The 144,179-nt window shown below is 39.9% G+C and overlaps 5 protein-coding genes across 9 annotated transcripts; 1 reads left to right on the top strand and 4 right to left on the bottom strand.

Moving 5' to 3' along the window:
• Positions 1-23,825: 23,825 nt before the first annotated feature.
• ccdc102a (coiled-coil domain containing 102A) lies at positions 23,826-91,932 on the bottom strand. 2 transcript variants are annotated; one of them, XM_018672096.2, is made up of 10 exons: positions 91,763-91,932; positions 55,956-56,426; positions 54,635-55,030; positions 45,396-45,646; positions 44,405-44,513; positions 41,651-41,767; positions 40,272-40,481; positions 34,081-34,251; positions 32,936-33,039; positions 23,826-26,291 (listed from the first exon to the last, which is right to left on the bottom strand). In XM_018672096.2, exons 2-10 carry the CDS (start codon positions 56,316-56,318, stop codon positions 26,159-26,161), a joined length of 1,854 nt encoding a protein of 617 aa, XP_018527612.1. In that variant the 5' UTR covers positions 56,319-56,426; positions 91,763-91,932; the 3' UTR covers positions 23,826-26,158. The 2 variants fall into 2 exon arrangements, with proteins under 2 accessions (XP_018527612.1, XP_018527613.1); XM_018672097.2 differs by lacking the exon at positions 91,763-91,932 and adding an exon at positions 67,043-67,184.
• Positions 91,933-95,730: 3,798 nt separating this feature from the next.
• txlng (taxilin gamma) lies at positions 95,731-107,510 on the top strand. 2 transcript variants are annotated; one of them, XM_018672075.2, is made up of 11 exons: positions 95,731-95,808; positions 98,259-98,367; positions 99,179-99,326; positions 100,532-100,623; positions 101,932-102,102; positions 102,447-102,641; positions 103,229-103,348; positions 103,488-103,562; positions 103,762-103,854; positions 103,943-104,038; positions 104,881-107,510. In XM_018672075.2, exons 2-11 carry the CDS (start codon positions 98,275-98,277, stop codon positions 105,298-105,300), a joined length of 1,503 nt encoding a protein of 500 aa, XP_018527591.1. In that variant the 5' UTR covers positions 95,731-95,808; positions 98,259-98,274; the 3' UTR covers positions 105,301-107,510. The 2 variants fall into 2 exon arrangements, with proteins under 2 accessions (XP_018527591.1, XP_018527592.1); XM_018672076.2 differs by lacking the exon at positions 95,731-95,808 and adding an exon at positions 95,880-96,283.
• Positions 107,400-118,920, bottom strand: LOC108880520 (histone-binding protein RBBP7). Of its 2 annotated transcripts, none has more exons than XM_018672077.2 (12): positions 118,750-118,920; positions 118,008-118,152; positions 117,419-117,564; positions 115,490-115,666; positions 115,264-115,379; positions 114,624-114,784; positions 112,709-112,835; positions 112,485-112,562; positions 110,661-110,737; positions 109,612-109,669; positions 109,336-109,446; positions 107,400-108,585 (listed from the first exon to the last, which is right to left on the bottom strand). In XM_018672077.2, the coding sequence occupies exons 1-12, from the start codon at positions 118,763-118,765 to the stop codon at positions 108,514-108,516; spliced, it is 1,284 nt and encodes a 427-aa protein (XP_018527593.1). In that variant the 5' UTR covers positions 118,766-118,920; the 3' UTR covers positions 107,400-108,513. The 2 variants fall into 2 exon arrangements, with proteins under 2 accessions (XP_018527593.1, XP_018527594.1); XM_018672078.2 differs by having other exon boundaries at positions 115,490-115,663.
• A 1,653-nt stretch (positions 118,921-120,573) lies between these two features.
• hdgfl3 (HDGF like 3) lies at positions 120,574-130,152 on the bottom strand. 2 transcript variants are annotated; one of them, XM_018672103.2, is made up of 6 exons: positions 130,114-130,152; positions 128,685-128,761; positions 128,093-128,231; positions 127,671-127,832; positions 125,653-125,787; positions 120,574-123,789 (listed from the first exon to the last, which is right to left on the bottom strand). In XM_018672103.2, the coding sequence occupies exons 1-6, from the start codon at positions 130,129-130,131 to the stop codon at positions 123,763-123,765; spliced, it is 558 nt and encodes a 185-aa protein (XP_018527619.1). In that variant the 5' UTR covers positions 130,132-130,152; the 3' UTR covers positions 120,574-123,762. The 2 variants fall into 2 exon arrangements, with proteins under 2 accessions (XP_018527619.1, XP_018527618.1); XM_018672102.2 differs by lacking the exon at positions 130,114-130,152 and adding an exon at positions 129,524-129,872.
• Positions 130,153-131,566: 1,414 nt separating this feature from the next.
• tssk6 (testis-specific serine kinase 6) lies at positions 131,567-135,354 on the bottom strand. The gene is made up of 2 exons (XM_018672033.2): positions 135,072-135,354; positions 131,567-132,352 (listed from the first exon to the last, which is right to left on the bottom strand). Exons 1-2 carry the CDS (start codon positions 135,339-135,341, stop codon positions 131,633-131,635), a joined length of 990 nt encoding a protein of 329 aa, XP_018527549.1. The 5' UTR covers positions 135,342-135,354; the 3' UTR covers positions 131,567-131,632.
• Between the last annotated feature and the right edge of the window lie 8,825 nt (positions 135,355-144,179).

Here is a 144,179-nt window from a genome sequence, read left to right as displayed (position 1 = left end):
TTTCCCCCTGCGTCTCCTCCCCTGTGTCCTGTGTGTATGTGCATTCACTGCAGAGGTGTGGTGCAGCTCTGGTCCTGGCTTACCTGTTCTCCATTAGTAAGAACCACCCATCATCAGAATGTTCCTCATGCTCTGTGGTGTCACACTCTTAGCGGCTCAGATTACCCTGTGTTTATTCCTAATCTAATTGTGTTTTTGCTCATTTATACTCTCTTCTGCCGCAGTATTCACCTGGTCCGCTGCTGTTGGTCACCCTACCTGACTTCACTTGTCCATGCCATTCATCTGCTCCTCGTCAACCCCCCCACCCACTCACCCACCAATTCCCCACCAAAGCATATCTTATTTACCATTAAAACCACTTACATTTATTCAGCTGGTGTCCTTGTCTGTGTCTGCTCTGGGTTCCTTGAAAAATGTTCTGGCTAAACAGGCACACTATTAATGCTAACATGCTCTTAGATGGTGCTAGATGACAAAATCGTCCTCTGTGCACCATCAGTATCTGTACCAACTGCCTTTTCATGAGAGTTCAATCACTAGCTGTTGAGATAAATATTATGACAATAAAACAATTGAAGATACTAACTGAAGATATTTCAATTCATTTCAATTCAATTCAGTTTTATTTATATAGCGCCATATCACAACAACAGTCATCTCAAGGCACTTTTCATATAGAGCAGGTCTAGACCATACTCTTTAAAATAGGTATTTACAGAGAGAGACCCAACAGATCCCACCATGAGCAGCACTAGGAGACAGTGGCAAGGAAAAACTTCCTTTTAAGAGGCAGAAACCTCGAGTAGAACCGGACTCAGGGTGGGCGGCCATCTGCCTCGACCGGTTGGGTTAAGAAGGAGAGAGAGAGAGAGGGGGGAGAGGATAGCGAGAGAAGAACATAGCATAACACAGGTTCCAATAAAATGTAAGGTGATGCCAGTAATACAGCAGTAGTAATGATAGTAGTGATAATTAAAGTATTAACTGCTAACATAGCAATACAACTAATAGCAGTGTAAGTCATTTCTAATTCTAGCAGCAGGTGTTGAGTGGAGTTGTAGGAGCAGCAGGAGACTTGTCATCACAGATCAGACTCTACAGCTCCAGAGGCAGAAATACCTGTAGAAAGAGACAGAGGAGGAGAGAGAGACGGAAGAGCACAATACTACAGGAAAGGGGACATATTGAGTTAGTAACATGTAACATGGGATATGAATCCATATTGAGTGGAGAGAGGGAGGGAGAGAGGGAGAGAGAGAGAGAGAGAGAGAGAGAGAGAGAGAGAGAGAAAGGAGCTCAGTGCATCATGGGAGACCTCCCGGCAGTCTAGGTCTATAGCAGCATAACTAAGGGATGGTTCAAGCCTGAGCCAACCCTAACTATAAGCTTTATCAAAGAGGAAAGTTTTAAGCCGACTCTTAAAGGTACAGAGGGTGTTTCTGCCTCCCAGACCCAAACTGGGAGAAGGTTCCACAGTAGAGGAGCCTGATAACTGAAGGCTCTGCCTCCCATTCTACTCTTGGAAACTCTGGGAACCACCAGTAAACCAGCATTTTGGGAGCGCAGAGTCCTGGTGGGATTGTAGGGGACTATGAGATCTTTAAGGTAAGATGGAGCCTGACCATTAAGGGCTTTGTACGTAAGGAGGAGGATTTTGAATTCTACTCTGGATTTGACTGGGAGTCAATGTAGAGAGGCTAACACAGGAGAAATATGGTCTCTTTTCCTAGTTCCTGTCAGTAATCGTGCTGCAGCATTTTGAATCAGCTGCAGAGTCTTTAGAGACTTGTTGGGGCAGCCTGATAATAATGAATTACAGTAGTCCAGCCTAGAAGTAACAAATGCATGGACTAGTTTTTCTGCATCCTTTTGGGACAGAAAATGTCTGATTTTGGTGATATTACACAGGTGAAAGATGGCAGTCCTAGAAGTTTGTTTTATATGTGAGTTAAAGGACATATCCTGATCAAAGATGACTCCCAGATTCTTTACAGTGGAGCTGGGAGCCAGGGCAATGCTGTCTAGTGGAGCTACATCATTAGAAAGTTTGTTTCTGATGTGTTCAGGACCAATTATAATGATTTCAGTTTTATCTGAGTTTAGTAGTAAGAAGTTGCTTGTCATCCAGATTTTAATGTCCCTAAGACAAGCTTGGAGTTTGGCTAGATGATTGGTTTCATCAGGTTCCATTGACAGATAAAGCTGTGTATCATCTGCATAACAATGGAAATTTATGGAGTGTTTTCTGATAATATTGCCCAAGTGAAGCATATACAGAGTGAAGAGGATTGGTCCAAGCACTGACCCTTGTGGAACTCCATGTCTAACTTTTGTGTACATGGAGGAGTAGTTGTTAACATGTACAAACTGAAGCCTATCAGATAGATAGGACTTAAACCAGTTTAGTGCCGTTCCTTTAATGCCAATAAAGTGCTCCAGTCTCTGTAAAAGGATGTGATGGTCAATTGTATCAAAAGCAGCACTGAGATCTAACAAGACAAGTACAGAAACAAGTCCGTTGTCTGATGCTATCAGAAGGTCGTTCGTAACTTTTACAAGTGCTGTCTCTGTGCTGTGATACAGCCTAAATCCTGACTGAAAAACCTCAAATAAACTATTGTCCTGTAGAAAGTCGCACAACTGTTTTGCAACTGCTTTCTCCAGGATCTTAGAAAGAAAGGGGAGGTTAGATATAGGTCTGTAGTTGGTTAATACATCTGGATCTAGAGTGGGCTTTTTTAGCAGAGGTTTGATTACAGCTGTTTTATACGACTGCGGCATATAACCTGTTACCAAGGACAGATTTAACATATCTAATACAGGACTGCAAATTAAGGGCAGAGCTTCCATAAGCAGCCTAGTTGGGATGGGGTCTAAGAGACAGGTTGAAGGTTTAGATGCTGAGATAATTGATGTGAGCTGGGCTAGGTCGATGGGAGAAAAGGAGTCAAGGTTAGGTTTTGCAGCTGACTCTATGGATCCTGTGTTATGGCATAAATCTGTACTGATTGAAGGCAAGGTGTGATTAATTTTACCTATAATGGTAGAGATTTTATCATTAAAAAAGTTCATAAAATCATTGCTACTGAGGGTTATAGGGATGCGTGGATCTATAGAGCTGTGACTCTCTGTCAGCCTGGCTACAGTGCTGAAGAGAAACCTGGGGTTGTTCTTATTATCTTCTATTAATGATGAGTAATAGGCACTTCTTGCATTACAGAGGGCCTTTTTATATCTTTAGACACTATCCTGCCAGGCTAAGTGGGATTCTTCCAGTTTGGTGGAACGCCACACTCTTTCAAGCCTACGTGCTGTTTGTTTCAGTGTACGGGTTTGGGAGTTGAACCATGGAGCTTGCCTCTTTCTCTTTAATTGAGTTAGTAACATGTTTATGGGATATGAATCCATAATGTGGAGAGACAGAGAGAGAGAGAGAGAGAGAGAGAGGAGCTCAGTGCATCATGGGAGACCTCCCGGCAGTCTAGGCCTATAGCAGCATAACTAAGGGATGGTTCAAGCCTGAGCCAACCCTAACTATAAGCTTTATCAAAGAGGAAAGTTTTAAGCCTACTCTTAAAGTTACAGAGGGTGTCTGCCTCCCAGACCCAAACTGGGAGAAGGTTCCACAGTAGAGGAGCCTGATAACTGAAGGCTCTGCCTCCCATTCTACTCCTGGAAACTCTGGGAACCACCAGTAAACCAGAATTCTGGGAGCGCAGAGTCCTGGTGGGATTGTAGGGGACTATGAGATCTTTAAGGTAAGATGGAGCCTGACCATTAAGGGCTTTGTATGTGAGGAGGAGGATTTTGAATTCTACTCTGGATTTGACTGGGAGCCAATGTAGAGAGGCTAACACAGGAGAAATATGGTCTCTTTTCCTAGTTCCTGTCAGTAATCGTGCTGCAGCATTTTGAATCAGCTGCAGAGTCTTTAGAGACTTGTTGGGGCAGCCTGATAATAATGAATTACAGTAGTCCAGCCTAGAAGTAACAAATGATACAGAAGATGTCTAATTTTGGAGATGTTACGCAGGTGAAAAAAGGCAGTCCTTCACCTAAAGCCAAAAATGTCGTCATGGTTGCGCTACAGGAAAACCAAAGATATTGCCAGTCTGTCTTCTGGGACAACATATGTTCATACAAAGTTTCATGGCAATCCATTCAATAGTTGTTAACATATTTCACTCAGGACCAAAGTGGTAAACTGACCGCCAGACAGACAACTGACATTACCATACATCCCAAAAAATACATTTGGAAGATACCCACATTAGATTTACTCTGTAGATACATCATATCACTGTAGCCCTGGCTGAATTTGGGAATGTATTTTCCCACAAAACCTAGACTGTGGATTTTAGCCCCCATTTCTTCCACTGGAGTCACCCTACAAAATTATTGTTTTATAGTCATGGAATGACTTTAGTGAGCAGTAATTCTTTCAGTGTACATGTAGCATGCAGGTACTATATTCAAATAGACTTGAGAAAATGCAAACCTATTCTTTAATGCTCATGTCTCATGGTGTGTTCAGACAGAACTGTTGAACTCCCACAAAGAGCCAATACATCTGTTGTAAAGACATTAGCTGTAACCTAGCTAACACTGTGTGTGTGCATTTGTGTTCAGTCCCTGACTGATCTCAACTCATCTGAGATCTTGTCTTTTATTTCCTCCTGTCTCTGTACATTTATGAAGCAGATTCACAAAGCCATAGGATGAGCACAGATGTCTTTTCAGTTGAATGCTGATGCATGCAGGTCATACTGGCTAAAATTTGTGTCTAAACAAATCTCTTGACTTTTCATGGAACTGCACAGCCTGTTAAGAATGTATCCACAAATGTTTCTGTATAAGTTGCTTCTGATGCAAGACATGAAGCCATTGCCACTAAGGGAAACTTGAAAGTGACAACAAGCTTTTAGGAGCTCAGAGCAGAGAGCAGTTGTATGCCATATTTCCCACATGCTCATATTAGAAATGAGCAAAGGACTGTAAAAAATGTCATCACTTTAAAAAGAAGGGGATAAATCTCATATATGACTCCCTCCATTATAACTACTTTGCTGCTCAGTTCACTATAATCATCAGACTACATTTTGGATGTCTGCTCTGAGCTTTGTATGCTCTGTCTACTCATTATCCTGCTGCCCACACACACATGCACACACGCACACATGCACATACGCACATAATCACACAAACCTCCAAGCAGCCTCAGAGCACCTTTAAAAATTGTTTTGGTCTCACAGGCATCAGTGTAGTGATATATTTTTATTTATTTGTTTATTCCTCTCTGTTACAAATGGGCTGAATGGGGCAGTCAGCGCCATCTGTTACAGTTGAGGCTGATAGCTGCTCTAATGGGCTGGGACTGAGGTCCACTCTGCACACACACACACACATACTTGCCCCTGCTCTAACAACAGTAGTAGTAGGTTTGGCTCAGGCGGTCTACTGTAGACACAAGTGTACACATCTATGTCCACACACAGATCATCATACATACATTTTGTTTTGAGTTTACAATTGTGTATAAAAGTTAGGGAGGAATGGGTGTGGGGGTGTCCCCCTTAAGCTGAATGACGTGAAGGTGACTGACGCAGAGGCTGCTGTGTTATGGCCAATTTGTACTTCTGTGCTGTGATTGCAATGACACAGACACACCAACACAAGTACAACAAGTACTCACAACAACATAAGCCACTTATGTAGGCTAAGGCATAGGCACACCGATGCTATGCAGAACTATAAACCAAGCTTTTCTAATCATGTCTCTGATTCTGTAATACTGGCATATTTTATAAAGGCATTACACCACCTTCATGACGCTTTCTATTAACAAACAAAGTTGATTTATTCAAGAGTCTTCTTAACGCCAATATGGTGTGATCTCTGTGAAAAAGGGGCTTAGACTGCAATGACAGCTGAGAGAGGCAACATAGGTAAGGTGGTGAAAAACATTCTCCAGCTAAGGTAGGTGCGTATTATGCCGTAAAGTGAGTAGCAGCTCTCAGCAGTGCAATATCACTTCCCCCAGGAACACTTACACTCCAAAAACATAAGGGTAACCTATCAAAATGTGGTCTTGCTTTTTAATTTGTTGTTATCTCCTTATTTGTTTCCCAGATTTCCCTCTCATATTTAGCTGAGTAGATGACAAATGGAAAGGATGGCTTTCTCTTGGCTTTCAAACAGAAATACATTGCCACACTGGTAAGGGAGCAAGGAAGAAAACATTTGACAACCTCTGTTTCAGGGGGAATTATGTGCTGTAATTATTTCCTGGTGAACAGCTGTTTGTGTTGACTGTTCTTATAACAGCAAGGTTACCATGGGTGGTATCATCCTTCCTGTACAGAGGCCTGATAAGACTTGTGCTCATTCACTGGCTACTCACCCTATGGCCCAAGACTCTGTACAGACACAGAGATGGACAGATGGACAAACAAACAGATGTTGTTCATCAAAATTACAAATTGCTGTTTTTACATATCTGATCATCTATAAACATAAGCTACAACTTGTTCATCTGTGAAATTTAAAGGTGTTGGTGTATGTGGGGCCCTGTGATGGTATACCCCGCCTCTCAACCAATGTCAGCTGGGATAGGCTCCAGCGTCCCTGTGATGGATAAGCAGTATAGATAATGAATGAATGGTGTATTTGGTGTAATCAAGTGGCAGACCATTTTAATTCCTTTTCAAATAAATAAGATGATAAGATTCAATGTTAAATGAAATTACCTGTGTGAATGGGCATTTATCAGTGTCAGGACATCACTTTTGAGGGGAAAAAAAAAAAATTCTGTAGTTCCCAATTTTTGGGATCCAGTGCTGAAATATTGCACTGTTTTATATGAGGAAAAACCCATTTTGTTGGTCATCTCTTGTACATAAACAAGAACATTAACAATTTTTGTAGCTTCCCTATCTTTTATACAAAATTGTTGTGTACCTGTACTGTACTGTACAGTCCCTGTACTAAACAACATGTAAGTCATTTGGGGGGGTTTACACCGCTGGCTGTGGCTCAGGAGGTAGAGCAGTCACCCACCAATGAGAAGGTCAGTGGTTCGATTCCTGGCTCCTCCAGTCCGCATGCCGAAGTATCCTTGGGCAAGATACTGAACCCCAAGTTGCCTCCGATGTTTGTCATCGGTGTGTGTGTCTGTGGTCACTATTGTATAGAGGTGCTGTATGGACAGATGGACAGATGGACAAACAAACAGATGTTGTTCATCAAAATTACAAATTGCTGTTTTTACATATCTGATCATCTATAAACATAAGCTACAACTTGTTCATCTGTGAAATTTAAAGGTGTTGGTGTATGTGGGGCCCTGTGATGGTATACCCCGCCTCTCAACCAATGTCAGCTGGGATAGGCTCCAGCGAGGTGCTGTATGAATGTGAGTGTGAATGGGGTGAATGTGATCTGTAGTGTGAAGCGCTTTGAGTGGTCGAGTGGTCGAGTGGTGAATGTGGAGTGCAGATGACTTGTCAGGGACCAAGCAAAGAAGGCAGAGGGACATATGTGAAGAAGTACTTTAACAGTTACAAAATTTGATAACACAGGCTCAACTAAGGTCAACTAAGCAATAAAGAAACTAAAGCTCCAACCTAACACAACATAACTAAGCAGACTAACCTTCCAAATAATGCACCAGGAGGTTATATGAACACATGAAGTGGTCCTACACAGACACAAGGGGCCTCTCCAACCTGCAGTTAAAGTTTCTCTCTTGCTCCAACCCAGCCCCCCTCTGAGTGATGTGGCTGCCCCTGTCTGTCCATGTAAAAATCAGGTTTTATTTGTACTCCAGCTGTGAATTTCATTTGTATCCAGCTGATGGAACAGCTTGTTGGCCCACAGGCTGATGGGGCTTCCTTAGCTCCACTCACATCTAAACATAATTGTGCCTTTTCTGCTTGTTGAGGAATGGATGGATGGATGTAGCAGCAGCAGAGATGAGGAAGGTGGAAGGGAACTACTGTATTTCCAGGTGATGTGAGAGACAATCAAATAAAGGAATTGGGATGTACCCTCTTGAAAGGCTGGTTTATATACACAGCTTCATTTGTTTGGTTTGGTTATGTTTAGTTTATCCTTTGTTTGTGCTAAATGTAGCATGAGGTTAGCTCTTTCATTTTCAGAGCACACAACACCTACACTTCACTAGTGACTGTGCTTATTTTGAGTCATCTTTAATAAATCACTGTGTAGGCCTCCCCTCTTTGTTATGGCCTGAATGAGCCAGGCATAATAACATGACACAACATGGCATAGTATAGAATAGTATAGCAGTAAATTGCATAGTATGTTATTGTACGGGATAGCATGGCATAGCAGTATATGGTATGATATTGTTTAGCATACTATAGCAAAGAATGTGGGGTGATGAGCCCACTGATGGTCACACTGGATAGACAAAGCTTTAACAACCAGTTACACAGTTATGATCAAACACAGTCTCTCTCTCAAGTCGTCATATATACACTTGGTCATGACGCCTTGGTGTCACTGGATGTGCCTTTAGTGTCATTTTCACTGTGCAGGGTAGTCCAGCAGACCTCCAATGACCTCTGATGAATGTATAGTTTTGACCTCACTCACCCTGCTGTTAAAGAGGTAATGCTGACATCAGCACATATGCCTGAATTAAAAGAAACAGAAAAATGTCTTTATTCCTGAATGGCCTGAGACATCTGAGACACACAGAGAGTTTATAGACTGATTGTAAAGACAGGACATTCATGTGGGAAAGATTTAATGGACTGTTCTGCCCACTGTTCTAAAATAATCCAGTTTAATATTGTCTATTATCACTTGCATGTGAGTGTTTATTTTACGATTTCCAAACACCATACGTTTGGTTTTGTTCAGATTTAATAATAATCTGTTTGTGTCAAACCACCGTTTAAATGTATTCATTTCAGACGTGACTACCATCAAAAGCTGCTGCAAATTCTCTCCCAAGACAAAAAATATTAGTGTTGTCCTTGTCAACCTTGCATATGTCACTTATGTACAAAATGAACAATTTTGGGCCTAATATTGACCCTTGTGGGACTCCACAATTACTATCCCTAAATGTTGATCTATAGTCACCTATTTGTATAAATTGCCTCCTGTTTCCTATGTAGCTTTTTAACCAATTCAACACTACCCCTCTGATACCATACCTTTCCATTTTATTGAGTAATAGTTCATGATTAATGCTTTTTTAAAAATCTATATACTCCCACTGTAAATTTCTTTTTGTCTATACAACTAGTTATTTCTTTCTATTAACTCTATTAATGCCAAAGATGTTGATCTGTTTGTTCTGACTTTTGATCAACAAATTATGCTTCTCAATGAAATTATTCTTATATTTTTATATTTATTTTGTGCATCTATAATTCTATATTTTATGAAGTTGTTATAAAGGTTTAGTTTTTTTGCAGGCATTATGTAGTCCCTTTGTGATCCACAGCCTATCTATATAATTTTGTTTTCTGCTGTACTGTTTTATTGAACAGTTTTTGTCATATAATGATATGAAAACCTTTAGAAATGTGTCATATGCTGATCAGTGGAAATTACTAATACTATACATTGTATCAATAAATCCATCAGTCAGTTTGTGCTTATTCAGTTTTAACAGTTTTCAGTTTATATTGAAATCCCCACATTTGTCTTAGCAAACACTCTTCCCATACTATCCTTAAATATTTGGATCCACAGAGCCACACCCCCTCCTGTTTTATTCTCCCTATTCATGCAAGTAACTTCATATCCATTCAACTCAAAATCCGCACCCTTCTCAGAGAGAAATAACATTGAATAGCTTCTTGAAATTGAAAGTTTGCATATAGGCTCCTGCTGTTAAAGTGAATAATTGGCATTCCATGATCTGTGTACTGATCATCTGTGTACTTCACTGGTACTTACCCAATTCTACAATCATCCCCATGACCAGCACTTTTGCCACCACTAGTGTCCCATTCAGTTTTATGAACACTTTACAGTTTGCTGTCCACGTCAATTAGATCTTGCTCTGTTTTCTCAGTAATCGTGCCCATCTTGCAATGTCAGCATTTTTTTTTTGTCAGGTGTTTGTTGGATTCCTTTAGCTTTCTTCCTTGTCTAAGGAGTGCATTTTTCTGTTTTATGTTCACAAAGCAAATTATTATTGCAGGTTTCTCGCTTTTGTTTTTTCGGGGAGAAAATGTCAGAGGATGTCAGTGTTGTCTCGTGACTGATAAACTGACATCTCTATGTAAAATTGATTGAGTGCCTATTTGATGAGCTTCATACATACACATGTGGACAAACCACTGTGTCTTATACATGACATCATGTGAGTACATGACTAAAAACTACAATTTAATACTAGATGCACATTATACCCATAACCCAGTAGGCCTGACATATAATCTGCATAAAAGGCTTGTTAAAGAATATGTTTCAGCATTTGAACAATGCAAAGTATTATACCTTTCACCTTTTAACTAATACCTGTCTATGTTTTTAACTAATCTAAGTATCTTTAAAAGGGCTGTTTCAGTGGAGCAGAATCATTGCCCACATCTACAATTTGCTCAACATTTCAAAAATGTGCTCACTGATGGAATTTCATCTTCTAGATACATTCATGAAAAAACAGAAAAAAGTTTGAATGAAATCAATGCAGCTGAACAGGTTGTTGTAATTTGACTTACAGAAATTACTCAAATTGACATACTTGTTCAATTCATGAATCATAGTAACCAGTGAAGCAGCTTCCATCACCACTGAAAATGATGTTGGCAGAACCCTTCCCTCGCTGTCACAAAATAACTGGACACTAAAGTCAGCATTTTTCACCATGAGTGAAAAGTTTGGTCGTACAATAGAAACTCACTTACAAACTCTGAACTGATGCCCAAGTATAAGACAAAGTTATCACTTCCCACTTGAAATGCTTGTTGTGTACATACTGCAGGAATTTCTGGAAATTAATAACATTTATTTAATCTGCTCTTTCTGGACCTGTGATATTGTAGAAATTTAGTAGGTCAGATTTCAGGCCCCTGACTTACACAGTAAGGATATGCTGTACATGGTTACAAGTTCCATCATCCTTACTAATAGTTATTCATCCATCCATCCATTATCTATACCATTTATCCGTTAAGGGTCACGGGGGGGGGGGGGGGGGGGCTTGGAGCCTATCCCAGCTGACATTGGGCGACATGGCAGCGTACCCCCTGTACAGATTGCCAGTCCATCACAGGGCCATTATTAACAGTTAGATTTGTATGTAATTATGTAATTATAGCCATACTGTGATGATAAAAGTCAGGGTTACTGAAAATTCTAAAAAAAAAACAAAAAACAATCCTACCTCAGACATATATTGTATGTCTTGTTTTTCTATGTTGAGCATTACACCGGGTGTTTGTCATTCTTTTATGTTTAACAGTTGATACTGTTTCTAATAAAGGTTCTGAAACTGTGCTGCTTCCTTTAGATATAATTTGGATGTTGGACATGAGAATAAAAAGCTCGGTAATATGAGCTTTTTTCAGTGCAGGACACACACACAGCTTGCTCCAAAGCCCACAGCTCAGGAAGAGCCAGTGAACGAGGTAATTAGTATCATAATGTAGAATTCATAAAAACATGATTGCCTAATCATAAAAACTCCTCCAGACCTAAAGTGCTGACATGCATGGGACTTTAATGGAGAGAGAGATACTTACATGCACACATACACACACAGCAAGAACATTAGCAGGAAAAACAGAATAACAAAGCTGCCACTAAATAGTCTCTAGCAGAGTAAACACAGGGGCAGTGAACGGGAGTTGTATCATAACCCATCCAGAATGAACAGATGGATGAGCAACTGCAACCTGGAAAGCAAGAAGCAACCCTAAAAGCAGCTATGTGCCTCTGGGGTCCTACTACGTCTGTGATACAATACCTTTATTTTAGCTATAATTTTGTTCTGGCAAAATTGACTGTGCTTTATGCTCTTTTCCATCAACAATGTACAGACATTCAGACTGAGCTGCCCAGTGTTACAGCAGATTTCTACTGGTCTCTACTGAGAAGGTCCATCAGAGCAGCTGGAGGTTGATGGCAGCAGCCACATATTCCACCATGATGTATAAGAATGTATTATTATTATTATTATTATTATTATTATTATTATTATTATTATTTCAATTGTATTCATTAACATAATGGCTATTTTTTTATTTGAAGTTACAACTTTATTATCATAATATTATGACTTTTTGACAAAATATTTTTACTTCATTCTTGATTTTTCTCACCTCACAATAGCCTATACACTTGAGTTAATAAATTACATGTACCATCACTTATATATAACACTACCAGTTGATCCTGGAGGATATTTTCCATTTTTCAGAGAAAATGTAGAAATTCTGTCCACTCTGTCACTACTTTGATGTTTGGCCAGAGAGGAAGGGTAAAGTGAGCAAAATACAAGCAATTAGCATCCAGTATAAATGTAACTAGAGAATGCAGTTTGTGAAGAAGTTGTGGTGGGGCTGCTGGCTGCTAAAAAGCTGAAGTTGATCTGAATTGCTAGAAAAGTTGTGAATTGTTGGGAGCTAAACTGGATGTGTTGAGATTTTTTATTTAACGCAGACTTCATGAGCCTCTGCTGTAAGCTTCTGTTATCTTTTATTATGAAAGTCCAACCTACCCCTTTGCCCCCATCTAAGATCATTATTGTAATAGTCTACAACTTTTATTTTGAATATCCGATGTAGTCCTGACCATTCCCAGTCCATCAATGGGGCTTTTATTTTGAAATTCTGGCTAAAATGTTAAATCATAAAATATAAAAGATATGAATGAAAAACATAGACTTGATCATATCCTCACTGGGCTCAGCATTTTACATTTCTGAAATATGTTTCTATTATGAACTGTGTTGAAGTAAAGTCACAAAAGACAAGCCAGCTATTTGTGTCAGGGTACAAATGCATGTTGTAACTTTGGGAACAAGGCATGTTCACACTAAAAGGTAGAGTTAAAATTGGCCTTTAAAGCCACTATGTGTAGAATTTAAAAATCTTTGTTTGTGCTACAAACAAAATGTTGGAAATGTTTTCAATTCTACTGAAATAACAAAAGTAATAATGAATCTTTCCCATATTATTTACCAACCATGGATTCTGTTTAGATAAGTCCATCTAAAATAATTGCACCATACATATCTGCTGATCAATAACAGAGAAATTCATATTTTATGTTTTTGGTTTCATTATGGCACCCTGGGTTTTGCATCAGTTTGATGGAATACCACCAGTTCTCTGTCTATGTAGATTGAGAAGCTTGCCAATCAAATCTTTGCTTAAAGAAGTAATGTGGGTAGCTAATGGTCACATTCTGAACAGTAGCTGCCATACAACACAACAGCACATTAACTCTCCAGCTCTTCTCCTTCTTGTCCAACCTAGAAGCATGAACAGGTCTTGTCCTGCACCTCAGCTTGTTGAACAAGCCACCAAATTCATGAGGGGAAAGCACAATGCTAATATCAGTTTGCAGGCCAAATAGCTAATTAGCTGCTCAGCTGCAGCACAGTAAAATGCATGGAAATGTACCTGTAAATGTCAGGTCGGGTTAGATGCTACAGTGGTTCTTACTCTTCAATACCACTAGTAACACTGTCTGCCCATCTAGCTCACATATTAAAAAATATGTTTACATTATATTTGATGGGGAAAGGATGTCTAGATGGGAGTTCAGCTGGACTTTGATGTCACAGTTAAATTGTACTTCTAACGCTTTTTGATAATTCTCACTTATTTTTTTTTAAATCAGATTTTGCCTTCATATTCAGTGTCTCCTCTGTATCTAGTTACTTCACTATTATCCCTTGCAGTGATTCTACAGTATTTCCCTATGGACCTCAATAAAGTTTCATGTCATGCCTAATGAATTATGAATGTTAACTATGTAGCAAAACTGTCACCTCAGTATAAGGGCAAACAGAGTTTTGGCCATGAAAACCCAAATGTGTGTTTGTGTGTGTGAGTGTGTGTGTATGTAATAGTGGGTTATCAAAGACAGGTGACAGGACCTGTAATTAGAGCTAGTGAGACCAGACAGGCTGTCTTCTCCCTGCAAAAGAAAGACGGGATAGAAGAGAAGACACACACACACACACACACACACACACACCCACTGGTCCCATAGGTGTGTTTGTGTGTCTAGCACTCAAGTCAGTGAATGGAAAGATGCTGATAGCTGTCATTGCATTCACATGTGTTGAACATGGAGGCCAATACAGCCCTGTAATCACAAGTTGTTTTCTGAATTAAAAATCTGATAGAGTGTGATGTAACACAGCTACGGATGTACAAGTCAAGTTATTGTATCATACATCAGGGCAATGCAAGTGGTACATTAAAATCAGATTTTTAAAAAAAAAAAAACCTGACACAGCTGTCACACACTTAAACAGTTGTTCTGTATGATTCATTTTGACTGATGAATTTTTATTGTAGAATTGATCAAAATTACAGTTGAGTGTGAGGCGACCTTATAGAGAGCCAAAGTGAAAGCAGAACTTCTGGTCCAGAGGTAAGAAAACTTCATTCACAAACACACTGATATTTTTAATATTGAAAATTATGAAATATCCAGCTCTGGAACATAACCCTGCTTTATAATATGTCATATAATTCACTCCAATTGTTTAGACATGGATGATAATTTAAAAAAAACAAACAAAAAACATCTAATATTGTTAATTTAAGTGTGTCATTTTTGGTAGCTCTAACTACACAGCCACAGTGGGAGAAATGCACACTGCTGTGCTCCATGCTGCTCTTTGCTTGAAGTCCTTAGAGCCCACAGACATGTGCCCCCACCCAAAATTTGTACTGACGAGTCTTTACATTGATTACAGTGTTAGATTCAAAAACATACTAGAATTCATGTCATGAATTCATGTCAGGCAACCCGTTTGTATCCTCCACATTTCAAGTGTAGTTAATGACTCATGTCTGTCACCCAGGTAAAATATAGTCTGTTTGAAGAGCTGGTAGCCTTTGGCTGAGGCTTGGGCTGGTTGCTAGGAACCTGAGATGACTGTTCACACAGTCACATTGTGGGGGCTCGACTTCCAAATGTAAATCATTTAACTTTATGCTGAGGATTTGGTTTAAGGTTAAGGTAAAGTGTAGTTTAGGTCAAGCTTAGTGTAACAGTTAGAGTTAGTTAGGGTAAGTCAATGTAACGCCCTCTGAGATGATAGAAACGCGACTGTGTGTGAGTGTGTGTGCACAGAGAATTTCCCTGTGGAAACACTATTAGACACACCTTGACGTGAGACATTTTTCTAATACTGTGTGTGTGTGTGTGTGTGTGTGTGTGTGTGTGTGTGTGTGTGTGTGTGTTGGGAAGGAAGCCATGGAGACATGTGCATGACTGTGTGTGTGTGTATCTAGAACACTACAGGATCCTGTCATTGCAACAGAGAGAAGCCATCAGAGGCAGTTGTAGTTGTTGTTGGTGTTTCCTGTCTCATCTGACTGTTAACTCAGACACCCTGCACTCTCTGCTCTGACAGCACTGAAAGGGACGATTATTTTATTGCCTGCACTCCCATCTTCATTCTTTTTCACTGTCTGTGTGGACATCCCAGCAGACCATCTCCTCCCTCTGTCAAGAAATAATAGCCTCAGAAAATGGGATTCCTATACCTCTGTGTATTGTCTCGACTCATCATTCACCTAAAGCCACATTTAAAGATGTTTTATGACCGTATTTGCTGGCACCATTGTAGTATGTATAAATAGATATGTCCAAGCATGTGAACCTTGAACTGAATGTGGAACAGTTAGACCTCTACATCCAGTGTGCTCTCTTTCTCTGTATTTGCTGAGTTCCCTATGGAAGGCTTTTAAATGACGTAAGTCAGTCCGTGATATATTACAGTCACACTCATATATTAGAGGCACTCTGCTCTTGGCAACCACAGTTTACAACAATGGAGGGTGTTTTTACTGGTGGTGGGCTGTCAGGGCCAGCAAGGTCTTCTCTGCTGGCCTAACCACTGTCGCAATCACTGAATTCGAGTTTTTTTCCCCATTAATACTGTATTCAATTGTTAATGACCTTTTATCCAATCAGATTTCAGCTCTGTGTTGTCAAGTAAAAAGAAATCTGCCTTGCCTAACCCTTTACAATCAACACAATCACAATTCACAATCAAGGCCCTGGTAATTTTAAATAAATGGTGGTGAAACTGTTGCTTCTCTGAACCAGATCAGATCAGATTTTGCACTGGTGAGACCACCAGACGACCAGACTCCTCATTTCAAATGGTTTTATTTCATATGAAATAGGCCTTATAACTTACAAGAAGTTTAGTGTATCTCTGAACTCATCAGTCATCAGTGAAGTTACATGCTTAGGTGACATGATGAGACCTGAGCAAGCTCCATGACAACTGAATGCACTTTATCAACGAGGACCAGAAAAAACGAATAAGAAGACCTCGAGTTAAGGTTTGGTTTGTTTGTTTGCTTGTTTGTTGGTTTGTCAATGTGCTGTTTCCATAGTCAAGAATGAACTTTCACACTCAACAGAAAAAAGATGGCAGATGATGACGAAAATAATTGATTATCCCTTAATGTTTCTCAGCTAGCAAACAGACAGTTTGTTCAAAACCATAATGACCTATGTGTGTGTGTGTCAGGATCATTTATTGACCTTGTTCATATGCAGTTATGCTTAAATTGGTTTGTTACAGAGGGAGCCTGTCATCACAGCTAAAGCCAATGCAGGGAAATGGAAGAAATCACACAGGCAACGATTCAATTATTTTATATTTAGAAGTGATACATATGCATGCACACTCACTGACACATATAGCACATGTATACAAGGAGATCCTGTGGTAGCTGTGGAATAATTATAGAAGGAATAATGTAATGTGCTGCCTTCCTGCTGTCAGCCATTACTGGTCTAATGAGAAAGACAGTGAGAAAATTAACATAATGAACTAGGCTCCAGGCTTTGTACACACACACAAAGTCACACACGTCTGTGAAAATCAAAGAGGAAAAACAACCACCCCCAATGCATACATTGAACTCCACACATACCCTCAGCACATTGCAGTGTGTGTCATGCTTAGCCAACACTTTTCAGAATTATCTTCTCTACTGTGCTCATGGGAGCTAAACATTAACACACACAAACACACACACCATCATCCTCAGCTACCAGCTTGAGTGTATGGGAGTGTTTGGTGCTTGCTGTTATCCCAGGGGCACCATAGGATACTTGTACAAGTTTGTATGTCTAAACTGTCAATATAAAACAATTTGTTTTATGCAAAGTAAGCACACACACGCACATACACAAGCACACACACTGGAGTTGTGTTTATGATTTCAGTCATTCTGACTCAAGCCTACAGGGTAAAACATTCAGCTAGCAAACAGACAGCTTGGTTTCTCTCTCAGATGCACACACATGCACAGACACACACACACACGTAAACACACACAGTAATGAATATGATCTCAGAGGGAGATGTGAGCTGCTCCCCCATGCTGTGTGTGGGGAGTCAGGCTGAGGTTCATTCTCATTACTGTGCCGACTTTGGCAGTGCTCACTGTGGTGTTCTACACAAACACACCGCAAGAGTGTGTGTGAGTTTGCTTCTAATTTTTGCCTTCTTACCCTCTCATGCTACAGTAATTATTGTGCCTATTATTTTATCATAGAGGTTATATATGCTCATTTAAAACAGTTCCTAAGCCTGCATTATTTTCATACTAACATTGAATCACAGAGTGCTGAAATCATTCAGCACTGTAACTCATTGTTTTGGTTTTTCATCCCCAGACGCCCCTCTCATTGGCCACATTTCCCGTGTGGATTAATAAAATCTCTATCTATCTATCTCTCTCTCTCCAGCAGCCATGGGCAGCTGATAAACTCTGATAAACCCACTACCTGCTCAGCAGTGAACTGGAGACAGGCCCAGTTGGAGACTAGCTGGTGAGCATAGTGGAGCATTTAGCAGCTTGAGAGCCTGATATTTCCCTCAGGAGTTGGCAGAGATAAAACTACAAGAGCTAAAAGGAGCATGAATGTTGGAATTACATTCATTAGGTGGACAAAAGCACAACTCCAAATGAATGCTAATGTTGCTCTGTGTCTGATAAATATATAAAGGATAAGATTGGTGATATTCTGTGTCTCTTATCATCAATAAATCTAATGAAACTATCCAAAACAACACAGAATGTTTCCTACCAACAAGCATTGTGTCTGTATAAATTTACTGAACTCCATTGTTTACAAAAAGGATCAAAAACAGATCAGTGAGCCACACTGTAGCGCAGTGACATGTCACTTCATTACCATGAACACACACCCTCATTTATTTTGATTCAATCTCACATACACTGTCGTACTTGCATAACCAGACCTATCTGTACTGTGCTGTGTCAGACAATGGTCTGGCTGCACACATTATCATTCTGCTATAGGGAGAATTCAATCAATCACAATTGTCTTGGGAAGTGCTGGGCCCAGGATGCAGTGTTGGTGCCCCTGCAAAGCTGTGTCAGTGGTAACTTATTTTGGTGGAACATTTCAATGTGGGGGAACAATAACTGTAATTACAGTTTTTCTCAAATTTTAAAACACATTTCTTGAAATTATGCCTCCATTTCCCAAAACTCTAAACACAAATCCAAAACTGCACACTCAATTCCACAAACTTCCAACTTCCAGATCAAAACTAAACTCTCCACTCAAAACCTAGTACTCTTACTGAAAAACCAAACTCTGCCTTCAGATACAACGCAAAGCTCTCAAAAACTCATACACTACTACATAGTCTTTCACACTAGTGAGATCAACTCAAAACATTACTGTAAAAACTGACATTGAGTAATGTTGCTTATGGTGCCCCACAAAAACCTCTTTACAGGATGACGATAGTAACAAACATTTGTACATTTTTATTCCTGAATCTGCCACAGTATCCTGTCTCTGGTCAAAGAATTTCATCCACATCACAGGCTATATTAGCCTTAGCCAGGGTAACGTGGACATGGACGTAAGGGTTCCGGTCGTAAACCTTCCACCAGAACGTGGTCGACAAGAGTGCCGCAGGTTTCATCCAATACTACTTGTCTCCTTGGCCTTCTCTTCTTCCACTTCCTCTTCTTCTTCCTCCTCCTCCTTCTCCTCTCTGGTTTCCTCGTCTTCTTCCACAAAGTCTTTCCTGATCTATTGTTCCAAAACTACAGTAAGTGAACTGACTCGAGGCCCTCTCATCTATCTCCTGAAGGTTCTGATTGGTGTGTGAACAATTTTGACTCTTAGTGTTTCCACCTGGATAATTGTGTGCACTGAACTGGGTTCAAGCTGCGCTGACTTGAATGAACAATACTGACTGGTAGTGCTTTCTAAATAAGGTATAGGTAGTGAGGTTTGTGGTGCAGACTTTTGTACTAACAGTTCAACAATTTTGACTTATCTGTCAGAACAGGGGAACAGTGTTTATAGTTTAGGGAAATGGTAAATGGTGTTATGGTTTTTTTTAGCTCATAAGCCTGGAAATTGTGTGTAAGAAATCGAGAAAAACTGTAAGATGGCCAATTCCCCAACAACAACAACAAAAAAAAAAAACCACCACAAAAAACAACAACAAAAAAGATAATTTGACTGTGTGATTACATAATCCAAATCTTCATAAAACCATGCCTGTGAATATTCTCATTCATCCAGGTCATAGTTATCTCAAGGAAGTTTTAATCGAAAGCAACTGGACTTAGTTGTAGTCTAGGAAGACGTTTCACCTCTCATCCAAGAGGCTTCATCAGTTTGTGTTCGCATCTGACCAGGCTGGGACTGGTCCAACTGATTTTTGGTGTGGAGACCCAGGTATTTAACCTCTGTGAGGGTTTTCACAAGACCGATGATGTCATGGATCCTATGTGCTCTATGTGTCAACGACCTGGATGAATGATAATATTCACAGGCTAGTTGCAGAACAATTTGGGTTGGCTACCCTTAAAATGGTGCGGGAACATGAAAGGTTGGCTCGGAGAATTGCGGATTACAGAAACCACCTTCGGTTTAGTCTGAGATGCAGACAACAAAGACTTACACCAACTAGCCTACGCTTAAATTCCACTATGAGAGGGCATAGAGTGGAAAAAATCATAGAAAAGGCACAAAACCAACTCCTGAATAAACGAATAAGACAAATCAATTTCACAATTGAAGGGCTGAAAGAGAAAGCTGACCAGTCATTACAGAAACTGGCATCACTCCTACCTGGGTCTATCATGGAGAAAGTTGTGGATTTTACCCAAAAAGCCCAGTTATCTCAACACAATAAAAGCAAAGAAAGACAAACCAGGAAATCGAATCGAGGACAAAAACACAGAAATACTCTCCTGGAGGCAAAAAACTAACATTCCTGCACAGAGTGAAACACTAAACAGATGGGTAAAGAACTTGTCATACTGAGAACTTACCCACCCAGAGAAAGAGGTCCTAGCCAAGGGCTTGAACTTTGCCATGACATCAAAAGAGTTACCCATAGTGGATTTGATAACAGCTATGGAATCTGCTATAAAGAAAAACAACCTAACTGGACCCGAAGCTGAACAGCTAAGGTTAAAAGGTGTCAGCAACATTGTCCAAAGCGAAGATCCCACCCTCCAACCTCACCATTGAGAAGAGGAAAGCATTAACGGGACTGAGCAAAGACCAAAACATCACAATCCTTCCAGCAGACAAGGGTAGATGCACAGTTGTACTCAATACAACTGATTACCATGCCAAGATCACTGCACTACTCAATGACTCCAATGCATACGAAACTCTAAAAACGAGACCCCACCAGTGGGTACAAAAAGAAGGTGATAGAATATCTACAACAATTACAAAAAGAAGGCATTATTGACAAAACACAATACTACCAACTTTACCCACAAGACTCAATTCCCTGCTTATATGGACTCCCCAAGATCCATAAGGAAGGGGCCCCGCTCAGGCCCATTGTCAGCAGCATAAACTCGGTCACTTACAACATCGCCAAACACATAGCCAAGATCCTAGCACCCTTGGTGGGCAACACCCCACACCACATCCATAACTCCATAGACTTTGTGAACAAAGTCAGGGACTTAAAAATGGATACAGATGAAACCATGGTATCCTACGACGTGACCTCCATGTTCACGTGCATCCCAACCAGGGAGACGTTGTCCACAGTAAGAGAGAGACTTACACAGGACAACTCCCTCCAAACCCGAACCAACCTCGAACCAAAACACATTTGCCAAATTCTGGAAATGTGCCTGAACACCACGTATTTCCAGTTCAATGGCAAATTTTACAGACAATAACACGGTTGTGCCATGGGTTCACCAGTATCCCCCATTGTGACAAACCTATACATGGAGGAGGTAGAGTGCAAGGCTTTGAACTCCTTTGAAGGAACAACACCGAGCCATTGGTTCAGGTGTGTGGATGACACTTGGGTTAAAATCAAAACCAAAGCGGTGCAAGCTTTTTCCAAACAAATTAACTCGGTGGACAGGAACATCTAGTTCACCAGAGAAGATGTCAAGGACAATAGTTTGCCTTTCTTAGATTGTGACATCCATATAGAAAAGGACAGAAGCCTCCACATTGGGGTATACAGAAAACCCACACACACAGACCAGTATCTCCTTTTCAACTCACACCACCCTCTGGAACACAAGATTGGGGTTATCAGAACTTTCCAACACAGAGCTGATAACGTACCCACAAGCTCACAGGCCCAAGGGGAAAAACACAAGCACCTGAGAGATGCCCTCAAAACTTGTGGTTACCCCAGTTGGACCTTTTTGAAAACTGCAGTTGTTTCCAGAAAGAGAACCAACAATGTGGTAGTAAGAGAAAAACAAAACAAGAGAAACAACATAGTTATCCCATATGTGTCCGGGGTATCTGAAAAAGTCAGGAGGATCTTCAACAAATACAGTATCCCTGTGTATTTCAAACCTGGCAACACACTCAGACAGAGACTGGTACATCCTAAGGACAGCACACCACACACCCACAAAAGCAATCTGGTGTATGCAGTCCAATGCAATGAGGAATGCGAAGACCTCTACATTGGCGAAACAAAACAACCACTACACAAACGCAAAAACCATCCCTCAACAGAGGAGGAGGTCTGAGACACCACCTATCTCCAATTTACAATGCCGCCCTTTCATCCCTTCCCAGGAGACTCAACGATTTGGCCTCTAGGAAAAACAGCCTTTCACAAATGGCCTCATGTGACTCCAACGACTGTCGTTATAACACAGTGGGCACTAACAAAGTCGAAACTAACCTTTCTACCAACGACTGTCAACCTAACGACTGTTGTTGGCACATGAAGCACAAAGGATCCATGACATCATCGGTCTTGTGAAAGCCCTCACAGAGGTTAAATACCTGGGTCTGCAAAATCTCCAAAAATCAGTTGGACCAGTCCCAGCCTGGTCAGATGCGAACACGAACTGATGAAGCCTCTTGGATGAGAGGTGAAACGTCTTCCTAGACTACAACTAAGTCCAGTTGCTTTCGATTAAAACTTTCTTGAGATTCATAAAAATGTACCATTTTCAGTGTGTAGGTTGCTGACTCAGATGTTGTTTTTCCACGTAGGTATAAGCCGTGGGTACAAAGACATGCTGCCAATGGCAGGCTTGTAACAACAGTCTACATCCAGTGAGTCAGACTATACTCAGCCTGAGACAATATTAATATGATGTCTTCTGTGGTTCTGTTAAATTGGAGGAAATAACTTCAAAAATGCCATCAGGATTATCAGTTATCGCAACTTGGGCGTAGAGACCTTAAATCTATCATGACTACTGCTGAGTTTGAAATACAGCAATTATTAAGAAAGATCATCATCATTTGGCATGAGCACCAGGCAGGCTGTTCGTCTGCCAAAGACCACCTGATCAAGAGCTCAACAGAGTGCCCAAAAGCAGTCTCTCAACACTGTGGGGTCCCACTAGCAAAGTCTCCAGCTAAGAAGACTGCTGAAGTAGACTAAACATTTCATTACCCGCTCAGGACTGGGTTGATGCCGAAATAAATCAATTTAATCTGCAAATTTCTGTAGTAATATAATCATCTACTCCATAGTTTAAAGCTATTTACTCCATATCACTCATATTACTAGCTTTTAGTCAACCATGTTAGTGCATCTTTACTCTTTATTTTTATGATTTTATTCCATGTTGGTAGAAAGTAGATAATAAAATCAGATATATTTGATCCAATCGTTCTATGTGTTTCTTTGCAATAGAGAACTAGATCCCTTTGTACTTATGGCTTCACATATAGGCTAATTGGATTTAATGTATTAATCTAAACATTAATATTGATATTTTAAAAATCAATTGTAATGATCTCTCCTGGAATAGAAAGTGGTGCCCTATAACGAGAGCTTTCTAAATATGCATGTTTGCTACACAGTTTATTTTTGCAATGTATCCAATGATGCACACACATCTATCTACTATTTAGGAAAACTTCAAAACCTGATGATTGTCTGGAAACCTCTGGATTTACGAAGATGTCTCTCCTGTCCCTCACAGCTTGCAAACCTCTGAATTACAGTATTTGTTATTTAGCAGATTATTCTAACACATAATCCACATTGGTGGATTTTTCATCTTAAATAAACACACAGGACAGGACACTGGGAAAATGTGTTTGAATTGCAATTAAGATTGATGAACACATGCAGTATGGAAAAAAAAGACTGACTCATGTTTCTTCATATGTACAGTTGACATTTATAGAGCTAATACAAAACGACTGTAGTACAGATCATTTATAAAAACTAAACCATAACAACAACATAAATAGTTCAGAATCCTGATCAGTAAAAATATCTTGGTCCCCTTCCAGCGTCAGAGTTGAGGCCGAGGCAGAGTGATGGTGTGATGGTGGAGGATTAATGAGTGGTGTATTGCTTTCACAACTGCATCTATCCGCCGACAGACTGAAGCTCTTCCACAGACAGGAGATTTAGCCCAGCAAAGCTTTGCACAAATAAATTAACTCTTCAGTCCAACACCCAGTGTATCCAAACTCCCCCTACTGTTGAATACATGGGTTGTCTTGCGGGAGCCTGGGGGTATTAAACCTATAGGAATTTTATTGGGCTGGGTTTTAACAAGTGTTTCATTATCCTGTGATGGTCTGAATACTGGTTTGGCAGCTTTTCTAACCTGACTGAATATAGTCCTGTGGGAATTACTGGACATAAATATTTGGGATTTGAGGGATTTGTTCCAGGAGGATTGTAATACTGTAAAATATCAGCATAAACACTGCATTAAAAAAACATGCCTGCACACCCAAACTCAGACAACAGAACTTTGGATGTATTTCTAGATTTTGCTGTCTGGAATACTGATCTGTGTACTATAGCTCTAGATGTGTCTAGTCTAGCTGTGATGACTATACAGATAATTTCAAATTTCAAAAACTCAGACCTAACCCAAACCTAAACTTTGAATCTTGAAAGCATTAAGGGTCACTATTTTGCTTTAAGTTGCTTCCTCTTAAAGCACAATACCGCTGGATCCTTGAATATCCCATTTTCAGTTCAGTCCATATTAAAGCCAGGTCATGCCAGAAAGAGAGCAGCTTCAGTCATGCTGGCAAACCACTACAGCACGAACTGATCAGACTTAATAGTTACATAACCTTTACTCCTATTTTATCTGCTTTACATTTCCCTCAAACACTGCAGTATGTGATGGAAGTACTTTCTATTTACAGTTCATTCAACTCCCTCATGTTTAAAATGCATACAATAAGTGTAGTGGTGGGCAGATAAATACAGAGACTTATGATACTACTTATAACTGGAGACAATGTTCTGGTGTCGTCTTCAGACAAGAGTGCAACATTTTATCACTTTACCAGCCCGTGAACTTTTAGTGTGCACTGCCACTAAACCTGTGGTTTATTTGCTAGCAGAAGCCATATAAGTTTGGTGCTTTTGGGCTGAAATTCTGTGTTGGTTAATTACTGTTGTCAAACTCATACACCCAAAGTGTAACTTGGGTTAAATAGGTTTGGAATTAAATTCAATATGGAGCAAAGTGGAGCTGGTCAGCTTGAACAGAGACTGATTGATGAGTAACAACCAGAAGACCTGGACAGTTAGGAAGCCTCTGCTCTCCACATACTGTGGTTGAAATTCTATCCAACTTGCAGACTTTGAATCTTCAATATTTCTGAGAGAAATACTCACATTTACAAATAGTGGTTAAAATGTGGCAGACTATTTTACTAAGATGTATATTCCTAAAATGACTGATATTTCCATGTGATATTTCACTTTCAAGCTAAGTTGGAAATTTCCTCATAGCTGTCAGCTATGTTTCAAGTATTAATACAGGTGATGGAGATGTGGGGTTGAGGATTGTCTGAATACAGTAGCACAGTTCAGATGAGACAGCTGCAATGCTTGAGATGTATGAGCTAAGAATGAGTAACTACACTGAAAGGATGATGTGTCAGCCTCTGCTAATGTGGTTTGGAGGAAGTTTGTCAACAAGTTCATTGAAGAAAGATCCTCTCATTAAGTATTAAACTGTTCAGACATCCTGTTAATATCAGTCACACTCCTGCTGGGTTTGAGTGTGTATAAGACATTGTGTGTGGGTAAGGTATGTGCTTATCATCTTGCCGCTGAGTGGAAACTTTGTCCCCTCAGATTTTCATGTATAAACTCCAGATGAATTATGTGGTTTCTTTGAGCAGATTTTTCTACTATTTGTTTTTTAATGACACATCGATTATTTATCATTAATATGGTTAGCAATCAGCTGAGCAAATAAGCGAACACTGATATTTTGATCTGACTTTGGATGAAATGTTTCCAAAAGTTTTGGGTTGGTCCTTTAAAAAACTTGCTGGTTGAGAAGGCGACGGTGCTGTTTCCCGTAACAAAACCATTTGGCATTTCTGGAGAATATAGACAGAGGTTTTTCCTCCAGAGAAACAACATTCACCATCTTTGTGTGACTGCTGATGTTTGTGTAATAATACAGTATATCCTGTGTCACTGTACGTATGTATGTGTGTGTCATGGGATCTGGAGCTGTAGTTCCTCCTCCTCCTCATCCATGTCGCTGGTCGGACCCTCTGGGTTTTCAGGACTAAACCGAGCTGATCGCATTTTCCCAAACAGACCAGGACTCTGCTGCTGCCGCCGCAGTCTGAGAGAGAGAGAGACGATGGTGTTAACATACAGTCGGTGAGCCTACACTGCACTCTGTGTGTGTGTGTGTGTCTGTCTGTTGGTGAATGTATGTCTATATGTATCAATGTGTGTTAGGGAGACTTACACAGACCCACAAAGAAACAGCAAAAGAAAGGTGATTGATAATAGGTATGGGCATTTGAAAAACTTTCCTTGATCAATCATCTATCAATCATTATTTTTTATACTGAAAATGCCAATGGCAGAGAATAGAATCTTTTATTCTAAGAAGAAATTATAGTCCAACAACAATCCTCTTAACAATGCCTTTAAAGTTGAACTAACACAAAGTAAAACTAAAAAGATATGTGGTGTATATAAAGGCAGCAGAGCCTGAGGTTCCAAGTGAAACCAAACAAACAAACCAAAGCTACAGTGCTTGTCTTAAGGCAACTAAATGTCTTTCAGTCAAGTTATCAATTATATCAAACATTAATAAAATATGTTAATAAGAAATATATAATATGAGGCTATTTAGTGCAGACAGTTTTCTCAAAACTTTGCCTTGTTCTCTTCACGTTTACCTTTGATTTCTACAACAGCTTAATGGCAGCTCGATTTTCTCTGCTGGTTACTGTCATGTAGTGAAAATCATAATATTGCCTCAACACACAATACACAACCTAGTTGATGTGAACATATCGATTAAATAACCCAACTGAGGTACAAAGGTATAAAGTTCACCATGTTCACCATCTTAGTTTAGCATGCTAAAAGTACAACTGAGGCCAATAGGAATGTCATTACTCTTTTTTTTTTTTTTTTTTTTTTTTTTTTTAGGTATTTGGTCATAAACCGAAGTCTTGGACGAAGAGAAGCTTTGATGATGATGTGATGATGATGGTGCTAGATTAATAGTTAAAGGATCGTCTGGTTAATGTTGCCCAATAAAAAGTCAATAGAAGTCCTCCTCTGGGGACCATGTCCATTTCATGGCATTCACTAAATATTTGCTGAAAATTCTGTCCCACTGCTACCATTGCTAGAAACAGCATCTTTCAGCATCAAAATATACCCGAAATACCTAAATTGAGTCAGTAAGCAGCTAGGACAGCAATTGACACAAGAGCCTCAATGAAAAGCAGCAATTTGCTGTGGATTTTACTAGATGCCAACATCTGGCTGTGAAACTCAAACTCAATATGCAACTGCTCTCATCAATAAGGTAAATTGATTGGGGTGGGGGTACAACCGAGAGGCACACAAATCAGTGCTGTATCCTGTTGAGCATTGGAAGTGACTGGACTATACTATATCAGTGGACTAATACTAAAGCAACTGACATCAGTTATATCACATTTATTTGTGCTTGAGGATGTGATCTGCATCGCAGTTAATTTGAATGAGCCGCCGAACGAATGAAAAAAAAAAAACTCCATGCATTTCCAATTAATTTATAAACGCAATGACTATTAACTTATTTTCAAAGCTGCAAGCTAGGTCTATTATGAAAGTTCCTCTTATATGTTTCCCTGATCCATTACTGGTTGAACACACTGTTGAGATGCTAACCACATATTACAACAGATATTTAACATTGTCTTGAAAACATCCATGTTTGCATCTATAAACTCAGTGTGTTAAGCTAACCAAGAACTGATTCTAACTCATATGACTCCAACCTACCCAAAACCAGGAGTTTGGGGATTTTCCCAATCAGTCAGAAAGTAAAAACCAATTCAAACATTGGCTGTTTTGTGCTTGTGTCCTGTGATTTTGCAATTCATGAAGTCCATTGAAAAGTCCTATCAATCAGTCACACAGTAACGCCCTGTAACACTGCTGTTCCACTCACCTCTTTTCATCCTGTCTCTCTGTTCACTATTTAGAACATTTTGATTTGCATTCTAACAATACTAATCATGCTTATAAACTGTTAATTCTTTGAGTGCATATTGACATATAAGAAGTACAGTATCTCACAAAAGTGAGTACACCCCTCACGTTTCAGCAACCATTTCATTATATCTTCTCAAGGGACAATACTATAGAAAGGAAACTTGGATATACTTTAAGTAGTCAGTGTACAACTTGTATAACAGTATAGATTTACTATCCACTGAAAATTACTTAACACACAGCAATTATTGTCTAAATAGCTGGCAACACAAGTGAGTACACCCCTAGTGATACCTGTACATGTCGTACATGTACATGTCGTTCAAACATGCAAAGCCACCTGTCCTACTGCCATACAAATTTGTGTATCATGGATTAGAGCTGTTAAATTTGGTGATTTGGGTACAATTCTCTCATACTGGCCACTGGATGTTCAACATGGCACCTTATGGCAAAGAACTCTCTGAGGATGTGAGAAATAAAACTGAACTAAGCTGCAGCACGGTGGCCAAGGTCATACAGTGGTTTTCCAAGACGGGTTCCACTTGGAATAGGCCTTGCCAGGGTCAACCAAAGAAGTTGAGCCTTCGTTCTCTTTGTCATATCGAGAAGTTGGCTTCAAAAAACAGACACATAAGTGCTGCCAGTAATCCTGCAGAGGTTGAAGAAGCAGGAGGTCAGATCTGCCTTTTTAATCCGACGGCCGATAAGAGATCAGTTTAAAACTGGGTTATTTTGGCTCTGATGCAGCCGCACCTCTCTGTCTGCAGTCACTACTCTGTCTCCAGCATTGTCCCGCCCACAGCACCATCTGATTGGTTATACACAGAGCCACGGCACGGGTAACAGCCAGTCTATCTCTAGTCAACATCCACCAGCTCCATGATGTCATCATGAAGGAGTGGAAGAGGATTCCAGTAACAACCTGTGCAGCTCTGGTGAATTCCATGCCCAGAAGAATAAATTGGTTGCTGAAATGTGAGGGGTGTACTCACTTTTGTGAGATACTGTAAGTGCTGCTTGACTTCTACTGAATTTGATTTCCCCACAGTGGTTACCATCTTCAACCAAAGAAGTTGAGCCTTCGTTCTCTTTGTCATATCGAGAAGTTGGCTTCAAAAAACAGACACATAAGTGCTGCCAGTAATCCTGCAGAGGTTGAAGAAGCAGGAGGTCAGATCTGCCTTTTTAATCCGACGGCCGATAAGAGATCAGTTTAAAACTGGGTTATTTTGGCTCTGATGCAGCCGCACCTCTCTGTCTGCAGTCACTACTCTGTCTCCAGCATTGTCCCGCCCACAGCACCATCTGATTGGTTATACACAGAGCCACGGCACGGGTAACAGCCAGTCTATCTCTAGTCAACATCCACCAGCTCCATGATGTCATCATGAAGGAGTGGAAGAGGATTCCAGTAACAACCTGTGCAGCTCTGGTGAATTCCATGCCCAGAAGAATAAATTGGTTGCTGAAATGTGAGGGGTGTACTCACTTTTGTGAGATACTGTAAGTGCTGCTTGACTTCTACTGAATTTGATTTCCCCACAGTGGTTACCATCTTCCCCCACCTGTTATTACTCAAGTTCTACTATTGATAAGTAATTATAACATTTGAACAACAACTCCAGCTCAGCACCTAAATTCTTTTCTAATGAGCTTACAAATAGTGAATGAATCAGTCTATACAGAGACACGAGGACAGAGAGGGAGACATGCCTGCCACCCCTTTGTTACAAACTGTGTGGTGGTCACTCTTTTAATGAGCAACGAGAAGGATCAATGGCACAGAAACACCTGCAATGGCAGCAGTGTGGCCATGTTGCACCAGATCATGTTCTCCACACCACATGGATGGAAATGAGCAACTGCTGATTGAAAGACAGTGTGTGTGTTTCTGTGTGTACTAGAGCACTTTGTGGCTGCCATACAGTTTAATGCATGAAAACTAACACTGATATTTTTCAAGAGAGCAATGTTTGACAGAGGATCAAGTTGTACCCATGGGACAATTTTAAAGGCATTTTAAAGGCTATTGTCATGGTCACTGGATTCTCTAGCAAAATAAATATGCACCACAATGTTTTATGTCAAGTTGGTGCACTTTGACATGTCGCTTAACAATGTGAAATTGTGAATACACAATTTGCTGGTAGTGGACTGTCTTGACAATGTTGGTCTTTAAAGGAACAGAGCACTGGAAAGATAAAAATGCGGAAAGCAAGTGTACCACTGTTAAAATAAAAACTGGGGCCAACATATCATTAAAATATCCAATGGATTTACCTATGAATTTAAAAAATGGGAACAGTCCCTGTTTCATGTGTTATGACCATGGTAAATGTAATGAACTATTGTGATGGAGGAGTGCTAAAATTGGGTACAACTAAGTAACTGTAAACCATGTCAGAAAATCATACAGTAGCCTACCATTGTGAGAGGAGCTGTGGTAAACTATGGAAATGTTAAATGTTTTACATGTCACAGCAAGACAGTTCTAGGTCTGTACCCTGCTTTGCCCTTTTCTGTGTGGAGTTTGCATGTTCTCCCTGGGCCTGCATGGGTTTCCTCCAGGTACTATGGTTTCCTACCAAAGTCTGTAGACTTGCAGGTTATATTAACTAGTCACTCTAAAAAGATATACTGGCAATCTGTCCAGGGTGTACCCCGCTTCTCACCCAATGTCAGCTGGGACTGGCTACAGCTCCGCCATGACTCATTAGTATAAGCGATATAGATGATGGATGGAACAAACAAATATGTCAAATCTGGATTTTAATCGTCTCCTGATATAAACCTCTGCAAATAACTGTGCTCCAGTGTGCACTTTGATATTGACTGTATGAATGAGGCAATGAAGCAGTGTGTCCAAGGCTTCCTCAGGCTCGAATCCTATATTTCCCATGGTGCAGCTCAAACTCTTGCCTGGAAAACAGCCAGATAATTCCTGGTAAATCTTTCAAACTCACAAACTCCACAAACTGGCTTTCTGATAAAAAAACTGAAGTTTCAAACCCATTCCAAAACATCCTTGATGATGCAGGCAACACTGTGTGACAAAACTAAATGACACAGCACATAAAATACCATAGAGTACAGGCTGTTAAACTCAGAACACTGTGTATACTAACTTGTGTCAGTAGCACATGGCATAAAACATGTCCCAGATGAAGATGTGTATCCTTCAACATGATGGATGAGCTTTTAAGACACATCAGTAGGATAAGGTGCGCACACACACACACACACACACACACACACACACACACAGAGAGAGAGAGAGAGAGAAACTGAATGAAAAAAATCTAGAATGAAGAAAATCTACAAGAAAAGATACACCCTCTACAAGAACACACACAGATTTGTGTCAGTCTCTGAAGCTGTTACCATGCCGACACGCCTGTCACTCCCCCACACAGCCAAGCAACGACAGAGCTCTCTGTTACTATGGTGATCTGCAACTGAGAGCTTGGCGATTGGCTGTCGAGTGCTGGAGCAACGACGTAGAGAAAATGGAGAGAATGCAGAGGGAGAGGCAGAGAGCAAGGAGCTGAGAGGACTGTGCAAAGCCGATAGAGTGCGAGAGCTAAACTGAGTGACAAGCAATATGCACACAATGTGCATGTGTGCACACAAACACACAGCAGAAGCTAATCTCTAAACAGTAAGAGAAGTGGGTGCTGAGGCTCACAGTGAGTCTGACAGATACAAGCAGTCTGTCAGCTTCACATCACACAAACACCTGAATATGGTGTGTTTTGAGAAAATGCCTTCATGGTACTCCAGGAATATTTGGGAGAATGTGTGCTGATCCTTAACATGGTACCACTCTTGCTTAGAACACAAAAATTCTACTTATATACAAGTTTTTGTATTCCAAATTCCAAAGATACAAGTTTAGAATATTTCCTGGTGCAGTTTGTCATCTCTCGAGTCCTAGACTGACTTAAACTGCATTAAAAAATGGGTTTGGGCTGGTAGAATCATCAAAATAATTTTGAGCTATAAATTTGATTTGCCTCATCTACACCTGGTATTAAAACCTGTACGTGGATACATTATATGGATAAGATAAATACCCATGTTAATGCATAAATGCATATGAAGAATGCATTTGGATCACTCAGACCAAATCCTTAGGTGGTCAGGGTCACATTGTGATCAGATCTCAGCCAGTTGTAAATGCAATCCGTACAGCATGGTCACATTCTGAAGGAAAAAAAATCTGCCCAACGAGTTGTGAGTTCACTTAACCACAACTGAAGTAATGAGAGGGCATTTTAATACCAGGTGTAAATGCAAAGACTTTTATTTTCACTGAAATAACTTCCTTGTCCATGGGTGATGAGCTCTTGAAAAAGCAGAAAATGGTGCACTTCTAGCAATATACATTACAACCAAGTCATCCAAATGGATAATGTCAAGTAGAGGTGTTATATGGGAAGATCAAATATGATACCATGTGTTATCCTGCTTTAAAGTAGCAACACATCATGCTGCTAAAGTCACCTAAATCCTGTGAGAATGTATATTTTTTTTGTCAAAGGCTCATGAAGAAAACTTTATCAACAGTCATCTTCTCTGCTGCCACTGAGAAGCTTATTGGCACACTCATCGGAAATGTCTTCTGTACTGTTCAAAACCCTGTACTGGCACTAGTGTGAGTGTGTGTGTGTGTATGTGTGTGTGTTCATGCATGTTTTATATCATCATGTATGAATTCAACAGAGCTTCTCTATGCATGTGTGTGTGCGTGTGTCTTACCTTGACTGTAAGTGTTCCAATTGTACCTGCAGGTTCTCAGTCTGCTCCACCTGCTCATCCAGAGACCTCTGCAGCTTCCTGGTCTGGTTATGAGACTCATCCAACTTGACATACAAACACACAGAGAGAGAGAGAGAGAGAGAGAGAGAGAGAGAGAGAGAGAGAGAGAGAGAGAGAGAGAGAGAGAGAGAGATACACAGGAATACACATATTTGTAATTTGAAAACTCTCAGAAGATTGTTAATTGAGGCTGGTGGCCTCTGGATTGATTATTACATGAAGAAGTTGTTTCAGTGGTGACACACAGCTGTGCCTATTGTTGTATTGTTAGGGTTAGGGTTAGGTTGTTGTTGTATTTGTAAGTGTTGAAGTGTGCTGAAGTGTGTCAATGACTGCATGCGTGATGCATATTCACATTTTTTCCCAGATATGATTGTCCAGTGTATGCTGTGGGTGTCAAATGAAATAGTGCTACTTGACGAGGGTGATGTTTGTTGCAGTTAAGACCAGTAGGCAGCCCTCCTAACAGTAAGTGACAGTAACAACCTCAAAGCCATCAGAGAATTTCAAGATGACTTCTATTATATCTTTAACTTCTGTGGAAGTAGAATCTTGCTGTATGCAAAATGACAGGTAACAAATGTTTGTTTTTACTGTAGATCAATGTGTAATGTGCTACATGGCTGACCAAAATACTAGCTCTAGATTTATTTCAAATGTAAGCTTATTTGCAAAGCTTAAGGAGTCCCATGCTGTCTGCTCTGATATAATGTACAATATATATGTTGTTTATTTTTTGATTTGTTATATGTTGCATTGTGTTTCCTGAATCTCTACAAGAAACATGGTGTAGTGTAGTTGCCATGTGAGAATGATAGCCAGGTTGAAAAAGAATGGAATTTCTCTTTAAGAAGAGGTTAGATAGAATGCCTTCACTAAAAGGTCATAAGTTAACAGTTTTCTGTGTACTGTGTGTGGTTTGACTGACAAACAGGAGGGATTCCAAAGACACCTAATTCTTGTCATGGCAAAGTTTTGGTGGAACTGACAGAAGTGAGGGCTTTTAACATGTCAACAGCATGAAGGCCTCTAGTAATGCATTTGGAACTAAATATACACAAATAAATGTACAGCCCTTCTCCTACCTCATCCTCTGCTTGTCCTAACTCTTTCTTAAGCTCCTCCACCCGCAGTCGCAGCTTTTTGACTTCGGCCTCGTGACTCTCCACTCTCCGGTTGGCGTGGGCGAGCTCTGCTGTCTTCTCCTGGAACTGCTTTTTCAGCTTAGCGTGAATGTGGCGAAGGTCAGCCAGCTCCTGAGGACATGACAGACAGACAGAGAGGACAGGCTTAGGCTTAGACAGGTGTCCATACTGACATCTCATTTACTGCTGAACATATTATCTTACTAGTAGGTACAGTGCATTCACATTTTGTTACGCTGCAGCCTTAAAAACATCTCAGAGATGATCCAGAGAAATGAGAGGAACCAAAGCTAAATTTCAAGGGTCACAGCAAAGTTTCTCAATACTTACGTCAATGTGATATTTAACTTTTTCCCTTTTAATAAATTTGCAAAAAATTCTACAATTCTGTTTTGGCTTTGTCATTATGCGATAATGAGCATAGACTGATGGGGGATATATTTTTATTTTTAATTTAGCATAAGGCTGGAACATAACAAAATGTGAATGCACTGTGCCTCTTAGATAATATTCTCAGCAGTAAATGAGATGTGTTCAGTGGGAACAAGCACATCTTCAACACTGCTGTACTGGTTATTTTTCAGCTGACAATTAACCAGTTATATGGATAAACCTCTGATAAACTAAAATCTGCAAATAACATTGGTCTGCCTTATTATCCATCTATTATTTCAGATTATTATTCCATTATTAATGACTATGGTTAGTAACCTTTGTCATACCTGAACACATACTGACAGTGCCCAGCCCGGCACAGATGATGTGTGGTTTGCATTTTTTAAGTGTGTTCAGACAAAAAACAGAGCAAATTTTAGAGGCAGTGTGATTGCATGCAAAGTCAATGGCTTCAATTAGACTCGAATTACCCTGCGGCAGCACAAAGTGATGCAGAGATGGGTCAGCATAAGGTGAAATATCTCAGCTTGAGTCTGTGCGTATTCTGGGGTTTGATGTATATGTGACCTTTATTTAATCAGCAAATCTCACAGAGATCAAGTCAAAAACATGCACAGCCAGACAAATAAACACATACAAACAAAAAAAAACAAACACATGTACATACACAGAACATCAGCAGACATAACAAAAGCACATACAGCATCACACAATCACAGACATCACACAGATTCTGAGCTGATACATACACAGGCACACTCCCATACACATGGATAGTGTGTCCACTGTGTATTTCTTTTGTTGTCAAAAAATTGCATGGGAAAAAAGCAAGAATATCTCAATATTTTCTGACTTGCCTAACCTGTCTGTTTCTCATCTCCAAGCCCACTACTTCCTACTTAAGTATGGATCATAATTAGGTAGTTTCAGAATTTTTGAAAAAGGCTAAGTATTTCCATAAAACAGTGGGTTTTACAGGAAGAAATAGTGCACTTATTCAGCTGCAAATTAATACACATTTGGTACTGTTGCACATACCATATGACTCAACTTAGCTTTTAAAGGGATAGTTCATCATTTTGTCATACACTCTTACTCACATACACAAGTATCCATCTATCACATATACCCATGCTGGAATGATTAGTAACCATCTGTGTATTGGTCACAGATCAGGTGCCAATTGATTAATTATACAGATATCGGAGCCAGAAAAGCAAGGTTAATACTTTTTCCCCCACAAAACCAAAATAAAAAAATGCAGTGATACAGTGCTGTGGAGCGAGACCAAAAATAGATTGATCCAAAGGAAAAAGGTGGTAGACAGACACAGATGCAAAGAGACCTGGCTGATGTCTCTGGCCTGCTATCTGTCAGACAAAAGGTCTGATAAATGAAGCAGCTTTCTACTGTCCACCTCAAACACAGACATGCAGCCAGAAACCTCAATATTCCCTGCAGTGTCATCATTTGAAGACTATGTAATGAATGTGTATAAGAGGGCAGAGGGAGAGGGAACAGACGGGAGATAGGGAGTGGGGAGGAGAAGGAGACGAATGGGGGGAGGGCGAGAAGCTGGGAGACCCTGACTCCATTAAACATGAGGGATTACTGAATGATCTACAAGCATGAATGTGTCTGAGTACATCTCTGCACACAAGTACGTATGTGGATGCATATATGAGTGTGTGTATGCAAGTCTCTTCTGCTTGTGTGAATTCATATTCTGTGTGTTTATGAATTTGTGCCAAATCTGTGCTATGCTTTGTCTATGCTCACAGACAAAAGCACAATCATGTGTATGTGTTTCTTACTGTATATGTTTGTGAGTGTGTGTGTGTGTGTGTGCATGTGTTATGCCACACTGCCTGTTAAATGTTTCTCCTTGACTGGAGAGACCCTGAAGTCTGCCACTACATCTGTTCCACTAAAACAACGGCATACAGACAGACACACAGACACACACACACACACACACACACACAGAGCCAATCGCAATACAGTGGGGGAGAACAGATAAGCTCAATAAAAGACTACATGAGCAAGAAAATGAAAAAAGATGTGGATAAGACACAGACTTTATAGGTTAAATATATAAAAACACCAAAAGTAAACACGGAGAAGGAGGCAGACAAGAGGCACACAGATATGACAATATACTATCAATATACTATACATAGAGTATACAACCAAACAGAGTACCCTGGTCAGCATCATTAAAATACAAATTCTGTCCATTTAATACATGGTATAAGAGAATCACGTCAATTCTTTTGGAAACCAAAAATGTTTAACAATCCATTCTTTCGCATCCATTCTTTTATCTTTATATAGTCTGCCAGCCTTTATAATTAATGACAGATTTGATATTCCTAGACATGGTTCTAACACATATCACTGAAACACCCGTTTCCTCAGATAACCCTTCTGCAAATAACACAGAAATCATTGGCCATCATTTGCATGACATTTGACTTCAGACGGCATATCCTGTATATTGGGTAAACAACCCCACCTAGTGGCCATACTATAAAAATACTATCTATCTACTAATCTATCCATTATCTATTATCTATCTTATTATCTATACTGCTTATCCTTTAAGTTTTTTTGGGGTGCTACACAAAGAAACTTGCCTTGTCTTAAAATGAGTAACAGCCACCAGCTCATATGACATGACATGATATGAAACATGGGAAAGCAGTGACAGCCTTTACACTTGTTTTTTTAGCTCAGCTCTGATTTTCAAACAGACAGAATGGCACTCATTAATTTAACTAAACTTACCTCAAATGACTATGGTTGCTATAAGGTAGATGTAGTTCCAACAGTTGGCCGGTGAGATACCACCTCTTTATACTGTATCTTGAAGTCAGACAGAGCACTCCTGTTTGAGGCTCTGTTTGGGATTTGGCAGTGATAAAAAGATGATGTATCCTCTTTTGATTCATGTTCAAACAATTAGGTGATCAAATAGTTAACCCACAGAAATTTGATTGTCAATTGTCAATTATTGTAAACTATTTTGATAATCACTTAATCATTCCAGTTGCTTTTCAATGGCAAAGGGGGCAAACGTTCCTTGGTCCCAGCCTTCCAAATAAGAGATTTTGATCTCAGTCGACAGTAAGGTGAGAATCTTTGCATCTTATACTGATTGTCAGATAAAATGGGAAATCTGAGGACACTGCCTTGAGCCATGGTAGATAATAATAGGCGTTTTCCTGCTTTTTCCAACATGTTGTAGACTAACTGATTAATCAGTTCATTATGAAACTAAGAGTTAGCTGCAGCTCTATCCAACCAATCCTGGTCTGGTTGGACCTTTGTTGCATGTCATTCCCCTACTCTCTCTCCCTGTTTCCTGTCTCTCTTCATTGTCCTGTTCAAATAAACGAAAAAAAAGCCCCCAAAAATAATATTAACCAAAAAAACAAAAACAAAAAAAGATGTTGAGGAGAGACTATATTTCAAGTGTCATAGCAAAGTCTCTGAGCAATTATGTAAATGTGATATTTTAGTATTTAGTACCCTTTTTAATACAAACATTTCTAAAATTCTGTTATGGCTTTGTCATTATGGGGCACTGAATGCAGACAGATGAGGGAATTAGTTTTTTTATTTTTGCATAAGGCTGATAGATGAAAAAACTAAAGGAGTATGAATACTTTCCAAATGCACTGTAGTGCCATATTTTTGACCATTATTTGATGATAACACTGACAGTTGTTTAAAATGGATGCTCAGATAATTACTTTACTGTTCACAGTTATGGAGGTCGGCTTATCTGTGTGGTCGTCAGACTGCTTATATCTCTTGCCCTGTCTGACTTCTTTTAAGTGATGTCACCATATTTGCAGACATCAGCAAATGACCCATTGATCACACCTGATGATTATGATGTTTGTGACAATGATAAAAAATTGTCCATAACAACATCCAGGTCTGGTCAGCAGCAATTAATCTGATGGTAATTTAACTTGTCAGCCTTGACATGGCATGAGTCTGAATTTGATGTCATCAGGTTATGGTTGCATGTGAAATATGCGAGAGAGACAGAAATGGATTTATCATCTCAATAGTCATCTCTTAAGCAGAAAAAAATCTAATAATTTTAATAAACTATGGAACACTGTGAAAGAGACCATTTTAAGCTGTTGCGAAGTTTCTTCTCACATCATGGCAGTCTATAAAAACTACTCTACCTTTATAGTGAGACCAGAGCAACACAAAACCCTTTTAAAACCACAGTAACAATCAGACCAACAGTCTCACCCACTGCATGAATGAATAAATGAAGATCCAAAAGCATGTGAACAAATTATCCCAGCTCTTGCTGAGAGATCCAGAGGCTTTCCCAGGTCAGATGAGACATACAGTCTGTTTAGTGAGTTCTTATCTTCCCAATTGGAAAATAAAATAAAGAGAGGCATCATGGAAGGATCTTGATTGTATGTCTTAACTGTCTGTATGTATCTGGAAATTCATTCTTTCAGTCACTACTACTATAGGTGACGGCTGGAACGTGGACTGACCAAAAACTAGCTATAATATGATAAAAAAAATCTATAATATAATATGATACTCGTTATGTCCACTCATCAGACCTGTCTCAGGGTTCACCTGTTCCAATCTCTGCCTCATTCTAGATGCAATGACCCTAAAATATGATAACATGGTGGTACCATAACTGTCTGTTAAAGGAAACCTCTAGGTGACATCAACAGTATGTTGAGTTTGCAGTATGGGGTTTTGAGGCAACAAAAACTCCAAATCTTCCTACTGAACTGATGGTGGGCATTAAACATTGTCACTGTCAGTGCAGCAAAGTTTCCCTGTTACAAACAGCATATGGGCACACAGATACAGAGCAAGAGCTGCAGAGGGAAAACAGATAATGGTTAGATATATCTTGATTTACACAAACAACTGATGGAGGGGTTATGTAAGAACAGCACTCTGTGTGTGTTTTGCGTCAGCAGTAACATAAGATGTATTAGGTGTTGATGAACTCAGATACACACACACACACACACACACACATAAGTGTGCCCACAGTACACACAAAATATACATTTCTGCTCTCTGTCACCCCCTATTGTTCCACCAGGGTGTATTTGTGTGTTTGAGTGTGTGTACATGTGTGTCACAATTTGACAGTGAGCATCAATCTGTGCAGCAGCAGTAATGCCAAAAGCCCTGGCTGCGACTGAAAATGATTCTACTATCAATCAACCAGCATGCGTGTGAACGTGAACGTTTCTTCTCAATTTCTTTCCAGATCAATACCTTGGTTTCAACACTATACACCAAACACAATCAGTCTCTCTCTCTGTCCTCTCTCAAACACACACACACACAAACGCACACACACAGCTGACAGTGTTCCGGTAAGACATGGTCACGGCACAAAGTCAAGAGATCACATCAGTGTGTGTGCTGGTATTGTACTCTGGTGTACAAAGTCTGAAATCCATTTCTATTTCATTGCTACCTGGAATTTAAAGGATAATTCAGTTTTGTATACAATATTGGTTACTTTGGTGAAGACAATGATAATTAATAGAGATGATGGACAAAACTCTGAGAATAAGACCAAAGTTGTAATAAAAGGATTGTTTCTTTAATATCTTACTAGCTGGAGAAACTTAATTGAAGGCAACAAGAAAAGAGGGCAGCTGTTGCTGGGGAAAAAATTCTCAATAGTATGGTCAAAGCAATGGAATCCTACCCACCTTGTTTCTCTCAAATAGTTCACTCTGGATGGCCTTGAGGTCTGTGTCAAGTGCAGAGGCAGCCTGTCGGCGTTTCTTGGCTAGTTGCTCCTCCAGGTCTTCAGCCTGAGCCCTCAGCTTCTTGTTGTCCCTCTCCAAGGCCAGTTTCTCAGTTTCCAAGCGCTCCCTACGCCCCCACTCTGCAGCATTCTCCACCTGCAGCCTCTCCATCTGAGAGATACAGAGAGACACAGAGGCTGAGGACACTGAAATGATATATGGATTTTAGGTGTACCAATCATTGCTGGTGACACATTATTGTGTAAAACACACCTATTTATCTACCAGTTTATGCTTACAGGTGTAGTGCCACAACAATTCCCTTGTGCTGCCAGAACAAGGGCCTAGTTAATTTCTCCTCCATTCATTTGTTGCAATAAAGTAAAGATAAGCTGTACACCTGCTTATTCATGCAATTTTCCAATCAGCCAATCATGTGTCAGCAGTGTAAAGCATAAAATCATGCAGTTATAGGTCAGCTTCAGTTAATGTTCACATCAAACATCAGAGTGGAGAGAAATGTGATCTCAGTGACTTTGACTGTGAATGTGGTTTGAGTATTTCTGAAACTGCTCATCTCCTGGGATTTCACTACAGTCTCTGGAGTTTACTCAGAATGGAACCAAAAAACATCCAGCGAGCAGCAGTTCTGTGTAATGGAACACCTTGTTGATGAGAGAGGTCAGAGCAGAGTGACCAGACCAGTTGGAGTGGTCACAATTTACCATCTCCTAATGTCTACTTCCAGCATGATAATTGCTCTTTTTTGTGCCCTCATTATAAAGTCAACGGGAGAGAGAGGAAATCAGCAGAAAAAAAACTGCCAGTTCTTGTAGTTAACCATGTAAAGGTGCTGTGATTAAATGCAGGGCAGAAGTGTTCTACAGTTTGACAAACTGTTTCTGTTTTGTACATTCAGTAAGTACTATACTATACAAACACTAAAAATTAGCTGCCATGGAACCCCTTGTCTGTACTTCCAAACCCAGCTGTGATGTGTTTGTACAAAGGGAGAGGATAGTTACTATTTGATGTAAAGTAGGATATTTCTGGAAATGGCAATATAGTTTCCTCAAGTAAAGGCAAAACAATAAATTGGATGATTCAAAAATTCAATGAAGTTTGATGATTACTCTGACAAATAGATGTCAACAAATGACAGTGAATAAAGTTAAAAAAAGGCAGCACTAACACTAGAAAACAGGTGTGGTTTAGTTTGTGAGGTGCTGACATTTTGTACCTGCCCACCCCTCTTCCATCATCCATCCCTCCCATTCTTTCCTCTGCCATGCTGTTGTTAACTACCCTCACACCTCTTTCTTTGCTCCCCGTCTCCTAACCTCAGCTCGTAGTTCAGCTAGTTTCTTGTCCATGCTGGTTCGAGCTCCCAGTTCATCCTCCAGGTCTTCAGATATGCGGCCGAGTTCGTCCTGGTGCATTTCCTTTAGTAGATTCAGCTAGATGGTGTTAGGAAGAGGAGGGAACAAAGACAAAGAGGCTTCAGAAATACATGATACTTTGGTGGGAAAACAAAACTATAAAATCTCATCATTCAATATCTCAACAGCAGCAACCCTTCAAACTTTGTAATTGCTTGACATTTAGCTTGATCTATAAACTTGTGAGACACATCCACTTTTCCTTCTTAAAAGGTGGTCACCTCTGGAACCAAACATCTCCTGTGATCTTGCAGGGAAAACGAGGTTGGCCCAATTCCCTCTACCGTCCCTTCTCATATCTGCACTTCACCCTATCATGCTTTCATCTCCAGCTCCTCTACGCTACTCATCTTCAAAACTACACATCTCTCATATCCTCTGACCCACCCCCAGTCCCTTCTTTCTCTTTGCTCCACAAGACCTGTGTTTGCTGTTCCCCCAGCCCCCACCCCCACAGCTTTCCTCTGTCACTGCAGGCATGGACTGCCCCCAAGTGGGGTAACTTTGCTAAGACACTGACCATGTGTCAGCCCAGAGGGCTTATACCTGAGCACTACACTCCATGCATGCTCCTTTAGTTGTCCAACACCCAGGGAACTTAACAGCTCACTGAGATATCTTGAGGATGTATGGCAGTCTTATTTTCAGAAATCCAGACATAATCCAGATATATAAGACAATCACAGCCACAGAGAACAGAACAATACGTATTTCTGTCTATGTGAGTCAAAGCATGTATCATATAATAATAATTGATAATACTATTGCATATTTACCACATATATCTGGACAGATGCTTACTAAAAGGATCTTGAGTTTGAACATTCTGCATTGACATCCCTGAGGACTACTGAGGTTTAATTTTATTTTGCATGATTAATGTATTTTTGAATATCAGAAAACTGCTCTGTGGTTACATATACATTGATTCATTTTGCACAGCAATCTAGGACAGCATACTGTATTTAGCTTTCTAACTTGGTTTGATTTTTTTCTGTGTATTTTTCCTATGTTCCTACCTAACTCTCACTACCTAACTGGAAATCCATAAACTCCTGTCTTGTCTGAACTGAATAGTCCCTCTTTTTATCTTCACCATAAACAGCTGCATTTCAGAGATGTGATTCAAGTGCAAAAGGTCATTACCATCCTCAGTGTTCCACTACTTTTGTCTTTGCCAACTCCAACTTTGCTGCTGTTCTGGGCAAGGTGTACACAGTCATATAACCAATATGTATGGACTCACTAAACACAACTCACCTGCCAGCAACAGTGTTGACAAGATAAAACCCCATCCAACCACCTAAAGTCACAAAGATCCCTCAGTGGCTTTCCACCTAGCCAACTGTCTAAAACAAATGTGCAGCTATTGAGGAATTTAACCGAGGTCTCTTTTTCTTAACTCAAAACAGCTCTGGCTGCTGTCTGTGTGGATATAATAAAGAAAAACTCCTGACTGTTGATTATTTGTTTAGGCTGCTTTAAATCACAGCACTGTGCATTACAAATTGCCTCCTGTTTAACAGAGCAAGATGGCAAGTTACTGACAGCTGAGACAATGAGTTTCAAAGTTTGAAGATGGATTGGAGTTTATACGGCAAATACCAGTCAATTAAAACATAAACTGTACAGATACAGATCCAGCAGATAGATCCCTCATAGCTGTTCCTATCCCAAGAAAACAGGGACCAGAATTTGATGCCAATCAAGACCACAATCAACAGTGTCTCAAACACTCTTTACTCTAAAAAGTACATATAAATTGAAGCACTCGCTGATTGTGCTAAATTTGATCCTGAATTTACAGAGTTCAGATTCCTCAGCGGCCTCAGTGACTGAGATACAGAATGCCTGCCATCAGCCTAATACTGGATTCAGTAACCCTCACAGAACTATGGATGCTTAGAACATGTCTTTCTGTGCTGTATGATGTAATGCAAAATATTAAGGATGAGCAAACTGAATTCAATTCAATTCTTTCAAAGCCCTAGTTCCATCAGTATGTTGTCAGTATCAGCATCAGTTGTCATTTTCAGCCATTTGCTTCAAAAGTACTGTTTTCACTCACTTCATTTTATTTTGAGTTGCTTCCATTTTACTGTTTATCATTTGCTGTTAAACTACTGTCCACTGAATTTCTACAGGAAGTGATGAATTTCATTAATGGTAATATAGCATTAGCAAAGTGGGATAATTAACTGAAAGAAGAGTATTTCTGTTCAAAAAACTGTGAATATAACACGACTGTTGTTTTAATGCTGGGAAAATGTGCATTATACTCTATGATCAAATACACTTTAACAGAGTAAGAGTCTACAGTGCTAGCAGCTCTGAGCCAAATCTATTCAGGACATCTTGTTTACTACAGTTATTGTCTTTAACACTAACAAAAGTATAGCTACTGTGAGGCTAATGGGAATGTCATTAGTTTTCCGTGTACTTGGGTCATACACTAAAACACTGGACAAATTTCAATGGAACAAATTCAAAAATTAATCCTGCAGTTGGTCTTAACATTAAAACATAGAACAAAAGTAGCAAATAGATTGTATGCAATAACCACAGTGACCAGATGTCTGCTGTATCTATGTCTAGTAATCCAGCCAGGCATGTACTTTGTGACAGGCAGAGTGACAGACCACACAGATGTCTCACCTGTTTGAGGGCCTCCTGTTTGCTTTTGCTGAGCTCCTCATATTTAAGTTTCCACTGACTGAGTTCAGCTTCCAGCCTCTCAATGCTCTTACTCAGAGCAAGTTTGTCTCTGGGGAAGACACAACACACAGTATCTTTTAACACAAGTCACGCTGCTCTAAGGTCTCAGTGAATTATTACCTTATGGAGTAAATGTCCACAAAGTGGAATGTTCACATTTCTACACTGTGAACTCCTTTATAGTTCACAAGAAGAAGGAAAAAACCCTCTATCCTGGAAATCACTAGTGAAATTCCAGCCACCATCTACATCCTCACTTTATGACTCTAGTGCATTACACTGCATACTATTTGGTCTCTGTTGGTAAAAAAATAATGGCGAACAAAGCACAGGATATTCAAAAACAGATGTCACAAATAACCAGCTATCCATGGAAACAGATTTTTGTTTTTCATACCCTGAGGAAGGTGTATGATAAATGCATACCTGTCAAGGCACTTTGCTGGTATATCATGGCTGTATACTAAAACATCTCACATTTTCACACTTTCAAAGTAATCAAAAAGTGTAGGATGCACTTCCGGGCTTGTTGCTGCTGTGCTCCTGACAGAGCTGACAGCAGAAGTGACCATCACAACGACTGCTATGGTTACAGGCTACAGTGGTCTTCAATTAAAATAGCATTTTAATGTAAAACTATTCAATGTACTGTTGGGTAGTGTAATGTATAAGCATGCACTGCATTTTCTAAGTTAAACACATGTTTTGTAGGGAGAATATCAATAGCAACTATACCTGCTACATAAATGGAGGCACAGTATTTACCTCTAAAATGAAGTGGAGTAAAGGTAAACTGTATAATCAAATGAAAGTTACATTCCTCCATGAATTGGACAGGCTGAATTCTCTACTGCTGCTGACACAGCTGATGATATTTCACATTTCACATAGTTACACAATTCAGACAGTTTGTATTTCCTATCTCTCTCACTCTCTCTCTTTCAGCAGGACTTTCTGGGACTCGTCCAGGCGAAGCTGCAGGGCGTTGAGTTTGCTGGAGTCTTCCTCTGCTGTGCTCATGTCCTCCCACAGCTGCCTGCTGCGCTCCTGCCGGCTCAGACCAGAGGATGAGCGTGAGCTGGCCATGTTAACACCGCCACTACAACCACGACTGTCCCAGGCCTCCTGACTGTCAGCGCCCGGGACCCTGGAACGCAGGACAGACTCCAGCAGCTCCAAGTCCTAACAGAGCAAGAGACAGAGCATGGATGGAGAAAATGAGACCAGAATACCAGTTTGCTGATATAAGGAGCATATTATACACTAATCAGTCACAACATTAAAGCCAGTTACTGGTTTTTGTATACCAGTGAAGCTAATTTTAATACGATTTTTGGATTGACCAAAACTCAGTGGTGGGTCGTGCATTTCACACCCAGGCCTTCATTATGATGTCACGGCTACAGAAACAATCAACAATCTACAGAAACACAGTTTAACAGAACTCACATCACAGACAAACATGTCCTGTAGCCAGAATAAATGCCATTACTGAAGCAATGCTATAAAAACCCAATGAACACAGTTCAATAGGTCTCCAAACACCACAGCCACAAAAAATACTGATCTGATACTGATCTGATTTAGTTTTTTTCTTTTTGCTACACTTTGGATTAAGTTTATTGATAAATAAAAACTCTTAATGGAATTATTTTTGAAAGCATCCTCACTTTACTGTTTGTGCTTAAACCTTTTGCACAGTACCTCTGATTCATTCAATACTGAGTTATTGAGGAGGGAAAGAAACTCTCCGTTAAATAAATATGGATGGTGTGACATAGCAACATGATTGCTACTTCCATCTTGGAGCTCTGCCAGCTCTTCATTTCCTCAAAGGTCAGCACTGTCAAGATAGAGTGCCACTGGTCAGTTACAGAAAATTAATGCGTCAAAGTTTAACAAAGCTGAACTAAACACAAAAGTGTTGGTATAGATTAGATTAGAAGAGCAATTCCTTTGAAATAAACTGACTTTTCTGTTTAAAAGCTGGTGTGGTATATATTACACCACAGCCAATATACCATCACTTTATACCAACAGTTTATTTGCAGTTTCCCACTCCATGTCCACAGAATCGTTTACCTTCCTAACATTCCATACCTCCTTACAAAACATCAGTATGAATAAAGTCTTCCTCTCATTTTCAGTCCGAGCAAATATGAGTCTCATTACTAACTACCCACATCTCTTGTATGGATTCATGTTAAGCTTTCTTTTTTTGTAATATGTGCCCCTCTGCAACAACTTTTTTCTCTTCTGTCCTCAGTGTTTTCCACTCTACTCTCAGTTCCTCCCTACCAAAGCTGCAAATCAACAAAACTCTTTCATCCAGTCGATCATCTGAGGTTTCTGCCAGCGTGCTTTAACACCAGAGCACTGAAACTCTTTGGTGGGTTCACATGGTCAACCATTTTCACATCTCATTTTATTTAATTGCCTTAACAGAAATTAAACTGGAAATGTAGAGCTTGTCCTCCTCTCCACATAATGAATCTGTCTGCTTTGGCGACAGTATAAATGCGTTCCCACCCAATATCTTTCATTATATTTGCCAGATGTAAAATGTGAGGTCTCCCATAGGCTCCAAAAGACTGCATCTGTCTTTAAGATAATCATCATGCTACCTTCAAGAGTTCTTCATAAACTGTTAATTTATTGTCAATCTATCTAACAATTGCTGAGATGTTATGTGAACCTAAGGCATGAACTGACCAACTGACAGTACCATCCCAAGAGCTGTGCAGCTAACATGGCTACAAACGTACAGCACATTAAAACTGAAAAAGGAACAAAACTTCAAGAGCAGAATCTGTACGTAAAAAGCAGGTCAAACTGCAATCAGCCAATAGCCTACAGTAATGAACCACTTTTGCCAAAAAATCTCCCACACTGATTTATAATTAAATTTCATTCCATCACTGATCCTTTAGTTGAGCTACCAAACATGAGGATACTTAGTACCGCAGCACTTTCTTTTTATGCTCCATTATTTTCCAGATGTGCAACATACAGTCATGGTCAATATTACTGGCACCCCTGAATTTCAAGTGAATGCAATTAATGTTAATAAATATACTCTGGCCACAATTAACCTCTTCACTTATATTCCATTGCAGAACCTTTGACATTGGTGTCTTGTAGCCATCTAGAAATGCCTTGCATGTCTGCTGGTAGTTTCTGCCACTCTTCCATTCCTGGGCCTTCAGAGTTCTTTTGCAATGACACGTTTAAGCTCCCTCCCAAGACTTTGACTGGGTGATCTAGATCAGGACTCATTGTTGGTCAGTTTAAAGCAGTCCGTCTTTTCCTTTTCAACCATTCTTGTGCTGCTGGATGCATGTGTTCAGTCATTGTCCTGCTGAAGATTCCAAAACCTTCACCTCAAATCAAATTTTCTGAGACTGGTGTCAAATATACAGTGGTGGAAAAAAGTTTTCGGACACCTCATGCATTTGTGAAATATTGCATTAAGAATCACTCTTAGGTCTTCAAGTGCAATTTCTTTTAGTACAGTCACAGCCAAAATACTAAACAAAAAGTTGATTGGTTCCATAAAAATACATAAGAAATTTTTTGGGTCATTTTGGTACCACTGATCCACTAATGAAGATTGTGCTTTTTATTAAAAGACAATTTTTGTTGCTGTGCTTCAGTTCTTCAAAGACAAAAATGCCTAAAACAAGGAACCAAATGCAGGAAACACGCCTGAAGATACAGATTCTCAGTGAGGAAGGGTACAGCTGCCGCCAGATAGCCAGGAAGTGCAGATGCAGTCCTTCAGCAGTTGGATACACTCTGCAGAAATACAGACAAACCAACAGCTTGGAAGACAAACCAAGATCTGGGCATCCAAGGTTTTCTTCAGCAAGAAATGACCGCATCCTGATCCACATGTGCAGGGAGAACCACCGCATGACATCACAGGAGCTTCAGCAGCAGTGGTCAAACCAAACTGGTGTCCAGTGTTCCACCCGCACTGTACGTGGCCGACTTTTAGATCATGGCTTAAGGTCCTACAAGGCTGCCAAGAAGCCCCTGATCAATGAGACAGAGGTTAGCCCGGCGTCGTTGGGCCCAAGCACACAAGAACTGGACAGCCAGGAACTGGAAGAAGATTCTGTGGTCAGATGAGTCCAGCTTCCAGCTTTATCCTCCTCCTGATAATGTGAGGGTAGGCAGAAGGCCAGGCGAAGCTTTATCTCCAGCATGTACAGTACCTACTGTCAAGCATGGTGGAGGCAGTATCATGGTTTGGGGAGGCATGAGTCATCTCACTGTCTGTGATGGCACATTGAACTCTGCCAAATATTGTGCCATTCTCAAAACCCACATGCTCCCTCCTGCTCTTGCACTGTTCCGCTGAGGTCAAAACTGGATGTTTCAACATGAGAACTTGGCTGCAGGAGCACTGTATCCAGGTCTTAGAGGGGCCAGCTCAATCCCTTGACATGAGCCCCATTGAAAATCTGTGGTGGATTATCAAAAGGTCTGTTTCAAAGCGTAAACCAAAGAATTTAGAAGAATTAAAGGAATAATTCAAGAAGAATGGGACAAGATTACCCCTCAACAGTGTGAAAGGCTCGTGGGGAACATGCCAGCCAGGATTAGAGCTCTAATGCGTGCTAATGGCAGGACTACTAAATATTAATTTGATGATGTGGTGGTTTATTTATTTTTTGTTCAGTTTTGAACACATTCTCTGTATTTGTTGACTTTGATTCTGACAATGTTGAGAACTGACATATTGAAACTGTCAAGAATTTAGTTTTGTTAGTTTTTCTTGTAAACAATAAACAAAAAAATATCAGTTGTATTTGTTTGTGTCTGTCTAATGCAGCCACACCTTTTGAAACACAAAAAAGATTTTCCCCCAAATATTTCATGATAATATTTGAGATTGTGTATAATTTTAAGGGTGTCCAAAAACTTTTTTCCACCACTGTACTTCTAGAAGGGAAGGTCCTGTTGGTTCTGAGGCAATGCTATGCTAGTCCATCTTCTACAGTTTTTATTAGAATTTCATCAGAATCAAAAACTCAACAAATCACTGGAGTAGCAAACTCTGGCACAGAGCTAAGTTTATTGAGCATTTAGCAAGTGATAGCATCAATCTCTGAGTCGGCCAAAACAGGCAAAAGCAGGCTGATGCCGCTTTAGCAGCACACAAGGCAAAGACAGACTGACTCTGACCTTCCAGTATCATTATTCTATACAGTATAATGCTCGTCCTTTATCTTAAAAAAACAACCTTACATTACCCATGTCTGGCCTAGCCTTTGTTCACCATATTTAGGATACTCTTATGTCTGGTTTTTCTAGCCTAGCCCAGCAAATGCTAACCCCTCTATTGCCTGGCTTCCCCACTCAGCATTAGAATTCCACACAGGTATACATAAGTATAGCAAGGTTATATAAAAAGTATAATCTCCTCATGTTCTTGACTATCCTTAGCTTTAGCTTTTAGCAGCATCAGGTCTCTAGCATCACCTTGTACAAATCAGGTGAAGTGTGGCTGCAAAACTGACCCAAGGAAAGAGACCACACTGCAAATAGACCTGAGGATAATTAGACCTGCTACAAAACAGATCTGAACAGACTCTGATAGAGAGAGAACATCAACACAGGCTGTGGCATGATGTTATACCAGTTTCCAAGAAGGCATGGTTGAAGAAAGCGTCAACATAATGATAAGTGTCCTAAGGCTGAATGTAGAAAATAATTCCCAATTGATTGTGCACAAAATTCTAATTTTCACCACTTGCACCAAAACTAAAATTAGCCAACTGGGTGATAGATGGACAGAGGATAATCATTTCCTGACCAGTATCTGTGAATTAAATTCCAAAACAACTTTCATTTAATAGTATACATTTTTACAGGCTACTGATTTCTAAAACAAGTTCTCCTGAAGTAATTCTGACATACCACATGATAAGACTCTAGTGTAAGACACATTAACACACAGACCCATGGCCATATATTAAGATACTACTTAATTTGGTCTGGTCCAACTTTGGGGCGTCTTGATTCCTCAGAACCAAGTGGACCTGTGAGGACCCCTGGTGTGCGGAGCAATACATTGGTCAAAAAGCAAAGATGCTGAACATCAGCTGTCTGTGAACACCACATCAAAACCTCACACAGTATCAAGTTGGAAGGGGTCAAGAGTCATGGCCCATGACTGATCATGTTCAGGCTGCTGACTTAAACCCTTACAAGATCAATAAGAAACTGGATCTAAGGCATTTCCATCCAAATTATACTATTAAATGTCATGAAAAGTATGATTCAAATATTTTACCTCCACTAAGTGCTGAGATTTGGATTATTTTCAAAACTGCTGACATTTAATACACACAACTGACTGATAAAATGCATGTGACAACCTTTGAAAAAACGTAACATTCATTTTTATTTGCATTATTGACATGCCAAATGTATAGCAGAGCTGTGATGCTTACTGCTGTCATTACAGGTAATCCCCAACAGAGGGACCCAGCGTTTAACAGATGTTGATGACAACATAAACATAACTGAGCCACATGTGGAACTACTCAGTGTGTGAGAACCAGAACAATGGAGGGAGACAGGAAATGGGGATGTGCTGTGTGTGAGCAACAGTTAGCCACTGTTTCAAGACCACCTCTGCTGCCATCACTGACACACACATAATCATGGTTTACTTGGAATGCTATGGCCTTAATGTGTATTTCTCTGTGTGTGCTTAAGTACGTATGTGCACGTGTTACCATGGAAACAGTGCCTGAGCAAGCTGAAGGTCAAGTCTGATAGGCAGAGACAGTAATTTTCATTCACTGGTATTTTCAGACAGATATCTTCATATGAGGTTACAGTTCATGCACACGTGTATGTGAATGTACACTGATGTATTTTTGTGTGTGTGGTGAGACAGCAGCCAACAAAGGGACCCACCACTGCTATAAACACAGGCTGGGAGCCCAGTGAGATCCAGAGTAACTGAAAAACACAGGAGGTCAAAGCAGTGTCATCAGATGGGACATCAGAGTGTTACTGTTAATCCTACTGCTGACTCACTACCTCTGCTTCTGCTGCTACTACTGCAATTACTACTAGGACCACAACTACTACTACTGTGATTATTATTTCTGGTACATTTCTTGTCCTTAAAGAGATTATTTTCTGGAACATTTTTAGCTACTAAAGGTTGTATTTCATTCATTCATCTGTAAGACTGAGGGTCAGATTTACAAAGAAAATGGCACTGTGCAAATGTGCACTGTAACTTCCATTGAATTTCTTTGAATGAACCTTTCTTCCCACCTGTGCCACTTGTGCCACCTTAGTACAGTAAATCCAGCAGAATAGATTATCAGCATCTGGCAACATTCTTTCTCCTATTGTTTCCATGATCCTCCCATAAATGTGTATGCATTGTGGTGAGAGGCACACTTTACATATAGCAGAAGCATTTGGGGCAGAATGTGTCACATCTGTGCCTGACAAACACCAGTGACACAATGTATCTGTCCCTAACCAGCCACACTAGCAGCAATTTGAGGTTATACCAGTGTTGCTGGTCCAATTCAGAGGCTACAACACCATCAACTGACTGAATTTTGAGAAGTATTACTTATGTAGTGTGATGCAAAACTAGTGAACCTGCAGAGAGGGAATTAACTCTCAGTAGATGGACAGTGCCACTTCTTGGATGAGGCTGTGTGGTGCAGTGCCTCTACTGTGACAGTCAAGATGTTTTTACCCAAAAAAATATTTCATTTACTGTGCTGAGAAATGTCTGCGCCATATGAACCAACCATCAGATGTTATGGCAACCTGCAAATAGCCTTATAAAACCCAGGGCAAACTCTCACTGAGACATGTACTTATGCCTGTGAACTATTGCTGTTCATGCATGGAGACTGTGAAAGTCTATGAAACTGCAGTTTAGAAAAATTACATGCGGGGACAGGCCCCCTCAGTCCCCGGTGGAAATCAGTTCCTTGCCAGTGACAGAGACTCAGAGCTGTTACCAAATGAGACACTCATCTTTTCAGACACATTTTTGTCACATTTTCATTTTGCAGGGAGTGTGCTACTGTTACCAATGATGCTAGTGTGCTAAAAATTACAGTTAGAAACTATACATCTTATGTGAACTCATGTGTATAAGAGATATCAACTGGATGTGGCTATGGTGCATTTCTGTCTCATCCCAGTTTAAATGTTGTTTACAATGCTTTCCAGTTCACTTACGGTTGCTGGTAAATTTTACTTTGTGGATGCACTCCATTGTACATTGTACTACAGTTATTTATTTTATATCCCTATTTCCTGAACAGTGCATATTAGCAAAAGGAACATCATAGCATTCCTTCTCCTGCTTCATAGACTTTTGAGGAAATAAAAATGGTGACAAACAGGAAATAGTACTTGTTACTGTAGGTCTATGTCAATAATAAAATTAAATGTATTATCAAATATTAGGTCATTTGAGATAAATGTAAGCATCTATATACTTTCCAAAGTAAATGGTACACTACTGAGAAGCAGGCTTCTGCGGCAAAAAAGGTCCAACGTGAAAATGTAGCAGAGCAGGAAAAAGAGCAGAGTAACTGAGTGTTTAGACAGAATGCACAGCAGATTTTAGGGGGAGCACCACTGCATGCAAAGTCAGTGAAGTGCTTTACGAATCTCCTTCATGAATTCACAGAGATGAGGTAAAAAGAGAGACTGGCTGGAAACAGAACTGAAGCTCCTGATGAGTTCTGAGATCAGTCAGAGGCTGAGCTGAACACACACAGACACACTTCCATACACAGCGATGGTGTATCTGTTCAGTAGGTAAATGAGCTGTTTGGAAGCAGATCAACACAGAATGCACAATCAAAGTGAAAATTCACTTAGCTGTCTGTCTGAAAACACCTTTAAATATTTGGCTGCACCTGAGTCACAACAAGACTTTTTTGTCTTGTCTAGTGTATTAGTATGAACAACACCGAGCAAAGCAGCAGGTCTGGTTAACAACCAGATATGCTTTAAGTTTAGGATGGTCTGCACATAACAGGCTGACAGAGAAGAAGTACTGCAGTATCACTGAGCCCTCAGGGATAAGCAAGCATGATGAGTGTCTGTGTGTGTGTGTGTGTGTGTGTGTGTGTGTGTGTGTACCTGGGTAGCCAAACTGCTAGTGTCTCTTAAATGGGACACTCCCCACACATACTCTTGGAGAGTGATCTAACAGGGTTTGATTTTATCAGCTTGGTACAGACACAGCAGCCAGGCTGACCTACTTCACTGAGGCTCAGGTCACATTGTCCATGTAGCGGCAGAGGACATGAGCTCACTGATATCACAGAGACAGACACTCACTATTCCGTATCTACACAGCCAGATCTATCATCGTCCTGCCCTGAATATGTATCAAGCAGGTGTGTATACCAACATCAAGTCGGAAGCACATAACAAGTAGGCTGAAGCTGAAGGCAGCTGTACAGCTATTCACAGGATTTGGAGTAGCAACTTTTTAATTATTAATTAAGCTATCAGTGATTTAATTCCTTTACTTATGAAATTTCAGAGGAAGTGGGGCGACCCCGAGGCCAAATGGTTAGAGCACAAACCACATGAGCACATATACCTTGAGTAGCAGGTTGCTGGTTCACCTCCAGGCTGGCCGGACCATTTACTGCATGCCATTCCTCTACACTCTAACCCAGGTCTACCTATCTAATAAAGGCAAAAACAGCCCAAAAATTCAGAGGAAATGCACTTCACATGTTCCCAGACCACAAGATGAAATCTCAAATTACCAGTCTGATAATCTATAGATATAGTCTATGGTCTGAACATAGTCTACAAGTCTACAGCCATGCTAGCAGCTCTCTGTGCCTATACTTAAACAGATTGGTGTTTTGAATTAAATGCTACGGTTAGCATGCTAACATCCTCATAATGACGCTGTTAGCTTACTGATGTTTAGCGTGTCAGGGTGCTAACATATGCTTAACTGTACTAAACATCCTCTGTGGAGGACATGAATGCGTTTCATGAACTTCATGGTAGCACCACAGGAAAGGTCAGGGGTCCCCAAAGTCAGACTCAAATTCATAACAATCGATCCATAGGTTGTTGGGGCATTTCAGTCTGGACCAAAGTGGTGACTAACTGGAATCTACACTGCAGACTCACCTTTTGCTGACCTAGCCTTTGTCTGTCCAAGTCCACATCCCTTACTGGCTCTGGTTCTGGAGACCCTGGTGGTGCCTCACCCACCCTGTCCAGCTTGTTGTCATTGTGAACCTGAGAGGAAGAGGAGGAGGAAGCAGGAGAGGAAGGAGGGATAGATGGAGAGGAGGTTGAGGAAGCACCACAATGGCGCGCAGGAGAGGAAGAGGGAGAAGTGGCGGATGGAGGAGGAGCAGCGTGGTCGCCACGGAGACGCAGCGTCTGCTGCCGTAGCGTTTCATTTTCTGAGGCAAGTTCCTGCCGCTCCCGCCGAACACTGGTCAGCTCCTTGGTGAGGGTGTCCAGCCGCTGTCGCAGCTGACGAACCTCATCACGCGCTCGGTTACGCTCCGCACGAACCTGAGTAACATAGACAATACAAGACAAACTAATCAGCCCCAGGCCCACTGGTCTCTCTGAAGACGTGAAAACAAGTCAAGTCAAGTCAAGTCAAGAGCTGGACATGGCAGTTTGTAACAAATGTTACTGAAACAGGAGGAAATTGGTGCTCTAGTGCTCTATTTCTGGAAGCAGGGCAGCAAATATTATATATTATATTAATATAATATATTTCACACACTGCTACTTGAGAAACCTTTTGTCTAGCTATGATTTGACGCTTAGGAAGCCCACAATTTGATTTCTGACACTTTGACTCAGTTCTGATGCCATTTTTCCCACAATAACAACGTTTCTTAATAGGCAGTTATCTACTGGAAACTTGAAGCACAGCTTTATTTGTAAAATGTGAACAGTGGCTGAAAGTTGAGTTGCTGGAATGAGCAGATGAGTAGATCAAATGTCGTCCGAACACATGCTTCAATGGAAGGATACAACTCCAGGAAATCTGACCTTTTGGTCAATGTCTCAAATTTCCTTCCTTCTCCATGTTTACATGAAAAATTACAGGTTTACCTGAGAGCTGCTACAGAAAATCCCTTGAGTAAACATAGATTATTATTATTATATTATATATATGTATATATTTTTGTTTTACAAATCAATCTCAACTTAAGGTCCACTTGCAAACTTTTGCCAGTTCTCGATCACATCAAAGGGTATTCTAACAGATAGAGTTTGCTCAGTTTTTATGAACACTCTGAGAATAGCTATTGAGAAAGCTAGGAGGTGGATCTTGAGTAAAGATTGTTGTGTCAATCAATTGTCAGTCTGTGTGCACAAAAAGATGACAATGAGGGTATGTATAAGTCCGATCATGACATTACTCTAGTAATTCAAAGATGTTCAGCATTTTTTCTCCTGGCCTCAGTAGCCAGCAGCCCACCTTGCTCCATTTCTCTCTCCAGTTGGCGGTGCAGTCTGACCACCACCTCATGGTCTTCTCCATCTGGGCTGCTCGGGCCCGAGCCTCCTCTAGCTCCCTGAGCCTTAGCTCCTCCCTGCTCTCCCAGTCGGCCCCAGCTCCTTCACCCATGGCCCCGAGGGATCCCAGACCAAGGGCTCCCAGCCCAGGTGACAGCAGCAGTGGAGGGCTGGAGCTAGGGGTTCCGCCTGTGGGGCTGGGAGTGTGGGTAAGGCTATCTGGGGAGCGAATGCCCCTGTCTGGCCCCAGACCCAGGCTGCACAGCAGCCCGCCTCCAGCTGACTTGCCACCTTCTGACAGGTGGGGACTGGGAGTGTGGTTCATGATGAAGGTGGTGATGTAGATGAGCACGTGAGGAGGACGAAGGGTGTGGAGGGTTGTGAGTGGGGAGATTCAGGAGAACATCATCAACCTCTTCAGTCACTGATTAACCTATAGACAAACAGCAACAGAAAGAACTGTTATCAAAAGAAAATAAAACGTAACACCTGTATGTATATATGTTACACTCATGTGCCTTGAAAATCAGCCGTTGATCAAAAAAACTTTCCATCTAACTTTAGAGCACAGAAACAGCCCACATAAATCACCGACAGACACACTGCACTGCTTTTGGAGAGGGAAAACCCTGGTCTACTCTCCAAACCTAATAAACCAAAGGGAGTCTGGACAGCTGGTGCACATGACTGAGGCTTCTACTGCTTAATGGGAAGCAGCTCTATGTAAAACAAAAACCAAATGACCTCAAGAACACAAAGAAAAAGGAAGAAAGAAACAAGTCTAACAGTAAGAAACACACAGACACACTGTATGTCCAAGGATTCTCACTGGATCATTAACAATAATTATTCCAGTCTCACTGTAGGAAAAGAAATTGGTGTACACCTGCTACTCTCTTGTTTAAAGTGTCATCTCTGCCGCCCTCAGCAGCCACTTTCACCGCTCATCACTCATTCTACTATGCCCCCCCCCCAACCCCTCTGCTCCCCTTCCACCTACAGACCCACAGTGAGATTGTTGAAGCCTATGGAGACTAAATGTACCACACAGACTGCCTATTTCCATCAGCATACACAGATTGACAGTCTGAAAGATCACATATTAATGACTGAGAACAACATACAGGACACCTCCCTATGTAACATCTAAATCCTAACAGAATTTCTCACATGTTCCAGTAACAAAACAAAAATGGACATCCATCACACATATTTTGTTTTTTATTGTAATCAACAAATACAATACCATTTAATTCTTATACGATCAATTTCTGCCTCAACTGCTTATATTATATTTTTATATTTTTCTGTGTAATGTGAAAGAGGACAAAAGGCTGATCTTAGTGATGAACACACAGAAAATGATCAACAACTCTGCAGTTCCCCTCAGGTCTGGGAGCATTTTAGCATCTTTTGGCTCATTTTAGTTTTTATAGTGCACAGATTTATTGTGGTTCAGTCTCACCAATCTTCCCAACCCTTTCAAGCTGCAACAGGCTGGTGTAAAGCCAGTGTCCACTACTGGCTGTCTACACCATACGCTGGTCTGACATTTTGAGCACACTTGCCTGCTTCCTCTTCAATTCCTTGCTCATCTTCCCTCACAATGCCCTTAAGCAAAATATTTATCCACAACAATTTTTGTGCATAAATATTTACATACATACATATTTATTATTGTGTATTAGAAATTGCACATATTTCATATTCATCCTTTCTTTTATCTTACTATACTTCACCAATGCCGACTCATATTTTAATGTTCTTCATTCATATATTTCTTTCCTAATACTCTCTAGTGTTTGAAAAATCACCTTCATGATATCTGGTGTCTGTTTGTATTTTTCTTTAGTGTGTCCTAATGAAACACATTTGTGCTGTAACAACTGAATTTCCCTTCAGGGATCTGTGGGCAAGGTTTGGGTTGAGAAATCCTGGAGAAAAACACCATTTCTTGCTGTGGTGAAGTTGGCCTCAAACTCTCTAAGCCAAGAAAAGCTCTAGTCCTTCCTGTTTCCCTCCCCCTGCTGCCTCCTCTCTCCCCTCCAGAGGAGACAGAGGAAGTTCCAGAGGCCCTCCGGAACTGTGGGAACAACTCACAGGGAACCAGATGAAAAGAGAGGAAATGAAGCAGGTTTAGCATTAGCAGTAGAGGGAATCAATTTCACTACTCATCACATGACTGAGATTGGACAGGAATAAAAGTCAACGGGAGTGGTATGCCTGGGAATAATGATCACATCAGTCAAGTTTTTAATGAAATAATAATAATACTTCTATTAATAAATCTATTCATAATCTATTAATCTTTTTTTTCTTTTGTCTTCTCTCAGTCAGTGCACCCCCCACATAAACAAACAACATGATGATGGCATTTAAAGGTGGTATGTTCTGAAAAATGCCCACTTGCAGTACAACTAACACACACTTAATGCACGCTTTTCCTAATTCTGCTTTGAAACAGTATTCAGAGCTAAGTGTATCCCACAGTTCACCACAGTCCACTGTGTCACATCAGTCCATAAGATTATGGCAGAACCTTGTCAGAGGGTTAACACAGCTTAGCTTAACTTAATATTGGTAATTCATTCCTCTTAATGAGACTACTAAGAATAATATTGGAAACACACAAATATAAATTATCATATCACATATCAATACGTTTATTTAGTTTCTTTTATGTACAACAGATTTGTGTGTTTTCTGGACAATTCAGTGAAACTGCCTCATTAATTACAGTGTGTTGCTCCTCTCAGCCTCTTAATGTGTGCTTGTTTTTTTTTTTACTGCCATTTGATTTGTTCAGTTTCCAGAAATTAAATACCACTGAGTCAATGTGTTTGCACATTGCATTCACCAACTGTGTCCCAGGGAGCTCTGCTGAAACTCAACACATTTGGTATAGAACAGACCCACTGAATCAATGCAAGGCAACATTATACTCCCTATGTGAATCACCCGAAGCCCCAAAATTCTGAACATGTCACAAAATTGTCACAGATATACACACACACTGTATTTACATATGTACATACATATCTATATATAACAATATTGTAGGGACAATGCATAAACAAAAATAGATGAATCAAATAATTCTATCTGAACTGAATGTCTATTCCCAATAAGCTGCATTTCAAAGTCCATTTGAAAAGCCAAAATCCAGCCTCCCCAGTTCCAAATGTCATCCTCCAATTCATCTCTCAGTCAATCACCAGGACAGAAGCTGGCAGTCAAATACAAACACAAACACAAACACACACACACAAAACCAAAGCGTATTCAAGGAAAATTCTGTATCTGGGTCAAGGAATGTGAAAGAGAGAGAAATGAGTGGTGGATGGTGGAAAAACTGAGGTGTTTGCCTTTCAACACAGTCAGGTCCAAGATAGTGGTTCCTGGCTCACCAGAGGCCTGAACTACGAAGCGAGGTTACTGGCTTATCAGGGTTTACCTGTACTACGACAGGTGGATAGGTTTTACCTGAGGTCTGCTGCCATGGTAATTTATGCTGCATCTCTAAACTGCTCAGAGCAGTTTATGTTCGTGGTTAACTCGGTGTTACCGGTGTTACTTCTACCTAAGCTCCGCCCCAAAGGTGCAGCAACCAATCAATACTGGCACGACTGAGAGGGCCTGACTCTGCAGGACAGGGGTTGTCTAAAGACTGTCAGCCCCCCCCCCACCAAAAAAAGTAGTGGATGATAGTGTGTGGATGCAGTATGTGGACCAATAAATGGTGTTTTTTTAATGCTCTGTATTTTCCATTTTCAATTTCAATTATTTAATTTATATTTTTTCAAGCGGCAGAATTTAGCGTCATTAACGTATATAGTGCATATTAACGATTTGAATAATAATTTAAAAGATTAAGGGGGGGGGGGGCATTATTGTCCTGAAAGACTACAGACCAAAAAATGTAGTATTAATGATGGAAATATGAATGTGAACCACTTTATAGAAGGTTTCTATTTGATCCAGGTTCAGTTTCCACTGAGGCTGAAATACTGTTAACATGAAGTTCATCCTGAACATAACAGCATTACATTCATACATATACAGCCTGAGTGTTCCAGGCAGAACATCATTAACAGGAACAGCTCATTCTCAGACATGTGACCCACGTGTTGACTGTAATCCAAGTATCTGAGAAATGATCACATATGTTCTGTGTCCTTCCATCTCATATTACAGATGAAGAACCCAGAGAACATGTGACCAGTCTCCCTGTCTTTGTTGGTTTTACATTGTGTCGTTAGAGTCTCTTTAAATTCCTCTAAACCCACAGAATCAACTCCCTTCGTAGTATAGGCCTCAGGAATTCCACACTTGTAGAAATAAAAAGCACTCTTTAGGAAAACTTCCTCTCAAACCACCTCAGACCCAGCATTAGAGATGTTTAACCTGAGTGGTTTTCTCTGGATTTCTAGAATCATTACAACTCCCCCCAGCACTTCCACTTCTACTGAAATTTAAACTTTTTCATTGCTCACACTTTACCTGACACATCATTTGTTTTCACCTGTCCACATGTTGCCTGACGTTTCAATTGTTTCCTCTTACAGTCTTCAACTGATAAATCACCAACTGACAGTTCATCTCATAGTGCACTCTTTACATGTGACTTCAGCAAGGTAGCCATCATGCACAGGTGCGGTGAGCCAGCAGCAGAGATAGAGATAGAATTTTTCTCTGCAGACACACAGAGACATGCCACCATGACAATGTGATGTTATGAATAAGTCTGTGAAGTGATTAAGAGACATTTGAAATATAGTCAAGTCTCAAAATAATGTAAACTGTGTGTGATGATTTACTGTCAACTGTATGACGATCTTTCATTCAGTACAAGGTCATTGCTATGAAGAAAGAATGTCACTGAAAATAAAAATCAGTCATAAATAATAACAGATCATGGTAATAAAGTGGCGTTAGGTGCTCAGCTACAGGGCAGAGAGAACACACAGTCAGATATGGCAACAAGCAGACTCTGGAGGAGTCATAAAAGTTTCAAAAAGGTTCCAATTAGTGGTAAAACTGAGAGCAGCCATTTTCAACATCATGTCAGTCTACTGCTGCATTGACAGACACAGGAGGTCAGTCCATTCAATCTGGCTCTCCAGTCACAACCCTGCCCTCAATGAAGCGCCATGCCATATCCATGTACAGTGCATGCTTCCATGAATGGGCATGTACAAAATACTGTTCAACTATGGCCATGTCCAACATCTGCATTTGGGGAAAAAACTCTGCCTACTCACTAATGACATAGAGGGGTCCAGCAAAAAACAGGGTTGTGTGGTCTAAGAAAGTGGCTAAACCTTTGCTACAAGGCAATGTGATGACATCCGGCATGAACTGAATTGTCCGACCAAATACAGCATGCACACATTCTTGGTAGAATACTTTGAAATGTGGATGGCATTATTCTGCTCTAAGGAAGAATATAATCCCATGTAGGGCTGGGATTCAATAGTGTTTTATCAATTCTAAAACCAGTATTCAAACCACTCCTCAAATATAATTAGGTTAAACTACATTACATTTGCAAGTAAGTGAAGTTACATAACTAAAACTCAATGATCTGCATTTATTTTCTCTTGGCTGATAAGCCTAGCCTTTACTTGCCCTGATCAGCCTTTAGTGACAGCATGAAAATGAAATTAATATGTATTATATCTCTGCCAACCAGTCAAGTTACAGAAAATATGGTCAGAATCTTCATTTCTGTTCTGCATTATACATAATGTATTTTTGCAGACATTTATGATCTTGCAGTGACTTTTGACCTTTAGGATATAAAATGTTGTCATTTCATTGTTTTGTCCCATTAGACATTTATGTTAAATTTTGTCATAAGAAGTGTATGAATTCTTGAGTTGTGGACAAAAACTTCTCATGCCACAGAGACCTTGACCTTTGACCACCAAATTCTACCAGTTCATCCATGAGTGAATGTTTGTGCCAAATTTGAATAAATACCCACAAGGTGTTTCTGAGATATCGCAGAATGATCATGAGAGTGGGACAAACAGAGAGACAACTCAAAAAGGTAATGCCTCCTGCCCCAGATGATGCTAGCGTGGGAATATGGGGTGTTCCTTTGCACACTTTGGGCCTTTAATACCAATCAATGGCCACAGTTTACCATCTTCTACTAATAGCAGGATAATGCTCCATGTCACAAAGCAAAACTTGTCTAAAATTGGTTTCATGAACATCATGTGACGCAGTCATGTCAACATGGAGCAGAATCTCAAAGGAACGTTTCCAACATCTTGTGGAATCCATTCCACCAAGATCTGAGGTTATTTGAGAGCAAAGGAAGGCAGGAACCAATCAGTTAGCCATACTTCAGGCATGCCTTAGGGACATTAAAACTTGGATGACAAGCAGCTTTTTACTATTGAACTCAGACAAATCCGAAGTTATTGTACTTGGTCCCAAACACCTCAGAAATAAATTTTCTAATGATGTAGTTCCACTAGACGACATTGCCCTGGCTCCCAGCTCCACTGTAAAGAATCTGGGAGTCATCTTTGATCAGGATATGTCCTTTAACTCACATATAAAACAAACTTCTAGGACTGCCTTCTTTCACCTGCGTAATATCACCAAAATTAGACATTTTCTGTTTCAAAAGGATGCAGAAAAACTAGTCCATGCATTTGTTACTTCTAGGCTGGACTACTGTAATTCATTATTATCAGGCTGCCCCAACAAGTCTCTAAAGACTCTGCAGCTGATTCAAAATGCTGCAGCACCATTACTGACAGGAACTAGGAAAAGAGACCATATTTCTCCTGTGTTAGCCTCTCTACATTGGCTCCCAGTCAAATCCAGAATAGAATTCAAAATCCTCCTCCTCACGTACAAAGTCCTTAATGGTCAGGCTCCATCTTACCTTAAAGATCTCATAGTCCCCTACAATCCCACTAGGACTCTGCGCTCCCAGAATGCTGGTTTACTGGTGGTTCCCAGAGTTTCCAGGAGTAGAATGGGAGGCAGAGCCTTCAGTTATCAGGCTCCTCTACTGTGGAACCTTCTCCCAGTTTGGGTCCAGGAGGCAGACACCCTCTGTACCTTTAAGAGTAGGCTTAAAACTTTCCTCTTTGATAAAGCTTATAGTTAGGGTTGGCTCAGGCTTGAACCATCCCTTAGTTATGCTGCTATAGGCCTAGACTGCTGGGAGATCTCCCATGATGCACTGAGCTTCTCTCTCTCTCTCTCTCTCTCTCTCTCTCTCTATCTCTCTCTCTCCACAATATGGATTCATATCCCATAAACATGTTATTAACTCAATATCTCCCCTTTCCTGTAGTATTGTGCTCTTCCGTCTCTCTCTCCTCTTCTGTCTCTTTCTGCAGGTATTTCTGCCTCTGGAGCTGTAGTCTGATTTGATCTGAGGAAGTGGGTGTTAGAAAGATGTTGGCCAAGCTGACATCCATCATAGACAACCCCTCTCACCCACTGCATGAGACTTTGGGAGACTTGAGCAGCTCCTTCAGTAACAGACTGCATCTGCGGTGCAAGAAGGAGCGCTACCGCAGGTCATTCATTCCAACAGCCATCAGGCTGTACAACACCAGACTGACCCAACTATAAACCTGTAACATAATTTCATATACCTCAATGATTATCATCATTTTTCCTATATTACGACTGCACATTTCACAACTGCACATTTTCTGTTCATTACAGAGACTTTTTTATACTGATTGCTGCACTTAAACTTTTTTTACCCTTTTTATCCTTTTTTTTTTTATTTTTCTATATTATATCTTTATTTTTCTATTTCTGTCACTCTTGTTTCTCGCTGCTGTAACATGTACATTTCCCACAAGTGGGATAAATAAAGTCTATCTTATCTGTGATGACAAGTCTCCTGCTGCTCCTACAACTCTGCTCAACACCTGCTGCTAGAATTAGAAATTACTAGTACTGCTTCTAGTATTATTGCTACTTTTGCAATTACTACTTTAATTATCAGTACTATCATAACTACCACTGTATTATTGGTATCACTTTACATTTTTTCCTAACTGGTCGAGGCAGATGGCCACCCACCCTGAATCTGGTTCTGCTCCAAGCTACTGGTTTCCAAAAGTATTCAGTCCCTTTCACTTTTTACACACTGTGTTGTAGATTTAATTGTAAATTGATGAAATTTCCATTTTTGCCCATTAGTTTACTTCAGTAACCCATAATGACAAAGAAGGGATCAAATACTTTATAAAGTCACTGTACGTCCATGAAGGAATGTGTAAAACACTGTGTCATTCATTGTTAACCTGTTCTAACTTGCACTGGTACTCCCTCTTTTTACCACCCTTGTACAACAATTCTCTCTCTCTCAATCTCTCCTTTTGTGTGTGTGTAAAAATAAGGCAAAAATGAACACACCAGTGCTCACATCAAGTAAACATAACTGCACTTGAGCAGTTATTCTGTGCAATCAGTTTTATAGACGCAAGCATGTAGAGGCTCTTGTTTGTTTCTACACCCAAGGCTCTACACCACTGCCACAATGTGTCAAAGAATGAGGGAGTATTCACTGTTCACTGGCTTCATCAAAATAAAGTCATGAACTCTTAAAGAAGACAAGTGAATGAAAACTCAAACATGTATTCCCCTAGTACAAGTTGAGATAACCCTAATGAAATTACTATGACAACATCACATTATTTTCATAGAGTTGACAAAGCTCCACCAGAGACAAAGAAGTGCTGCAGGGATGACATATTTTTGTTGGTCAGCATCACCATGGTTCCCTCAACAAAAAAAAAGAATGTTTTTTTAGATTATTACAGCCAACAAATGTTTATGATACTTGAACGTATTGTTCAGCAAGATAATCTAAATACAATCGCCAGAAGTTAAAAGCCAATGTTAGGCTATAAACCAACTACACCAGCCACACAACATCAATGTCACCACCACTTAGCTTCCTACTTGTAATTCTACAAAAAGGTTTGTAGTTTGTAAAAGCATGAATATAGACACAATGAGGCTGTAAAGGTGGACTGGTGAGTAAATCGTTTTTTGTATTTGGTGTTAAGATGAAAAACTCTGTAGTCTCATATAGTCACTTGTTAATAACCACCTTTTTAAGACACATTTACTGGCATATTTTATGTGAACATGTCTGGAATAAGGTCTGTGGTTAACAGAAACTCAAGACATCTAACCAAAAACCCATTCAAAAAAACCATTGACTTTGGGACAAGAGTGCTAAAATGTGAACTTATTTCTGGGTTTTAGGACTCATTCATGCAGCACTCTATTATACAACTGTCAAAGGCTGAGTAGTATTACACATGACATGTAAACTGACCCCAGTGTGTAAAATCAGTGTAGCTCATGTGCTCACTTAAGTAACAGTTGTTTTGCAGGCAGCAAGTCAATGGAATTCACAGCAGCAAACCAAGACAGTTTTGTAAGATTGGGGCAGCAACCAATGATTACTTTTATCATCAGTGACATAATTATACATAATTAAACATAATCTTTTTTAAATTGATCCACTAAATTTAAAATTAATAATTTCCCAGCACACAAGATGATTCTTCTGACAAATAGTCTTAAATCCAAAGAAACAAATTTTATAATGATCAAGTGAGAAAATCCTTACATTTAAGAAACTAGGACTTTGTCTACCCAGAACACTAGAAGTAGCAAATGATAAAGAGGGCAGTAAGAGGAAGCAGGCAGAAATCCACTACAAGGGCAGTAATAAGCAGAAGCACTCAGCAGAAACAGTACAATAAACATTAGTTCCGCATCTTTCCTCCCACCTCCACTTGATTAAAAATTAGTCCAATAAAAATGTGTTGATTCTTAAAAATAGATGTTGACTATGTTTACCATGTTGATTAATCAACTAATCGATTATTCATCCACATACCTATCCCAAAGCATCACAGGCTTTAAGGGGGCAGCCCTAAAACTGTAGAATGTAATCTGAGAAGTAGATTTTCAACTGCTGAGATAGTAAATGTTGTAGTGGTTGCTGGCAATGCCAGGTAGTGAGAGTCTGACAGAAAAAAAAAGAGATGAGGACTTTAACACCAGAAAACCCTACAAAGGGAGTTAACGGAGCCTCTAAGCCATGGGTCAACAAACACAGCACACACAAGCAATTCACAAGAAAGGAAACAACGTGCAGATTGCTTAAATGAGTGCCCACTGTGGGGAGTTATGTACTCTAACCAGTGACTGCTTCAAGCATTAAGGTGAGTATTAGGATCATACCATTACTGATCTCAATGCAAACAAAATAAAAAATAAATAACAGAAAAAAGAAAGGAAAAAGAAAAATTAGAACACTATCTTATACACTGTCTCTGTCTCCCTGTTTGTCTCACCATCTACTCCCTTTCCCAACTACAGCCAGAACAATGACTGATGTCTCTGGCTGAGTAATCAAGCCACCATTTATTTTGGATCAGTTAAGCTGATGGATGGGGCCACAGTACATCTAGCTGAGCAGCAGTCAAACACAATAATATTTTTGACTAAATACTTTAATGAATTATAATCAATGAAAGACATTACTGAGTTGCATTATGGAAACTGTAGGATCCAGTGTTTTGATTAATCTATTTTAACAATTTGATTTCTAATATGTCTCATGAGTGAGAGCAATACTAAATGATGCCTGATAATGATATTCACATGACCATATGGAAGCTGAAAGAGTTTCTGTTTCTCCTGACCATACTGGCCCAGAGGAGGCCCCTTCTTAAAGCCATTCGGTTCAGCCAAAGGTAATATCAGTACAAAACACTGTCATTATACAGACATAGAAACACCTTAGCATTTTAAATGACTAAAATCAAAATCAAAAAAGGCACAGAAAATCACAATGTTAGTGCAATGCATATGTAATGTTTGTGTAGCTGCAGCTTCAAACTGAATTCCAGTTAACCCACCAAACTAAAATTTACAAGACTAGAGGTTAAACTTAAGCAGAAGTTTCCACATGGGAACAGAATGAGAACTTGGGTTTCATTTCACTACTCTCCAAGTTACTCTCAGCCTCATTCTTACCTTGATCACCTCTTCAATTATTTCAGCTGGAGATAAATCACAAAACAGTCCCAATCACATATTCTTCTCTTTCTGTATCCCTTTTTGGTACTTCAAGACTTTTCTTTTACTCTTTCACTATCCCTCTGTCTCAGTTTGTCATTCTTCCCCTTTATTTGCCCAACCTCCATGTGAACCTCACCCTCTGTCATCACAGGGCCCATTAAATGCACAGCCAACCAGTGGATCAGGCTCTAGGGTAATAAACTCTTTGACAGAACATCTGCCCTCACTGGCCATATGTTATACAGCCCAAACACTGACTAATGTTCAACTTAATATAACTTCAACTTCAATATATTCAACATTACGAACAAATCATCACACCACACTTGGCCCTGTGCTGGGAATCAGTGTTCTACCCCATGCCCCACGACACACACCACTATTTACTTCACTTGTCAATGCAAATGCCTTCTTATCTTGTTGAAATGAGTAAGTCTGAGCAGAGGGGTTATGACCAACACACACACACACACACACACACATTATAGGCGACAGAGGGGTTGTATGTTTACAGCACTAATTTATGTGACTGTGACCATAAAGAGATACGGCATGCTGCTACAAAGGATTTCCCCCAGTGCTTGCCAAAATTTCTGTGTGTGCACCAAAATGTGTGTGTTGCAGTGAATCAGTATGTGCTCTTTTCTCCAAATGAGAACCAGGTCTGGAAAGCTCTCTGGCTCAGTGGGGTTGGATGGGGTTGCAAAGTTCAACCACACAGTGAAAGAAAATAAGAATCACACTGACATCTACCTTGCAGGCCTGGCTCACTTGTCACAATCTAATGTTTGGTGCTGTGGACTGGTACTGTGAAACACTCTCTTTGATTTCACTGATTTTTCTTACTACTAGAAGCATGTGTCTTGGTGTGCAAAAACCCTGCTGTAACTCCTGCTGTGACTGCAACTTTAAATGGCTGTTCATATGGCTCTCTATATCAGCTCATTTCATGCAGATGAAAGGTCTTTATCTGACAGCAGCTACATGTGTGGGGAGTCTGTCTGAAACATGAATCGAGTGCTTCCTCCTCTTGCCTCTCCTGTGGCTGGGTCTGATGGCTGTTGAATTGCATCAGTGCAGATGATACAAGGGGAAGGGAATGCATCTCTCTGTATATAGCAGTCTGCAGGTTTAAAGGGACAGTGGGCTGAGAGTTAGGTGGAGGAGTGGAGGTGATGTAGTGTTTGAGGAGAGGGCTAGGAGAGGTCTTGTGATTTCATTCCCTATGTAGTCTGAGACTGGAAAATCTTAACAACTACTGGAAGCATTGCCATGATATTTGAGGACCATGATACATTCATGGTCCCCAGAGGATGAATTCCAAGTAATCTCTCCTACCTCTCCAGTATAAAACCATACTTTATTCACCATTTTCCCCCAGTTTCCATATATATATGAGGGTAGGCTGAAAAGTTCATAGGTTGACCAAGACAGAGTTATGCCACTCCCTGGATGCAGAGAAAGCATTTGACAGGGTTGAATGGGCCTACTTGTTTGCCGAGTTACCTAAGTTTGGATTTGGGCCAAAATTTGTTTCCTTGCTCCGCTTGTTATATACTTCCCCTAAAGCATCAGTGATAACCAATAGAGTATGATCACAATTTTTTTCACTGTCAAGGGGTACACGCCAGGGATGCCCTCTCAGCTCTCTTTTATTTGCTTTGGCTATAAAACCTTTATCTGTTTATCTGTTAAACTGAGAACTTCCCAGTCAGTATTTGGCATCCACAGGATGGGAGTGGAACACAGGGTCTCCCTTTACGCGGATGACCTGCTTTTGTATTTATCTGACCCAGTAAGGTGTGTCCCTAATACCATGGCAATATTAAGTGAATTTGGAAAGTTTTCAGGTTACAAATCTATTGACTGAATTTTGTCAGTCGTACAATTGCTCCTGGATTCATTATGCTGTAATTCACAATTTGGTTACTAAGTCTATCTAAAAGTGAACATTTCCCAATTAATCAATTAGATTAGATCAGATTTCAGAAAAATTATTTACCTTTTCGTATGTCCAAATCTAGCTTTAAATATTTAGGCATACAGATCACCTGTACCTTTCCTGGCCTTTATAAAGACAACTACAAACCTCTCCTCAGCAAACTAGAATCAGACCTTCAGAGATGGACAGCTCTGCACCTTTCTCTTTCAGGTAGAGTCAACTTCATCAAGATGAACGTATTACCTAGATTTTTATATCTGTCTCAGTGACTGTTTTATGGGATGGCAAAGTTCATAGAATCCACAGAGAACTTCTGGAGAGACCTAGGTCACAAGCTGGTCTTGCACTCCCTAATCTTAGGAACTATTACTGGGCATCTAACCTACAAAAAATTATATTCTGGTCTCAATTCTCTGAAATGGAAAAATTGAAGCAAAGCCTTGTATGTCTACTTCCCTCTTAGCTCTAAGCACATCAAGACTACCATTTTTACCATCACAATATTCCAAATGCCCAGTGGTCATATCTACTCTTAAGATATGGCCACAATTTAAACAAAAATTCAAGCTTACTGCTTTTTCCATACTTAGTCCTATATGCAATAATCATATTTTTCTGGTGGCATAGCACTGGCCTTTCTAGTTATGGTGATTTTTTATATAGATGGTGTTTCAATAGCATCTCTGAAAAATTTAACCTGCGACGATCAGATCTATTTCGATACTTTCAGGTCTGTCATTTTATTCAGACTCTGAGTTCAGCCTTTCCTAACATACCACCAAGGTCAGGTTTGGATGAAATTTTACAAACTCCTGTGCGTTACAAGGCTATGATATCAATCATAACAGACAAAATAACTTCTCTTCAGAGGGTATCAGTGGATGCAATCAGAACTGAGTGGGCAGCAGAACTCGGGATAGAAATTCCTGATGCTACATTTAAAGTTTTTCATCAAATTTGTCTTACTAAATCAAAATTGTCTAAAATATACTCCAACATTGATGACAGATGTGACTGTTGTCATTCCATCAATGCAGATATGGCCCATATGTTCTGGACTTGTCATAGGCTTAGAGACTTTTGGGCAACTGTTTGTAAAATATTAATTGAAGCATTTGATACAAATGTAAAACCATGCCCCAAATTAGCAATCTTTGGAGTACTGATACATGAGTTTTTATTGCCATGTGAAAAGGAAAATGTATTTGCATTTGCATCAGTCTTGGCCCATAGAAGAATAGTGTTGGAATGGAAATCTCCTAAATCACTAAGCATATCGCTCTAGCTTAGTAGCCTCATGCTATTTCTGAAATTAGAAAGAATAAAATATTTTATTAGAGGTACAACTAAAGCATTTATAAAAATGTGGAATCCTTTAATATTGTATTTTGAAAGACTTAAGTCTCTCCCCACAGACTGAGGAGAGTTAGTGACAATGCAAGGCCCTGACAATCACTGAACATGTTTTGTTTGTAGTATATTACATGTGCATAACACAGAAAAATAACAGCAACCCATTGTTTAACTTTCAATTTGTTGATTTTAATTTATTTTATTACTGTTATTATTATTTACTGAGTTATTTATCCCCCCTCCTACTATTTCAGGCAGTACGCAGGTGGATTGGGATGGGTTTACATAAGAAAAGGGCAGTGTATCTTGGGTGAATTGATCTGTACTGTTATGTCACTTCTTAATAAAAACATGTTAAAAAAAACAGAGTTATGTCACAGCAGTGAAACTTGGCATGCATTGAATTCAACCTTTTCATATACTAACTGCATTGTTTCCTTTTGGATAAACCCACAATGAAGTAATTCGTGAATATGGATAAAATTTGGCACTGTGGTGTTATCAAATATCTTCAGAAAAAGGGTTTAGCCCCCAAAGACATTCATGCTGACATGGTTGCTACATTAAGGGATGATGCTCCAGCTTTATCAACTGTGAAAAAGTGGGCAGCTGAATTCAAAGAGGGGTAAGGAGAGCCTTGAAGATGACCCAAGGTCTGGACATCCTGCCATTGTCACCACCCTAGAAAATATCAACTGTGTTCACCACATGGTGATGGATGACAGACGTTTAACTGTTAATCAGATAACTAATGCGTCGGCATCTCCTGTGAATGATTAGAGAACATTCTGGCATGTCAAAGGTTTCCGCTCAGAGGGTGCCATGGCTTTTGACGCCTGATCAAAAGCACACCAGGCTGGTCATGTCACAGGCGAACTTGGCACTTTTTGAAGCAGATCCGGCTGATTTTCTGGAACGTTTCCTCACCCAAGATGAATGTTGGGTCCACCACTTCGAGCTAGAGACTAAATGGCAGTACATGCAGTGGAAACACCTGTTTCTCCACCTCCAAAGAAGTCCAAGGTGGTGTCATCGGCAGGGGAGGCGATGGCCTCCGTCTTCTGGGATGCAAAGGGCATTGTGTTCATTGACTACCTTCAGAAAGGCCAAACTACCAATTGAGAATATTATGCCAACTTGCCGAGGCAGCTGCAAGAGGCAACCAAGTAAAAACGGCCTGGAAAGCTGATGGAAGGGACAGTGCTCCTGCACACAAGTCTGTGGTTGCAATGGCTGCTGTGCACGATTGTGGTTTTGAACTGGTTGATCACCCTCCATATTCTCCTGCTTTGGCACCATCTGACTATTTTCTGATGCCCAACATGAAAAAACACTTGGCTGGAAAGCACTATCGGACCGATGATGAGGTCATATCTGCTGTTGACTTTTTTGAGCATCAGGATGAGAGCTTCTATACCACAGGAATCTAAGCGCTGCAACACAGATGGAAGAAATGTGTGGACCACAGGGGAGACTATGTTGAAAAATAAACAACATTTGGTCAAATTCAACCATTGCATCATGGTCAGCCTATGAACTTTTCAGCCCCCCCTCGTACATTCAGAAATACTTCATCATGTCATTAGAATACTTTGAAAAGCTGGTTGAAATATCATTATATAAGGAAACTAAAATAACCTCAGACACAACGCTGATGGCAAGGCAGTACAATAATTTGTTGTAGTTGTAAAGTTGTAAATTCTTGTACCAGTATTATAAGCCAGTGTGCATCTGTTAAGCCTTCAGACCCATGAATTTATTACTTCTGGGTGATATTTAATTGTTTCACCAATACTTAAAACAAAAACCCCACACCATCAAAACCACTTGTGTGTTTTTTTTAATACTGGTCTTTTATAAATGTCACTTATAGAGTGATAGATTTGATATAAAAGTCTATAGTAAGCAGCATTGTTTTTTTTTAGCAGTAAAGGTGCAATGCCACATAGAACTTGACTAACATTAGTTTATCGCAGTAGTATCACAATGGTACATATGTTGGATGAGTAACAAGAAACGATGTGTCAATAATATGTTTGAGGTTCATCGACCAGCACTAAAAAATTAAGTTGACCTTGGTCAAAAGTGTCAGTATCAACCTCCAAAATCCTATCTCCACGTGTAGTAACTGAGGTAGTTGTTCACTTTGGGAGCAGCAATACCTCAAGAGTTACCCTGATCTGACAGCAACATTGTTCCAACATACTGCAGTTACAAGTTGGTCTTTCAGCAGTCGCCCAGTCTGTCACAGCTAGAAGTCAACAAAATGGCTGAGATAAGTGACTCACAAAGATGTGTTGAGGACAATTTAACATGTCAGAGGCATAATTCATTGAAAACACCACTTATCGCTCAATCAGCTCACAAATAATATCAGAGTACATTAGAAACTACAGAGATGAACTGCCATTTACTGTGTCCCACTGAAAAATCTTCACAAAGAGTGACACTGGAAGCTGAAGCATCTAGAAGCTGTCCTATTACATTAAAAAATGGCTGACAGTACAATTCTGTGGCTCTAATGTAAGCCTAATAATTTCAGCTTTGGCTCCAAACTTCTACATCAAACCTTTTTCCAAGTCACAGAGTTCTTGAAACAGAGCCAGTGGGACATTTTCAAACATCAAAGCAGAGCTGGAGACACCCCCCAAAAAAAAAAAAAAAAAAAAAAACTAAAATAACAGAGCTTTTCACAGGAAGAAGTCTAGATATGTAGGCTTGTAAACAGTCTGCTCTGTGAGTCGACTCGTCAAGCAGAATTATCTTCATTACACAATCAAAGGAAAAGATCAGAGATATTTGAGCTGTAATGATGTGATAAAAGATACCGGGCAGGTTTTCAGTTATGACTCACTCCTGTACCATACTTAACCTTGTACAGAAAAACATCAGAAAAATAGCCTCAGCTGTGATGTGTCATGATGCAAAATCAGTGCTGCTACTAGTAACTGAAAATGGTCTCATCATAAATGAATTTTTCTCCACTACTGCCTCATTTTTTTCTGTTTAAACTTCAGGAAATCATTGAACAGTATGTGTGTTCACAAGTCATTTTGACATGATAAAGATGTTGCATTGTTGGAAAATAAAAATACAGAAAATACCAGCAAAGTTGATCTTGCCAGGGCATTTGAGTAGTCACATGTGCCAAACTTTCCCATCCAGCCCACAGAATATGTGTATATAAAATATTTCCAGACTTCAGCTAGTGATGCTATGGCAGTTGAGCAGAAGGCTAATACTGTCAAAACACTATTAAAGTTGATAAATATTTTTCTCCAATCAGGACTGCATTCTTCGATGACATTCATGGCATTACCGATTTTAATCATCACTCTTCTGAGGTCTGAGAACATTTTATAGTTAGGCCAAAAGTCTGGTTATCCTTGATTTTCTGTGTCTTTTTTTAGGGGTGTCTGCTCACACTGATGTATGCAAATAAATCATAAGAACATAACATTAACATTGTAAAAATTTGAAAATATTAAACAATAACGGGTTAACTAGGCCTGACTAAATATAATTCTAGTTGAAAGTTGGGTCCCCACGATAAGTGCTTAGTAAAATTCTGGCCCTTGGACAAATGCAGTTAATGATGTATAGGCTACTGCTCAGTATAAAAACCTGACAATGGTTAGTGCTTACAGTTTTTGGTATAATGTTTTTATTTTTAGTTATATTTGTATGTATATACACCAATCAGTCATAACATTAAAACCACTGACAACTGAAGTGAATAACATTCATCGTCTTGTTACAATACAATGTTCTGCTGAGGAACCATGGGTCCTTCATTCATCTGGATGTTACTTTGACATGTACCACCCACCTAAACATTGTTTTATACCAAGCACACACACCCAATGGCAACAGCAATCCCAACATCAGCGGCCTCCCCCAGCAGGATAATGCTCCCACCACACCACAAAATCTGTCCTGAAATGTCTCCAGGAACACGACAAAGAGCCCAAGGTGTTGACCTGGCCTCCAAACTCCCCAGATCCCAAACTGACCCAGCATCTGTGGAATGATCCAGAACAAGTTAGATCCATGGAGGCCCCATCCCACAACCCACAGGACCCAAAGGATCTGCTGCCAATGTCACAGTCCCAGACACTACAGGAGATCTTCAGAGATCCCATGTCCAAGCCCCAACAGGTCAGAGCTGTTTTGCCAGTATGAGGGGGGCCTATGTAACATTGAATCAGATTGGGATCTGTGGAGTTTGGAGGTTGTGTTCCTCAAGACATTTCTGAGCAGTTTTTTTGGTGTGGTGGGAACATTATCCGGCTGGGGGAGGCCCCTGACACTGGCGAGTGTTGTTGCCATTGGAGGGGTGTGTGCTTGGTTTGTGACAATATTTAGGTGGGTGGTACGTGATAAAGTAACGTCCAAATGAATGTCAGGACCAAAGGTTCCTCAGCAGAACATTGCGTTATAACGAGATGATTGATGTTATTCACTTCATCCACCAGTGCTCATAATGTTATGGCTGATCGGCGTATCAGATGTGTGGTGTGAATATATGTTGTCAGTGCAGGAGCTTATCATAGCCCACAGTTATGTCTAGCAAAATCTAGCCATGACTATTCCGCAAGCAATTCAAATCAAACCACTATTTTTTCCTAAACCTAACCAAGTAGTTTTACTGCCTAAACCTAACCAAAAGGAGTGATTTTATTATTGTTACCATGTCAACAAAGCTCTGGTAACAAGACCATTCCATAAAGTTAACTTTAAAACTTGTTTTTTGAGTTCTGTGGTCTTCTGAAAACAGCATTTTCTATATTTTTCCTTAAGAATATTAACAACATTAGGTTTTTAATCACCTGGGACTATCCACTCAAGCAAGAGTCTACCACCTAACTATGAGACTATATTTAGGCAAAACTGTGCTCTGAGCTACATGCTAATGTCTGCATGCCAACTTATTCAGTGCAAATATACTAATGTTTAGCAGATATAATGTTGACCTATAACATCATCACAGTTTAGCATGTTAGCATACTAACAAACCCAAAGTACAGGAGAGGCTGATGAGAATTTCAATTATTTAGTCATAAAGCAAGGCACTGGATATGTTGGTCTTCTGGTGGTACCAGAAGAAATTTCAGGGAACCAACAAAGTGAAAAGGCTTTATCCTCTGAATATGTACACAATTTCATGGCAGTCTAACAGTTTAAAAAAAAAAAAAACTATTTCAGTCTAGACCAAAGTGATTGAGTGAGCAACTGACAGACCAGATATTGCCATACTTAGAAGCCCATAGCTAAATGGTAAATAGACTGTACTTATATAGCGCTTTTCCACCACTCAAAGCACTTCACACTACAGATCACATTCACCCCATTCACACAGTGCTTTCTAGACCTAGACACACACATTCGCACACATCGGAAGCAATTTGGGGTTCAGTATCTTGCCCAAGGATACTTTGGCACGAGGACTGGAGGAGCTGGGAATCGAACCACCGACCTTCTGAGGGCTGGACGACTGCTCTACCTCCTGAGCCACAGCCCCCATCATACCATACTGAACCTTTGATGTGAACTTTCAGTACAGTGCAGATACAATTTGGCGATACTAAATTAAAAAGTTATGCGGTCAGTCCAGTAATTCTAAAATCTTTAAATCTTTTTTTCAGGTTGATAAAACATTGGCTTCAGTGTGTGATGGCTGCTCCCTCTATGGTGACAGGGTTAGGGTTAGGGTTAGGTACACAAGCAACAACATAATGATGAGTGTGCGGACTCCTAGACAGAAAGGATCAGCAAGCAGTCAACAGTTGGTGTGGTCAGCCAAGACTGCCTAGTATTATTACTGCTATCAATCACATAATGACATGGGCTGCTATTTACCCAGTCCATACCCACTACCACAACAAAGAATAAAGACTGCTTGTTAGTGGGATTTTTTAAAAGATCTCTCACTGGAAAAGTTGCTCTTTGCAACCTTATTAATAGTATTTAAGACTCAAGACGATTAACTTAATTTCAAAGGCTTAAGTTTGTACCATTTAATGCCATTCTGCTCTGTCTAACTTTAGTACCCAGAGCATATGCTCTGTTGGACAAATTGGTACTCCATCTCTCACACATCTGTGCAAAACTGTCAAACAAGAGAACTTCATATCCCATGGGGCCCCAGGTGTTATTGCAGCGGAAGGCTCCACTGTAGCAAATTATACAGCACATTCCTGAACCATGACTATCCCTCTCCTTCTCTCTCTCCCTCCTTGTCTTTCATACACACACTCACTCCTGTGGTTCCACACAGCATACGCCCTACATGCCAACAGAAATGCACACAAAGTCAAACATGCACTGTGCACACATCTACACACTGAGCGTGAGTGAATGACTTCAAGGACAGAGTCAAAAGTGAGAAGCTGTATGACTTTATCTTTTTGTATTTATACATGAGAAAGCAAGCGTGAGTGAGTGTCGAGCTCAGCACAGGCTCGCGCTGCAATAACACACTGCCATCATCAACAAAACTGAGAAAGAAGAGTGAGAAACAGTTCAATGTAGGTAGAGTCAGGTGACGGAGGAGGAGAGACACTTTCACTGCACTTTGCTGTACAGTCACAGTATATGAGGCTTCAGGATCAGATGCAATGAATAATGCAATAACTTTCCACCTAAATACCAAAAACATCTGAAGAAAACCCTTCAAATATCCCAAACAAGTGAGGTAATCCACTTGTTTCTTGTTAAGACAAATCCTCCTTCATGAACCTCCATGAGAAAAGAGACATACAAGACCTGATTTGCACCGGCACCAACGTATTTCACCTTGTCTGGAAGCCAAATCAAAGTCATGAGCTTAATAATATTCCAATGCAAACACAATGGGTTGGAAAATAGATAGGGAGTCACATTTGACATACATTTTACAGATCATATTTTAAGATCAGATCAGTCCATAGTTAACATTTTGAAACTGTACACTGGAGTATTACACTGACTTCAGCACTGGTAATTGATAGCAGAACCTTTTGGACTTGTTAAAAATGGAGAGGACTTTTATCAGTCCTACAAGACTATGAAGATGGTTTTAATAAACCCTTCATACTAAACAGCCACTGCCCCTGAATTATGAAGATTTTACATTATGAATTGAGTGAGTCTTGTGATGTTTGGTAGTCTTCTTTTAGGCCATTTTAACCCAGAGGAATTCAATTCACCATGGTAGAAGACTATGAAAATAGGCAAAGATTCACAGACAATTTGGGTCAACATCTTATTGACTATCAAAATTGCTGTTGATCAATTTTCTGTCAATTATTCAGTAAATGGACTGTACTTATATATCACTTTTCTAGTATGGACCACTTAAAGCGCATCACACTACATGTCACATTCACAGTGCTCTTTAACACATTCACACACCAAATGCATCAGGGGGCAATTTGGGGTTCAGTATCTTGCCCATGGATATTTCAGCACAGCCTGGAGGAGCTGGGGATTGAACCGCCAACCTTCTGGTTGGTAGGCCACTGCTCTACCTCCTGAGCCACAGCCACCCATTAATGGTTTCACCTCAAAAAGTAACAGATTTAACTGTTCCAGTCCAGTATTCAACGGCAAGTAGAATTTCTCTTTACAAAGTCTGATACTACTGTTTCAAAATTCAGAAGTTGTCAGTCAGACACACACATTTTATCTTCGCTTCCCTGCACTATCACCTTAATCATTATTATTGGGCGAGGTTATTGAAGCATTTTCAACATGCCTCAGCTGTTGAGAAAGCAGAACTAAAAAAGGATCATTTCTACAGGGCATGGTGGCTATAAAGTTTCTAGCACTCTAAAAAGCTGAGAGAGTTTTGCATAATGCACACAATTAGGTAAAAATAAAAAGAGGACTCAGATCTTTTCCTTCTTCAGTGCAGAAGTTGCTGAGGTGAAGGAGATGATGAAATTCCAGGACAGAGATAGAAAGAGAAATCAAGGCAACCCAGTGCCTTGAGATGAGCAACAGAGGAGGAGGTTATACCTTCACAATAAAACACTCACTGCCTAAATGGCAAATTTAACTGGCAAGTCTGTAATTGCCATTCACCTGTACCCTATCCTTCCACGAATCAATACTGTTTTATATTAACATTGGATCTATTGACATTGTGTACTAATTAAAAAGATGTGATCAAGCAAAAGAGGATTATCACTCAACTCTGCTGATCCCCTTAGCTACACCAACTGTTTTAGCAACTTCTAGCTCATTGTTTTGCATTTAGCTCTCGTCATCCTTTTACAAAATAGTCAACATTTTCAGTAAATTGGCACTTAGTAAAGTGGTATAGTCCTTTAAATTTAACTACGCATTAATCCACAACATTATACGTTTCTTTAATACCCAAGTTAAAAATATATAATCCAATGCCCCCTTAGCATGGCCTGTTGGCTGAGGTTTTGAAAGACAATGTATTTCTCAAGACTTTTTTCATACTTTTGTCTAAAGCTAATTGGTGTGTGTACAAACAGCTTCAAGGGTGGAAGATGATCTTGCAAATATACAATTTTGACATGTAGCTAAAGCATGACATTTAACAGTGTAGGTGTTGGTGGATAAAACAAACAAACAGCCAAACAGTGCCTCAGTATAACACCAGTTTTATACTGTCAGGATAGCCTGAGATGACCGGGAATTTGTATTGCTCTAATCTTTATTCCGCAGGACACAGAGTTCACAGCCTGTGTGACATAAAGCTCAGTCGGCTCCTGGGGGGAGGGGGGGGGGTGTAACATGCCCCAATGGGGATCAAACCACCTTTTAATTGCAAGCAAATCAGCCAAACAAGCTTACACTGCAACACATGGACACATGGGAGCTTATGCAGTCAGTTTAAGACCTTCAGAATGGGGAAAACCTCCCCCCACCACCACTGCTCTCACCCGACAACAACCAGGTAGTGGAAGAGGAAAAAGAAAAGATCAGTCATAAAGCAGAAATACCAGATACACAAATGTCATTGCATCTTTAGCTGGCAAAAAAAAAAAAATCAGCCATTGCAGGTTTACCACACTACAACCAGTAACTAATTACAAACGTTTGAGTTAAATTTTCTTTGTAGTAGGTTAGCTTTGCATTACTCAGAACAAAGGAGTTTAAAATTAAGTTACTTAAATAGTCTTTAGTGGTGTACGGCTGTAAACCCTGCTGTCATGCTGAGTGCATAGATGAGTGTGCAATAGCCTACTTCAGAGCCATTAATTAAACACTGATTTAAGACGCACAGATACGCACTGATTGAATGACAGGTACAGTCACACGGAGAGCTGGTAGAGACAGACAGCCGATAACAATTTGGAGATTTGGAATTTCTCCCAGTAGACTGGAGATCAATAGTTAGTACAAACCTAACGTAATGTTAAATCTAGTTAAATCTACCTCTTTTCCACTTCTTTCTTTCTCTCCCTTTAACCTCAACCTGTTGTCAGAGCTGACTCCACTTCCTGTGACCACTATTTCAAATTAAAAGCCCTCTAAAGAGTTATTATAGTGTGCCTCCAGCATTTACACTATCGTTTTTCAAATCTTTATTATTATTTTTCCGTACCTTTTTCAGTCTCTAACTAGTCCCACACACTTTATGCTACAGCCACCATTCAGGTATCAAAATGTTCAGCTTCTCCTGGACTTTTTGATCCTATGCGTGTATGTTTTTAAATTAATTTTTTTTATGAATTAAAAAATGAATGGGATCCTATGGGAGCTTTCCCAATCCCAAGGTTCCCGGTTTGATTCCCGCTTCAGACACTGAAATTTCACTGCACTTTCTGCTGTAGAAACCATTCTGCTATGAAAAAGTTTCACTTTTTAAGCTTTTTACTGTTTTGCTTATTCAACTTTGTTCAACTGTTTATGCTTTTATGCTATTTTGCTATTTATAACAATTTTGCAATTTTACAGAATTTTTAGAATTGCTTTTACTACCAGGCATTGCACTGTGGACTTCAGTGGCGAGATCGGTAATGCGGATGCCTACCAACCAAAGTACCAAAAACCCTCCCAAAAAAATAAATACTATAACTAACTAATAGAGATCACTATGAATACTTTACGCTTTTTGGAATTTTGCTATTTATACAATTTTGCAATTTTATTACCACTACAATTCATTATAGCACCACGCAGGACCCTGTGGTCTTCAGTGGCACAACTGGTAGAGCAGTTGCCTATCGATCATGAGATTGCTGGTTTGAGTTCAGCAGTGGACGGTTATAGATTTTAAAAAAAAATACTACTAATAATAATAATAATAATATTAATAAAGATTTGAAGAGCAATAGTCCGAATGCTTCCAGCATGAAATCCTATTGCACCATGGAGTACTTCTCCTGCCAGGCTGCTGACAGCATTGTCAGCCAGTTTTAACTTGCCCTAACACCAGTAATTTCATCTTCAGCTGAATGCATTCTGCAAGTGACATGAGCTAAGAGTATTCCAGTTTGCAGCTTATGTTTTTCAAACACCTAATGTGTGCATAAAGCATTAAATATCCTCTAGGCTTCACTCAGCAATATATTCTTCTAGAGCTCTTCTCCTAATGACCTCACCTGGGTGCAGTTCCAGATTTTTCTTCACTAAATCAAACTGAGGTGAAAAACCCCATAGTTTCTAAACTCCAGTTGGTGTGCTATTGTAATATTGCCTCTTCAACAGATAAATGAAGCCAGCAATGAAATGGGCATTGGTGACTGATTTCAACATTCTTTGTTCTTTTTAAACTTTACCTTTGATTTTATTTAGATTTTATATTTGATTCTGGGGAGATATTATTGAGTTATAGTAATATGAACAACACTGTCACTGCTTTATAATCAATATATTGTTGGATTTAAAATATAAGTAAATTCTAAGCCCATTCTGAATTTATTCTTTTTCTTGCACGGTAATAAAAAAAGAATTTATAACAGCATTGACAAAAGTTGTCCAAACAAAACCAATCCCTACAACACATTACATGAGAGCCAGCTTCCTCTATGCCTATTCACACTAGAATTAAGTAACTGGCATGGCTGGATGACCTGAAGTCAGATTATAATTTAATCCAGTGAGCCAGACCACATCCTTCAAATGGTTCAAATTTCAGAGTGACTGGTGTTAGAGTAAACCCTGATTCAAAGCAGACTTAATGTTTATGAGCAACGTAATGAGATTACACAGAGAAACAAAGATGACACATCAAATGCAAAGTGGAGTATTAAGTAGCAGCAATGTAAAATGTATTTGTTCATTCTGATGCAGTATAAACTCAGAAAACAGTTTACTGGCAGAGGAAGGATGAAAACTTGAGTTCAGAGTGCAGTGGTTAAAGCTGTAATGATTAAGATAAGGATAGAGACACTTTAAAGCCATATTATGGAAGCAGAAGCAGATCAGAGAACCTGATATGACTTTTGTTTGTGTGATTTCTGAGGCAGATATTCCATTTAAGCATGTGGGCATAGTGTTGCCTGTGTATCAACAGAAGCAATTGAGCGTTAAAGACAAGCAAATCTGTCTGCAACCACACTGAAGGTGGAGGTACACACATCCACTTGCTACCCTGTACCTGTACAAGTAGAGTACCATGTGTATGGGTACAGATACAAGTTATTAATTATTTAAATACAAATAAACACTCAGGATAACCACAAAGTCCATTAGTAACTGTTCTGGAGCTTTGGATCCTATCACATCCTGTGGACCAAGTGGTCAGACTGTTTGCCAAGAGCTGTTTCCAAGCGGCAAGTATGGAAACATGTAACCTGTAAACTCCAAGTTCAGTAAACTTTTAAGCCAAACTGGATAAAGAGTCCTTAAAGTAGAGACGTTCCAATCAAGTTTTTAGCTAATAATAATAATAATAATAATAGCTAATAATAGCTGTAGGTTACTTAATCTTATTACATGCATGGCAACTGCATACTGACATGCACGTATGCTGTGTCTCAATTTGCTTATTTCTATACTCACACTTGCTATTGTCACACTGACGAGTATAGAAACATGCAGTGCACTTTTTGAGTGCACAGGATGGTGCACTCAAAACAGTCAAAAAGTTGAGTGTGGAATAAAGGACATTTCTCATCCTCAACAGTTGTCATACAACATCAGAATCATCCAACAGATGCTGGGATGTGGGGAGTTTGGAGGCCAGGGCTCTTTGTTTTAATTAATTTATCAGACTGGCACGACTAGAGAATGTTCACAACCTGTGATAAGATGCAAACAAGCTTTTTAAAAAAATAAAGAGCTGTCCAGGGCACACTTGAAAATAGGGCACTTTTCATTGTTTTTTGATGTTTTACAAACCAAACCATTAACTGAGAAAATCAAATAATCAATAATGGAACTAATTGTGAGTGGCAGCCCCACTGGATAAAAAAATCAAACAGTATGTTTATACACTAAATCAGGAGTGGCCAACCCGCGGCTCCCAAGCTGCATGCGGCTCTTTGCCTGGTTTCATGCGGCTCTTACGTTCATATCCAAGTTTGTGTTTGTGGGTTTTTTTTTATGTGCATGTTCGCTTCGGTTGAGTTCAATACGGTATTTTCGTCAAATGCGCATGTGCGTGAGATGAAAATACCGCAAAGTTTCCCAGTAGGGGCAAGATCATTTGAGTAAACAATTTGTGTCAAGTTCGCTCTTAAAGGGAAAAAATGCACAGCAAAACGAAAATATGAAGATGAACACAGGACGTTTTTAACAGAGTGGGAGAGGTTTTTTTTTTTGTTGAACGTAATAGCAAGCCATTTTGCCTTATATGTCAGGCGTCATTAGCACATTTCAAAGCTTCAAATCTTCAGCGCCACTTCAGCTCACTCCATGCTAACATCGACCAGGAATTTCCAAAAGGGACTGAACTTCGCAAGCACAAGTTGGTCACTTTGAAAAGTCAGGCAGAAAAGCAGATACAGTTTTTCCAAAAATTTACGAAGCGCTCAAAACTGGCTTGGAACATTGCATTCAAGCATGTGAGTATTTTAGTGTTGCATTGGATGAGAGTTGTGACATACAAGATAAGCCTCAGTTAGCAATATTTGCACAGTCTGTGTCAAACAATTGTGTGAACAAAGAAAAACTCCTTGAAATTGTGCCATTAAAAGACAACCCGTGGCATAGATGTGAAAGAAACAATGATGGCTGCATTTGCGAAAGCAAATCTGCCCATACCGAAATTAACTGCAATAGCCATGGATGGAGCACCAGCCATGATCGGATCTGTGAACGGACTTGTGGGGCTGTGCAAAGCTGACCAAACATTTCCCAAGTTTTGGAATTTCCATTGCATCATCCACAGGGAGCAACTTGTGTCTAAATCATTGAATTTAGACAACGTCATGAAGCCTGTGATGGAAATCATCAACTACATCCGCACACATGCGCTTAACCACAGGAAATTCAAGAATCTCATTGCTGAGCTGGACCAAGGGATTCCAGGTGACCTGCTGCTGCACTGCACTGTGAGGTGGCTGTCAAAAGGCCAGGTACTCTCTCACTTCTTTGAGCTTTTGGATGCCGTGAAACTGTTAATGGAAGAAAAGGACAAGGACTATCCCGAGCTCTCGGACCTCAAGTGGATTATGGATCTGGCCTTTTTGATTGACATGCTGTGTCACTTGGACAGACTGAACCTGACCCTGCAGGGTAAGTTAAAAATGCTGCCTGACCTGGTGCAAAATGTGCTTGCGTTTGTCAACAAACTGAAGCTGTTCAAGGCGCATATTCAAAAGCCACTCTGCTAAAAGCCAGCGGGCAAGTCACCAGCGCCGCCCTGAATAAGCAAAGAGCCAGATATGCAACACTGGTTGAAAACCTGCACGAAAGCTTTGTGACCCAGTTCCGTGATCTACAACTGAAAAGGCCACAGATTACGTTCCTCGTCGACCCATTTAATGCGGAGACGGACTGTTTGAAAGCCCCGCTAGTCACAGATGAGGCTGCGGCTGAGTTGGAGATGATCGATCTTTGTGAGGAGGACCAACTGAAACCTGCTTTAAGGGAAGGGACCATTGAGAAAAGTGTGCCAATGGAAAAATACCCCAATGTCAAACGGGCCGCGCTTAAGATACTGTCAATGTTTGGGTCAACATAAGTCTGTGAGTCTGTTTTTTCTACCCTGAACCACGTGAAATCAAAGCATCGATCTGTTCTGACTGACACCCATGTGAAAGAATTGCTTCAAGTGGCAGCAACGGAATACAAGCCAGATTTGAAGAGGGTTTGTGTGTGTGAGACAGTGCACACAATGTTCATTGTTGAAAATGACTGGCCTGTGGTCTTAGTACTGTAGGAGTCAATTTCTGTCATTATCATGTTGGTATGTGACATTTACAATAAATCTGGCTGAGCAGAGGTCTGTGTGTGTGTGAGAGAGGAAGGGATGGGTGATGTTCATGTGTGCCCATGTGTATGATGTGGCTCTTTGCGGTAACACAGTAAAAAATGTGGCTCTTGGTCTCTGACTGGTTGGCCATCCCTGCACTAAATGCTTGTAATGTTTTGCAATATTTTAACTATTATTTAAGAAAAAAAAACATACCTGTACTTCATAAAGGCCCATAAGTTTGAAGATTGGTCCCTTTGCATTAGGTCTGTTCAACCAAAACTAGGCATAAAGTCAGGATTATTGTGACCCCCAACTGTCAGTGAGAGGAATCAGAGAAGTCTCTGACTCCACCTACCAGGGCCATCTGCTGCTCCTGTTCACTACATCTGGAAGACAGCTCAGAAACCACTGACGTCATGTGGTGGTTCCACCCAAACAAGAGGGCTATGTGTGTTTATTGTGTATGTGTTTATTGTGTGTGAGTGCTACAGGATAAGTTATGGGTAAGCTATGGCTTCTTCCTTGTAAAGGAAGTCTGGAAAGAGACATACACACACACACCATACCAAAAAATGTAGTAGTAATGAAAACATTTAGTTCACACTGACAGACATAGAATGCATACAATATATACCCACGAAATTCTCGCCCTAAAATGTAATATCACACACACACACACACACACACACATGAAAACACCCACCCACACTGACTCAAGCATTTGGAAAGCCCATAGTTAAGTTTTAAGTGACAGGAGCAGACCAAAGGCATTCCTCTGCTTGCTCTAACTCAAAGTCTGCTGCCAGCCATAATTACCAAGTACAAAACAAACACAGCTAAACATAGACACACACACTCTTCCACTCAGATGGAAACACACTCCCTCCAAGAATAAAACTGCCTACACTCACAATGCATCTCTCTTTGCTGTTTCTATTTGGAGTTTGATAACCCTTTATGCAACCAGTCAAACCTCTGGCTTTCATGATATGCATATACACTGGGCAATATATAGTGGCTAATGGCTACTGGCCACTTGAGGTCAGGGTGAATCATCTAACAGCTACAAGGTTATGGGTTTAAATTTAAAGGCCTGCTCCTGTCTGTGTGGGATATATTTTAAAGCCATATTCTTGATTTGAGCAGCTATGTGCTGAATAGCTCTCAGAACATTTTGGTGCACAGAATCATGCAGTGAAGCTAAATGTCATCATACAGAGGAAAGATGAGTCCTCCTCAGAGGTGTACTCCTGGGAAAGACATGAGAGAGTCTTTCTCTAGGGAACCATCTGTGCCCTGACCTGTAATTGTTCAGCCATTCAGTGTGGTTTTTACATGTACTTCATACTCGAGAGCTGGCTAGGTAAAGTCTGTTTAATGTCCGCTTCAGCTGATTCCGACATTTCTATTCATACATACAGATCCAACAAGTACTGTCAAGAAAAGCTCAGGGTTGCAGTGCATGTGTGAAAACAGCTCTACAATGGTAATACAGCATTATCAACAAGACCAAGAGTTAGACTGTCATTAGCTGAACGCATTACTTTGTGGAGATAGTTGTAATAATTAAATAATACTAAATTGACAGATCAACATTAAATGCCCCAATCAGCCACTCTGGTGTGCTGCGCAAGCCTAAAAGTGACACCTGAGCCCATCATTGCTGCCTCTTGCTGCCAATTATGAGACCCCTGAACCTGACCCACAGCTAAAATTTATATTATTGCTTTATTTCAACCTTTAGGCCACTGGCCTAACGCAATGACTACACACTGTCTCTCTGTCTCTGTCTCTCTACCTACAACACGTGACACACATGAACACAGACAACTGGCAACTAGAAAGTTATTAACAACACATATTTGAAAATAACTAAACTCTAATTCTAAACCTGAAGTTTCATGCAACAAAATGACCTGAACCTGACCCAAAGCCTGATACTTTATGGGAATCTGCCAGGGCTGCTTTATGTCATGGAATTCCTGGCCGCCCTAATGCAGATAAATGAGAAAAAAATACACTGTTCTCTAAGTCCCTATAAAGAGATTGACAAAATGTGTTCTGTGCTAGGTACCAATTAGCTGTCTTAGTAGCACTTCCACCTCCCTGACCACTTTGTATAGCTGACTGTAATACAGGTGTTAACACAAACAGTTAAAATGGAATGAAGCTTCACTCTGGATAGAAATGGAAGTGATGCATAGCAAGTTAAAGCTAGCAAGTTAAAGTTGACAAAATCTGGGGGCGCCCCCATAGCTGAATGGTTGGGGCGCGTACCACATGGGCCTAAGTGCCCTGGGCAGCTGGTCCCCGGATCGACTGGCCGGTCTGGCCGGACCTTTACTGCGTGTCATTCCCCCACTCTCTCTCCCTGTTTCCTGTCTCCTCTCCACTGTCCTGTCAAAAAATTAACTTTAAAAAAAAAGTTGACAAAATCCAAGAAGCAGTCTTCCACAGTCATCTGGACGTTTGGCTCACACATTAAATCAGTTACACACCCCATGCTGATAACAACTTGACTTCCAAGACCAAGAAATTAGAGACAGAAAGGGCAGAGCAAGTGAACAGAAAGAGTTTAAAAAAACAAAGAAGAGATGGGGATGCTGAGAGTAAAGCAAACAGTGTGAGGGGATTGGAATGTGTTCAAGCAGCTGTGGTGAGCGAAGGTACACTGTCAGCCTGGCACATGGGCTGTCAGCTACATACTAACTGCTTCAAATAGCAGCGGAACAAATACGAGTGCATTCTCATCACGGTGCTTAAGTCCTCAGACTTATAGTAAGGGAAAGACCCTTCCTTCTTCCACAGACACAGAAGAAACTATTTGAATAGGTAAAGATAAGAGATGGGCCAGAGAGATGTGTTAGAGCAGACAGAGGTAGTAGAAAGACTTGGCTCCACTGGTTTGGCCTGAGTTTCACTGGGTGGAGCGACAAATGAGAGGATGTTGATATTCCACACAGGAAGACAGACAAACAAAAGGTCTGCTGGACGCACACAGGCCACAAAGAACAGACCAAACCATATTTCACTTGAGGACCAGCAGTGTTTAGCCCCAAAAACTGAACTGTAGTTTTCATGGTGGATTTCATGGTTTTCTGTCTCACAGCTAGAGCTGTTTTAAAACCAGTATAACATATATAACACCATTATAAGCTTTTCATATAGGTTCTGTTGAGTATAAACACGTTTTCCACACAGTTTTTCTTTCTTGTTAAAAAATATGCCACATCTGAATAAAACACAGAATTGTTTCAAAGGTTAATAGCATTTGTGAATTTGACACAGCCTGGTCAGTTTCCAGAAAGTACTGATGTGTGCTAATCACTGAACTGAACTAGCCAGGTTTATATAAAGCGTTTCAAATCAGAGTAGCTCCACTTTTACCTGCTACCATAGTAAAATACTGCTTACACAGCATTCCAGCAGTGTTCACAATCTAATGATGTCATATAGTAACATGTATCTGAAACATGGGACTTTTTTTAAGTACATGTTGCACAAAACACTTCTGTAATTTATCTTAAGTAGCTTTTTGGAAAGCCGGTCATTTATTTCAGTAAGAGATCTGTTTACTTCTTCCTTTAGTGGAAATCTGCACCTAGTTTCATGGAGATTAATCCAATAGTTGTTGAGATATTTCAGTCTGACTGACTGAGACTGCCATGCCAACAGTCAACAGACTGATGCACAATGAAAATGATCATTCGTTGCAGCTTTAATAAAATGCAGAGATGGGAGCGGCACGGCGGTGCAGTGGTTAGGTGTGAATGTGAATGTGAATGGTTGATGTCTATATGTGTTGGCCCTGCAATGGACTGGTGATCCATACAGGGTGTACCCTGCCTCTCGCCCAGTGTCAGCTGGGATAGGCTCCAGCTCCTCCAAGACCCTTAAAGGATAAGCAGTATAGATAATGGATGGATGGATATATCTATGGGCTAATGTCACAATGTACTTCATATTACTATTCTGATATTTTGTTTACAGTCACAAATAAATACCTGTGTACTTTTTGTCATACAAAACATTGTGCAGATGCATTACAGTGACAACACAGATTTTCAAGCAACAGCAACTAAACCTTTTCCTCATATTGATTCAATTTACTGGCTCACTAGTTCTCAAAAAGTAATCATTAATGGAGCCTAAAGCACTTAGACTTAGACTTAGACTTAGACGGACTTTATTGATCCCTTTGGGATGACTCCTTCGGGGAAATTACGTAACACATATTAACACATATTAACATCTATCCTGCCTACAATACCACAGACACACACACACACACACACACAGACAGATCAGAGGAGGTGTCTCAACCAGGAGCACATGGCTCCCTCAGAAACTCTTGGTTTCCATGACAACCACACAATCAAGTCACAAAACATTTTGTGTGTGTGTGTGTGTGCACGCGCACGCGCGATCCACATTTCCAGTGTACGTGTGTGTGCACGCTTGCATTTGTGTGCGTTTGTGTATGTGTGTGTTTAAAAGCAAGACAGATAAATAAGGGAGACTGAAGTGAACGGAGGACAGGTGTGTGTGAGAGGTGGTGATGGAGGCAAAAATGAAGAGAGAGCAGAGTGCACACTAGCAGGGCTATCACAGCGACAAAGCAGGCTGCTACAGGAAGCAAAACAGATGGTGCTGTCTGCTGCGTGAAACCTCAGGATGCTGTATGATGATGTGCTGTGACAGAAATGCAGGGATACCCCGACATCCCCGTGATACTGAACACCTTTACATCAAATATACAGATTTAAAACACACCTAATGTTACACTTTTGTTTGTTTCATTCTTCTGGATGCTGAGATTTATGTTTCATTCCCTTTTGTAGTTTGGAGGTGACTCACTGACTTTTTGAAAGTGGTTAGAGGCAAATTTAACCACATTCAAAAGCAGAGGGGGTTTGGATGAAGATGATCTGATTGCCCAGGAAGTGACTCCAGCTAAAGTGTCTGTCTCTCAGTAACTGCAAATATGTACATAAGCTCTACAGCAGAGATTGTTAGCCTGTCAGAATGGGAGAACCTGGATTTAAATGAAAACTCGCAGCAGTTAAGTTGACAACAAAAAGACAGCATCAGTCTTGATCTGTGCTAACTAACCATGCCAGAGACCACCCAGAGTATTTCAACATATAAATCAGAAACAAATGCTGACAAATGCCTCTCTCCTGCTGCTGGAATGCAGTGCACAAACATCACAAGTCTTTTCAGATGGGATTCTTTGGGATGGAATTCTGTGAAGTGGGAAGTTAACTATTGTATTTATTTACGGGTCTGACAAGAAGAAGTGCAGGACTTCCTGTAGTAGTCTCTCATTTTTTAGACTGTCAGCGAAAATGTAATAAGGCCTCAGGGTTCTCTTACAAACAGATGCAAAGGTGGAATGTACAGTATATTTAAGGTAGGCCTGCAACAACTATTATATACATTATATACATATATACATTGTCGAAATAGTTGCAGAACCTGTTGATTAGCAGTTCAATTCATTGGCTAATTGTTACGGCTTTAATTTGAAGGTAATGCTGACATAACTCTTTTGTATGATTTCTATACATCCACACAGTTGAGGGAGTATATCATACTCTCTTTGTGGGGCTGGGTATCATTTGAATTTTTTTAATAACAGTGCTTATTCGATGCCTGACTACGCATTAATTGGACTGGTAGTCCAATTAATGCTTACAAATGATTACATAAAAACGCATTGATTTAACAGCTGTTGCCTACTTACTTTTATATCATATTCTTCACAAGCAGCTTGCAAGTACATCAGATCCCCATTCATACAGTAACTAACTAACTCATAAGTTCTACAGTGTTGAAAATTATAAATCTAGCCAGACATTTGATGTCAGCTTTTGGCTCTTTCCAGTTCACAATTCTCTGGTGTCAAAAAATATTGAGATTTAACACCCAATCCCAGTTTAAGCCTTTTACATATAAACATTACATTTTCTGAGATATACATTCCTGATGATCTCTGAAAAAAATCCAAATGTTGCTAAATAACTCTCAGTTCATTTTGTACAACACAAAAACTTACTGACATTATTGTGTAGGAAAGTAAGTAGTATCAGTAACATTAATATGGACAACTATAAGATCCAGGAATGAGTTTTTAAAAAAGAATTGCTTCTGTGTCTCAAATATACATGAGAGGCACAAAGTGCAGCAAACCCAGTTCCTATCTCCATGACACACTTCACATCAAGTTGATCCCAGACCACCACAACCAAGAAGACCACATCTCAGCACATTTCTGATCATTAAAGATGGTTCACTCAGTTTTCTAGCTAGCTGCCTTTTCACAAAGTTTGAATCAATCCTCAGGTTTCATCTCAAATACCACAGATTAGACATACTGTTGTCTGGCATTTGAATGCAATGAACTCCTGCAGCTATTAGTAAATGCATCATTCATGGCTGACATATGGTTACATTGTTAGGTAAAATGCAGAAATGGTTAGGCCTACAGACCTTCCAGCACAGATTGCTTGGTTTGTCTCTTCTTCTGAATAAGGCAGCTGTGACATTCATATGTTCATTTCATTTGTGGAGAAGCTAACTGTTCCCTCTCAGGTACCACTGGGGATCCCCCACTTTACAAACTGCTACAGGCTGCTCTCTGGAACTCATTAGTCATGTAATTATAAATCCTCAAAAATGTTTCCAAAAGTCAATGAGTGAAGAAAAGAGTACCACTGTGTAAACTTCACAATGGCTTCAAAAGGCAAGAGTGCTTTTTTTCAATAGCAACGCCGTATCTGAAATAGAAGGAGACATCATGGATAAGACAACAAAGTAAGTATCCTTCCACAGTGCTAGGTGCAGCATAGGTCTATTCTTTGTAAATTAGTAGCCAACCCTACCCACCGATTCCAAAAAACAAAACAAAAGAAAAAATCTGTCTAGGCTATATAGAAAGAAAAGGAGACGAACATGATGATTTTCGTGTCATTTGACACCAGTGTGTCTCAAAGCAGTGGGCTCAGTCAAACTATGAGCCACTATAACAACAAAAACAAAGCAGGAGAAAACGTACCGTAAAGGAAGCAATGGCAACCACCGCTGTTGTCTGTGGTATCCCGGTGAAGCAGCTGAGGATTCCCCTTTTTTCCTGCCAACCCTCCGTCAGGCTCCTGTTCTCTTTCTGCAGTTTTTTCCTCCTCTAGTCTGGATGGAAAACGACGTCCTCGCTGAGGAGAGAAAACGGGCGGGTCTCGAGTGTTTGGACAACCCAGTCGACCAATCCGCTATCGATATGCCAACAATCTACTGCTTTGACCCAATCGGGTTCTGTTCCCAACACACAGCCGTGCACTTATTGGTTGGCTGAACAAGGACCTCCCACTTTGAAATTACTCTAGCACCGGAGGAAGAGCAGGAGCCTGTGCAATGTGATCTCCTTCATACCAGCTCACTTACCTGCAGCTGGACACGAGACAAGCAGAAGGTCTGTTACACAGTTAAATCTGTTCGCAGTATATTCAGCCGGTTTTTTTTAATGTAAAATCAAAAAAATACTGAGCTATAAATTGTCAACTACTGTATAGATCTATTACACATGATCATCAACACTGATCATCAAATATTGGATTTGAAAATTATTCCTCTCATAACTGAGAAAAAGAATTATTTTCATTGCTTTGGTTCATCGATAACACGTTAAGTCTCTCACCATCACAGTCCCTTAAAAATAAAAGTATTCAATTTCCTGTTTTGTCAGACCAACAGCCCAAACCATGAAAGCGACAGAAAGCAAGCTGTCACATTGGAGAAGCTGGAACTGGGTGGTATTTCTTTTTTCATTTTTGCTCAAAACATGACTTAAACTATTAATCAGTAATTTAAAATAGTTAACATTAACCTTCTGTCAGTTGTTAAACTGGTTATTCAACCCACACAATGACTATTTTCAGTCAAAATTAGATCCCTCAGATCTTTCAATATTGTATATCCACTATTACTGTGTCTGATTATCATTTTATTATTGTTTTACAGTGTTTCAGTCATTTTTTTTGTATGTACACAAATATATATATATATATATATATATGTGTGTGTGTGTGTGTGTGTGTGTGTGTATAATGGTAAGTCAAGGACCATAATCTATACCAGAAACAGTTCATGTTGTATTTGGTTATTTGAATAGGTCAAACTGGTCTCTACTAGCCCCCATTCTAACAGCTATGAGAAATGTCTAGGGGTTTTTCTCTATGTTGAAAGACACAAAACTAAAGGTCATAATTTAAAGCTAGATTTTGACAGTTGCACTCTCCAGGACAAGGCCTCAAATTCAGGTAATACAACAGGACACAGATGATGTAAGATGAAGTTGATATTTTCCTGTAGTGTTGTATATTCCTAAACACACTCTCAATCAAATTAGCAAATAAACAGCTGACTCATTAGCCATAGAGATTTGCAAGCCCCTTGATATCTGGGGCCCCATGGCAGGTGCCTGCCTTGTTAGGTTTCAAACACACCACAGACAGTATATTGGTCAACTCGAGATAGGGTTTCTTTGACACACCACCATAGGCCTTTAAAACCCACTGGAATTAATGTGTCTTTCACCAACTTTGAAAGACACAGACAGGTCCAACAATAACATGCAACAGGGTATATTATGGGAAATAGGGTTTAGCCCCAAACTAGCGACTAAAACATTCTTTTTAGACCTGGCTGTCATGAGTCCCCCAAACATTATGGAAGTGCAATATTAGCAGTATTCTCACTGCTGTCCAGGTCAAGACGGTTGTTCTCTGAATTAATCATTTATGGTTGTGATTAATTGAGAACAAGAGGAGGAGACAAGCTATAAAAAAAGTAAAAAAGAACTCTGTTGTGAGTTATTTGCTTTTTAATGAGTAAGTAAGTACTTTCTGCAGCAGCACGTATTAGCTATAGATAATAGACTTCACATTGGTATTGACACTTTTCCCTGTCATGCCACAATGTTCATGAGTTTTGAGACTTAGTCAATAAATGTTTTGGATGTGTTTTGCTCTACCAGAATAAATATCAAAGCAATGGTTTGGAGAATGGTTTCTAATGATTTCTAAGTCCTTTGCCGCTGTGATAAACTGAATTTCTCCAGCTGAAGTGAATCTGATTTCTTTTGGTTAAAATGGGACAGCTTTTTGTAAGGATATCAGTTTTCAGAAATGATGACAAACTGGAGCCAGTGGTTTTGTCCTCCCTTCCACAACTGTCAAATCCTTAGGTACCTGCTTGTGGATTGTGCAGAAGTCCATTAGCAAAAATTTAAATTTAAACTGGTCATGGTTACTTCTTAGCTGTATGAACTAGCTGTGCCTAAACCAGTATCGCAGGTCCTATGTTAATGTCAAATGTATATAGGGAGCAGGACTCAGTAAATAAACCAAACAAATAAACAACAATGAAATACATGAATAAAATAATGCTGCCCATTTTCCACAGACTAAGGGACGATTTAAACTCCTTAAATTCTCTAAAAATGCAAGCAGCATTGGAATTTCTCACAGCTACTCACTCTCAACACTACAGTTTACTCTCTTTTAGGAGGCAAGCTTGATGACATCAGGACATGAGCTTGTTGTTACACCAAGAGGATGATTTTAATAAGGTGAAATGGCTTAGACATGGTAAGTATGTAGTTTCTGTAGTTGTGGGTTGGGTTTGATTGGGTATCAAGTGGCTGTTGTTTTCCCTCCTCTCTGACATCCCGGAAAGAGAGGAATTCAGAGATTCTCGCTGTTGGTTTTGACTTTATCTGCATAAAGCTAGCCAGACTACTACTGGAATTGTGAGGGTGTCACCTTCAACTTAAAAGCATACAAAAAATCACTTCAATTTAATTCAATTCAAAACACTTTATTTGTCCCGTCACACGCAGCAGTACAATTGCATACTATTAAAAAAATCGAATTACTTCAGTTTATTTTTAAAAAATCAATATGTAAAGTAGGGCAATGACAAATATGTAAAAGGCATGGGGTGTGTGTGTGTGTGTGTGTGTGTGTGTGTGTGTGTAAAATGTCAAGTTAAATGAAGGTTGAGGTGTGTACTTCAGTTTGTGCAATTATATTTGCTGTAAAATGCATTAATGTTATGCCTGATATTTAATTCATTGCATTAAATTAAAATGAACAAAAAATCATTTAGAAAATTAACATCATATTCAGAAGCAAATAAGATCTATTTCTATTATTATGTTAAAAGATGATGTGAAATCAATGGCAAAGACTAGTTTTGTGATTTAAAAACAGTGGTGGAGGAAGTATTGGGGCCCTTAAGCAAAAGTACTAATACCACAATGTAAAGGTGTAAAAGTCCTGCATTGAAAACATTATTAAAGTAAAAGTATATATGAAAATATTACACAGTCTAGAAGCAGGTTTAATCTGATAATCAGATGTGATTGGTAGAAGTGTCAAAAGTACTCGATGCAGAAAGGTAATAATTGATTGACAGGCTGATCATGCTCTTGACAATTGGATTGACTGATGATTGATTGTTTACTTTGTAAAAATGACTAAATTACTAACATAATTGAAATGAAAAAGCAGTACATCCTCACGTTTGAAATTGTGAAATGTTTTGCATCCGTTGCTGAGAACTGATTTAAATTGTTATCTAAATAATTTGTCAATTACTTGTCTGTCATTCGAGTGACTGTCAATTAGCTAATAGTTTCTTCTCCAAGTGTATACACTGAATGACAGTTTCATCTATAAACAATCATCATCGTTTTAAAGTACAGATACCTTATATGTGTATTTCAGTACAGTACGTGAGTAAATGTCCTTATTTACATTTCAGCATTGCTGTGTAAAATCACATCTCTTTTGTAGCCTGCTTAACAGAAAATACCAGACATATAGTGAAGAGAAATGTTGTTATAACAGTGTTTCAGAAGAATGGAGGGCAACGGTAAAGAGACAGCAGCCGTTTTAAAATAAATAAAACTGTTTTACGGGTTGATTCCGACTTCTGGAGACGTTATATTTTGAAAGGTTTTAACCGGACGTTTCTATTGTTGTCTGACAGTCCTAGCTAGCTTGATAACTGTTCCCTGCTTCCATCCACCGTGAAAACATACAGGTAAACGCTCCAACTATTTCAGCTATATATTTGCTTCAGTTGTACCGTATCGTGCTGATATTACATAGCTTCAACGCAGTATGTGACCTGACACTGTCAGTCCGAGCTTGTAGTTATTTTCATTGACGATCATAGATTTCGTATTTGCCGAAGTAAAGTTCACTTCTCGTGTTAGCAAAGAGAGCTAGCTATCAGCTAACCTAGCTGTTAGCACAGGATTAGCCCCGCTCACAATAGCAAACTAACGTTGGCTTACATTAAAAATTTGCTCTGCACTCCCCAACTAACCAGGTGTGCTCTTAACTATCCATGGTTGCACCTGACATGCATGAATAGATTTACTGTAAACGCCTACAGAGGTTTAATGCCAGGGAACAATAATGGAGTGGTTGCTATGTGCCTAGCTGAGTGGCTAACGTGACCTGAGTCGGTGGAACGTCATACCAGATTCCCTTCACAGCCTCGAAGATTTATGGTCAGCCTTATTTATCTGCAAAATCACTTTACTAATTCAACATTTGTTAAAACCGTCATATGTGTATGATGCGGCCGCTTTGAATTCGGCGCAACTATTATACTACAGTTTGCGCACAAGTCCGTATTTTATTCACTTTTTAAAAGTTGGTTAACCTTAGCCAACGATTGAACCATCAAAGAACAGAAAACCTAGACGTCAAGCAACAGTAAATATCTTACGTAATACACAACAGGCACTTTGTGTATTTTTGCCGGGGGAAATATGTCATGAGAGAACCGTTTCATTTTTTCAAAGGAGGATCGTCTTGAAGTCTTATTTATATTGAGTGAACATCACGTAGGCTAGCTAACTACGTGTTTGCGTGCTTGCCAGTATCGTGCTGGTTAGTGAGTAATGAAGGAAACTGTAGCGAAGTTAGCTCTGATGTTACCCGTTGAGGATCTTGTCTCTTCAATTCCAAACGCTCCATAACATGTACAGCGTCCACTGCAGTATCGTAGCACTACTCTTAACAGAAACACTAGCATAACAGGCATGTAAGCGTTTGACAGGTGGTTGTAAGTTAATGTTCGTACTTGGAAAGTTAACATTGTTCGTGTTGGTTAGCTTAACTCACACCAGGTAGCCGACAAGATAAGCTAGATTCTCGTTAACTTCCGTAAGTTACCTGTGTCCCGTGTCAGTTCACTGTCGTAACTTAAAGTAAAATGTACTCAACATGTTTGAATCCTTGAATGTGAAGGTTTCTGCGAGGCTAAAGCTAACCACTTCTTGAGAACGTTGGGAGTAAGGTGTTTGTAGGCCTGAGACGACTGACAAGGGTAGAAGTAGTCGTCTGGATACCTGACAAATATTTGGTCTAGTTAGGATACCTAAACATATAACTACCTAGAAATCGGAGTATCATTCACGTTTCTTCCGAATCCTGTTAAAAAAATAGCCATGATCAGGCATGCTGTGTGCACTGCTTACATTTTTCAGTCTCAGGCGGCAGGACAGCTCCTGCCACCGTTCTATACACGTGGTTGACTGCTGCTGTCTGGTCAATCTTGCTTTGGTAAGACAGTACCAAGGTGATTGGCTTAATTCTCCCAGTCAGGTTTTGTGACATAGAAACCACCAAGTTGCTGTAAAAGCTGAGCACATTTTCAGAGTGATTTTTGACACAGCTGGCCCTGAAGACATAGCTGGCCAGATTGGGAGACTGTGTCTTGCCCCAATGCTGTTAGCCTGTAGTGCATCAACAGAGGTGTTTCCATACATAGAACGTATGTGGTGAGCTCTGAAGGAAAAAAGAAAGGAGGAAAAAAGATGAAAGGTTTGGGGTTTCTCTGCATCTGACAATTCAGTCTACAGTCCAATACAGAAATGTAAGATAATTAAAAGCTGTTCTGATAGACATTGATTCCGCTGCTTTTACCTTTTAATCATAGAAATCACAGAATAAGAAAAAATAGATGGGAGGTGATACATAGTACATAAAGGCAAATCTAGCAAGCTAGCTGCAGAACGACTCATTTTTTACATGTGTTACATGCTCGTAAATGTGACCAGAGGTGTATTTTTATGCCTCTGGTCACAGTCCTAATTCACAGCAGACTGAACCCAGCTGTTGCTGCAAAGATCTGAAACTAAATTTTCATTTCGTCTGTTACTGACCAATACCCTGCCAGGCAAATGCAACATATTGGCTGCACTTTGTCTTGTTCCCACTGGGTGTTGCATGTCTACACAGAGCATGTAAACACAGCAGATTGTCACAGTCAGAGAGTCATTTTCAAAAGAATTTGATTAAAAATGACGAAACCCTAACCTAACCAATGCCGACAGGCTCACTAGTACCTGAAGTAGCACATTCACACCAGTGCAGCCTCTTGCTTTTAAAAAAAAGAATTACAGTACATTATTCAGCCTGAATTCAACTCCCACTGTTAAATGATTAGATTTCCTGACAAATACCATGAATTTCTAGGTTGTGATCAGGACTAATGGAGACAACAGACGTTTGTGAGATTGATGTGGCGACCAGAAGAATAGTGGGTGGTAGTGATTCTCCGCCCGAACTGGACAGCCCGTGTCAGGTAAACACCGCCAGCATGTTTTATGTGTGATGTATTGCTGATGTTGTCATGCCATTACTGCATTACTGTCATGTGTCCTGTTTTCAATGTTCAGTATCCTGAAAGTAATAGGATATAAACAACAACAGTTTGTAAAACTAAGTAATCATTTTTTATTAGTAGTGAGGCTACAATAATTGAGTTTTGGTACCAATAACAAAGTGATACCTTATTTACATTAAAAAAAAGAAGCTAACATTTTCAAATGTGTTAAATGATGTCTAAAAATAAACAGGCATAAGACAACACAGCACAGGTCTGAAGTGAATGCCATCAGATTAACATAAAGGCTGCTGCAGAAAAAGGAGAAACATGCAGAGAGATAGATTAAATTCAGAACATCAGAACAGAAAACACTCTTCACTCCTTGCTATCATGACTTTTTTAAATTCATCACCGGCTCCAGCCCCTCCCTTGTCTTTGTCACTCTCTTTCTCCATTTGTCTCTTTCTCTACCTGCCACTGCTTCTTTCTCTTCATTCCCCAGTCTCTCCCTCTAGCATGCAGCTTATTCCTCAAATATCATGTGTGGATAAAGATGTGAGGAACATTAACATCTAAGTCATCTGTGTCTGAAACCCCCAGACTTTTAGTGCAGCTGCTTAGTGAAAAGTGCCTGTCTGAAATTCGGTTCAATTCACTTCAGCTTTATTTATATAGCGCTGAATCACAACAAAAGTCATCTTGAGGCACTTTTCATACAGAGCAGGTCTAGACCGTCCTCTATATATCTGTGGCTGCTGTAAAGTCATGTGGGTGTGTGTGTTATCAGGAGGAGGTTGCAGAGTTTGCTTTGGGCTTGTGCTGCGCTGAAGAGGAGAGGGGGGAAACTCCAGGCCGAGAGGACAGTCCCAGTGACCTGGGAGAAGCAGAGCTTGATCCTGGGGGAGACCCTAAGGCTGGAGAGGACAAGGCTTTTGGTAGGAACATTACAATGCATCTCACAACCACTCTGAGGCACGCTCCTAATTACATTAATGTGATGCCAATTTTACATGTCAGTCTTATATCTTTATTAATCCCCAAGTCACATTCTTGTAAAATTGATAATGTCAATATTACAAGGTTGGAGCTGTAACAATCAGTGTAATGAAGGTATCACCTAACAGCCGTTACTCAAACAGACAGATGAAGCCTGCAGAGTTCTATTTTCTGTGGCTGTGGAGTAGAGAAAGACAACCAGGGTTCAAGGACTTGCGCTGTCATTTGCCCAGGGTGCTGAAACCTTTACGTACAACTGTATGTTTTCAAAATAAATATCACTGTATATAGCAGAAGTATTTGTCAGATTTTCCTATACAAAAACAGTAATAATTATAGTAATAGTAACCGTAATAATAATAGCTGTTTATTTTTTTTAGATCATGAGCATAACAAGAATGAATTAGTTTTAGTTTATTAACAAATTCAGCTTGACCCTTTCCAAAACATGCTTTTTATGAAATATTTTCTGTGAAGGTTTAGATGAAACATATTAAGAAATCTATTAAATCTTATTGCTAATACAGTAGTGTTATTATATCCTTCATATCTTTTCCATGAATCATTAATAATAATAATAATAATGATCATCATAAATAGGTGAATACCATCCAGGAATTAGTGGTTATATTCCCTCTTCTATTACATGTAGTTTACATTTATATCACATTGCTTTTCACAGAGCTACTATGGGCAGGAAATTGTGTGACTTAACCAGTTAACATCAGTTAAAACGATGAACAACATTTTTGAAACTATTCTGGCTCCACATTGGCATTACGTTATTTTTTGTCAGGTGCAGAACATCAGCTTCCTGTTACAAAAAAATAGACTTTCAACACCATGGAGCTTTGATGTCACAGTTCTTATAGTGTATCAGCAACATCCAAAGTAGCGAAGAAGTTTGTTAGAAATGACTGTAGTTTGATGGAAATAAGTTCTTAACTTCAAATAAGTTGAAATGATGTCAAACCCCATGCCAGTCTTAAGTCTCTGACATGTAGTCAGCAATGCAGAATAACATAATGGTTATTAATATATGGTACATAATATATGTTACCTGCCATTACTTCTATCTCTGGATATTGGTCGCTGGACTACTACTTGAATTAATTCAGGTTTTCTCTTTCTGTTTATGCTCCAGGGAAGGAGGTTGTTCTGTTGATGCAGGCCCTGAACTCCCTCGCCACTCCTGAAGAAAAACTGGCTGCTTTGTGCAAGAAATATGCAGACCTGGTAAGCAGAATATCTGCATTTGACTAACCAGCTGCTGAACCCTCTGGATAAAGCTAACCTGTTTTCAGACCTCTTTTCGTACTAGGTACTGGTTTGTGTCAATTAGTATAGTTCACAGGAATATGACAATTTAAGTGGTGAACTAAGATAATAACTCAGACAGCTTTTTAGCTTTGTTGTAACAATTCACTTTTAGCTTAAACAGCGTGCTGCTGTGTAAAACATACATGTCTGTATGTATGAGTGCATGTGAGTGGACAGAGAGAACAGAGAAGCAGCAACCATACTGATAAAATGAAAACAAATATGTGGCTGTCAGTGTTAATATTGTGGTAGGTTCTGACCCAAAAACCTGCTACTTCAGAAAGTATAAAGATCTCCTAATGTTCTGCTAACTTGATTGTGTTCTTAATTTAAATGTAAATGGAAAAATGAACCTACACTCAATAACCTATAACACAAGTCTTGCTTCATGTTTCTACATTTCCACTTAGGAAATTTCAAGTTATTAAAAACCCTAGATTTCCTCTTTAAGTGTTTTTTTGTTAATCTGTATCAAATATGCATCCACTCTGACTGACTGCTATAAAAACCACACAGACCACACCCATTGTAAAAGAACTGAGACTACAGCCAACTTTTAGAAAATGATCATCAGTCATATGTTTTCTTGGTTGTTTGAAGAAAATATACTAAAAAAAATGATATTGCGACAAAATGTCCTGTCAGAGTCCAAAACCTAAAGATGTTTGGATTAATATAATCAAACACTAAGAAAACCAGGAAATACAATCGAGATGTTGAGACCAGAGCAGTGGTGGCACTTTGGGGAAAAAAGAAAAAAATTAATCAGCTATCGTAATTTCCTGTTGATTTTTCTGTGTGTCCGCTGAGGTCAGCAGGTCAAACATGACTAAAAGGATAAATGGAAAGTCATGTGTGTCTATTTTTAGCAAACATCTACCCCAGGTTTGCATTCTTAAATGTGGACTTAGGTAATAACAAAATTCTACAAAGTTATTTCGAGGAGTATAATATATTCTCACAAATGTGTTTTCTTTTTTGAGCATCAGTGATAACACACAGTCAGCTTCGCCCAGCTGTCTACTTCTTCAGGCTAAAAATGCAAGTCAGTTTCATGCAGATGGTTTTTTTTTGGTTTCCATTTTCAAGTGCCAAGTACATGTACAATTAATAGCCCATCATTTTCCAGTTGAATGTAGCGTGCTTTTATTTAACCAAGAAAGGTCAATAAAAAACTTGTTTAACAATAATGTGATCTTTTATGATGTTATGATAATATCTCAGTTGGAGGAGAGCCGCTGCATGCAGAAGCGACTGAAAGCCCTGCAAAAGAAGCAGTCTCAGATTGTGAAGGAGAAGATCCACCTGCAGGGGGAGCATAGCAAGGCCATCCTGGCCCGCAGCAAGCTGGAGAGCCTCTGTAGGGAGCTGCAGAGGCACAACAAGACACTGAAGGTGCACCTCAACCTGTTGTAGCCGGTTTTATCTTTTGCCTTAACAATAATCAGCAGGCACATTCTCACACCACTATTATAACAGAAAAGAAGTATTTTCAGAGATTTTTAGAGATTAGATTTGAAACATTATGAAGTGAATATCTCTTTATTCAGCATACATCCAAATAGAGGTTTACTACCAACATGATAGAACCACTTGAGTAATATTTGTTAAAATGTGATGTTATAACAGTTGTTATAACATCAACGCTACTTTAATTAAGAAAATAATAAAATTGAATTCAAACTCAAAATGAATCTCCATGTTGACCCCTTCATATTCCCACATCTGTCACTTGCTAGGAGGAGAATGCCCAGCGGTCCAGGGAGTATGAGGAGCAGCGGAAGGAGGCCATGCTGCACTTCCAGATGACCTTGAGTGATATTGAGGTGCAGATGGAGCAGCACAGTTCCCACAACACCAAACTGAGGCAGGAAAACATGGAGCTGGCCGAGAAGCTGAAAAAGCTCATTGAGCAGTATGAGCTCAGAGAGGAGGTGAGACTGCACAAAAGAAGCTTTCCTTTCACTGCGGACTTAATGTTAACCTGTCAGGGCTGCTGGATGGCATCAGGTACAAAGCTGTTGAGCAATTCTTTTCAGTGTAAAAACATACTCATTGAGGTATGGTGTAATTCTGGTATTGGTACCAAAACCTGGGTAGTGCGTTACTGCTGCTACAAGAAAACATTGAACCAAACAGTGCCCAGCAAATTATGGTAGGTTATAATGGCCAGTCAAGAAGGTAGGTTTAGATCACTTTATCATTTAGATAAAGTGAAGGCTGTTTATTGATGCGTGAGCCCCTTTATATGAATCGCGGTAAAACCATGGTAACCAGAATTTCATAGAAACTCTGCCTTCTTGGTAAACTTTGAGTTTGTTTTCAGGTGGAACGTAATGGAACTTAGTAGAAAGTAATAGATGCCTTAACATGTGGGCCACCATAAAATATAATACTGGCAAAAATAGATTTCAAAAAGTTCAAGAAAGGAGAAGTTTATTGGTCATTGTCACTGTTTAACAGCGTGGCTCATCACACATCATTTAGCCTAATGGAAATGTGATATGTGTCTGTCTTGCAGCACATAGACAAGGTGTTCAAGCACAAGGAGCTGCAGCAGCAGCTGATGGACGCCAAGCTGCAGAGAATCACAGAGATGATGAAAGAAGTCGAGGAGAAGCAGCAGAGGGAGAGAGACTTTGTGAGTTTTCACTGTACCATCAAATACCAGTAGTGACTAGATAGTTGAGCCAGCTATTACGTTATAAACAGTATTCAAGGTCACATTGGTGTGTGGAACCTGTGAGAGCAGTAGAACTGACTGTGCTGTGATGCTTCAGCTGCTGAAGGATGCCACAGAGTCCAGACGCAAGTGTGAGCTGATGAAGGAGCAAGAAACACAGCTCAAACAACAAGTAAGTCCAGACACACACACACACACACACACACACACACACACACACACACACACAGTTCTCGGTGGATCAGAAACATATTTTTGGCCACTGCAAATATTGACTCTGTGCCTGTTTCTGGGAGTATAGAAGCCCTGTGCCTATCTTTGTGCGTGTCAGTTCAGCTGATTCCTCACTGCTGTCATCGTCTCTCTCTCAGCTCTCCCTCTACATGGACAAGTTTGAGGAGTTTCAGAGCACTCTGGCTAAAAGCAACGAGGTCTTCACCACTTTCAGACAAGAGATGGAAAAAGTGAGGAACAGTTAATCACCTGTCAGTGATGGACTGACTTCCTGTTTACTTTCATCTGTTTCTCACTAGTAACTGTATTTACCCTCAGATGACAAAGAAGATCAAGAAACTAGAGAAGGAAACAACACAGTGGAAGACCAAATGGGAGAGTAACAACCAGGCCCTGCTGCAGATGGCTGAGGAGGTGACTATTGCTGTAGTAGAAAAAAATGAAAAGAAAAGATTTTAGACTTTTTAGCAGAAAGTTTGTACCCCCCACCCAAAGAGAAAAAAACCACAGAAACAGAAATGTACAATCAGATGTTGAAGGTCCTATTTTGTAGAGAGTTTTTATTTGTATTTAAAGCAGGGCCAATATCAAAAGTATCAAAATGCTCAATCCATGGAGAAATCTATATTCAGAAACTGTGCCTCAAAATGAGCCATCATGTCAGTCTCCCAGCACAACCCACCGTTTTAACTTTATTAACAACACAATACTACACAGTCATTCCATCAGGTATCGGGAAGAGTCGCCCTGTTTGTGCTAGAACTGCAGAGAGAAACACAAGAGAGGAGATGTACATCACACACTGAGATGGTTTTTGGTATTTCAACCAATTCTATCTCCTTATGGATTTCAAAACTTCAAGTAAAACATTGACTTTCTATGTAGTCACTCTGAATAATTAGATTCCTTGTGATTGGTTGGCTGATGTTTAGCACAGTAAAATGTTGACAGGCCTGATTTTAATCCAACTTTTTTTCATGAGTCTGTTGTTAAAGCATCTTTCAAAAGTATCATTTTGTCTTGAAAAGGGAATTCACTTCTCTCTGCTTCCTTTAATTCCCTTTGTACTGACAAAACTGTGGAAGAATGACAAGATAAATGTCACTCAAGGTCCACTTATTAGCTTTTTCCAGCGCTTTCCCATTCTCATGCTCAATCTCTAGACTGAGAGATGCAGTTGAAAGTTTGGACCCATTTACTATTTTTCTAAACGTCCTTTTCCAAGATGAAAGATGAGCTTTAACTTTGTGTTGTAGAAAACTCTGCGTGATGGCCACTTCAAGGCCCTGCAGGGGAAGCTGGAGCTGCTGGAGAGGCTGTGCAGAGCCCTGCAGAAGGAGAGAAACGACCTCAACAACCGACTCAGCCTCTTACAGGAGGAGGGAGACAAAGGGACCACATCACCTCCCGAAGCCCAGAGACAGGAGCCTTCAGAGGAGGAGGTGGAGGGGGAGGAGGGGGAGGAGGGGGAGGAGGAAGAGGAAGAGGAAAAGGAAGAGGAAGAGGAAGAGGAAGAGGGGTCGGCACAGGGCGATGGACAGGAGACAGAGGCCATCCACCAAGCTCCCAGACCACCTGAACTGGACTCCTCATCGGCTGCTACTCACACAACCACTACTGCTACAATGACAACAAGTAACCAGCCTGCAGAAACACCAACCACACAGCAGGACTGAGCGAACCTACACTGTGTGTGTGTATGGGTGAGAAGGGTGTGATAGGAGGGCTCAGCACCTCCAGCCTAGTCCCAGAACTAGCCAGACAAACCATCTTCAATGGAGTTTTTAAGTCTAGACTTGCCTCTCCAGGTTTCTACACAGAAGCTGAACCCATATCTTTTTGTGTGATAGTTTAAGAAGAATAAAATGACTGTATCAAAGAGTATATTCTAAAAGTTTGCCCACGTTTACATTGGTAATATAATTGGCTTTGTGGCGAGCACGTCGTTCTCCATTTTCTACCATAACCGTATTTTCATAGGAAATTTCCATGTAGTCTAATTGAAGCAGTTTAAAGCCAAATAGGCCTTTTATTCCTCTCTTCACATGGTCCCTCCCTGTACTATCACATCTCATTGGAAATTCTAGTTTGATTCATTCAAATGTGCACACATCCCATACAGTTAATTTGCATTAATGAAGCCTTACTGTCAGAATGTGGTCTGAAGAGAAAAGATGTTATTCTGTATCGTGATGTGGATAAGTTCATGTTGGTGTTTTATTTTGGAGCTGAAATGAATCTGCATGTCCTTATAAAACAGCAGTTCAACAGGTCAGTAGGGCAGCAATCTGCCAAGCTCATAGTGTGTTAGTGTGTCCTCTGCTGGACCACAAGGTGAACTAGCTCAGACAGTCTCATGTGCTTAGAGACTGTAAATGAATTGAAACAGGTTATTACAGTTTGAAGTTTCTCCTACATTCTAACAAAGGTTCAAATTTCAAATCCAAAGTGATGCCTCCAGTCACTGAATCAAGGACTCAACCGTACGTGCACATTCATTTTCTTGGACATGATTCAGTGTTTTGGAAAAATCCCACTGTCCCTAAAAATAGGAAATTGATACATGAAACAAATAATACAGGTTTGTTATTTTGTTGCTCGCTCGCAATCCCCTGGAGAGATGACCAAAATGAAAATACTCCGTGAACGTGCTAAACGTGTCACATCACCCAGTTTACACTGCATCTCTGCCATTTTTTTTTTCTTTGATGAATCTTAATTTCCACATGATCAGTCCAACAGGGTGACAGAGAAGAGACAAGGCAGGAGTTCTTCTTCATTAACTGACAAATTATTTAATGTAAATTATGTCAGAACATTTTTAGTAAATCAGAATAACAGGCTTTGTCGTCTTTGAAACTTTATACTGGAACAAAATTGAGTGTGATTTGTTTTTCTAATGCGTTTGAATAAAGAGATGTTGATTTCCACCATTAAAGCATTTTAATAGGAGATGTTACAGGAGCTGCAGTTTATTGTTCATGAGGAAAGTCATGAGTGAGTGTAGAGTTCTGATGCGGTGAATGTAGGATATCTATCATTAGCAGGGTCAAATCAAATTCTGGTTCTTGTTTCATATTGTGGCATTGTACTAATGAAGCTAATCATCTCTGCATTCTGTTTTGGGCCATAAAGTCATCAAATCACAGTCAGTTCACACACTTTCATCCTCTGCATATTTTTTTTTTTTTTTTTTGTGGTGGGGGTCGGGGAGACAACATCCTCAAATGTGGCCACTCCATTACACAGGCATCTTTCTTGTTTTCTCTCCTTTGAGATATCATGTGGCAGGCAGTGTGATGAAGGACCATTCCCACAGCACTGTTCAACCTGTTCTTCCAGCTCACCAGCCTGTTCTGGAGTCATCGCTCTCAGTCCTTTTTGATCCGAGTATATTGTATTGTCAGTGAGAATCACAGGGGTGGTAGTGACAAATCATTTGTTCACAAACTACACAGACTGCTCGTTGCAATGTGTTGTAATGTCCTCTAAGACGCTGCCTTCTGACTGATTTAAGGTGACCTCTCCTGGCCTTTCTAAAGTTTTCCTCCATGCATTAATCTTCACATTGTGTGGATTTAATGTGATTTGATGTGAACATGTACAGGGTCAGGTGGTGTGTCTGTACCTTTCTGTAGGGTAGAGGATGGGGGTGGGGGGTATTTGAGCATCTGTTTCCTCTTCCTTTGGCGTTGCCCCAGATTGACTCTCAGGTAATGTCAGAATCTACCTCTGTAGGTGAGACTAACTGTGAAAGAAGAGGCATGAGTCAACATAGCTTCAGAGAGCTTTATTTTTACTAGAAAAAAGCCCACACCCCCTTTGATTGTACAATGTTCTTATAGCTCTGTCTTGCTTTTCAATAAACATTTTGTAGGATTTGCAATTATTATTTACGATGGAGTTATTTCCTCACTGAGTCATTTTGGGTCATTTCCTCGAAGTGAATTTAACAGGTGGTGTCATTTGTATGTGCAGCATTTCTTAAAAATGAATAGTAAAACTGTTCAGCCACTGTTCAATCTAGAAATTTACATTTTACATTAATGAGAAACTTCTTTTTGAAAAGTTACAAAAGTTTTATTGCAATTTGTGGTGCAGGAAACAAAACATGGTAATTTATTATGTAACAACAGAAAGAGGAGAGGATAAGAAAGGTGCATTTCCCTCAAGTGCACTAATGAAGTCCCTGCCAAATACTGAAGAGCTTAGGTACCTTTAGGCAAACACAACAGGGAATGTTTCTTCAAAAGGACAGCAGTGATGTGTCAGCTAAATATCATATTAGATAACCAAATTAAAAGCCACTAATACACAACAGGGGTGAAAAAAGGTATCAAATAAAGTTTCTCTGGACATGACCAGCATGGCAGCAATCACAGTTCAGAGGGATGTAGACCAGGTTTCCCAAAAGCATTTAAGTGCTCAGGTCATCTTCTGTTGTCTGGGTTTCTTTGAATGTTTACATCCTCAGGGAAGCCAATTCAGTGGCTTCCTCGCTATTCATTAGTCAAAATGTAAATACGTCCTATCATTTTCCTTGCTTGTAATGAACAGATTAACTGGTCTTAACAACTTACAGTGACTTTGTGCACAAAAGGTTTTCTGCTCTTAAAATCCTCAAACTCCGGAAATACAACCTGAGCAGGCAGAACATTTCAAATCTCATCCTACTCCAAGTGCTTATGTGCTTTCAGGGACCTGAGCAATGGTAAAGTCTAAATCCAACTGTCTGTTAGGAAGAGCAGAGTCCATGCTGTCTCTAACTCGCCACATTGGAGAGCAGATTTTTCATTTTGCACTCATGTTAAGCTAGAGAGGGAAATGACAGACTGGGCTAGGTTGGAGCTCAGGGAGTGGAGGAGGGGTCGTGCCTGGAGAGAGGTGGGTTAAGATCCCTGAGCCTCCAGCTCTGATGCAGGGGTGTTGTCTGGCTCCTCATCATTGTAGATGTTCTCTGCCTGGAAGAGGAACAGGGAGGAATATTAATGTATATAGTCGCTTCTGTGCTGGCTTACAGGTGACTCTACACAAACATGCAAACAGCTCATATTTGTGATAAGAAATGTCTTGACAATGAGTGCAACAATCCCATGACAAACTCCTGTAGATTCTCAAATAGTTGTGTAAGTGGCAGAGAAAAGCAGGCCTTTATTTCTAGCTTCCCCAGTTAACTGTTGATGTTGATTCTCACAGCAGCACAGCAGGATTTGCTGCCACAAATGAAATTCAATAATGTTCAACTAATGTTCAAATCAAACATCAGAGTGGGGAAAAACCTATCAGTGACTTTGACTATGGCTTTGAGTATTTCTGAAACTGCTCATCTCTTGAGCTGTTCACACACAACAAAAACATCCAGTGAGCAGCAGGTGTGTGGGTGGAAAAAGCTTGTTGATGAGAGCGGTCAGAGGAGAGTGACTCTACTGACTGGAGCTGACAGAAAGGCCACAACAGCTCAGATAACCACTCCTTACAGCTGTGACCAGTTACTGGTCATAGACCACTTACTATGACCAGTAAGTGACCTGTCAACTGGAGCAATGCTTCATCACAACATTAAGGTTCAGAGAGCTAACATGGACACATGTTCCCCTGGGTTTGATATTGGAAAAAAATGCAAACTGGTGCATGAGGGGGGACTGGAGCTGTCAGCATCATACAATCCTGAATCAAAAACTGTGTGGGGGATGGATGGCAGCTGTATTCACCATCTGCCAGACTTGCATGATGTTGTCCTCAGACACCGAGCAGATGATCCAGGGCTCGTTGGGGTTCCAGGAGAAGTCAGAGATCTTGGCTGTGTGGCCACCATGGATGAACTGATGGGAAAAAAGATGGATGGAAATTACAGACACTTAAATAACACCCAGAGGTCAGGAGGTAAGCTGGAGGCTGTGATCACAGACATGCTCACACTCAACAAATGAGAACGGTGGAATTTGAATAACATCACACAGTAATCTGGATTTTAGGATGTCACTTACCAGCAGTTCTGGTGGGCCATCCTCTGCATCCTCTGCTGACTGCTCCTCCCCAATTTTACTACAAGAAGAAATGTGATGTTTCCACTTTAAAATCACTAATACTTCATACATGAACAGTGAGCAGTGTTGGCTGATCATTCCTTAAGTGCTTTCATTTGAAGTCATGTAGGGGCTCTTCATGACCATTACACTCCTGGTCATGTGTTATTTAGACAGTATAGGCAGGTGGAAAAAAATTCAATCTTCTGAATTTGGATTCTGAATCAAAAGCTGCCTTCAGAATAAGCTTAGTGGAGCTTAGCACAAACTCCAGCAATGACAAATGAGTCCAGCTGACCAACACACACTGTAATATTTTACAAAACTTTAACCAACTCCGGTGGGGCAGAGAAAATAACTCAAACCGTACTCTTTAGAGTTACATTGAACTGGAGTTGCATTATATTTAAATTGTGTTTCTCTTTAGTTATGAAACTATTATCTGAAAGCAATAGAACTGCTAACATTCTGTTAAACGATCCATATCAAAGGAAAAAAATTGTATATTTTGTTTCATTATTACATCATGTCCATTACCTGCACTACAGTAACCATGTAAGATCTGAACAACTGACCAGAATTTCTGACATTGCTTGTCTGTGCTCCATTAATATCCTGTATATGACATCATTACCTGTTCATAGCCATGTCTCAGCAGCCACACTGTCCACTCATCACAGTTTGTAACACTCAGATTATGTACACTGTGACAGGGCTCGTGGGCAATATTCACACTGTTTGCTTGTAGGTGAACAGTATCACTCTTTGTAGGCATATCTCATATATTGCATATATTGGGTAGTTGTTATTTACCCAACAACTCAGACTATGCACTTAAATGAGCTCTTAGACAAGATGGAACTATTTTTAAAACAACTCTGTATTTAAAGTTAGTTTTTCTGTTTATATCATGGTATTTTTTCTGAATGTGTTTACTATACAATTCTCATTTGATCATTATTGTTTCATATCAACAAATATATTTCTATGGTATAGTAAACAGTTCTTACCTGAGATCCCAGACATTGAGACGTCGGTCAGTGCCACTAGAGGCCAGGATCGTCTCATTGTGAGGAGACCACTGTACCTAATGAAAGGGACAGTTGGACATAGGCATGTTAATGTCATGCAATGCTAAGCAGCAGAGTTTGGGTCAAATATCTCCTTGAAACAGTTTCAGCTTATAGTAAGACAGTGTGGAGAAAAAGGGCTCATACAACAATGTATGCTCCTTCTGAGGAATGCAGGGATGAGAACAGTCCCTGCCTGGGAGTAGGAATTTCCAAATATTCAGGATCTTTTTGTCAGAGCTTGCAGCCCTGACCAACACTGATTGGTCAAAAACAAACACCATGACTACTGGATGTGGGTCAGATGTCTCTGTTTATTAACATTAAAAACAAAGTTGGGCTTATGTGTCATCTTCCCAACCACTTTTTTAAAAAGAAAGTGACAGCATATGAGTGAGCTGCAAACACAGGTGAGCTACTGAGTGAACAGGAAAGGGATAGCAGCTGTGACAGTTGTGATCAAGCAAGTTTCAGAATTCATGAGGGAAAAGAATTGTCTGTGAAACTATAGAGTAGAAAGAATTAGCCTGTGGGCTGCTAGTTGCCTCCCACTGCCCTACTGCCACTTGAAGATGTCTTTTGCAGACATTGATACAAAGCTGTGATCGAGTCCAGACATGAGGTATTGGGATAGTTAGCACATTTAATCTGAAGTAAAATAACTGATACAACGTGCAAGTCTCAGCTTTAATTTGAGCAGGTTTACATCAATATAGAAAGACCAAAGTTTAGGAGGACTTAAATGATTGGACAGATACACATGAGGTCAAACAAAAGATTGAATATTTTGTGGGAAATCCTTTGCTGCCAATGACTTTCTGAAGTCTTCAACCCACAGGCATCAACAGACGCTTGGATCTTTCCTGGTAATGTTCTCGCTTCTTTTGCAGCATGCCTCTGCCCTCTGTCTGGTCATTTTGATATGAGGCTTATTTCTGTTTCATAAGCCTTCCAAACTTTGTGCCACTTTCTTTTTCTGTTGCTGAGGCTTACCAGAAGTTAGCATCTTGTGGTGAACTCTCTGATTGTTGACAAGTTAACTGGTCCACCTACATCCTGGAGAGCAGTCTTGAGAGTTACAAAACATTTTTTTCACCATGCAAATGATTTTTCACTAATCCACACGACTTTGGTTTACCAGGGTGCCTACTTTTCCTGTGCACTCCTGCTTTTTTAGAACACAGTTAAAAGCTGATTCTCATAAACCGACTACCTTTGAAATCTCTCTGATGGATGTTTGTTCGGTCTCATTTTTATCTTCTTCACTTGGATGGTCTCCTTTTCACTCCCCATGTGGACAGACTCCACCTTGCCTCAGTCTGAATGGTGACTGTTCTGTCAGTCAACTCTTAACCATGTGAGCTCGTTTGTACATAAAATGACACACAGCTGCCTAAGAAACATTTAATATCCAAGTGTCCAGTTACTTTTACCCTCGCAATTTAAACACAGGCTACAGTTTTTGATTTCTAATACGTTTTCAAAACTGGACAAAAACATGTTTTCACTTTGTCATTATTGGTTATTGAGTTTCTATCCATGGAGATATATTTCACACAGATCTTTCATTACAAATATAACCCCACTCAAATTAAAGCTGAGACTTGGCATTTTAATGTAGTATCCATTCATTTACTTCAAATTAAATGTGCTTAAGTACAAAAACTGTGGGACTATCGCAGTATGTATAGTCTGGATAGTAAATAACAATATAACTTCATTTATATATATTGTTTGCACAACACTTGAGCAATTTAAACTTACCTGGAAAATTTCATCTTTGTGGGATTCAAACGAGTGGAGCTTCAGTTTGAGGTTCCTTAGATCCCACAATGCAACAGTCTGAGAAACAAAACAGACTTTACATTAACTATTCATTCCAGTTTTTCCATAAACTGTGTTTTGTTAGTTAAGATACATCATTATTGCCAGCCTGAGACCGACACAGTTCTTTCAGACTACAGAGTGTATTTTTGCTTCTTTTATACCTTATCAGCAGAACCAGTGGCAAGAATGAACTCGCTGTAGGGGTTGAAGCTCAGACAGTTGACCTCAGCAGTGTGAGCATCTACCGAGTGGCTGGCTTTGGATGTGTTATTGGATCGAGTGTCCCATCTGAGGGGGGGGGGGGGGGGGGGTAAAAGAGGGTTAAAGGCAGCAGGGGTATAAAATATACTCACTGAGCACTTTATTAGGAACGCTTGTACACCTCGTTATTCATTCATCCATCCATTTATTTTTGGAGGGTTGCTGGGGGCTGGGGCCGGGGTGAGAGGCAGGGTACACCCTGGACAAATCACCAGTCCATCACTGGGCTGACATACACACACAAACAACCATTCACACTCACACCTACAGAAAATTTAGAGTCACCAATGAACCTGCATGTCTATGTACTATGGGAGGAAGCCAGGGTACCCAGAGAAACCCCATGCAGACCACAGTGCTAACCACTGCACCACTGTGCCACCACCTGCTTATTCATGCAATTATCCAATCAGCCAATCATGTGGCAGCAATGCAATACATACAGCCATGAAGTAACAGGTCAGGGCCATCTGTTAATGTTCACATCCAACATAAGAATGGGGAAAAATGAAACTGATGATCTCCTGAGATTTTCACACAAGCCAGTCTCTAGAGTTTCCTCAGAATGGTACCAAAAACATCCTGTGGGCAGCAGTTCTGTGGACTGAAATGGTAAATGGACTGTACTTCTATAGCGCTTTTCTAGTCAGATCGACCACTCTAAGCGCTTCACACTACAGATCACATTCACCCATTCATACATTCTATACATGCAAGAAAGTGCTCTCTAACACACACATTCAAACAGCAATGACACATCGGAGGTGATTTGGGGTTCAGTATCTTGCCCAAGGATACTTCAGCATGCAGACTGGAGGAGCTGGGAATTGAACCACCAACCTTCTGCTTGGTGGGCAATTGCTCTACCTCCTGAGCCACAGCAGCACAAAATGACTTTGTTGTTGATGAGAGAGGTCAGGGGAGAATAACTAGACTGGTTGGAGCTGATAGAAAGGCTACAGTAACTCAGATAACCACTCTTTACAACTGTGGTGAACAGGAAAGCCTCTCACAATGAACATGTCCAGCCTTGAGGTGGATGGACTACAACAGCAAAAGATCTTGTCAGGTTCCATTCCTGTCAGCCAAGAACAGTAAGCTGAGGCTACAGTGGGCACAGTCTCACCAAAACTGGACAGCTGAAGACTGGAAAACATAGCCTGGCCTGATGGATCTGGATTTCTGCTGAGGCAGTGGATGGTAGGGTAAGAACTTAAAACCAACAGCATGAATCCATGGACCCAAGTGGTCTTGTGTCATCAGTCCAGACTGCTGGTGATGGTGCAGTGGTGTGAGTAATCTTTTCTTGGCACACTTTGGGCCCCTTCATACCAATTAATTATGGTTTAAACACCACAGCTTATCTGAGTATTGACCATGATAATGTTCATCCCTTTATGGCCACAATTTACCATACTCTAATGGCTACTTTGACCATGATAAAGAACCATGTCACATGAACATGACAATGACTTCAGTGCACTGAATTTGAATCCAGTAGAACTCCTTTGGGATGTGGTAGAACAGGAGATTGGCAGCATGAATGTGCAGTTGACAAATGCAGAAATGATGTGATGTAGTCGTATCAACATGGAGCAGAATCTCAGAGGAATGTTTGCAACATGTTGAAGAATCCATGCCATGAAGAACTGAGGCTGTTTGCAAGCAAAGGGAGGCACCACCTACTGTTAGTATGGTGTTCCTAATAATAGTCCCTAAAAGTTCTCACGGCCCCACTTTTCAACCTGATTTAACATGATTAATCTGTTCTTCCCTCTGACAAAACCAGACGATCCATTTGCATTAACAACTTACATCATGAGTTTCTGGTCGTCGGCCACTGAGCCAAACAGGGATTCGTGGAGCAAATGCCAGGAAACATCTTCTACCACTGCTGTGTGGCCAGTGAAGATGGTCTTGGCATCCACAATCTTCCCCTCCTTTGGGCCAGATCCAATGTCCCATAGACAGATGGTCTGGAGAGGAATAAAAGAGAGCGCAGTGTTGGTATGCACATTGTTAATGATCTGTTGTAACCTGAGCATAGCTATAATTTGTTATCACAATCTATTCCAAGTTGTAGAAATGATCTGTCAGGAGATGAGATCATCAGTGGTTGTAATCAATATAAAGAGCGACTGGTATCCAGTGTAGGGAAACCAGTGATCATGTTTCTTGTTCAAATTATTATCCTGACAGCTGAGCTTTGAGTGGGCTGTAAGCAGGAGAGATTTTTACTGATGCCAGAGAGCAGAGAGTTTCAGCAGTCCAGCTCACTGGTAGGTGGATTGGACCTTGAGCTACCCTACAGGGCATAACTGTTACAGCTGACCTGGAGTGAGCAATACTACAGAAATACTTATCTTTTAGGCAGGACCTTCTACGGATATTCTTCTGTCTACTTTTTATAACCAGTAAATGAAGGCCATTTTAGGTTTTAGTTCTAGTTACTCACATGGTCATCAGAGGCACTAAGAAGGTTGCCGCTGAGGTTGGGATTCCAGGAAAGGCCATACCCCTCTTTCTGGTGACCTTTCAACCTCAAGTCAGGATTACACTCCCCACTGGGATCTGAAACACACAAATACACACTGCCTTCACTTTAATGATATGTAATTCACTGGAGTGTGAACATTCTAATATACATAATCGCAAGTATATAAGCACAGCAGTGATCAAACCTGGTTTAGGCGGGTGCTTAGTGTAGTCGAAGACCAGCACATCAGATGTGGGGGTCTTGGTGGCAATGATGAAGGGATTCTGGGGCATGTAGCGGGCTCGGTTTACCTCTCCCTCATGGTTGATCTTGATTTCGATCTCTATTTTTCCACTTACTGAACCAAACCCACCAAACTCTGACAAGAGAATACAATCAGAAATGTAATACATACAAGGCAGGAAATGGACACCAGAAACTTGACAACCACTTGTGATTGCTTAGTCTAATTTACAGAGGGATGCAGGGAGTATACTGGTGGATGAAGCCATTGTTACTATTCCAATAATAGAATTTCAGATGAAAATTGTATATGACAGCATAGAGCCCTGACAGAGAAAGGAGACACTCTGGTTCTGAATGTAGATTTCTGCCTCTCTGCCTTTCTCTGCATTCTGTGTCTGTGCCCTCCTATATTTTAATTCACAACTACAATGTTAGTCATCCATAGGAGCAACCAAATCCCCTGTTAAGGTAAACAGTGCAAGCAATTTATTAAACCCCTGCTAAATTGCACAAGCAACAAATCAACATTAGCGTGTTGGGTTAGAAAAATAAACCTACTGATCTAAAAATATATCTCTGTCGTCCTATTTGTTTTTGGGGTTTTTTAATCAATCAGTTCCATTATACTTTGCTTGGAAGGTGTTGAATCAGCAGTTAATGAAGTGGACATAGACATACACTGGAAACTATGGAAAAATAGGCTTGCCACGTGTTGAAATGTCTAATTAAAGAAAGCCACTATGTGTGAAAACTGTTAGCTTGAGTCCAACCTAAGCTGTTAACTAGTTTGACAAATGATGTCTGAGTTACAGTGGCTGTGTTCAAGCACAACTTGAAACTTGTGAGTATTAATGTTTAGACTTTACCTTAAAATTGTTCAGTGGCCACAAACAACTTACTTATACATAAATATGGCAACACACCAAAGGAGCAGTGAGCCTTCAACACACCTACACCCAGTTGGGTACCCCATCAACATACCTGCTGGAAGACAAAACAGCGCAATTTCAGTATACAGACTGAATGGATTATGACTAGAAAATTGACACATTAACTAATTTCCCTCATAGTAAACAATTCCTAAGCCAGTCACAGTGTAAACCAGACATCAACTGCCAAAATTCACATGGCAAGCAACCTAAGTCACTTTCAAGATTTCAACAAGTGGGTGTCTTAGTGCGGGCACAATTAAAACAGTGGTCAGAGTTTGTCAATATTAAGATATGCTTGACAAAATGAGAAATTTTAACACCTACATTCTTATACTGAAGCGCAACAGTACTTATATACCACTATAGTATAGTGGTATATAAGTATACCACATATAGTATAGTGGTATATTAATAGTAGTAGTATAGTGACTATACTATACTACTTATATAGGTTTGAGCTTGTGGAAAATCAGATCAGTCTTAAATGTACTCTGTAAGATGTTTTACCAACGATTCCAGTGTCATTTGGTGATAACTGTATTTGTCTCTTATCTTCTACCTGGTTATAGACAGGCACTCACATCTATACTGCAGAGCTGCATGATCTGCACCCTGAGTGTTAATGCGCCATAAAATGAGAAGGCCTGAAGCAGGTAGAGACAATGCAGGTTTCAGAGAAGATGGGGGTACCCGTAAGGTAGGAAATGAATGTTTGGCCTCACAGATGAACACTGCATTGACAGGGAGACCCCACTTTTTGGAATAAGGTACTAAATGCTTGGTAGCTGAAAGTAAGTTGGAAATGAGGATAACAAATTTTACATTGTCCACTTGTGTGCTGTGTCTACACCCACACCCCTGATCTTACACTCACATTCTTTACAGAAATACCAAGTAAATATTGAGATGTATGTAGAATGTAAAGCATTCTACTGTAGTACCCCCAGTGTATTTACCTCCTTTCTCGCTGTCATAGTGAGAGGCATCAAACTGGGCATCATCATTAGGTACCTGGACGCTGGCGATCACAAGGTGGTTCTGCTCATCTGATGTATGGGTCCCTAAAACCAGCCTGTGGACAGTGTAGTCCTTTCCCTCTGGCCTGCAGAGATCCACAACATGGACATAAAATTGATTCTGTACTCAGTAGCACAAATATCTTTGCCTTTCAGTTTAGAGTAGGGATTTTACTATGGAAACAAGGTAGGAAGGAAAATAACCCATTTGATTCTTCAGTTTTCAGAAACATTCCAAAACTATGTAAAACTCATGATAGTGAAAGGAAAATAAGGTTCAGTAAGAATTACAGGTTTTATAAAGAAAAGATTTTGACTGAATTTATTAGTATAGTGTGTATATGCACACATACACACACACACATTTGTTGCATGTTGCAGAATAATGCCAGCAAATACAGACCCCACATGTAAAGACAGAGGGGCAGAACAAAATGCCTTAAAGAGTAACCTGACAGACACCTGTTAATATTCTTGCTGGGATTTAAACTATATTTTATTAGCAGTGAGATGGAGACTATGCAAATACCTGCGGACATCTGGAAGCCACTGGACAGTAAGGCTGGGCCACTCTAATGCATGAGTCATCACCAGGTCATACAGGAAAGGTGTATTTTTCTTCCAGATCTTGTACTCTTCATTGATGACCCTTTCTTCCACTGCATCATCATACACTTAAGCAGAACAACATTGTTTAAATTACGGGTTAACCGCAAATAATAGTATTTACAGCGTATTCTTTCTCAGTTACATACACACATTGACCAGGAACTTCTTAACAGTTGAGTTGTAAGTAAAACCAGTCAGGTAGTACCTTTCTCATGGGTTCCCTGACAGACAAGACAGCCCCTAAACGCGCTGCACCAGCCTAACTACAGTTTAATGCTAGCTTGTCTCAACGTTACATTCACTTACATTCACATTCTTTGTGATAGAAGACTGATAACTAATCATAGCTGGAAGAGTATTATCTTCCCTGGATTCAGATGCGATATATTGCGCGCCACCAAAGAGTTTCATGAGTTGAGTTCAGTTGGGCGGATTAGACAAATTGATATTTATTGAACATAAAGGGAGGTTAGACACGACGTTCTCTTAAAGCGTTCAAAACCAAAACAGCACAATGACAAAAACCTGCAAGTCCCCTGGCAGGACTTTCCTAAGATAGCATGTCATGCTAGCACCCATGCATAAGTTAAACGGCCGTAGTGCGCACACAAAGCGGCACACGCGGAAAACGGGCCACCGCTTGGTAGTTCTAGTAAACATACCCTCTTTATCAGCCATGTTTCAATCTCTGAGCTGTCACGATGCTCGAAAGCAAGGTAACTTGGTGGACGCTGATTTAAATATTGTTGCTGCTGGCCCAGCTAGCAGTGCCTGTGTTGTACCCTTGCTAAACTACTCTCCTTCCTTTTCAGCGCCGAATCACTCGGTATCTACTGCGCACGCGTCAATGCGCGCATACCAACGGGATCCAATACTGCGCGCGGACAGCGCAAGCTGCGTAAATTCCACCACTTCTAAAAACGCATGTAAAACACAGAAAAACAACATATACATTTAAGTTTTGCTACTTCGTCAAACGTATTTCTGGTTATGACAATAGACAAAAAACACTGACATTAGACAAAATGAATTTACACAAACTTAATGTGTACATTAAAAGTAGACAATTTGAGTTTAGGTATGTACGCTCACCAAGCACTTTATTAGGAACACCTGTACACCTGCTTATTCGTGCATTTATCTAATCAGCTAATCTTGTGGCAGCAGTGTAAAGCATAAAATCATGTAGACACAGGTCAGGAGCTTCAATAATGTTCACATCAAACATCAGAGAGGGGGAAAATATACCATTGACTTTGGTCATGGCATGATTGTTGGCACCAGTCAGGCTGGTTTGTATATTTCTGAAACCACTCATCTCCTGGGATCTTCACACACAACAGTATCTAGAGTTTAGTCAGGTGTGAAAAACAATAGACTTCCAGCGAGCAGCAGATGTGTAGACGTGTAGACTTTTCTTCACTATGTTTTTTTTTTTTTTTAATTATTATTATTCCCACTATTTATTGCATGCCTTCGATCTTTTAAGTCTGTTGATGCTGCTGGAACTGTGAATTTCCCATGCAGATTAATAAAGTATCTATCTATCTATCTATCTAGACAGAGACAGAGCCACCAGGCAGGTGGTGGTGGTGTAATGGCGTGGAAGGTGTTTCCTTGACTCACTTTGGGCCCTTAACAATCCGTCATGGTTTGAATGCCACAGTTCATCTCAGTATTGTTGCTGACCATGTTCAGTCCTTTATGGCCACAGTTTACCATCTTCTAATGGCTACTTCATGTAGGACAGTGCTCCATGTCACAAAGTTAAAGTCATCTCAAACTGGTTTCATGAACATGACAATGAGTTCAGTGAACTTCAGTGGTCTCTCCAGTCACCAGATCTGAATCCAGTAGAACTCCTTTGGGATGTGGTAGAACAGGAGATTGGCAGCATGAATGTGCAGTTGACAAATGCAGAAATGATGTGATGTAGTCGTATCAACATGGAGCAGAATCTCAGAGGAATGTTTGCAACATGTTGAAGAATCCATGCCATGAAGAACTGAGGCTGTTTTGAGAGCCAAGGGAGGAACTACCCAGTATAAGTATGGTGATCCTAAGAAAGTGTTTAGTGATTGTATATCATACTGTTTTAATTATGCTATAGTGACTAATATACAGTATGTTGTATCACTAATGGGCAGAATGTGATGTATAAACAATGTACAGTGTATGACATTGTCTTGTCTTACAATCTATGGTCCATATGATGGTCAGGGAAACACCAGTACTATTGTTATGCAGTGAGAAATGCAAAAAGACATCAGCTAGCATACTAATGTTGGCATGTGAACTGGGAGAATGGTGGCAGTTAGCGTGGTACTGGTTAGTACTACCAAAGTACAACTGATTCAGTTCAGGTTTATACTGCATTCCCTATGGCACCACCTTTGGGAAACTGTTAATATTTTTAACCACTGTCCATTTTAAACCTATGTAACATTTACTTATGTAATGTGTGTGATGAGCTTTAACCCTTACTATGCATTCCAATGAGTTTATTTTGTAAAAGTCTCTTCCATAACAGCAAAAACGGTTTACTGTGAATTACAAACCTTGAAAATGCAAAACATGTGAGCATAACAAAGTAAAAACAAAATTTAAAAAAAGTATGAGTTTACAGAAGTTGTCTTATTCAGCAATCATCAAAAAAATAAATAGTTCTTTATCTCATGACAACAATAGTGGAAGCAAAGTAAAGGCAACTGGCACAGAGTTAAAAGACAAAGAAGCAATCTTGTGTCATCATTCAGAGTAAATTAAGGGACAATGACAGGTTTGGCAATTTCAAAATGCATTATTACACTGTAGGTTGTTCACAATGTTTCAGATGAAAAACCATCTCCACAGCTCTCAGTGTCTTTAGAAAGTTAATGTGGTTCACTTTACAGTCAGCTTTGGACAAGACAAGGCAACCAAAAAAGTGGGTTGTGTATTCTTTTACCTCCAAGCCCATCGCATACAAACAGATGTCTGATTTCAACACACACTTTCATAAAAGAATGATCTGGAGTACAACAGCAGAGCATGCCACTATAAAAAGCTTTGAAATATACAGTGATCTATTTCACAGATACACAGAAGAACAGATGTATCACTTTTCCATAAAAAGATGAGCTGTTACCTAGAGCAGTCCAAGTAGAATAGTGGTCCTATATTCTACAACAAAAGTAAAATATACAGATATAGTTAATATTGAGTTACAATGTGTAACCCAGTTGTGCACAACACTTAATACATTTATCTATGTATTTCCATTAGTCTTTTCTGGTTACATAAAAGAGTAACATAGCATGATGGATAATGTTTGACAGTTACTGAATATTCCATAAGTCCCTCCCATGATTATCCTTGTAAAAAAGCTATTTCAAGCTACAACTAGAGTGATCAGTACACCGCAATACCCAACATATATCATAGACAGTAGGAGAGTATATATATATATATATATATATATATATATATATGGAAGTCTTATTAAATGTGTTTGTACACAGTGACAGGTGACCATGAGTGATACAATACAGATAGGTATGCACGGGCCAGTATAAATACTGATTGATGGGTATCTACACTGTGTGAGTATGAAGTACTGGGAAGAACACGAGCCACCTCAAGTCCCTGTTTCATCTGACTTAAATGTGACATGTAGTGTTAGATGCTATTATATCATGTCACAGAGTAGAGATGCACCAATACTGTATTTCTTATTGTGACATGGATTTCACAAATCTATGTAAAACTGACCTTCTGAGCACATTTAAGTCACTTCTCAACAAAAATCATGGAGCCAGTAAGAAATCTTAAGCAATCTTACTGCTCCGTATCACATAAACATGTAGGGAGTTGTGGATAAATGCCAGCAACCTTTGAGCTGAAAGACTGGTTACAATTTTAGAAGGCAATTAGGTTAAAATGCCTGAATCAGGTGTGTGGTAAAGACTAGATAAAATTAAATATAAAGCCAACCATTTCACAGCCTGTTTTTTAACCTGGAGCTACTTGAAAATACTCATGCTGTTTTCCATTACATTTTCAGTTATCTATATTCCATTTCAATTTGTTAATATAGTAGTTAAAAAAAAACACAGAGTGAGCCTACACCTTAAGAAGCTGTGTTACTGTCCCTGGACAAAAATCTTCTTCCATATTTATTTATATTTTTTACACAGATTAGCATAGCATCCAATTTTTGCTGACATTTATTTTCATTCATCCTTTAAAACTTGCCAGTAGTTGTTTTGTGAAGGTTAACTCCCGATGGGCTTGTGTTAAACCCTTATTTTTTTTTTTTATATAAAGCCAAAATTATATAAAAAATCCTCACTGCAGTTACAGTACAGCAGAGCTATGGCTAGTTAGCTAGAGTAGAGCTAGCCTCTGGTCTGCTGTGCTAAAAACATATTTCATGGATGTTTCTCTGTGAGCTCAATATTGGCTGGTATGTTCAGCTGTTCACCAACCAAAAATACGTTTCTGCTATCAAACAGCCTCATTCTCACTCCAAAACAAGACACATTTATGGTAGTATTAAACATGCAGAAATATTCCTTCTTCACTGGACTTTAGCTTGCGCTAGCTTTGCTCTCTTTATTGTCAAATTATGACTTTGCAGGTGGCTGCGGTTTGTATATTTTTTCCTTCAAATGAAATCATTAATGGTTCCTGTCAGTATATCCCAGTGGGACGTCTGAGCCAACAAAACCACTGGCTGATGAAATCTGCAAGTGTAACTTTTGAAAAAGATGGGCATTTTACTTGTAAGTTTTCTAGTGAAGCAAGAGATTTAGTTTCATTATTGCAGATGAAAAGGAAAAAGGGAGCCAACCACACCACCCACCATTGCTTAACAATTAACCATCACTTAACAGGTTCTGAAAGGGGTACAGAGGGGCTGGAGCACATCCCACATGCCATTGGGTGAGAGGTGGGGTACACCCTGGACAGATCGCCAGTCCACTGCAGGGCTGACACATAGAGACAAATAACCATTCACACCTGTGGGCAATTAGAAGTCACCAATTAACCTGCACGTCTGTGGGTCGGACTGTGGGAGGAAACACTCGGAGAAAACTCACATAGGCACAGGGAGAACATGCAAACTCCACACACAGAGGCCAACAGTGCTAACCATAGTGCCATCCTGAAAGGGGTATACCTAAACATTTTTATTCTAAAGGGGCTATTTCTACAACCCTAACAGAAAAAAGCTACATGTAAACAAAGTTAAATCTATTGCAGCTGCTAATGGTTGCTGAGAGCATGACAAAAGTTTTCAAGTATTTAATGCCCCTTTAAATATCCTGTATTTTATGTTTACTTAACAATATAAATTTACAAGCATTCAGAGTCACTGGATAAAACCGATTAAAAATCTTAATCTGTCGATTTTAGAAAATTCAAGATTATAGAGGCTTTGCTTTGATTTCTGTCAGGGCCCCATATATTAAGCTGAAACACTGACAAAACTGTGTGACATAATGCCCAGTTTTACCCTGGTATCAACAAGATGACTGGTGCCAGTACCAGTATGGGTGCATCTTGGGAGTCCAACAGTGAAGAGGAGGTGATGATGGCAGCCAGTGGATGGTGCAGATGAGAAATCATGTTGTGGATTCACCTTTCCAACATCATAGCTACAAAGAATGATTTCCCTTTCATGCTTTCTTCACTTAATGTTCTTCTATGAGCAGCTGGTTCTGGGGGGAAACAGTAATGAAAAAACATGGTTATTATTAGCATGATTGGTAAAGCATTATCATAATACGTCAAGTCAAATGCTGACCTTTGCAAAGAAATTTAAAATACAATTAAATAATAAAAAAAAACAAGCTAATAACTCTGCCTTTGTTTGCAAACTAGAGTGATACAATTGTGAACCATAAAAAATGAAACAAAATGTTGTTCTTTAGAGATAATGTTGAACAACACAATTAACTAATATATTTATTTAAATGCCATCTCCTGATGTTGAAAAAGTAAGTTAAACATGTAAAAACTGATATTTTGGGGGCAGCAGAACCAAGTCTTATCTCCTACAGTTGTTATGGTAACCATGTTTGTGTCCTCTTGCTAAGTCCATCTCCTGAGAAAAACACCTGGCTCTCTAAAAGATGCAGGGGCTGGCAGCAGCACACTGCAGACAGCCTTTATAGCTGTACTGATTTGAGGCTTCATCTAGCAGTCCGTTTAGAATTGACTACATTTATTAGCTTTGATGTAAGGCAAAAGTGGAAATAAAGTAAATGCACATACATTACAGTGTTATACACAGTTTCAAGTCAGAAGCCCCTGCAGTAATGGAACTAAATTAGGATTAGTATATATATTGACTAATTAGTGAGAGACTCTATCACCAAGGACTCTATCAGTTACACCCATATACTATCTTATTGATGCAATTATTCACTCAGCCAATCAAATGTCAGCAGTGTAAAGCATAGAATCATCCAGTTAAAGGTCAGGAGCTTCAGTTAATGTTCACATCAAACACCAGAATAGGGGACAAATGTGATCCAAGTGACTTTGATCATGGCATGGTTGTTGGTGTTGGACGGGCAGGTTTGATGGTAGGGACAGAACTTGGAATCAACAGCATGAATCCATGGACCAACCTGCCTTGTTTCAACAGTCCAGGCTGCTGGTGGTGTAATGATGTAGGGATCCTCAACACACTTTGGGCCCTTAACAATCCGTCATGGTTTGAATGCCACAGTTTATCTCAGTATTGTTGCTGACCATGTTCAGTCCTTTATGGCCACAGTTTACCATCTTCTAATGGTATTCATGTAGGATAATGCTTCATGTCACAAAGTTAAAGTCATCTCAAACTGGTTTCATGAACATGACAATGAGTTCAGTGAACTTCAGTGGTCTCTCCAGTCACCAGATCTGAATCCAGTAGAACTCCTTTGGGATGTGGTAGAACAGGAGATTGGCAGCATGAATGTGCAGTTGACAAATGCAGAAATGATGTGATGTAGTCGTATCAACATGGAGCAGAATCTCAGAGGAATGTTTGCAACATGTTGAAGAATCCATTTTTGAGAGCAAAGGAAAGAACTACCCTGTAATAGTGTGGTGTTCCTAATAAAGTGCTCAGTGACTGTATATGCTCTACCAGGCCCCTGTTTGTTTCTTCATGTGTAGCCAAAATGGTCTAATTTCTGCCTCTTGTGGCCAGTAGTGGGAGAATGTCTGGTCAACTTCTGCACCTCTAATAAGTGCTCCTTAAAACACCATCTACTTACTATGTAGTTTTCAGACTGAATTTCTGTGTGTGTTTTTTTTATTTACAGCAATCATGGTAAAAACCATACTTTCTAATCACATAGGTCATTGAGTTTGTCTTGTTTGAATATCACTATACCAATTTTCAGCAGCCCCCTCAGCTTTACTGCAGAAACAAACAAGTTTACATGGTTATATGTTGAAGAACAGGACCTGCCATCGTAAGAACATCTGGAACAACAGTGCCTCTTAGCACATAAAAGGTGAGGTTTGAGATTTGAGGACTAACAACCAACCAGGGTGCTGACTATGAAAGCTCTTATGAATCCCACCTTACTGTCGGTGGTATTTTGGATGATGTCATTGTCAGGGTCTCCTCCTTCTGAACCGCTCTTCTGGTCGTCATCTTTCCCATCCTTCTCCAGGTCATCCTCTCCAGATGAGATCCTCGACAGCTTGGAGGATTTCTGGCACAGATGCAGGAACATTTGTTGAGTGTCAGAATTTTTGTTTCTAACTGACAAGATATGTTAGGAGAAGCAAACTAAGCTTTGCAGGGGATAATCGAACACAGTTAGCAAAGGACCACTGACACTGTGAAGCAGTCATAGATGACTTTACTGCACACGGTGATGTTCAATGCTTTATAGGAAGCAAAAGATTTCTCAGAATTCTATACATTATTTAATATCTCTTCAACTGGCAAATATATTACTGGGTGTAACATGTTTTTAATTATTAGAGTGAAGGATTGAAAAATAAAAGTGCTGTCTATAAGAGCCGTCTCATGATGGTCAGTTTTTTCAGGAAAGTAACTCAGCACAACTCTGTCACTACAGCCCCCAGCACACCACTTTGGCATGTCAAGAAATCCAAAGCCTAAAACCTAATCTATCACTGGATTCATGTATGATGGATATAGTTTATGTTTTTATAAGCAAACTCCATCCACCTACGAAGACTGCTGTTGAAAGCTGCAGAAAAAACAAGTTAGTACATCTTGAAATAAGATTTTGTCTTGATTCAAAACACACACGTGCATATGCATGTGTGAGGGGGGTGGAGTTGAAAGTGGACTGAGGGAGGATTGATGAACAGCCAAATAACTGTTCCCCCTGGCACCAACCCAAAAACACACAGATCACATCTAATCTGTTCTTAGCTGAGGAGATTCCACTTCTTGTGTACTCATGTACACACACACACACACGTTATGTGTCAGGACACACACACCAGCACACTGATCCACAGCAGCGTCACATTCCTTTGGATGTACCACATGTGCTGTGCGTAATGGAGCCCAGTTGCTAGGCAACAGTGGTTGCTAAGTGAGGAGCAGGATGCGTGTGACTTTTTCAACCTGCTTCCATTTACAGCAGCAATGGATTATCCACTAATACAGTAACACACTCTGGCAGTGCTCAGCTCTGCAGCACTCCATCCCTTCAAATCTAAAAGCTTTTTTTAATAAAGGCAAGGTCAAACAGAAGAGAACATCATAACAAATACAGTATGATGATCAGGACAGAGATTATTAAAGAAATCCAACATGTTGGGATGAATAAAATGTGGAGAAATGCCACAAAGTGTAGCTATAGGCTAAAGTCCACCCAGTTGTCCTATTAAAAAAACCTTTACCTGGAAGACTCAAGACTTCTTACAGCCAAAATTGTGCATATAAACAGCTAAGTATCCCATTCTTAGTTACTACATCCCCATGGAACTATGCATCACAAATATGTTAGTCATGAAAGTCAGTGTCACACAGTTTAACAGTATGGCTCCAAAAATTTCTGAAGGTGTGCACTTACCCCCACTTAGACAAACAAACCCATCAAGACTACAAAGACACACAAAAGACAGAAAATGTTTGGAGGAAGATTAGAGAGGCAGTGGAGCGCAGCCAGAAGAAGGAAGGTGATGGAAGGTTTTTAACCTGCATTCAAGTGTGGTCATTTGGAACAGGTATAAGCACTTCTACCTTTAGATATGTTTGGATGACAAGTTGCACAAACTAGTCTGTTTAAGCCATACTGAGTGGGTGACACTGCCAGTGCCATACATGATCATACCCCAATGTTTACACCGAAGCACTTAGTTTCTGCAGCCTCTTTCAAAGCAAATTACAGACTCAAAATTCCAAAATACCACACCTATCTCTTCAACTTCACAAGTGGTTTATGTGTGATATTTCCATTATTCTGCCATCTTTCTATTCATAAAATCTGTCTCTAAACTAATTATATCATTTTCAGGCTGGTTGACATTGTCACATCATCTTCAGTGCTCCTATTATACCTGAATTGTACTTGCGTCTGTGTTTGTATGTTCACCAGCTGAGGTAAAGTACCTTGGAGGTGGCTGTCTTTTTCCGTTTGGATCCGGTTTTGTCTCCCTTCAGCTTTTCCTTGTCATCTTCCTCCTCAACAGAGTCACCCTCCTCGCCCTCACTGCTGCCATCAGCAGTGTTTCCCCCCTCTTCTGTTTCTGATGAACTCTGTTGCTGGATGGCCTGCATGTAAAAAATGCCCATGATTTGTTTTGCAGAAATGGGTAGTTCCACAGGAAGTTCCACCTCAAATTTATATGTGCAAAACTGCAAGTACAGACAAATGAATCCATCTTTGTTACTGCTTTGAGCAGCCCTTTCATTTGTGTCTTATAGTTTTGGCGAGGAAACAATGCAGTTTTGTTGAACATCAAGCTTGTTTGGCATCTCTGCTGTTTTCTCCCTGTGTCTTCTCTCTGAACTACACACATAAACTGACTGACCTGATAACCTGTGAACTTGACTCCGGGGTTGTTCTCAATCTCCCACAGGCCCTCATTGAAGCCTTTCCTCTTGTTGGACTTCCCAAATTTGTCTTTATATTCCTTGTAAGGCAGAAGATCCTTGGGGCCCAAAAATGCACTAAAGAAGGGGAAGAGACATGTATTACTACTATTATTAAAATTGTCTGGAACACCACAAGATGTTTCACAAAATAAAGTTTATACATTACAATTTTCAAATTTAGAGATATTTACAGAAAAGTATTTGTTAAAGAGTATTAAACTGTAATAACCTATAAAAGTAAAATACACAGGAAACACTTGTAGCCCCCCATCTATCAAGTGTTTACAGTATTACTGACAATGATCATGTAGCCCATCTTTCAGCGACACATATGTGTATATATATATATATATATATGTATATGTATATATATATATACATGTACATGTAGGGCTGAGCCAACAATCTCTCATAGTAGAATCTTCATAGTTCCAACTCCATGACAGCCATATAAATATGAGTATGGCAGCTGCTCCCCCCTTAAACAACAGAAGTGTAAACTGCACATCCTGGAAAAAAGATGCCTACGTTTCATGTGTCCCAAAGAAGAAGATGGGGTACTTGTTGGCAGGCGGTTTGACAGCTCCTTCTGGAAGCTCATCAATCTGAAGGACAGAGAAAACTGTTCTTGAATATTTATTATTCTCGCTCCTCCTAATGCTGATCACATTACCTTAAATGACAGTTCACTATAAGCCTATGCCCTGTCATACATAAACAATAAAACACTGTGAAACTGCACTACATGGAGTGTATACTGGAGAGAGATGCTCCTAGTAAGTTGGAGGTTAAAAACGGAGCCTGGCAGCTCACTGCACAGTGGAAATCCACAGGAACTCATGACATGATAGCCCATGTGCGTCTCTGAATTTGAGGCCATGCTCTGTCTGCTATTAGGAGGCTGTGGTAACACAAAACATCATTTATTGCAAATGAGACGTGTGTATTCAAAGTAGTGTTGAAACAGAATCGCTACGGGTTACCCGAGGTCAACCACTGGCTAATGTATGGCATGGGTAACAGCTACCTGCAAACATACAATAACTAGTTAGTATGAAATATTTACATAAGAAATTGCGTTACAACTCAAGCAAGAACTGAACGGAGCCAAGACACGTATTGAGAAACTGGAACGCAATAAATGTTACGTTTTTCTTCATTTTAAAATGTCTACATTTTTATTCAACAGAGCGGACGGTACTGGCTTTTCACAGACCCTCTGGTCGTCAGCAATAACAATACGCAAACCAAATGTGGCTGTGGAGTCTCCGTGGCATCCCTTCTGTTCCCCCAGCAAAGCAGCGGCTGTATTGTGTAAATCAACCCCGCCTCCCTGTGCTCCCAGCCCGGCCGCATCCCAGACTCACCCTCGCCGGCCAGTGCGGGTATCCCTTCATCTTAGCGAAAACCAAATCTCCTGCCTTGTATTCCCGCGGCCGAGGTCGAGCCATGTCTCTGAATATAAAGTGAGGTTTGAGATGACTTTATAATTCTTTGCAGTTCTCCCCGGGGCCCTCAACTCAGGGCTAAATTATCGACCATCAATGTTTTTTATATCAAGACTGCAGTTTACACGGAAATAAATAATTAAAAAACGCGGAAAACGGGGCCTGGAAGGGCTATCCTCTTACGCACTAATTCAGGTGTAAACGTTTTCGAGAATGGCCTAAGTTGGACGGTACCTGTAAGAAACGCAAAGTCGGTCAGAGTAGGAAAAATCTAACTTCCGGTCTCCGAAATAAAAGCAGTGCTGACGCACATACGTTGAATATACTCGTAACATCGTTAAACTCCTGTCACCGAACCCAGTAAACCCAGAATGTCCCTCTCTAAAACACCACTCGCGGTAACGTAACCAAACCCAACAGAATAGTTTAAAGTTAATATCACATGGTAAAAATAACATCGTAGTATTACTACGATACATAGTATTACATAGTATTACAGTATTACTAACAATGATCATGTAGCCCATCTTTCAGCGACACATTCTTCCTTCTTATGTAGTTGAAATGTGTGTTTTATTGGTCACACCACAGTCTTATAGCAGTTTGAAGCCTCTTGGTGGAAGCATTTCCCAAGCAGGTACTTCTCCTTTCTTGAGCCATGTAGCAGACAACAGTTGTTACCAATCCAACTTTTTCATCTACTCTGACTGATGTTAATATTTGAGACAAGTTCAAGATAAAGATGAAGCACAAGATAAAATGTGACAACATTCTGAACAAACCCAGCACAAAAGATGAGACAAAACCTTTAATTATGAATGCATTAATGGATGATTGGCTGTTTTCCACTTGCATAAGTGAAATTGATTTTAAAAATGGTCTCTACCATAATAATAATAAATGATGAGATAAAATAGTTATTTGCATTAGTAGAACATGCCAGTTCAACACCTAAAAACAACATCTAAATTTTCTAAATCAGTAGTGTGTGCCAGGCTTAAGGCAGAAGAGCAGCTGTAGCTGTAGCCTGTATCCTGTGATGGGACACTGCAGATTCCAGTAGGTTAATCATGCAAACTTTTGGCGCTCCCTCTCATACGAGTATTCCAAGCTCACTGCTGAGGTCATTTCAATATTGCTCCCCTCTCCTACCCCTTAAGCCTGGCACACACCTTTTTAGAAAATGTGAGAGACCACACACCTGACATTCTGAACACACCTCACACCACAGGAAAATCTAACAAGATAATCTTTAGAACCATGAGTCCGGTTGACTTTAGGCGTTTCCCGCTGTACTCTGTGAATCATCATTCATCATGAATATTTAATTTGTTTAAGTTCATTTCTGTGACACAAGTCTCAAGTATGTTGATTGTATGTTGTATGTTGTTGTAGTAGGTTGAAAAGTTTAAAACAGTAAAATAATAAAAGAATGAAATAATTCCTACAGCGTCTAGGAGTACAAATGGCAGTAGACATATTTTTGAATCAGTGTGAGGATTATGAGGTCCTTGGAAAACCATGGTTATGCATAGGATCCTCAAGAATAAGCTTGTTTTATGAAGAATCTCAGAAGAGGAGTCTTTGTGAAAAATATTCAAGGACTCATTAGGAGAGTTAAGCTTCCTCCACTTTCAGCAAGGAGAGGAGAGTCTGATGTTATTTTACATTTACAAGTCTAGTTTTTGGACAATTTTGGTTTTCTGACGACCACTTTTTAATATTCATATGTAAATATGTCTCAACCTCTGCTGCCTCATTTTTGATCATTCTTTTTTTTATCTGTCTCTGACAAATCATCAAACTCTATGGAAGTCATACAGTAAATCTAAACTTTTTGTACGTTTTTCACATTAAACATTATCACTATCTGGTACGTCAACAATAAAAACTTTGTTTGTCAAAATTCATATAAATGGCCACATGATTGAATAAACTCAAACATTATACAGCTGCTTGCCTTTTCACAGAGTGTGTCTATAAATGCATTTATTTTAAATTTAGTTAGCTTCTAATTTCAATGTGACATTATGGATTTGGATTAGGAGTTGACGGTCCTTCCCCTGGATCTGAATTGTCTTTCGAATGTTCCTTATCCTCTTTGGTCTTTTCATCTGGCGGTCCTTCCTGTGTAGAGCCAGCGTATGATGTGGAGACTTCTTCACCATCCTCCATTCTCCCTTCCCTCAAAATCCAAGAGCTCTGTAATATGTTGCTGATTGTGATCCTCTGCTCCACAACAGGGTGCAGAATGCTTCGGATGAGGTCTTTGGCCTCAGATGAAACAGACAGAATGCTTGGGAAGTTTATGTTATGCTGAATTTGAATTTCCACCATCCTCCTAATATTGGATGCATCATAGGGCATTGATGCATAGAGCATCATATACAGCACAACTCCCATACTCCACACATCAGACACCTTGGGGTTGTATGGACAACTTCGCAAAATCTCCGGTGCTGCATAGGACGAGGTGCCACAGTAGGTTTCACTCAGGACCATCTGCCCATCTGTGTAAGTGAGCCTTTTGCTGAACCCAAAGTCACACACTTTGAGGCTGTGAAATGTGTCCAGCAGCAGGTTTTCACATTTAAGGTCTCTGTGGGCCACATCCTTGTTGTGAAGATACTGGACAGCCCCGCACAGCTGTGTGAAAAGCCTGCAGCTTGAATGTTCAGGTAAGGCCCCATTGACATTGATATGCTTCAAGAGGTCTCCTTTCACACAGAACTCCATTACCACATAGACCTATAAATAGAAATGTATGCAGTAAAATATGCAGATGTGTAATGGATGCAAAAAACAAATAAACAAACAATTAGACAACAACATTCAATTAGAAATTTGGGCCCTTTACATAAACTGTAGCACTTTTAGCCATGTTAGTGGGGTGTGGCTCTGTGGCCCATACTGAAATAGCTCAACAACTATTGAATAAATTGACATTAAATTTTGTTCAGATATTTGTGGTTCACAGGGGGTGAATCCTACTGGTTTTGGTGATGCTTTGACTCTCTCTCTAGCACCACCAGCAGGTTAACCTTTTTTGGCTGTAAGTGAATATCCATTTCATCCAACAGCTACTGAATGGATTGACCTGAAGTTTGGTACAGACATTCATGGTCCCCATAGAAATATGAATATCTGGTGATATCCTGACTTTTCATCATTGTCATCAATCAATTTAAATCAGGTATATAGTATATAGTTACTACTGATGCCAGTTAATTGGAAAGACTGCATTGATTTAAAGGTCAGCATTGATTTAATATGTTGTCTTAACAGAAATCCAGCTTCTGTACGTATGTATAAACCTGCTGAATGTCTGATGATTGAACTTAAACTTACTTAAATTGGCATCATGACAGAACACATGCTGCTTTGGCTCCAAGAAGTTCATTTTATTTTGTACAGACAACAGTTACCTGGATTGCTTATGATACTGAAAGCTGTCTGAAACAGATGATTATGAGACAAGATCACTTTAGAAAAGGTGAGCAGATGGTTTCTACATGTATGGTTCCCACAATGAAGCACACTTTACCAGCATGGCTACCACAGCATTCTGCAGTAACATGCCATCCCATCTGGTTTGTGCTTAATGGGACCATCATTTGTTTTTCAACAGAACAATGACCGCAAACACACCTCCAGTCTATGTAAAGGCTATTTGACCAAGAAGGAGAGTGGTGGAGTGCTGCGTCAGATGACTTGGCCACAATCACCAGACCTTAACCCAATTAAGATGGTTTGGGATGAGTTGGACCGCAGCGTGAAGGCAAAGCAGCCAACAAGTGCTCAGCACCTCAGGGAACTCCTTCAAGACTGTTGGAAAACTATTCCAGGTTCAGTTCAAAACTCTTCACAATATAAAACAGAAGAAATTAAAGAAAAGAAATACAATGCTGAACAGTAAAATAGAATTTTAGAACTTTAAAATCAATAGTAATAAAGCAGAGTTCATTAAAATTGGTTTAGATAAATAATAGCAAATAGATAAGCAGATAAGTGAAATATAATCAAATTGAAAGACATAAATAAAATAAAAATACATAAAAGGATAGAGTAAAATGAGTAAAACCAGTAAGTTTTGTCTATGAACTATATGTCATCAAAAGCCAGGCTGAAGAGGTAGGTTTTACTTTTGTGTTTAAAGATTTCAACACTTTCCTCTCATCTCAGGTTCTGCAGACTATTCCAGCGGCTTGGAGCATAAAAGCTAAAAGCTGCCTCACCATAAGTTTATGTCCTGTACTTAGGAATAATTAATAGATTTGTGCCCGAGGACCTAAGGGGGCGTATTGGTTCACACGTTTTAAGCATGTGTGACAAGTAAGCTGGTACAAGACCATGTAGTGCTTTAAAAACAAGTAAAAGAATCTTAAAATCAATATGGAAACTGACAGGTAACCAGTGTAATGACTTTAGGTGTAATGTGTTCTCTCCTTCTAGTCCTCATCAGCACTCAGACTGCAGAGTTCTGGATTAGGTGTAGTTGATTTATAGCATTTTTAGGCAGACCAGATGAAAGTGCATTACAATAGTCAAGCCTGCTTCATATAAAGGCTTTTCTGTGTCACTCAGAGAGAGAAATGGTTGCACCTTAGAAATGTTTTTAAGGTGATAGAGAGCTGATTTAGAGACAGGGTTGATGTGAGCTTTAAAGTGTTTGGGTGATTTCTTGCTTGTTGGCTTGAGGTAAGACCAGAGGAGTCTAATTTTGTTACCAACTTCTCTCTCTGAACTTTAGAACCTATGACTAAGAATTCAGTTTTGTCATTGGTTGGGCTGTAAAAAGTTTTGTCTTGGTTGCTCTGTAAAATGTTTTGTGACATCCAGACATTAATATCTAAAATACATTTAAGGCGTGTGTGATCAGGAGACACAGCCACATAAAGTTGTGTGTCATCAGCATAACAATAGAAAGAGATGACCTATCTCCTGATGACATCACTGAGGGGCAACATATAAAGATTAAAAGGCAGTAGCCCTAAAATCAATCCTTGGGGAACCCCACATGTTATTTTGGAGGTTTCTGAGATGTTGTTGCATAAGAAATACTGATCTGATTTAGGTTTTTTCTGTCAGTCCAAAGACATGCAGGTTATTTGGTGACTCTAAATTGCCCATAGATGTGAATGGTTATCTATCTTTATATATCAGCCCTCTGATAGACTGATGATCTGTCCAGGGTGTGCCCCCCCCCCAGATAATGGATGAACGGAAGTTCTTGTTTCATCAACCTTTCACTTTGTGCTTAAAAACTTTTTGTAAACAATTAAATCAATTGTTAAAATTAAAAGGAACTTTATTTTTCTTATTTATTAAGTTACTATTAATTCTTGATAAGTACATAAGGGTATGACCTGTAGACATCTAAAGATCTTGATCTTTGCTACAGTAACTCATGCTGGCTGTTTACAACTATAAAAACTAAAAGAGTAGTAATGAAAAAAACATTCATTACCGTGTTTGTCTTTGACTGAAAGATGTCAAGAGTCTTAACAATGTTGGGATGGTTCAAAGACCTGATGATCTCCATTTCCCGAGACAGGAACTTTTCTGAATAATTGACCTTTTTTGTGTCAATAATCTTTATGGCAACTGTTCTGTTCAGTTTGGTTGCCTGTGCTCTCACAACTTTGCCAAACATCCCTTCTCCCAGGGTGCTCTTGTAAATATAACCACGGCTCTCCATGAACCTTCTGTTCATCATGTAACAATGGCTACAGTCCATTCAGTTACTGTATCCTCCTTTACAACCTGATCTAGTTTAGTATTGAAATGCCACTTTAATATGTACAGTTTATAGAATCACCACCTTATGACATCATTTTCTGGAAACAATGATTCTGAGAACTTTCAAACAGAATGAATTTATTCAATGGATGTGTTCAAGGTGGGTTGGTGCTAGACACTGCTGTAATTGGTCGTTTTTATCCCCGGTCAACTGATGACCCTGTGGGCATCAGCTCAATAGGTACTGTTACACAATTTCTGAGTTTGTGTTGGATATGTCCCCTGCATCTTGTGTGCTTCCCATGTGTAAGGCCAGCTGCAGATGTGCAAGTGGTTTAAAAATGATGTACTGTCCATATTGTGGGAAGAAATTACAGTCCTTTTTGTGATTCTCCTGGGACGGTATTGACCTTATTAAAAGAAAAAGGGCATGAAAAGGACAACAGTGGCCTAATGTCAGGTAAAAGAACAAACCTTATACTGCTCTGTAGTGTGAGATTTGTCTCAGCATTCAGTCAAAATGCTACTTATGATCACATAAAACTTAAAATATACAAGATAATTCTGGTATTTTTGAACCTGGACCTTTTTTCTCATGTGTTTGGGTGTAAATGATTGAGAAGGGTAGTACTGAGCAAGAATGGTGTACAAGACCACTGCAAACAGCTGCAATGTAAATGAATGAATGAATGGTCAAAGTATGTCCAGTAAAGTGCTTGTTTTTGCCACTGACAGACTCAGATTGTTATCATAGGTGTGTGACAACATTATGGACAGATAGACCTTTTTATTAGAGAGTAAGATCCTTTTTGTTTAACCAGAAAAATCACTATATATTACTACCAGACTCCATTGACAAAAGCAGTAATTTTGGAGAATAACATTTTAAGATTGTTAAAATGCTCATGTCTAAATGCTAATAATACAAACATGACATCGCACATCAAAACTACTACTCATACTGTCTGTTGTAATGTTATATTATTTGAGATGGTCATATATGTAACCCGAATAAGAGATAGAAAAGCAGACTCCAAATTGTGCTCATAAAAAGCAGCTGATGCTTTCATGTTGACCTGAATGATATACTGTTTTAACCACAGTCTTCCTCAGGTATAAGTGAAGTAAGCACACCTGTATAGGCAATTCATGAATGTGAGGCATTAGCATCTGAAAATGACTTTATGTTTGTGACTCACCATAAGACATCTTTGTCATGATCAGCTGACTGTCAATAAGATGCACTATTGGTTTGAGTTTAAGAAGCTGTTGAATTCAGACTCTGGGCTCCCTGAAATCATATCAGATATCCATGTAAGAACTGACAATAGTTTGTAAGTATTTCTTCCTTATTCCTTCACTTATCAAGGAGTTAAGGTGCGGGAAAAGTGGATTTGTTAGCCTAATCAAGATCAATGACTCCTAAAAAATATTGGTAACACTTAAGCAATATATACACACCGAGAGGGTGTGCTTTAACGTCATTTGAGCACGACAGTGATGCGGTCAGGACCGAGGCGCTTGTGCTCGAGTATAACTCGAGTTTAATCATAATTGCAAAGTCAAAACAGAAGATATTTGAAATGATTATATCGGTGCTTTTGAACATAGCAGCTTATTTGCTACATGCTTATTTCAAATTGTGGTCCAGTCAAATATTTTTTGGTTTTCTGCAGTTTGACTGTGATGTGTAAGCACCACTGTGCAGAATGATGTGATAAATAAGTGGAAACTCATCTGAAATGTGACTTTAAGCAGTGTATGTATGAGCATGGTTTGTGACCTCACAACATGCCAACATGCAACTTACACAAGTGTGATGTAGAAACATGACGCCTCCAGTGCTCCAGTAGGAGATATCTTGTGTACAGTTCAGTCATGGTTCCTGAAGTTTTCACTAAAAAGTCACTGAAAATCAGACATCAAGTATTTTTCTGAGCAAATGTGGTCTATCAATGATTCATCTGATAATTATTTTCTTGAATATACACATTCCTTTAGTTTGTTTAAATAAAAATGTAATTGGATTTAATATTGCCTTATTGTAAGGCTGCAAACATTATGAAGCAGAACTTTTTTGTTCAGAGGATAAAAGGCTGGGACTCAATGCCTTGGTTACTCATAGATGACTCAAACATATGGCTTCTGGCATCAGCAGGGCAAGGGTGAAGAGTGCATTCTATGGGGGCTATTGTCCCATTTGCTGCTCCACAGTCTGTGTGCAGTCTCATGGTGGACAGATCCACAGCTCTAATGCACTTAATAAAGTTATTCTTTAATTTCTTCAGAGTTGTTGTTTGATGATCCACATAGTCACACAATTTTGGGAACCAGACTGCCAGACTGTGGGGTGAAGGAGTGGGTGAATGACCTGAATCTGTTCTTCAATAGATTTGAACAGTCACATACCCTCCCCCTGCTCAGTCATCCCTGCTGCATCTCCCCTCGTCTGCTCCCCCAGGACACTGCCCCACCCCCCACCTCCACACCTCTGCCCACAGTGTTCAGCTCACAGCACCAGTGAACATCCAGGGAAGAGACATTGAGATGGTGACATCTTATAAGTACCTGGGTGTTCAGCTGAACAATAGACTGGCCTGGACAGACAACACCACTGCACTTTATAAGAAGGCTCAGAGCAGACTCTACCTGCTGAGGAGACTCAGGTCCTTTGGAGTGCAGGGAGCACTCTTGAGGACTTTTTATGACACTGTTATGGCATCAGCCATCTTCTATGAAGTGGTCTGCTGGGGCAGCAGCATCTCAACAGCAGACAGGAAGAGACTGGACAAGCTGATCAAGAAAGCCAGCTCTGTCCTGGGGTGCCCTCTTGACCCTGTGGAGGAGGTGGGAGAGAGGAGGATGATAGCAAAGCTATCAACCCTGATGGACAATGAGCTCCACCCCATGCAGGACAGTCTGACAGCACTGAGCAGCTCCTTCAGTGATAGGCTGCTTCACCTAAAGTGTGTGAAGGAGAGGTATCGCAGGTCCTTCCTTCCTGCTGCTGTTAGACTCTACAATCAACACTGCTCCTAGTCCACCACATACTCACATGGACCATTTTCACGAGGTTCTGCACTTTAATTAATCCATCCTAACCTAAAACAGCTGCTATCAGTCATATCATTGTGTGCAATTCCATTTTCAAATATGCGATATCTGTATTTAGTTCATTTTCTGTCTCTATGTGTAAAGTCCTGTGATTATTGCTCTTCTGTTAATATTTTTTATTACATTCTCATGTTTATACTGTTGTGTATATTTTTATAGCCTTATCTTGTTTTTTCAATCACTTATGCTGCTGCAACAATGTAAATTTCCTCATTGTGGGACAAATAAAGGATTATCTTATCTTATCTTATCTTATCTTATCTTATCTTATCTTATCTTATCTTATCTTATCTTAATTTTCTTTCTTTTTCTTAATTTTCCTCTGCACAGCCAGATAGCACAAAGCCAAATGGTTTTAATTTGTATTACCCATCTGCATGCTACAAGTAATTTGGACCCATAAAATGATACATGACCAAGTACCACATGGGTTCAGTTCATGAAGTATTTGCATTACTGTCTCCCCTTTAGCATGGAGGCCGTGTTTCTGTTTTTTTTATAGTTCCACATCCAAACATCTGTCCAGGTCTGTGCAGCTCTGACAAACCAAACCAAACCAAACCAAACCAAAACCAAAACCAAAGCAAACCAGACCAAAGCAAACCAGACCAAACCAAACCAAACCAAACCAAACCAAAACCAAACCAATCCAAACCAAACCAAACCAAACCAAACCAAACCAAAACCAAAACCAAAGCAAACCAGACCAAACCAAACCAAACCAAACCAAAACCAAAACCAAAGCAAACCAGACCAAACCAAACCAAAACCAAAACCAAAGCAAACCAGACCAAACCAAACCAAAACCAAACCAATCCAAACCAAACCAAACCAAACCAAACCAAAACCAAAACCAAAACCAAACCAGACCAAACCAAACCAAACCAAAACCAAAACCAAAGCAAACCAGACCAAACCAAACCAAAACCAAACCAATCCAAACCAAACCAAACCAAAACCAAACCAATCCAAACCAAACCAAACCAAACCAAAACCAAAACCAAAGCAAACCAGACCAAACCAGACCAAACCAAACCAAAACCAAACCAAACCAGACCAAACCAAAACCAAACCAATCCAAACCAAAACCAAACCAAACCAGACCAAACCAAAACCAAACCAATCCAAACCAAAACCAAAACCAAAACCAAACCAGACCAGACCAAAACAAAACAAAACAAAACAAAACAAAACAAAACAAAACAAAACAAAACAAAACAAAACAAAACAAAAAACACACTGTATCTGTAATACAAGTATATTAAGATGTTACTTGAATCATGTAGAAACAATCTCTAACCACATAACCATATAATGTATAGAGTGAATGCAGAGCATTACTACTATTAATTAATTATTAATTATTATTAATTGTTACTATTATTAATTTCACAGTATTAAAACCATACACTACAATGCCACATATGGAAGAAAAAGGGTTTTTAAAAAAGCATGGTGTGTGTGTGTGTGTGTGTGTGTGTGTGTCAAGTGGTAACCATGCTCTCTGCCTCTCAGTATCTTGTATACTATATACTGTTTGTCTCCTGTGCCTAGGCTGACACATGCTGCACTGATTCAAACATGGAATAAATGTATTAACACTGACACTGCTGATATACGGTGTCTATTCTGAAGATTGAACAAATAATTGTTTTCCACCTCCACAAAGACAACATATTTGGGGTAGCAAGTCAGTTTAGCTCTTGAGTTAAATTTATTTTTTAATAAATTAGTTTGGTTTGGTCTAATCATATATGTCTTTATACTATTTGGTTTATTTATTTATTTTTACTAAATGACTGTGTTTCATATAGTCTTCCAACAGATGGCAGCAAAACCTTCTTCCCATGTGAAAGATGGAAAAAGGAAAGTGTGAAAATGCTGTGTTTATACAATGTATAATATTTATGAAGAAGGACTAAATAACAAGAAATGCCTATGTCAGGTGTTCTTACACTAATCATATATGTCTTTATAGCATAAAGGCAAGATTACCTTTGACACCATGTTGTTTGTGCTGTGGCAGCTCTGAGGCCTCTGGGTAAAGTTTGTACAGTGGGTGGCAGCAAAGGCATGGTCAAGATTTCCCATCCTGCACTGGCTCATATTGTTCTCATCTGTCTCCTGCAGATGTTTTTGGACTGTTGAGCCTGTGTCATGTACTACTATTTCAACATCAGGAAACCATTAACCCAAAATGATTATCTGCCTTCTCTCTAGCTGTTTGTCTCTTAATACACCCACCCTTTCCTTTATTCACACCTCTCAGCTGCTAACACCTTGACAACAGGTGGGCAAATGAAAAGAAAGTGTTTCTAAGGTGCTGTCATGTTTTTGGATCAGGCCTCTCAGCTAATAGCATTAGCCTGGGTCACTGGTGTTTTTCATGTCCTTGAAGTTGTTAAATTCAGATATATTTTATAACTTTGTGCTTTTCTCTTACACTGTTTCTGCTGTTCATTGGTGCACAAAACTCAAATAAATCTGGCTTATATGGCTGCCAGTAGTACACTGTCAACTCCTATGATCCTAAATAGCCATAGTCATAACAATGCCTGCGACCAGCCACAGCGCTTCACAGCCATAAAGCCCCCCTGGCACTCTCAATTTATCATACATTTTGCACTTTCACACTGTTCACAGGAAGACTTTCATGTGGCATTAGTGTTAGTTTGTGAAGAGGCCCTCTGACACCCAGCCTGATGCACCTTCCATGGCTCGCATTCATGTCCAACCTGAAGGGAGAGGCGCGAGGAGAAGACCCCAGCACACAAATGTGGGCAATTTGGTTTGCGGCTGACACCCGGCGCTCTGAATAAATGATCTAAATGTTCGCCAGAGATTGTTTTGCCACTGCCGCCCCTCAGCGATGACACAAGGGGGGGCAACACACCCCCTGTGGCTCTGTGATGGCCAGCCGGGATGAATATGAGGAAATGAGGCAGACATCCAGTAAATAATAGTTGCCATTGTGCCCCTCAGCAAGCGGCGGGGCTGGGGGTGGGCTGGGGTGGTGGGGCTCTGCATGATATGCCAGGGCCTGACATGGCACCCAGACCCAGAGCTGTCACCCCTGCGGAAACATCACCCTCGCCTCCACAATTTGTGCACTTAACACTTCAGTTGGCACATGACAGGTGCTTATTTCCCCGCACTGGCTTTTCCCCCTCGCAGTGATGCCTCTGAGCTCAGGGCACACACGGCATCTGGTATGGGTGTCTGTCCACGATGCTGCTCGCTGTAAAAGTGTGTGACTACACCATTGATACTTTTCATATCTGCTCACACTGCATTTGCAGCCCACTGAGCATGGCTTTACCGTGTTTGTCTTATGTGTGTGTGGTCATGTGTATGTATCTGTGAGGGACAAACGAGTCATGTGTCCATGGAGGCCATGACAGTGTCCCATCATGGTCCCATCCAGTACTTACCTAAGACCAAAAAAGAAAAGTGACTGGGATAACTCTGTATGTTGTGTGACACTTTAGTACTCTTCTTTCTCATGGTATGAGTGTAGATTGTCTTTTTGAGGTCAGTGAGGGTGTTTGCCATATGCATTGTTTAGTTTAATGTGGATTTTTTAAAAATACAAATAAAATATTCCACAGCAGGTGTTATTAGATTTGATGGTTTTTGCATTTTCTCAATTTTTCTCTTTAGCAGGATGTACAGTACAAATATAAGTGAGCCCAGCCACAGTAAGTTGGAATTTCATAAACACCTGCTAAATACAGATGCTGAACTATTTTAACACATGTTGCATACAACAATGTGTATTAAAACGTATTTAATTAAAAAATAAAAAATAAAATACAATAAATAAATAAATAAAGCATTTTACACAACTAAATGTATGGTTTAGCATTCAGTATCATCGTGATAACATTGTTGTGTTAAGCTGGTGTTAAGAGTTAGTCTTTAAGGTTTTGTTTGGTTGAGGCATACAACCAACTTGGTTAGGGAGAAAAAAATGTTGTTTTGTTTTTGCATTGATTTGTAATAGTTTTGGAAGGATCAGACAAATGATGTCATAATGCTTGATCATTAAAGTAACAGGTAAGTATACACTGGGTGTTAAATTAAAAGTAAAGTAAATTTACCTTTAAATATAAGGTTACAGTACAGTACTTGAATGAATTTGCTATTCACCACTGCAAATGTTTTCTGATGCTGAACTTGAAGGACTATTTGAAGAGATGATACTTTTGGAACTGCACAAGTTTATTCATTCCACAAGACAGAGTCTAATTGTGGAGAATATAAGTTAAATAACTTAATGTTCCCAACTCAACAAAAGGATCACTGATTTTTTTTTTATTAGTAAAGAGATAAAAATAAACCTAGCTAACATACAAATTATCACTAAACATAGAACAGCTGGGATTAATGGGACTGTGAGGCAAATTAAAACTTTGACCCAAAGTTTTGTATTCTCCATCTTATAGATGTTGATGTTTTTCTGGATAAGTGACAGCAGAAGGTTTCATATTCTGCAGACACTGAAAGGCTACATACTGCACTTCCACTGAGATACATGTTGGGGAAAATTCAAACAGATGTTCCTTTTTTTTTATTTATTTTTTTTAACAGGACTTTTATTTTGTTCAGAACTTGAGTTTATTAGAGGACATTACTGTTCTGTTGTCTTTCCAGCCTTTTTTGTTACACTTTTTGTATTGTATGTATGCTTTTACTATGTCATGTAATAATGACACTTTGGTACTTAAATGTGTGTATATGTGGGTGAGTGCACATTTGTGTTCATTATTGTGAATACACCACTACATTTTCATACTGAAACATCCACCCAAGCTGCTCATTGATTACTTGAGTGCCTAGTGACTAGTGAGGCAACGAAATCATGTTACTTAGGCCCTGTTTACACAGCAATGGTTTTTGCATAAAAGGGTAAACTTTTGTTGCCGTTCGGCCTTTTGTGACTGTTGTGACACTAACATAACTATTTGAAACTGGGTTCCAGAGAGTAATCTTTTGAAAATGCCCCCCTTAATCAGAATCAGAATCAGAATCAGATTTTATTGTCAAGTAAGTTTACACATACAAGGTATTTGTCTTGGTATATTGGTGCTAAAGGACAGTTATAGTAAAAGAGGAGCGAAAAGCAAAAACTATATTTACTTAATGTCACAGTGTAAACTGATGATATGCAGTTCATGTGAAAACTGTGACAGCATTGCCCCACCCCACACACGGTTATTACATTTTCAGCCTAATGGCCATGTTCGAATAGAAGAACACCAACATTAATGGTGGACTATAAAGCTGTGTTTGTGCCACAGACTCATCAAGTTACATCACCATCTACTGGCCTTGCATGCACACTACTGCATTCAATCATTTGTGCAGCACATCAGTGTGCATGAAGATTGTTTTCACAATGTTGTCGTATGAACACAGAACTTAAAATGCAAAGAAAAATCTTTCCTGTTTTTAGCAAAACTGTTGCCATATAAACAGGGTCTTCACTACTGAGCGAAGAATGGAAGCAGCAAGGTATATATTCACCTTCCCAGCAGCTATTGAATTAAACCCACATATTGAAAATGTGGTGGTTTTCAAAACTAATACACTGTGTAAAACACAAATACATCTCTCTACTATTGATCGCAGGTTCACAGGTTTCATATTAAGATTGTATCACAGCTTCACTTTCATTGATTCGTTACCTCTTTGATAAAAGTCTCATAAAACACAGTGGTCT

This window comes from Lates calcarifer, unplaced genomic scaffold (assembly GCF_001640805.2).
Source record: "Lates calcarifer isolate ASB-BC8 unplaced genomic scaffold, TLL_Latcal_v3 _unitig_950_quiver_259, whole genome shotgun sequence".
Lineage (NCBI taxonomy): Eukaryota > Metazoa > Chordata > Actinopteri > Centropomidae > Lates > Lates calcarifer.
Note: the sequence above shows the minus strand (reverse complement) of the source record. Positions and strands in the feature narration are given on the sequence as shown.

Coding starts and splice junctions, on each gene's coding strand:
- hdgfl3 (XM_018672102.2), bottom strand. CDS start 129,607: ATGGCTCGACCTCGGCCGCGGGAATACAAGGCAGGAGATTTGGTTTTC. Junction 128,762..129,523: donor ACCCGCACTGGCCGGCGAGG/GTGAGTCTGGGA, acceptor TCTGTCCTTCAG/ATTGATGAGCTTCCAGAAGG. Junction 125,788..127,670: donor AAAAGACAGCCACCTCCAAG/GTACTTTACCTC, acceptor CATCTGTGCCAG/AAATCCTCCAAGCTGTCGAG.
- ccdc102a (XM_018672096.2), bottom strand. CDS start 56,318: ATGAACCACACTCCCAGTCCCCACCTGTCAGAAGGTGGCAAGTCAGCT. Junction 45,647..54,634: donor AAAGGCTAGGTCAGCAAAAG/GTGAGTCTGCAG, acceptor TTGCTCTGTTAG/GACTTGGAGCTGCTGGAGTC. Junction 34,252..40,271: donor AACTATTTGAGAGAAACAAG/GTGGGTAGGATT, acceptor TCATGTCCTCAG/GAGCTGGCTGACCTTCGCCA.
- LOC108880520 (XM_018672077.2), bottom strand. Junction 115,667..117,418: donor CTATGACAGCGAGAAAGGAG/GTAAATACACTG, acceptor GTATTCTCTTGT/CAGAGTTTGGTGGGTTTGGT. Junction 115,380..115,489: donor TAAGCACCCGCCTAAACCAG/GTTTGATCACTG, acceptor TGTGTGTTTCAG/ATCCCAGTGGGGAGTGTAAT.
- txlng (XM_018672075.2), top strand. CDS start 98,275: ATGGAGACAACAGACGTTTGTGAGATTGATGTGGCGACCAGAAGAATA. Junction 102,103..102,446: donor GGCACAACAAGACACTGAAG/GTGCACCTCAAC, acceptor GTCACTTGCTAG/GAGGAGAATGCCCAGCGGTC. Junction 102,642..103,228: donor AGTATGAGCTCAGAGAGGAG/GTGAGACTGCAC, acceptor TCTGTCTTGCAG/CACATAGACAAGGTGTTCAA.
- tssk6 (XM_018672033.2), bottom strand. CDS start 135,341: ATGGACTGTAGCCATTGTTACATGATGAACAGAAGGTTCATGGAGAGC. Junction 132,353..135,071: donor TTCAGTCAAAGACAAACACG/GTAATGAATGTT, acceptor TTCTATTTATAG/GTCTATGTGGTAATGGAGTT.